Source organism: Carettochelys insculpta, chromosome 7 (assembly GCF_033958435.1).
Source record: "Carettochelys insculpta isolate YL-2023 chromosome 7, ASM3395843v1, whole genome shotgun sequence".
NCBI classification, from domain to species: domain Eukaryota; kingdom Metazoa; phylum Chordata; order Testudines; family Carettochelyidae; genus Carettochelys; species Carettochelys insculpta.
In genome coordinates this window covers 3,568,552-3,690,447 of record NC_134143.1, presented here as the reverse complement: position 1 = coordinate 3,690,447, position 121,896 = coordinate 3,568,552, and the positions used below count along the sequence as shown (strand labels likewise).

Here is a 121,896-nt window from a genome sequence, read left to right as displayed (position 1 = left end):
CCCGAAGATCTAAGATGGGCCTCCAGCCTCCTGTTTTCTTCTCCGTGAGGAAGTAGCGTGAATAAAAACCTTACCCTGGAATTGTTCCGGCACTCTTTCCACCGCCCCTATGAACATAAGGTGGTCCACCTCCTGCTTGAGCCTCGCCTCGTGGGTAGCGTCCCGGAGGTGAGGCCTGGAAGGAGGCTTTGTCGGTGGGAGCGACTGGAAGGGGATCGCGTAACCCGTGGCTATGATCTCCAGCACCCATTTGTCTGTGGTGATCTTTTGCCATTGGGAGTGAAACGGTCTGAGGCGATGATGGAACATGAGATGAGAGTGGCATTGCGCGATGGTAGTGATAGTGCAGCCCTCGACATGCCTGTCAAACTTGTTGCCTTTGGACCTGTCCCGAGGGTGTACGGCTTAGATGAGAACGTCGTCTGGGAGTTCTGTACTGTTGCTGTTGTTGATGTCGCCCTTGGTCGTAGCCCCGTTGATACTGTGCACGCTGTGGTTGGTACGGGTAACGTCTTTGCTGAGGGTAATATTTTTTCTTCCTACATGGAGGAGTATAAATACCCAGGGTTCTAAGTGTAGCTCTCGAGTCCTTACTAGAGTGGAGGACCGAGTCGGTTGAGTCTGCAAACAACCTTTGTGTGTCAAAGGGAAGATCCACGATCTTTGCCTGTAGGTCCCTTGGGACACCCGGGCTACGTCTACACGTGCACCCAACTTCGAAATAGCTTATTTCGATGTTGCGACATCGAAATAGGCTATTTCGATGAATAACGTCTACACGTCCTCCAGGGCTGGCAACGTCGATGTTCAACTTCGACGTTGCTCAGCCCAACATCGAAATAGGCACAGCGAGGGAACGTCTACACGGCAAAGTAGCACACATCGAAATAAGGGAGCCAGGCACAGCTGCAGACAGGGTCACGGGGCGGACTCAACAGCAAGCCGCTCCCTTAAAGGGCCCCTCCCAGACACACTTTCATTAAACAGTGCAAGATACACAGAGCCAACAACTAGTTGCAGACCCTGTATATGCAGCACGGACCCCCAGCTGCAGCAGCAGCAGCCAGAAGCCCTGGGCTAAGGGCTGCTGCCCACGGTGACCACAGAGCCCCGCAAGGGCTGGAGAGAGAGTATCTCTCAACCCCCCAGCTGATGGCCGCCATGGAGGACCCCGCTATTTTGATGTTGCGGGACGCGGATCGTCTACACGTCCCTACTTCGATGTTGAACGTCGAAGTAGGGCGCTATTCCCATCCGCTCATGGGGTTAGCGACTTCGACGTCTCGCCGCCTAACGTCGATTTCAACTTCGAAATAGCGCCCAACACGTGTAGACGTGACGGGCGCTATTTCGAAGTTACTGCCGCTACTTCGAAGTAGCGTGCACGTGTAGACGCAGCCCCGATGTCTGGAGCCAAGATTCTCTACGCATGACCACTGCTGTAGCCGTTGAGCGTGCCGCCGTATCTGCCACATCCAGGGTGATCTGGACTCCCGTTCTTGAAGCTGCGTAGCCCTCTTGCACAATTGCCTTTAACACCGGCTTCTTATCTTCTGGAAGTGAATCCATGAGAGAAGTAAGCCTGGAGTAATTATCAAAATTATGGTTTGCTAGGTGTGCCGCACAATTTGCCATTCTCAGTAGCAGGGTAGAAGAGGAATATACCTTCCTGCCAAACAGCTCTAGCTTCTTGGCATCTTTGTCTGATGCCCTGATTTGTACTAAGTCGTCTTTGACCTCTGCTGGGACGACTCGACTACCAAAGAATTTGGTTGTGGGTGACTGAAGAGGAACTCCATGCCCTTTGCCGGGACGAAGTACTTCTCATCCGCTCTCTTGTTCATAGGCGGAGCGGAGGCCGGAGTCTGCCATATGGTGGTGGCTGACTCCATAATGGCTTCGCCCAGCGGGATAGCAATTTTGGATGAAGCCGGGGGTCTCAAATTTTTCAGGAGTTTGTGATGTTTCTCCTGCACTTCTGCCGTTTGAATGCCTTGCGTGAAAGCCACCCTTTTAAACAGCTCCTGGAACTGTTTGAGGTCATCCGGGAGAGTGACATCCCCGGGGGCCATGGCCTCATCTGGGGGGGATGAGGAGGAACCACTAGGATAAACCTCCCTCGAACTCTCAGGTTCCTGAGGCTGATGATACACCTGCTTGCTGGAGGATTGTGAAGGAAAGTCTCGGGGTTCTAAAATTAACTCCCCTTGAGATAACTATGTTTCCATCCCCGATCGAGAGTGTCCATGGGGGTATTGGACGGCCGGGGGGGACTTGCCCCTGGGCATAGGCCTGGGGTGTCTGTGTCCAGCATGATAAGAATGACCATGGCAGCACGGGCACGGGTCTGGGGATGGAGACCTGGACCACTCTCGGGGTGTGTATCCCCGATGTCTGGGAGAGCAAGACCTTCGCAATGACACAGATAGCGGTGAAATAGGTTTGTGGTAGTACTCCAGGGGATCCGATCCCAGAAAGGGTGAAGGTGGCCCAAGCCATGGTGACATTGGTTGGAGGAACGGAGGAGGTGGTTCTGGATAGGCCGGTGGAGATCCAGGCCTTCTGGGCGGTGTGTGTAGCACAGGGGGAGGGCTTGTTGTCAGTAGCAGCGCAGCCCTGTCCGGAGAAGGGCTGTGGTGCCGGGTTTTTGTTCTTGCCTTTCCCCTCCCCTGCGGGGCTGGCACCACCCCCTCCCGCGCCGGGGATCTCGGCCCCGCTGTCGGCGCCACGCTCGGCCCGCTCAGCTGCGGTGCCGTGCGGGTAACGTCTTCCGGTGCCTGCAGGCTCCGTGCCTGTTGGCCCTGCACCATTGGTGCCGCGGGGGTCGGTGCCGCCTGCGGTGGTGCTGCCGGTTCCGGCGCTAGCCTGGCCGATGCTCTAGGCGCCGCGCATGCCGGCTGTTTTGTAACTGGAGGCTCAGCCTCTGTCACGTGCACTGCCGCTTGCCTGAGTATGCGGCTGGGGGCTGTGTGCTCCGCCCGTCCCGCTTGCTGAAATCGCCGGCAAGGATCGAGCTGGGGAGAGCTTCCTCCGTTTCTGCACCGAGGGGGTCAAAGAAGCTGCCTTCCTCTTGTGGAACCCAGAGGGCCCTTCTGGTTGAGGCCTCTCCGGCAAGTCCGGCTGGAGGGCCTTGTCAAACAAGAGCATTTTAAGACGCATTTCTCTGTCTTTCCTGTCCCTGGCTGTGAGCTTAGCACAGTGGGAACACTTCTGGGTAACATGTGATTCCCCCAGGCATCAGATACATTCACTGTGCCCATCGGAGGCCGGCATAGCTTCACGGCAAGACTCTCACTTATGAAAACCTGAAGAGGCCATCGCGGTGAGTCTTTTACTGTTAATAGGGTACTTAGCACTTAATCCGTGCCTGTTTACCTGAATCGCAGACACCGGCCTGCAGGGCAGCGGGCGGCCTACTGGCCTTACGTCCACTCTTCTTCTCCGCTCCTCTCTCTCTTTTTATTTTATATATATATATATATATTTTTTTTTTGATATTCTCTTTGTCCTCTTTTTTTTTTTTTTTAAACCGGAAAAAAACAACAATTTACACGTAGAAACACTATCTAATCTGACTCTGGCCGTAACCTGAGCGGATTCCGTCTGCAGCCGATGGCGGTTGAGAAGGAACTGGCGGGGACCGGATCGCGCACGTGGCCAGGGGCGCGCAGGGGAGTAGCGCGCGCTGGCGCATGCGCGATCCAGGAGAAACTGCTGGAAGAACTCCGATCTGCGGCGCCGGGCGAGCCCGACACCTATTGTGGAGCGCCCATGGGGACACTCGATGAAGAAGCAGCTTTTTCCATGAGCATTACTTACCATGCACTCATACAAGTGAAACAGGAAACACTGGGGAGTGGGGTGAGGGCTAGGCTTACTTTTCATTGGAATCACTTGGGCTGTGGCTAAACTAGCATTCCCCTTTAAAAAAAGCATGCAAGTGAGGGAAGTTGAAAATGCAAATGAGGCACAGATTTACATATTCTTTTGAAAGAAGAAAAGCAAGGTAGACACAGCTCTGTCAAATGTAAACCGCCGTCTTCAAAAGAACCCTTCTTCCTTTTTAAAAAAAAACTAGGAAGAAGGGCTCTTTGGAGATTACGTTAGAAAGGGCCAACTCTACGCTGCTTTTCTTCTTTCAAAAGACTATGCAAATGAGGTGCCAGATATGTAAATCTGTGCCTCATTTGCATTTTCAGTTTCCCTCATTTACATGCCTCTTTCAAATGAGGAATGCTAGTGTAGACATAGCCTTGTTGACTATCTGCTATAGATGCCCTTCCAATCCAACATCATTTACATTTGTGACGCTATACAATCTGACACTGCTGTGTAGTTTTTTTCCTGTCACTAGTTTTAATTCTGATTACTATTGTTATTTCTGTGATTATTTATTTAAATGTCCCTTTTTTATTTTTCTGTGATAGCATATATTAACGATGTGAACTATGTACTGTCCTTCAGTTAATGCTCAATGAAACATAGAAATTATTGATTAAAGTGTCTTATTTTTCAAGAAATATGCTGAACAAACTGATGTTAAAATTTTAAATGAAGTCAAACTAAAATTAACCTTTTTTATCTTCTTTATTATATTAATATACCATATAGCACTTTATTTTTGACCAGATGGCATTTCCTATTCTAGGAGGGATTTTTGCATGCAAGTGGGAAACATCACACTTCTGAGTTGGCACCACTGGGTGATACCTGAGAGCAGTGGCAGAAAAGCCTCTCCAGGACTGTGTGCTTCCCCCAGCAAGGTCCGATCTGCCGCCCCAGCTCATCACAGCTCCATCCCTCACCTGTGGAGGGCTGTGCCTGAGACCCATGTTCCTCTAGTGGTGAGCAGCTAAGTGCACCCCCTCTTTGCTCAGAGACCACCCTACCCTCCCAAACCTTCCATCCCCCCCGATCCCCCTGAACCTTCCTGCCCACCCTGATGCCTCATCCATCACCACCCTGCTTCTGCCTGCCAGCCCCCTCGCCCCCACCATGATCAGAGGAGCCGTGGGCCAGCTATAGCTCCAACACCTTTCCTTCCCCAGACACAAGCCCGCAGTGTTTGTACATTAGCAGGCCTGGAACCTGCACAAGTCACATGAACATTGTCCATGAATATTCTGACAGTAGAATTGCAAATGTGACTGAAGAAGCATTGCAAGCATTGAGGACTGCCCTCAATTCCAATAGGTTTATGTGAAGGATCAACTTGTGAGGGGATTGTCCTTGTATTGAGATTCCGTCCATGTGAGCTTCCCACCCTAGTAGCAAAGCATCCATGGTTATAAGGAATGTTGGTGGAGGCTGATAGAAGGGCATGCCCGAAAGAAGATTGCCCTGGTTCATCCACCATTGTAACTATTCTAGGACACAGTCGAGTACTGAGACCACCTTGTGGATGTGGCATCTGTTTGGCCTATAGACATCTGCCACCCTATGCTGTAAACAGCAAATGTGAAGCCTGGCATGTTGAACCACATGTGGTGGCTGCCATGTGGCCCATCAATTGTAGACAAGTAAGGACTTGAACTGTCAGGCTGCAGCTTGTGACGTCGATAAGTTTGTATGGTGTGAAAATGCTGGAGTGGTAAGTAGGCCCTGGCTGTGATAGAGTCTAATTGACCCCCTGTGAATTAAATAGTTTGTATTGGCTCGGTAACTGACTTCTGGTCTTTTATGATAAGGCTGAGTGATAAAAAGGCGTGCTTTGTGACGTGAATCATATTGAGTGTGTCCATGTGTGAACCTTTTAGAAGGCAATCATCCAAACAGGGAATGCCGCCACCACCACAAAAAGGTCTTGGAGAATACTATGGAGGCAGTCGAAAGACCGAAAGGAAAGACTCGATATTGAAAATGGTTGCTGCCCACCATAAAGCGGAGAAAATGCCTGTGAGCAGGATGGAGAGTGATGTGAAAATAGGCATCTTGTTGGTGGAAGGCTGTAAACCAATTGTCATTGTCTAATATGGGAATGACAGAGGTAAGAGTGATCATCACATACTGTTTTTTGCAAAGGTATCAGTTCAGAGTTTATAGGTCTAGTATCGGTCTCCATCTGTTGTTCTTCTTGGTCAGGAAACGAGAATAAAACCCTCTTCTTCTAAACTCGTCTGGTACCCATTCCACAGCTCCTATGAAAAGGTGGTGATCTAGCTCTTCTTTTAGAAACACCTCATGAGAGGGGTCCCTGAGGAGGGACAGGTAGTAGGTGGAACAGGAAGGAGGGAGATGGTGTATCCTAACACAACCGTTTCCAGGAGCCAATGATCCAATGTGATTTCGGCACAATGATTGTAAAATGGGGGGAGAAAAGGTGATGGAATGTGGGTGTGGGGGTTGGCAAAACAATGGCAATGGTTGGGCAGTCCTCAACCAACCCATCAAACCTGTCTCTTGGGTTGGGCTAGCTGGTTACGGACTGGTTGGTTGAGGCATCATTGTCTTTGCCTATTGCGATTATGATCAAAACTCTTCTGTTAATATTGCAGGCAATTAAAGTGAAAGGAATAAAAGAGTTACCTGTTTCATAACTGGTGTTCTTCAACTTGTGTTGCTCATCTCCATTCCAAGTTGGGTGTGTGCTGGCGTATGCCCAGTTGCTGGAAGCTGTTTGCCCTATCCAGTAGCCATAGGGACAGTGCGGTGCCCCCAGCTCAGTTCCTTCTTGCCGGCAACTCCAACAGTGGGGAAGGCGGGAGGGTTTTGGAATGGACATGAGCAACACATCTAGAACACCACCAGTTATGAAACAGGTAACTGTCTTTTCTTCTTCAAGTGATTGCTCACGTGCATTCCAAATTGGGTGAATACAAGCCAAGGCCTAGGAGGCAGGGGTCAGAGCCCCAGATGGAAGGTAGGACAGCCCTGACTACTGCGCTGTCATCTCTAGTGTGCTGTGTCAACACATAATGGGCTGTAAACGTGTGTATGGAGTTGGTGGCTGCCCTGCAGATGTCCTGGATAGGAGCCTGGGACAAGTATGCTGCTGAGGAAGCTTGTGCTCCGGTAGCACGAGCTCTAATTGCGGGAAGGGCAACCCCCACCAGCTTGTAGCATTCCGTAATACAGGTCACTATCCAGGAGGAGATCTGCTGGGAGGAGTTTGGGAGGCCATTCATCCTGTCCACCACCACCACAAACAAACCACTGAGACTTCCTAAAAGGTTTGGTCCTGTCCATATAGAAGGCCAGCACCCTTCGAACATCAAAAGTATGTAAGCTCTATTCCCTAGGGGAAGCATGAGGTTTCGGGTAGAAGACTGGTAGGGAAATGTCCTAGTTGATATGAAAAGGGTAGACCACATTTGGCAGGAACGTCTGACCTTGTCCTTGTGGAACACTGTATAGAGTGGATCCACCATCAGTGCCCTTAGTTCAGATGCCCTCCTGGCCGAGGTAATGGCCACCAAGACTGCTGTTTTGTAACTAAGAAATAGGAGTGAATAGGAAGCAAGGGATTCAAAAGGGGCCCCCATGAGTCTTGACAATATCACATTGAGGTCCCACACAGGCAAAGGTGGTTGCACCTGCAGTCTGACCCTTTCCAGGCCTTCATAAACCTTTTTACCACTGGGTCTGAGAAGACTGATGACATACCTGGTCTGGGGTGAAAAGCCAAGATAGCCGTTAAGTGCAGCTTGATAGGAGGGTGGTGACAACCTTTCCTGACTCAAGAACATCAAGACATCAAGTAGTCCAAAACAAAGGGTATCTGAGTCTGTACTGGGGATAACCCCTTTTGAGCTGCCCAGATAGAAAATCTTTTCTATTTTGCTACGTATGTTGCTCTTGCGGAGGGCTTCCTGCTGTTCAACGGCACATCTTGCACAGGTTTGGAGCATGAGAGCTTCGCACCTTTGAACCATGGAGCTTCCAAGCTGTGAAGTGTATCGCTTAAAGGTTGAGGTGCTACAGTCTCTCTTCCTCCTGTGTCAACAGGTCTGGGTGTGATGGGAGTGTCACTGACTCGCAGATGGACAGCTCCAGGAGGGTCAAGTACCAGTGCTGCCACGCTGAAGCCACTAGGATGACTGATTCCTGGTCTGACTGAATTTTGAGTCAGGTCCTGTGCATGAGTGGTCCTGGAGGGAAGGTGTAAAGGAGCAAGCCTGACCAGTGAATGCTGAATGCATCTGCCCAGGATCCAATTCCAGTAAGAGCAGAACATCTGGCACTTAGCATTGAGATGTGAGGAGAAAAGGTCTACTTGGGTAAGCCCACACTTCTGGAAAATTAAATGTAGCACATTCAAGTGTAGTGACCACTCGTGGTCCATAAATGACGTGCTGAGACAGTCTCCTAAGGAGTTGTGGACCCTGGTAAATAATACGCTTTCAGGAGAATTTGGTGTTGCACACAAAACTCCCAGAGGCTGAGGGCCTCAAGACACAGGGGAGAGGAGCATGCACCCCCTTGAGTGTTTATATGTACATTGCTGTGGTATTGTCCATGCTCAATGACCTTTCAAACTCTCCTGAAACACCTCACAGACAAGCTTGATGTCCCTAAGTTCCCAAACATTTATGCGGAGCCGGACTTTCTCCTTGCTCCACAGAGCCTGGGTCCAGCGCTCTCCCAGATGTGCCCATCAGCCCAAGTCTGAGGTGTCCATGACCAGGGAGAGAGAGGGGTAGGGGGCAGTCGGGTTTGAAGGGCACTCCAATGCAGACTCAATGCAGACTGATCCAGCATTACTCCACCGGTACGGGGTTAACGGAACCTGTGGTGGAACTGTCACCAACACAACTATGTTGTCTCTGACAGGCTGGTACACTGAGGCAAGCCACAGCTGGAAGGAATACATTCGCAGCCTGGAGTGCTGGACTACAAACGTGCATGCCACCATGTGACCCAACAACCTTAGGCAGACTCTGGCTGTCATGGTGCGAAACCTGATCACGTTGTGGATAAGAGATGCCATGGCCTGAAACCTGCTTTGCGGCAGGAAGGCTCTGGCCTGCCCTGCATCCATGAGAGCCCCCATGAACTCCATCACCTAGGTGGCGGTCAACACCAACTTTGGTTCATTTACCATGAGTCTGAGACTGTTCAACATTTGTTGTATCAGTTGCACATGTTGTGCTACCTGGCACTGCGAGCATCCCCAACCAGCCGACTGTCCAGGTATGGAAAAAGGTGTAGTCCACACCTGCAGAAGAAGGCTGCCACCACTGCCATGCATGTGGTTAAGACCCTTGGGGAAGAGAACAGGCCAAATGGAAGGACTGTGAGCTGATAAGGATTCCTTCCCACCACAAAATGCAGGAACCTCCTGTGGGGCATGTAAATTGCTATGTAGAAATACTTATCCTGTATGTTGTGAGTGGCAAACTGTTCCAGCATCAGAATGATTAGGCCCAGGGATATCATATGAAACCATCTTTTTTACAATGAGCTTTCATGGGGCAGACCCACTTCTTCATCAGAGCTGATGAATAAATCCTTTTGTTAGTCTCTCAAGTTCTACATTTCTGCTGCTTTGTTTTGTTGGAGTACAGACTAACACGGCTACCTCTCTGTTACTTATCAAAGAGAATCATTCTTAGGTGCCTCTCCCTATCCTTATGAGATTTGGCCATGAGCTTGGAACACTGGGGACACTTTTATGGTATGTGTCCCTCACCCAAAGAGCGGATACATCTTGAGTGTCCCTCTGAGGCAGGCATAGCCTCGTAGCACAAATCACATTTTTGAAATCTGGCTGACCCTGGCATGATTATAACAGCTAACTCCGACAAGAACTAACTGCCCCCTTTTTTTTTTTTTAAATGAGGAACTAACAACTACTAAGTGAACAACTAACACTAATCACTATGATAAGAACAATAGGAATAATTAACAGGTATTTAAAAGAGCATGAGGAGAGAGAACATGAATATTTAAACCAATATTTAAAAAAGGCTCTAGAGGAGATCCTGGCAATTATAGACCGATAAGTTTAACATCAGTACCAGGTAAATTAGTAGAAACACTAGTAAAGAGTAAAATTGCAAGGCACATAGAAGAGCACGAATTGTTGGGCAAAAGTCAGCATGGTTTCTGCAGAGGGAAGTCGTGTCTGTCTAATCTATTAGAATTCTTTGAAGGGGTTAATAAACATGCGGACAAGGGGCACCCAGTGGACATAATATACCTAGATTTCCAGAAAGCCTTTGACACGGTCCCACACCAAAGGCTTTTATGTAAATTAGGTGGTCATGGGATAGGAGGAAAGGTCCTTTCATGGATCGGGAATTGGTTAAAAGACAGAAAACAAAGGGTTGGAATAAATGGTAAATTTTCACAATGGAGGGGGGTAACTAGTGGTGTTCCCCAGGGCTCAGTCCTGGGACCGATCCTGTTCAACTTGTTCATCAATGATCTAGAAAATGAGGTAAGCAGTGAGGTGGCAAAGTTTGCAGATGACACCAAGTTGTTCAGGACAGTCAAAAGCAAAAGGGATTGTGAAGAACTACAAAAAGATCTCAGCAAACTGAGTGATTGGGCAGCAAAATGGCAAATGAAATTTAATGTGGGTAAGTGTAAGGTAATGCATGTTGGAAAAAATAACCCAAATTACACATACTACATGATGGGGTCAAATTTAGCTACGACAGATCAGGAAAGGGATCTTGGAGTTATAGTGGATAGTTCTCTGAAGACATCCACGCAGTGTGCAGCGGCAGTTAGTAAGGCAAATAGGATGTTAGGAATTATTAAAAAAGGGATCGATAATAAGACAAAAGATATCATACTTCCCTATATAAAACTATGGTACACCCACATCTCGAGTACTGCGTGCAGATGTGGTCTCCTCACCTCAAAAAAGATATATTGGCATTAGAAAAGGTTCAGAAAAGGGCGACTAAGATGATTAGGGGCTTGGAAAGGGTCCCATATGGGGAGAGGCTAGAGAGACTGGGACTTTTCAGTTTGGAAAAGAGGCGATTGAGGGGCGATATGGTAGAGGTATATAAAATCATGAATGGTGTGGAGAAAGTGAATATAGAAAAATTATTTACCTTTTCCCATAATACAAGAACTAGGGGACACCAAATGAAATTGATGGGTAGTAGGTTCAAAACTAATAAAAGGAAATTTTTCTTCACACAGCGCACAGTCAACCTGTGGAACTCCTTGCCCGAGGAGGCTGTGAAGGCCAGGACTCTATTAGGGTTTAAAAAAGAGCTTGATAAATTTTTGCAGGTCAGGTCCATAAATGGCTATTAGCCAGGGATAAAGTATGGTGCCCTAGCCTTCATAACAAGGGCAGGAGATGGATGGCAGGAGATAAATCACTTGTCTTCTGTTCTCCTTCTCTGGGGCACCTGGCATTGGCCACCGTCGGCAGATGGGATGCTGGGCTTGATGGACCTTTGGTCTGACCCAGTATGGCCATTCTTATGTTCTTATGTTCTTATGTCCAACTGCAGCCATGGATGTCTGGAAGGAACTGGTATCAGCCAGACTGCGCATGTGACTAAAAGCGTTAAAGGACCCTGACACTGGCCACGCATCCATAGTTCAGCCAACCATGCCTGTAAGTCTCCAAACTGCAGTGCCAGAGCAAGTCTGACACCAGACGTGTAGCAACCCTGGGGACCACTTGAAGAAGAACAATTAATTATTTCTTAACTTACTTGAGCCATTCAGGATATACAGAACTTGACTTTCCACTGCAAAAATCCAACAGGTAAACTGTTAAGTTAAATTCTGCTACAAGCAGTTCGCTTACTCTATTACAGTAAGCTAGTTGAGGTATTGTTAAGTGCTGCCACAGCTCTTCCATCTTTGGCAGCACTTCAGTATATCCATTTAAAGTGGCTCCAGTTTGAACATCCTGTATAGTTGTATGAAAATGTGTTACTGTATCACTGCAGACTGAGTGTTTGACTGCTGCTGTAACATTTGCACAGTCTTTATAAAGTTAGCTGGCTACTAAAATGCATGCCCCAATTCACACCTTTTAGGGCACATTAACCTTCATATAGACTAAAGGTAATATCGCACCTGTGTATGTGGTCTAAATAAAAATTTCACTGGTACTCAGAAGGAGAGAAGAGTTTGTTTTTTTTTTCACTGAAGCACAGACACTGAACTATCAGATTGTGGCAAATTCCATGCCTGGGGCATGGTGTCTCAGGTGACTGCCTTAGCCCATTACCCTAAGAGTACAGAAAAGGTATGCATGGAAGTTGCATATTAGACACACATACTTTTCAGTGGTTTAACTTTGATTGCTTTCTATAGTTTCATCTACAGAAGGTCTTTCACAGCTCAGAAAAAGGCATGACTAAACTAGATATTCTCACACTAGAAGCCCCTCATCTCCCATGCATCCAATAAAATCACATGAGCAAATTAACAAATTTATTAGCAAAATATTTTGCAAAATTTAAAACTGAAGTTACACGATTGGTTGTAAACGAATGTACTAGACAATCTTCCCTTTCCCAATAAAATCATAATTGACACATTAGGTCAGATTAGAGAGAAAAATAAAATTGGTTTTGCAAGAGACTTCCACAGGAAGATTTTGTACAAAGCTGGCAGTGTTTGTCACTGGATCACAAGAACTACGTAAACACCTGAAACATGTTCATTTTCTTAATTCTTCTTGTGAGGTTTAAGGATATGAAATTTTTAGGTATGCTACCTCTAGAAGTATACTACCCCACATGTAGTATACTTACTAAAAAGAAAAAAAGATTTTAACCAGGCTTTGAAAAAAAATCTGCATAATCAAGAGTCACTACATGTAAAGGATGGTCTTTCAACGTTGCCACAAGAAGTTGGGGCTGCACTTTTAGAAGCCAGTCACACTTCAAAATACACATTCTGTATTGGAGTCTTCAGAAGCTTCTAGAACCTTGAAAACTCCCACTTTTTCTTTTTCAACCGATTCAGACTTTTTCATTTGGTCTAAGAGAAAAACATACAGTACAGGTTAAAACAGAACTGGGTACAGTCTTATAGTGGCAGCAGAACAATGCAGAAAATGAAGCTTGCTCCTCTTTTTTAAACATCAAGTTTTTAATTCACAGATTGGCCTCATTTTCCGTTCCATGCAGCTCTTTTCCTGATTGTTTAGTGGTTATAATGCTCCTTAAATGACACCATGAACAAAACTGGCGCTTTCAAGTCATCCAGAATTGTGCACTAAAACTATGACCAGATCTCATGGGACACCTAGTTATTTACATCTAAATGAACTAGGGTTTTTTCTTTTAAAAATGAAATGAATGCAAAAGTCTTAATACTGCAGTAGGGTGGAAAACTGAAAAGTCAGAAAATCCCAAAAATTAAGATCACCTTCACATCTCTTAAATTAAAAAAATGAAGTCTTTACACACTATTTTTGTTCACAACACTTCAGTATATCAAAGTGCAAAATTAAATTAGTAAAATGAGTTTGTTCTGTCTCAGGATTTCACTGAAGACAATGAATGATCAATGATTCAGTTAACGAAGGAAGCAGTTTTATACACTGAAGTTTCTCCTGCCTGCTTGATAGACTACAAGTTATGCTCTTTTCCTGATTCAGGGATTGACTAAAACTTCATGTACCAGTGATGTCTGCCTCCCTTCTGTGCAGTGATGTTACTGGTTTTTTGACTAGACTCTTAAATTTGTATTTGTAAATCCTGTGGTAAATTATTTTTCTGAACGTAGGCTCCTGGGTTCTGTCTGACCTACTACAAGATGCTGAATAAGATACACAGCATGCTGAGTGTTTGTTGTCCCATTCCAAATCATAAGAAAAAAAAAAGGTGAGTTTTTTGGTTGCGGTCAACTGAAGCATTTCAATAATTTCAAAATGTTTCAGTTATCCTTAAAATGACTATAATTATCTTGTTTTTTAATTAAAAAAAAACTTCTTCAAGCCCTCTGCTCCCAGTATTGATAAACATTCTGTTTTGACAAATTTAAAGATTTTTGAAACAGGAAATTTGAAAAATGACTATCTATCAGGAACAGGTTTCAGTTGTAATGAACTAGCATTTTCTGACCAAAGAAAGCTGTCTGATGTCCTGACCAGTTCCAGTTGTCGATGTAACGGTAGCCAACACACACCTCACACATACAATTTGTGCAAATGGAACACTGATGTAAAATGTGATTAGAAATTTCTTTGGGGACCAGGTGCTTACGTCATATTATCTTTGGCAAACAAAGGCACTGGCAATTCTCTTTTACAGACTTTGGCATATAAATTATAAGAGAAAAATTCCACATCTTTTACTGTCAGAGAGAGGGCGAAATTAATTTTTTTTACTTACCAATAAGGTCACTTCTATCCAGCAATAATTCTAAATCTTTGTCACTAATTACTTTCTCTCTGGATCCTTTAACCTCTCTAGAAATAAGAGAAAATAAATACGTCTAAACACGGTTGTTCTCAAAACTTTTCACACCGGACTCCCACCACACACAATTTTTGCATATCAGGGTCCTCCAGGATCTCCTTCCTATATTGCAGAGAGCTACATACCATTTAGCAATATCGGAAAATCCAGGTAGATGAGATCCTATGACACCTACTTGCACATCCCAAGTCTATAAAAAAAAAGTGGAAGTTAACGTACCTTTCATAGTCCCTGGATTTCAGTAACTCCAGTAATTCCTCAGGATCCAAGCAGCTCTTTGTTTGGATTAACCCAGATTTACCACCTTTAAACTGGTCTATAAAAAGAGAAACATTTATTGAATATAAAGGCTGCCAAACTCCCAATGATTTCTATAATCTGACATCTAATGTATACTGCTAGGTCAACAGAGAAAGAGAGAGACAGGAACTATTCTTGGATACGTTTAAATTTGTTGCTTAAGGAACACCAACCATCACAATTTATGTGATGACAAAATTAAGTATCCAGGCCTTCGCATTCTAATTGTGGCTCACAAACCAACCAACCAACCAACCAACCGACCCACCCTCCCACCCACCCACAAAACAAAACCCAAACTGGTTGCAAAACACTGATTTGACATGCACACATCAGTGGAAAAGCTTCAGTTCTACTTACAGTCATAACATTGCAAAGAAAGTTAGATGGTGGGTGCCGAAGTGTTTCATTTGCAATGTTGCTGAAAAGTGAGGTGCTTTACCACTACAAGAGAGAATAAATGAAAGATACCCTGCCCATTTCATTTTGGTTTATCTCCACCAGTGAGTTAGATATAACTGTCTGATTAATTTTAAAACAAGCATGTTTCTTCAGTTAAGAACACGGAGACACTTTTTTGCACTCAAATCTAAAGGTTTTCCAGTTCAGACCAAGAGAGAAGTCTTTTAAACAACAGTATGTACTGATGTTATTAAAACAAGAGAAACAGGTTCTGTCAAAATATGACTGAAGATGAGACCTGGAAGGTTTATAGAACTGTCCTTTGGATCAGTTATGTCTATCAAGGAATCTAATCAATTAGATTACTTCTAATTGTCAATAGCTGAATGAGGTTAAAGCCAAATACAACCCATCACACGCCCAGCAGACCTTACAGGCCTTGTAACTTTCTGTTATCATTGGACTTACTCAAACCTGTCTGAACTTTTTGTGCATCCGTATATCCCATTTATACACTTCTTTCTTTCCTCTGTCACTTCTAAGGTCTTGCTTTTAAACCCCATCATCTCTGCCCCAGACCCCGTAAGTTTGTTAATTCTCCCTGCAGAGTGCTTTAGTACTTCACATATGCTACAACGTACTTCTCAGAGGTAGGAAAAGTTCCATGAAATACTGAGAAACAGGATGCCACCATTTTAAAGGAACACAAGCAAAGTATAGACAAAGTGTGCAGAAATAACTTTACATGTATAACTCTTTAGATTTCCTATCAGGATATCTTAACATAATCTTCTTTTAATGTAGTTCAAGTGATGTCTCCTATTGGCTTATTACATATTATTATTTATATGAATTAGATAAAACAAAATGGATCAAGACCTGAAAGCTCTGCTGATTTGTAACCAATTCTAAATTTGGAGCTTCTGCTATTTTATCCTTCAAATACACTATCATTAAACCACATGTCCTATGCACATGACAAGCTTCACAAGAGAGTCCCTCTCCAGCACACTCTATGTGCTTATCATAGTTTTTTGTTTTGTTTTGTTTTGTTTTTTAAAGGCTAGGAAGGCCATTAGATGTATAGGCTGAATTTCTGTATAATTTCACCCTGCTCCACTATACCAGGGGTCAGTACCCAAAATAGCAAGAACAGTCGTTCTTTTCAATTCGGTAAAGAACTCAATAATTCAAGAGTTGCAACGCATGTAAATAGGAGATGGTCCTTAATAAATAATGTCAAACCATACTTTTCGTAATCCCTATTTTAAGAGCAGCGCACACACAATGATTTGTAATTCGATGCATGTTTACAGCAGGACATTAACAAACTTTTTACGTATTTATTACCTCACACTTTACATACGTTATTTGTACCACTGTCTTCCTGACTTTCACTCCTGAACCCTCTCTGTCTCTCTCTCTCTAGAGGATGCTAGTGGGAGTTACACAATGCTTCGAGATCACATATCATTTGCTATTTAGCTATGAGTTGTTCATTTTTTGGCTTTTAGACATTCATCCTTTACTGAAAATAATCAGGAGTTTTGTTTGTTTGTTTTTCAACTTTGCAATTATAATGCTGGGAGCCACAAAAGTCCTTAAAGACCCGTAGGTTGCAAATGCCTGCCCCATACTGCGCAGCAAACTTTGTGCTATTCACCTGTCCTAGTGCATCTAAGTGGAGCTCCTTGTTGCAAGCCTTACATCATCCTTCTATAACTACTGTTGACTAGGATGGGTGAGGTGTGTGGTGGGGCCCTAGAAAAGACTATTACTTAAACTTTAGTAGAGAGGTCAGAAACCTTTAAGAGATGGAGTGCCAAAATCTGACCTTTTAACCTCTGTGTACAATCCAAGTAGCAGTGATACTTTTTAAAGCCACTAATAGTCCTACTTACAACAGCTTCATTAATAAATAAATTAAGATGTAGAGCTTTACCATTTAGGTGGTGGTTGGTAGCATTAGATGCTCTTTGTTAAGCTGCAGGAGGCGTGGCTTTGAGCAAACTCCTGGCTGCATAGGGGATGAGGGGCGTGAATGAGTGTGTAGATGAAAATCAGCTTGTGCACCATTCTTGGCACAGATACTGGGCGTTGCTGACCCCTGCTTCAGTACATAGTCACATGGAAGTGCAAGGTTTAGCAAATTAATGAGAAAAAAATTATTTCCATTAATGCAACAGGTCAGAATGCTCAGTTAACACATGCCATGCCACATCTCTCTTCTCCCTTAGTATAGGGCTTTACATTTCTTAGTCTCAACCTCTCCTACTCCCTTGTTCCCTAAAGCCCTCACAACCCATATTTGTGTAGGTCATTTTAAAGCGGTGGTCCCCCAGGGTCAGTCCTAGGACCAATCTTATTCAATTTATTCATCAATGATCTGGAGAAAGGGGGAAACTGTGAGGTAGCAAAATTTGCAGATGATACTAAACTGCTCAAGATAGTGAAGACCAAAGCAGACTGTGAAGAACTTCAAAAAGATCTCACAAAACTGATTGGGCAATAAAATGGAAAATGAATTTAATGTGGACAAATATAAAGTAATGCACATTGGAAAAAATAACACCAAATATACATTCAGTATGATGGGCATAGTCAAAGAAGCATGTGGTGACTGGAATAACAGACTTGGTGGGATGACTCACATGACTGGAGCACTGTCATGGAAGGATCTAAAAGGACAGGCAGGGGAGAAAAGGAGGAGAAGTTGCAATTTATGTGAGAGAGAAATACGACTGTTCAGAGCTCCAGTTTATGGAAGGAGAAGAGACAGTTGAGTGTCTTTGGGTTAAACCTAGAAGCAGAAGCAACAGGTTAGGTAGTGTTTCGTTTATACTAAAGGCCATCAGATCAGGTAGATGAGGTAGACAAGAATTTCTTCAGATGACTAAGAAAAGCTTCCAAACCACAGGTGCTGGTTCTCACAGGAGACTTTAATCACCCAGACATTTGTTGGGAGACCAATACAGCAGCACACAGACAATCCAGGAAGTTTTTGGAGAATGTTGGGGATAACTTCCTGGTACAAGTGCTGAAGGAACCAACCAGGGGTCATGTGCAGCTTGACCTGCTGCTCACAAACAGGGAAAAAATACTTTAAAGACTAACAATATAATTTATTAGGTGAGCTTTCGTGGGACAGACCCACTTCTTCAGACCATAGCCAGACCAGAACAGACTCAATATTTAAGGCACAGAGAACCAAAAGCAGTAATCAAGGAGGACAAATCAGAAAGAAAATGATGAAAGTGAGCAAATCAGAGATTAGAGGGGTAGAACAGGGGGAACGTCAAGAATCAGATTAAGCCAAGTATGCAAACGAGCCCCTATAGTGACTCAGAAAATTCCCATCCCGGTTCAAACCACGTGTTAACGTGCCGAATTTTTGCACTAATATTGAAAGGGAGACAACCGAGCTGTATTTCATATTCATATTTGGCACATTAACATGTTGTTAGAAAATTCCCATCCTGGTTCAAACCACGTGTTAATGTGCCGAATTTGAATATGAAATACAGCTCGGTTGTCTCCCTTTCAATATTAGTGCAAAAATTCGGCACGTTAACACGTGGTTTGAACCGGGATGGGAATTTTCGGAGTCACTATAGGGGCTCGTCTGCATACTTGGCTTAATCTGATTTTTGACCTTCCCCCGTTCTACCCTTCTAATCTCTGATTTGCTCACTTTCATCATTTTCTTTCTGATTTGTCCTCCTTGATTACTGCTTTTGGTTCTCAGTGCCTTAAATATTGAGTCTGTTCTGGTCTGGCTATGGTCTGAAGAAGTGGGTCTGTCCCATGAAAGCTCACCTAATAAATTATTTTGTTGTCTTTAAAGTGCTACTTGACTGCTTTTTTGTTTTGATAGCATACAGACTAGCATGGCTCCCTCTCTGTTACTATTCAGGGAAGAAATAAGAGGAGAATTAGAAGTGGGTGGAAACCTCAGCTGCAGTGATCATGAGATGGTAGATTTCAGGTTCCTGACAAAAGGAAGAAAGGTGAGCAGTATAATACAGACCCTTGATTTCAGAAGAGCTGTTCTGAAATGAGAGAACTGATGGGCAGATCCCCTGGGAAGCTAATATGAAGGGGAAAGGAGTTCAGCAGATATTTGCGGTATTTTAATGGAATGCACAGGAACAAACTATCCTGATGAGCAGTAAGAAAAGCAAATATGGTAGGCAACCAGCTTGGCTTACAAGGGAAATCCTTGGCAAGTTTAAGCTCAAGAAGGATGCGTATAAGAAGTGGAAACTTGGACAGATAAGTAAGAAGTATAAATATATGGCTGGAGAATGCCGGAGGGTTATCACAAAAGCAAAAGCACAAATGGAACTGCAGGTAGCAAGGCAACAAGAAGGGCTTCTACAGGTATGTTAACAATAAGAAGTATCAGAGAAGTAGCCATGTCAGTCTGTAGCTTCGAGAGCAATAAGAAGTCTTGTGGCACTTTATAGACTAACACATATTTTGGAGCATAAGCTTTCATGGGCAAAGACCTACTTCATCAAATGCATGAGTGTTGGGGTGGTTTCAGAGGGGTATTGAGAAGAGTGGGGTGCCAGTATAAGGGAGGTCATCAGGAAGGATGTGGGGCCGTTACTGGAAGAGGGAGGTAACCTGATGACAGATGATGATGGAAATGCTGAAGTACTCAATTGCTTTTTTTTGTCTCAGCCTTCGTAGACAAGGTCAGTTCTCTGACTAAGGCACTAGGCAATGCAGTGTGGGAAGAAGTCGGACAGCCCTCTGTGGGGAAAGAACAGGTTAAGAGCCATTTAGAAAAGCTAGACGCCCACAAATCCATGGATCTGGATTTAATGTATCCAAGAGTACTGGGGGAATTAGCAGATATTGTTGTAGAGCCTTTGGCTATTATCTTTGAAAACTCCTGGTGATCGGGAGAGGACCAAGATGATTGGAAAAAGGCAAATGCAGTGCCCGTCTTTAAAAAAGGAAAGAAGGACAATCCGGGGACCTATAGACCGAACAGCCTCACCTCACCCCCAAAAACATCATGGACGGAATCCTCAAGGAATGCATTTTGGAGCACTTGGAAGAGAGGAAAGTAATCAAGAGTGGTCCACATGGATTCGCCAACGGTAAGTCATGCCTGAGCAATATGATTAGCTTCTATGATGAGGTCATTGGTTCTGTGAACAAGGGGAAGTTAATGGATGTGATATATACCTTGACTTTAGCAAGCTTTTGATAGTCTCCCACAATACTTGTGCCCATAATTTAAGGAAGTATGGATTGGATACCTGGGCAGTAAGATGGAGTGTATGTTGGCTTGACGGATGAGCCCAATGGGTAGTGGTAAATGGCTCAGTGTCTGGTTGGCAGTCATTTTCAAGTGGAGTGCCCCAAGGATCAGTTCTAGGGCCAATACTGTTCAACACCTTTATTAATGACCTAGGTGAGGGGATGGATTGCACCCTCAGCAAATCTGCAGATGTCTCTAAGGTAGGGGGCCAGGTAGATACACTGGAGGGTAGGGATAGGGTCCAGAGAGACCTAGAAAAATTGGAGGACTGGGCCAAAAGAAATTTGATGAGGTTCAACAAGGACAAGTGCAGAGTCCTGCACTTGGGATGGAAGAATCCTAAGCACTGTTACAAGCTAGGGAACAACTGGCTAAGCAGCAGAAAAGGACCTGGGGATTACACTGGATGAGAGGCTGGAAATGAGTCAACAGTGTGTCCTTGTAGCCAAGAAGGTTAATGGCATATTGGGGTGTATTAGGAAAAGCATTTCCAGCAGATATACAGAAGTTATTATTCCCCTCTCCTTGGCTCTGCTGAGGCCTCACCTGGAGTACTGCATCCAGTTCTGGGCCCACCAATACAGAAAGGATGTGGACGCATTGGAGAAGGTTCAGCAGAGGGCAACAAAAATTACTAGGGGTCTGGAGTACATGACCTATGAGGAGAGGCAGAGAGATCTGGGCTTATTTTATAGAAGAGAAGACTCAGGCAATTTGATAGCAGTCTTCAACTTTCTGAAAGGAGGCGATAAAGAGGATGGCGAGAGACTGTTCTCAATGGTTACAGGTGACAGAACTCCCTCTGTAACGTCAGGAGAGGTTGGATATTAGGAAAAACTGTTTCACCAGGAGGGTGGTGAAATACTAGAATGTGTTACCAAGAGAGGTGGTGGAATCACCACCCCTAGAGGTTTTTAAGTCCCGGCTTGGCATAGTTATGGCTGGGAAGATTTAGATGGGGCTGATCCTGTTTTAGGCAGGGGGCTGGACTAGATGACCTCCTGAGGTCCCTTCCAGCCCTAGAATTCTATGATTCTATGACTAATTTAACTACAACTCATCAGGAAAGAGATCTTGGAGTCATTGTGGATAGTTCTCTGAAAACATCCATGCAGTGTGCAGCAGCAGTCAAAAAAGCAAACAGGATGTTAGGAATCATTAAAAAAGGGATAGAGAATAAGATGAAGAACATCTTATTGCCCTTGCATAAAATCATGCTACACCCACATCTTGAATACTGAATACAAATTTGGTCTCCTCATCTCAAAAAAGATATATTGGCATTAGAAAACATTCAAAAGAAAGGGCAACTAAAATGATTAAGGGTTTGGAATAGGTCCCATATGAAGAAAGATGAAAGAGAGTAGGACTTTTCACAGCTCAGAAAAGAGGAGACTAAGAGGGGGACATGATAGAGGAATATAAAATTATGAGTAGTGTGGAGAAAGTGAACAAAGAAAAATTATTTACTTGTTCCCATAACATCAGAACTAGAGGAGACCAAATGAAATTAATGGGGGCAGCAGATTTAAAAAAAAATAAAAGGAAGTTCTTCTTTGCACAGTGCACAGTCAACCTGTGGAACTCCTTCACAGACAAGGCTGTGAAGGCCAGGGCTATAACAGGATTTAAAAAGAGCTAGATAAATTCACGGAGGTTAGGTCCATTACAGCTATCAGCCAGGATGGGTGAGGAATGATGTCCCCAGCCCGTTTCTCAGAAGGCTGGAGGTGGATGAGAGGACGGAGATCACCTGATAACTACCTGTGCAGTCCACTCCTTCTGGGCCACCTGGTATTGGTCACTGTCGGCAGACAGGTTCCTGGGCTGAATGGACCTTTGGTCTGACCTAGTGTAGCCATTCTTACTTTCTTAAGTTAGTCCTGTGTTTGCACTATCCCATCCCCATTTTTGGATTTATCTCCAAATTGGATCAGTTGCATTTATACCAGAAATATTCCTGAGTGATATTTTTTTGACTGGTCATAAAAGCACCTGCAAAGCCAAGGAATTTGCTTCAAGACACTAGGCTGTAACCAGAGCAGGCTGAGCATGGTACCTTCTCGGGTGCAAACCCACAGAGGTTTTTAAACTATGGGACGTGCCCCGTTAGGGGTTTTGGGAAAAAAATACAGTTACCTGTTCCACAACTCACCACATCCAATGGTGGTGGAATCTTCCCCTCAGCATTATTGGTAGGGAAGCAGAATCTGCATGGTGTGATAAATATTTGAGCCCCCCAGTATAAAAAGGATGTGGATGTGCTGGAGGAGGTTCAGCAGATGGCAGTGAAAATGATTAAGGGGCTGGAGTGCATGACCTATGAGGAGAGGCTGAGGGATTTAGTCTTGTTTAATGTGTAGAAGAGAAGACTGAGGAGTGATTTAATAGCAGCCTTCAACTTCCTAAAGGGGAGCTCTAAACAGGATGGAGAAAAACTGTTCTCAGTGGTGACAGATGGCAGAACAATGAGCAATTAGGAAAGACTACTTCAACCAGGCGGGTGATGAATCACTAGAAGGTGGAATCGCCATCCCTAGAGGTTTTTAAGTCCTGGCTTGACAAAGCCCTGGCTGGGATGACTTAGTTGGGGTTCATCCTGCTTGAAGCAGGGGGCTGGACTCGATGACGTTCGGAGATCCCTTCCAGCCCTAGGATTCTCTGATTGATATAAGGGCTCATGCTCCCCAACCCATAGCTCCTTCTTGCCAGAAACTCCAAAAGCGTGGAAGGAGAGCCAATTGTGGAATGGATACGAGCAACACAGGTCAAATTAAAAATGGTTACTTGTCTCTCATAACTCACATTTGAGATGCATTGGTCACACCCATTTCACCAGCTGTGCAAATGCTGCATGCACGGACATTAGAACCTTTTCTTCTAGGATCATCTGTTGGGTCAGCTTTGGAGCCCTCTGGAGTGGCGCTGGAATGCCATGCTACATATTCAATGACGCCGACCTGAGCACCCTTCTTCTTATCAGTTATTCAGATAGAGGGGAAGGAGGGTCACTATTGGAATGGACTTGAACACCGCATCTCAAAGAATAGTTATGAGAGTTAATTAACAGTTTTTATTTCAAGTGTTTGTTCATGTAGATCCCAATTGGTGACTTCCAGGCTACTCCCCAAGGAGGTGGGGTCAGAGTTAGTGTGTTATGGATTGGAGGACCTCTCTACCTTTGGCTGTTTCATTCCTTGCCTGCTGATCAATAGCATAATGTACAGCAAAGGACCAAGGAGGACCTAGTTGCTGCTCGGTACTTGCCCTGGATTAGAACTTGGGCAAGAAATCCAGGCGAAGGAGCTCATGCTCTTGTTGAATGAGCCATGATTGCTGGTGCTGTGGTCTTGGCTATCTTTAACATTTATAGATAGTCTGTAACCCATGGTGAGATACATTAGGAAGAAACAGAGAGCCCCTTTAACCAATTGACAACAGCCACAAATAACTGTGATGACTTCCTGAAGGACTGTATATGGTCAAGATAGAAAGCAAGTGCATTTTGGATGTGCAGGGAGTGTAGCTGAGGCATACGGATTCAGGTAGAAGATTGGGAGAAATGTACCTTGATCCATCTGGAATTGATAGACCCCCTTGGGTAGGAAGGCCAAGTGTGTCCTGAGCTGCATCTTATCTTTGTGAAAGACTGGGGGGGAAGAGAAGGAAAGAGGAGGGCTCAGATGCCATTGCTTTCAGCTCCAACACACTCCTAGCAGATGTGATTGTCACTAGAAAAGGCCATCTTCTATGAGAGACAGAGGAGCCAGCTAGTGGCCATGGGCTCAAAGGGTGGGTCTGAGAGTTTCAAAAGGACCAAATTAACATCCCATCTTGCAAAAAATGGCTGTGAATGGGGGGGTAAATCCTTTCCAAACCCTTGAGAAAACACAACCTTGGGGCTTGCAAATACTGACCGACTGCTCTCCCCAGAGCAAACCATGGGTATGGCCTCTAGGTGAACCCTGACTGATAATAACAAGAAGTCCTGTGGCACCTTATAGACTAACAGATATTTTGGAGCGTAAGCTTTTGTGGGCAAAGACCCATTTTGTCAGATGCATGAGGTGAAGTGGGTCTTTGCCCATGAAAGCTTACGCTCCAAAATATGTTAGCCTATAAGGTGCCACATGACTTCTTGTTCTTGAAGATATAGACTAACATGGCTAACTCTCTGATACCTGATTGATAATATGGCTAACACTTGCTCTTTTACATGCAGTTAATAGTCCAAGCTAGTTGAGATAGATGTCTGGGTTGCAGCTAGCTGGCACTGAACACACCAGCACCAGAATCTTTTCCACTTCGCAAAGTGAATCATTTCCTTCCCCTCAAGAGGACCTGCTGAACTGGGCATGAGCACTGGCACTCCAAGAGATCCAGCCATGGAGCTTCCAAGGCATGAGGTGCAGGGACTGTAGGTCCGGGTGCAAGAGGTCATCATGATCCTGAGTGATTTGGTTTAGGTAGAGGGGAAGCTCTATTGGAGTGCTACCATCAGCTCCAAAAGAACAGTGTAACAATGCTGGTGAGGCCTTGTTGGTCCTAACAGAATTATCTTTGTATTGTCCTTGCGGATCTTGAGGATCACTGGTATCAGGAGAAAGGCATACATCAAGCGATCCTTCCAGGGCAGCACGAATGCACCTGAAAGGGAGCTCAGGCTGTGGTTCTCAAATGAGAACAAGATGGGGCATTTTGCGTCATCTTTCATCACAAAGAGATTGATTTGGGAAAACTACCAGATGTGGAAGATGGAATGCTGGATGGCTTGGTGTGCAATGATAGCTGTGGAATGATCCGCTGAGATGGTCTATGACCAAGTTCTACACTCCAGGTGGATAGAGTGGGCTACACAAAAGTCCCAGAGAAGGAGAGCTTCTGGATAGAGCAGCGATGATGAGGCTCCATTCGGTCTGTTGATCTGTAACACGTTAGTGGTATTATTTGTCAGAAATGTCAAGCTGTGACATTGCATAGTAGCATGAAATGCCTGACAGGCCAAAAGAACCCCCTTGAGCTCTGACATTGATGTGGAAAAGCATCTCGTCATTTGGCCACAGACCCAGGGTCCGTAGATCACCCAGATGTGCTCTCTAGCCCAAGTCTGATGCACCTGTTACTAGTGTTAATAAAAGTTGGGGAGTGTGGATGGGAACATCTGAGTACACAATCAGTGGAGGGATAGCTCAGTGGTTAAGCATTGGCCCTGTAAACCCAGGGTTGTGAGCTCAATCCTTGAGGAGGCCTTTCAAGGGCCTGGGGCAGGTTAGTTTTTTTTGTTTTTTTTTTAAAATCTCTCAGGGATAGGTTTTGCTGTGAGTGAGGGGGCTGGACTCGATGACCTCTTGAGGTCTCTTCGAGTTCTATGAAATGTGTGTGTCTCCATGTTTTACTGAAGCCACCAAATCAGTGAATCAAGTACCTGACACAGTGCCATCAGCACCAAGTCCAGACTATCATGACCAGGATGATAAGCAGTGGTAAGCCATACCTGAGGCACTATTAGCTTCGGCCTGATGTGCATGCAGCCATGTGCCCAAGGAGGCTCAGGCAGCTCCTTACCGTGGTCATGGGATAACATAACGGACATTGAATGAGGTCAGCCATAGTCTGGAATCTTGAGTTCAAGAGAATTGCTCTTGCTAAAACTGAGTCCAGGACAAGTATCAGAAGGGTAGCCGCATTAGTCTGTAGCTTCGAGAACAACAAGAAGTCTTGTGGTACCTTATAGACTAACAGATATTTTGGAGCTTTGCCGACAAAAGCTTATGCTCCAAAATATCTGTTAGTCTATAAGGTGCCACAAGACTTCTTGTTCTTGAGTCCAGGACAGTTGCTATACACTTGACCTGCTGAGTTGAGATTAGTATTGATTTGTCTAGATTGAGCCTTTGGACTCTGCTCATTAAGTGGATGTGAGAATTCCTTGGAGTGACCTCTTCGTATCCAGTCATCAAAGTAAGTATAAACTTGCACCTTGCTTTTGCAGAGGAAAGCTGCTACCACTGACCCAGGTGTTAAAACTGTACCTGCTGAGGACAGCTTGCTGGTTTGCAATTTCCAACTGTAAACCCCTGGCATTTTGTAAACTCAATGGGGCATTGTGGAGAGACCAAAGGGAAACTGGTAGTGATCCTGACTTACAAATCAGTTGAACCATATATGCCATGGCAGACAAATGGCAATGTGAAAACAGGCATCTTTCACATTGAGGGCTGCATCCCAATCCCCCAGATCCTGGGAAGGGACAACTGAATTTAATGAGAGCATGCGGAATCTAAAATTTACCAATAATCTTGTGGAGCACACAGTGGGCCAAAATTGGCCTGAGGCTATCCTTTGCTATTAGGCTTAGAAAATATTGGGAATAAAAACCTTTGCTCCATTGATGCTGAGGGACCTCTTCCACCAACCTTATGGTGAGAAGTAATTGCACTTCCTGATGAAAGAGTTGCTTCAGAAAAGGGTCCCTGAAGGAGGACAGGGAAGGGTGGGAGGAGCAGAACTAGAGTGTGCATCCTGCCCTCCAACGTGCAAAGGACCCAATGATTGAAGGTTATAAAGGGCCTACGCACAGAGGAAATGTGACAGTTGATTGTTGAAGCAGGGGAAAGGAACTGGCTGTGGATTGGCATGCAGGCCTTGAGTATCCTATCAGAAGCCTTGCTTTGCGATGGACTGAGGCTTTGTGGGCAGTCGGGCCTGGTTCACAGACTGAAAAGGTGCAGTACATCTATTGTTCCTATTCTTGTGGCAGAAGTCCTGCTTCAAGTGCAATTGAAATGGATACTCTTGCTGCTGCTGAGGCCTAAAGGATCTCCTCTGGGTGGACAAGGTATGCATTCCCAAGGAACTCATGACTGAACAGGTGGTCTTTTAGGCTATAGAGCCTATGTATGTCTATGTACGTCTTGAGTTGGTTTGCTCAGAAAATAGGTCCGTGCCTGATGCTGCTGCTGATGTAAATGGCACCAAAAGTCTGGGAGACTGCCTCAACAATATTGAGCCCTGCTCTCTACTGAAGCAATATCCAGAGCAGGTGGTATCCAGCAACCAGGATCTACTGGAGTGGCATCTGTCTGGAGATACCCCTGGTTGCATCTGGAGGAAAATTAGTCTGAGTGGGACATGTGGTTCTCAGCAGGTCCAAGTTGGTGACCCATACCTCCTACTTTGAAACCTGTACCAGGATGAGGGGTGGGACCTAGAGGTATCAGTCTGGTCACTGGCAGGATCTCCCTGTCTCAGTGCCCAATGGTGAGGTCTGTGGCTCCTGTCTCATGAATGCTCCTGGGCTCTCTAACGGCAACCTGGTGATATGATGTGCTGATCCAGATGTTTTTGCTGGGAGATGTGTACCTCTGTGGGTCTGAAACAAGTAGCCACTGAGGTCCATCTCAAACTCCTCTGTCAGTGTACAGAGTCAGATGACCAAAGAGGGCTCCACTTCAACTGCTTCCTTTGCTCCTAGATGTGCTGGCTTTTAGCTGCTGAAGTTTTACCACCCTGACCTGAAATGGGGAGGGATGCTGCTGGGGTAAGGGCACACGGAAATGTCCACAGGCAGGATTACCTTAAAGTCTGGGCACCACTAGGGCCAGTAGGGGTAGCACTGGAGCATCACAATTTTTTTCGCAGCCTTGAGAGCTTGCGGCTTCGACAGCATCAGAAGCTGGCGGAGGACGGCCTTTGTGTCAGGGCTTTCATGTAAAGAACTGGGCTAGCTATACTGCTTGACATGAGCTGAGACCTGACTTCCCAAATGGGGAGATGAGGTGCCCAGTGTAGGTCTTAGCTTGCCTTGGTCCTGTCCTTCCCCTTGCACAAAGTAGGAAATGTTTGCCTGCTGGCCTTCTTCATTTTCTTGGCTGGGACTGTGGATGGAGACTGGTGCCAGCTGAGTGATGGCATGGTACTATGCATCCATAATGCGGCATGGACATGAGCAAGTATTTGAATAGCTGGTGGATCAGAAGCTGGATGGAGCCACCCACCCCATTTGGGCCCTTGGATCTCTGCAGTGTGGGAGCTAAGGCACTGGCTGGCTGCACTGTATCACTTATTGCTCTGCTCTCTGAGCCACCTGCAGAGCAGGCAGTGCAGCTATGGGCTGCACCCTGATGCACTCTTGACTATCCTCTGAAGGAGCCTGGAAATGAACTCTGGAACTGGCTCCTGCCCATGGAGCCCAGCTGCTCCCAAAGGCACTTGCTCACCACTGCCCTGGTGCTCCTCTAGACAGGGCAGAAGCAAGGCGAGTGCCCTAGGGAGCATCTCATGGCTCTGTGGATAGAGCCAGGCTCCTTTGGGGGAGGGCAACAGTGAGCCCAGGTGGCTTCTCTTCACCTTCTGATCAATAAGGCGGCAATGGCTTTCAAACTGTGTGTGTGTGTTGAGGGGCGGGGGAGAAGAGGACATCACTCCTAACAGTGTGAAAACCTCTGTGGTAAATGGAAGTCAGAAATGGAAGGGGCACATGCCTCCACATATCAACTGCTCTACCCCACACCACACCATTTCTCTATCCCAGCAGCTTTATGCTCATTGCGGCTGCACCACTATTTACAACCCAGATAGCACTGCGATGAAAGTAGAGTGTAAAAAACAGACTAGACTAAAAGTAAGTGGAAGCATCATTAATTCAAGACCGGCAAATGTTACACCAAACAAGCAGCAGCCTGTATCATACTAAACTATTCTCTCATTCTCTCTACCCTAATGTACATCTTTTGATGCATTGTGGGAAGTTCCTACCACCATCTGAAGCTGAAAGTCCAGGCTACTGTCAGAAACCCAAAAGATTATATAAAAAAGAAAACTTTATAGACAACTCCAGATTTTAGTGCATTTTATGCTTATGGAAAAGTCTAGCATGCAGGGCTGTGAAAATCTGATCAAAAGAATAATTATAGTAAAGATTTACCACAGTGCCCAGTCTATATGCCTTCACTGGTAAAGATAAGAGAGTAGTTCCAACCAATCATTTGTTACTTGAGTTGTGCAGAGAGTACCACTAGGAAGTCAAGATAGCATCTAATAAATTATCGGAGTGTGTTGCATATAAAATGAGGCATTGATTAGGGCTCAAGCGAAATACTGATTTCAGAATACAGTGCCCTAGAAACAATATATTCTCACATTCCATCTGATTTCAAGGGATGTGATCCAGGGCCAGACAAGTTTGCCTGTGCAGCTAGAAAGTTCCTCTTTCAAAGATTCAGACTAACTTAAAGACAGAATAATTCTGATTCATGTCACCAGGCATTTTCTTTAAGAAAGGAAGTACTTATGAACCTGAAAGCTGATACTGCAACAGTTATCTTACATCCCCAACAGTTATAACCATTCTCACTCCTTACTGCCTAGTTTCATTCCTGTTTCTCTCCCTGGCCAGCACACTGTACTTGCTCCTCAGTTTCCACAGGAGCCAGAAAAAGGTAGAGCCCATGCTGACCTCACTTTCTCCAGAAAGGGCCCATGATTCTAGCGATAAACTAAGGATGCAGCAGTCTAAAATGCAAGAGTAATTTGCAGCCAAATTCCGTATCATGCCACAGAATTCAGCCTTGATGTTAAAGAACACATGGAGTGCTGATCAGAAGGGCTGAGAGAAACAGGAACATTTAGAAGAAGAAGATGAATTACTTCTACACACAGAAATTCTCTGTTAACAAGGACAACAGAAATAATCTCGAACTGCAGCATGAAATGCCCACAGTACTTTCATGGTATAACAAAGTTTTACAAGTTCTGAAAAATGAAATTACTAACTTTTATGAATGATTAACTTCTCTAGCTTCCTTTTGGCAGCAGCTCTCTCCACAATCTTCTGGTCAATAGTGTTTGCTGTCACAAGGCGATAAACAACAACTGGCTTTGTCTGACCAATTCTGTGACACCTGTCTTGGGCCTGAAGGTCAGACTGGGGGTTCTAAAATGAATGAAATTAAAATAATTAAATTAGTTTAATTGTTAAAGATGCACAGTGGATTCAATTTTCAATCAATCAACCAAGCTTTCCAAACTGTCACTTTTCAGTCTGAAAAATTTATCACAGGGGGTTTTGTATGGCAAGAGGAGGGAAAGATTGAGGAAAAAGAAAAAGTTCAGATATTCCACAGAATGAGTTAGAGAACCGAAGAGACATAAATACTAAAAGGCTGTAACTTAATTAAACCATTCCCACATTTGAAGCGGATGCTGGAATTAGAAATTAGCTTTGAGAAGTATTCTAGCATAGGAATTCTTAATTTGTATACTTGGAATTCTTCACCGAGTTCCTCAGATGGGAAAGGGACACGTGAACCATGCTAGTGCAGTCTAAGTAGCACTATATTGAAAAAATTGAAGATGTACAATTCCACAGGACAACAAATCAGCAGTCATGTCGCATTTTAACAAAATAATTTATTAGGTGATGAGCTTTCGTGGGACAGATCCCCTTATTCAGATCTATAGCACTTCCAGTTCAGACTGACGGTTATACAGCACAGAGGTCCAAAAAAATGAAAGAGAAACTGACAAACCAGACATAGAATTGAAGGGCAGGGTGAGGGGGAGAGAAACTAAGTGTCTTGCCTGAGATCATTACGAATACCAAAGAAAGGGAAAGAGCCCTTGTCAGGCATGAGATAATTGCACTCTCTATTGAGACCATGTTAGTGTATTGAATTTGAGCATGAACTCCAGTTTACACATCTCCCTTTGTAATCTGCTGTTACAGTCTCTTTGTTGTAGGACGCATATTCTTAGGTCTATAACAGAATAGCCCACTCCACTGAAATGCTCACTGACAGGTTTATGTGTATGAAGATTCCTAAGGTCACTAGCACATGATAGCATATATAAAATTGGTTGAGGTACAGGAGAATGAGCCCCTGATCTTATAATTAATGTGGTTAGGTCCAGTGATGAGATCTCCAGAATGTTATATGTGCCATCATGTGCCAGCAATGCCACTCTACTATGTACACTGGCCAAACCGGGCAAACACCTCACCAAAGAATGAATGGGCACAGAGCAGACATTAGGAATCTTAATACACATAACCCTGTCAGTCAAATTAATGCCTAGACCTCCAGCCCATGTACTGTCTGTTATTAAGCCCATAGGAATTAGATTCCTAACAGCACTTCAGCCATCCTGAGGTTCACAGGCACTGATGCTGTAGCTGGCTGGAGCTTTGGGATGTCAGTTGACTAGGGAAATTTTGGGAACTAGATATCAACAAGGAAATTGTTTAAATAGAGAAGCTTGCAAAAGTTGTCCGCCCAGGAGGGCTCCAACTTCATTAAGAGCTTTAAACATATTCTCTCCAAGTTAGCGATATTAGCAATTATCAGCACGCAAACAATACACATTTTTTCAACTATCAGAAAAGCCTGTTCCTAAGAAAACTGAAGGGAGCAGTCAGTTGCCTACAAAGCAGTCTTAGCTGTGATCTTAGGCATTTTCTATAGGCCAGCACATTTTTACTAGTTATCCTATGCTATATATTCAATCTGATATGTATTTTATGATGTAATTTTCAGAGGTATTACTTTCATAGACAGACTATCTGGTACAGCATTCCATAACAGAAAATGCTAAGTGCGTACCTATGGTTACAGTACAAAACTGTATAATGACATTTGAAAAACAGTATGTCATCTTACCCAGTCACTATCATAGATGATGACAGTGTCTGCTGCAGTCAAATTAATGCCCAGACCTCCAGCCCGTGTACTCACTAAAAAGATGAAGACTTCAGGATCTACATTAAATTTATGCATCTGTAAAAGAATACGTGTGACATGAAACAGCATACCAAATGGTCAATGGATTATTTTTTTTAACCCAATGTTTTAAATTAAATCAGACAATTAAAAATATATTATTTACTTTTTCGTTCTACAGGGACTTACACATAAAGCAGTAGAGGTTGAAGTTGTTACAATCAGTTGAGCTAAATGAACGCACCTGCTCATTTAAACTATTACTTACATTTTCTTCTCTCTCCATATAGGACATGGATCCATCCAAACGACTAAATTTGTAATTCCTCAAATAACAATAATCCACCAAAATGTCCAACATCATTGTCATTTGTGAGAACAGCAACACCTACAAGTAGTTAAGATTCTTCAGTATCCCTATTTTAAAAAATAAAACCAACACCAAAAACACCATGCAAAACAAAGCAACTGATTTGCTGTGATCCACATTCATAAACAAAATACCTTGTGTCTCCTCTTTTTCAGTTCTGGCAGCATCCGATCCAAAAGTAGAAATTTGCCTGAATTTTTCACTAGATCTTCATCAATCTTAAAAAGGAAAAAGATATTATTTACAATCTTCTGGGATGCATCAACATTAAGAAACTAGGGATGACAATTAATGCACCTGGCTTCCATTTGTGTGGTTAATCCTATCACGCCGTTTTCCAGTCTTGATCATTTGACTGGGTCAGCCATGAGTTGTGGCTGAAAGTTTCCAATAGCCTCTACGTGGTCCTTGCGATATGACCTTCTATGTACTTTATGGAAATATGTTTATGGTATGAATATATGATAACTGAGATATGTTATATGAGCCCTCCTGCGTAAAGCATATCACTGAAACGGTTATGGTTTCCTGAATAGGATTATCCTATTTCTATATAGATATCACTTCTGTTTCTGGAGTTAGCAATATGGACTGTGTACTACACATTTGTTCATGCGGGGTAAAGGCTATTACTTCCCCCAGGAACAACAATGAAAAAGCCTGAGACAGAGCTGATAACACACGAGCAAAAGGCAATGCACTGTAAAAGAGCTTAACTTTCCTGGGAACCTGTGGGTAAGTCTATGAAGAATGGCAGCAAAGGGCATGCAGAAAGAGACACGTGACTACATCATCTGATACTAAAACTCATCTTGAAATCTGTACTTTTTTTGGCAGGGGAGAAAGGGGAGTTGAACCAGGAAACACAGGACTCCTGTTTTGTACAAATACTATTTGATGGAGGAGAGTAGGGTAATCCTGGTCATCAATTATCCCAGGCTACCCTACCCAAGATGACTGCTGGAAAAAAACAAGATTATGACTACACAGCAGGGTTTTTTTTTCTGATGTTACTTATTTTAACGTTCTAATGTATAAATAAGTAATGCAGAAAAATCACATTCACACAGCCACAGCATTGTGAAACAGTGTTCTCATTTATAGCCACAGTATTGAAAAGGAGCCTTAAGATGAGCCAATAATTGCTGTTCTTTGTTTACAAGCATTCCTTTTTGACCTTGAAAGGGGAGTGTGGTTACATCAAAAGATGTTCACAGAGCTGGAGTAATTAGAGGGGAAAGCCAACTTATCTTGAATTACTCTGCTTGGCAGTATGAACACTTGTGTGGGGTTGTGTGTGTGTGGAGGGGGGATGGTTGTTGGAAAAAAGCCTTTTTTTACACAAGCCCACTGACTGAACTGGGAAAGGAACTGGGCACAGGCTGGCAGGCCCTCTGGCCTACGAAAAAGATTATTAGGGGAAAAAAAAGACAGTACCTGTTGTTCTTCAAGATCTATTATTCATATCTAATCTATTCAGGTATGCACGCACCACATGTACAACTGTTGGAAGCTTCCTCCCCTAGCAACTATCCATCACGTCAGCTGTTGAGTCCCCTGGAGTGGTGCCAATGTAGCACTTCATATATGACCCTGTCAACCCAATGGCCCCTCAGTTCCTTCTTGTCAGCTACTCCTACAGAGGGGTTAGGAGAGTGGGTATGGAACAGATACATTATATATAAACACAACACATCTCAAAGAACAGTTACAAAGGTTAAGTAACCATTCTTCATTCAAGTGCTTGCTCATATAAATTCAATTCAGGTGATTTACAAGCCTTCTCCAAAAGGAAGAGTCAGAGTTAATGAGTCGCTGACTGGAGAACTGCTGCACCACAAATGGCTTCTTGTCCCAACTGGTGCATGATGGCATAGTGTGATGTGAAGGTATGGACAGTTGATGATACTGCCAACCTGCAGAGTTCCTGGAAAGGAACATGGGCTAAAAAAGCAGATGAGGAGTCTTCAGCCCAGGTTGAATGCACCATTAAGAGGCAGCAGAGGGATTTTAGCTGTATCATAGCACATCTGGATGCAGGATGTAATTCAGGAAGAAATGCGCTGCAATGACATGGGCAACCCTTTCATTTAGTCTGCCACTGCCACAACATGCTGCGTAAATTTCCAGAAGGATGTGATGTGATCAATGGAGAAGACAACAACCCATCTCACAGCAAGGGACTGCGGCTGTTGCTCCCACATGAGCTTCTGCGGTTTTGGGTGGAAGACTGGCAAGAAAATATGCTCATTGGACACCACCTTTGGGAGAAAGACTGGGTGGGGTTGCAGCTGAACTTTGTCCTCATGAAACACAGTGTATAGAAGGGTCAAATCATGAGGACAGAGCTCTGAGTTAATGGCTACAGAAAAGCCATCTTCCAGGAGAGCTACAGGAAGGAGCAAGTAACCAACAGCTCCAAGGGCAGACCGATAAAAACCAAGAGGACCATGTTGAGATCCCATCTTGGAACCAGATGCTCAGGCTGGCAGGTGAAGTCTATCCAGAGCCTTGAGGAAGCTCCTGACCAGACAGCTCATAAAGACAAAGCAATCGGATTTTCTGGAATGAAATGCCAATATGGCAGCCAGGTGAACCCTCAGGGATGAGGCTGCTAGATATTGGTCCCTGAGAGACATGAGATATTCCAGCACATTTGGTATGAAGGGTGATGTGGCCTATACACAGTGCTGGGAGCACTAGTACCTGAAATGTTTCCAATTGGTCATGCATGTGAGAGTCTGGTGGAAGGCTTCTGACAACTGAGAAGCACGTGCTGGACCTGCTTCAAGCAGGCCTTCTTCATTGAGTCTAGCCAGGAAGCCTCCAGGCCATCACGTAGAGGGAAGGAAGGTCTGGCTGAAGCAGGTGTCCATGGTCCGGCATTACCAGCTCCAGCAGGAGGCACAGAGTCACTGGAGGTTGAAGCAACCTTTCCAACAGCATGGGATACTATCGATTGTGTGTCCAGGGTGGGGCTACAAGAGTAACACTCACCTTGTTCCTGTGAACTTGCAGCATACTTCTGAACCACTGGGAATGGAGAGCATCTGCTAAAGACCTGGTGCTGAGCTTCCTGAATGACCAAAACTAAGGACACTTCCTGTTGTCCCTGGATGCAAGAGAGGTCTATTTGGAAAAAACACCCTACCTCTGTGTGTATAACAAGTGGCTGGATTGACCACTCACGCATGAAGAAACAGGGGCAGAGATGGTCCACCAGCTGGCTCTGCACCAAGAGCTGTACTATCCACAGGATGGCTTAGGGTGGCTGCTATAAGCCCCATGCTCTGGTGGACCTGTGGTGGCTGCATCAACCATTCTATGGATGTGTCCCAGCGTGGTCAGCAGAATTACCTGGGGTGAGGAGCCTGGTGCAGGCCAATAGTGCAGTGCAGGTGATACTCCACTCTCCACATGCATGGCAGCAAGGACCTGGAGTGGCCCAGGCTGTATGGAATCCCACTTTCCAATGCCACAGAGAAGCAGAACACAGCAGACTGGGAAAGGACAATGGGGCAGAGTACAGCAGGATGCCAGGCTGCTCCAGTTCCCACTGCCGCAGTGAGTGTGGGAGTGAGGGCTGACCCCTGCTGCTACCCCACAACAAGCCCCAGTAATTTAGATTGTGTTGCTTGGGGGAAAGGCAGCATTTGGGAGAGGGGAAGCGGGGAGGTGCTGATCGCCAAGTAAATGCCCGGAGAACGTCCTGAGGAGGTGTCACCACTATGTGGATGCCATCTCTGGATGGACAATATACCAACATCAACCACATCTAGAGAGGCTGGAGACGGAGTCTGGCAAACAGAACTATGTAGGTACAGACTGACATACGATCCATCAGCTTGAGATAGGATCTGGCTGTGGCCATTGGTAAGCAAATAAGAGATTGTGTGAGCTGGGAAAGGACTAGACAGCATGGCTTTGGAAGGAAGGCATTTGGCTGAGTGCTGTCAAAGATGGCATCTATCAATTTGACGCTCTGTGTGGGTGTGAGCATCCATTTCTGTGCACTGAGAATGAGACCCAGTTGTGTGAGCACCTCATGTCACCTGCAGCTGAGTTTCCATCTGTTGGCCACACTGTCCCATGAGGAGCCAATCCTTCACCTGTTGGTGGTAGAGGAAAGCCACGACCAGTGCCATACATTTGATGAAGACTCTGGACACCATGGCCCGCCCAAAAGGCATGGCTGTAAACTGGTAACAGACATCCTTCGCCATAAAATGAAGACACTTCTGACAAGTCAGCCATATGGTTATGTGGAAATAGGAATCCTTGAAACTGAAGGTGGTGAACCAATCTCCCAAATCCAAGGTAGGAATTATGGAGTTCAGGGAGGCCATATGTTTGGCGATGAACCTGAAGTCCAGAATGGACTGAAGAACTTCTTTTGATTGGGGATAAGGAAATAATGGGAACAGAAACCCTTATATCTTAATTCCTGAGGAGTCTCCACCACCAAGGCAGACAGTTAACTTACTCCCTTTCAGATCTGCCCTAAGACATTTCACAAGACTGAATCACATTGCAACTCTAAAGCCATTCACCAGCACTACATTACCTACAGCAATTTTCAAAGAACACAGCTTTGTGGTATCTCACCGTTATGTACCTTAAACTGTTGTGTGGCAGGGTCCAATGGATATTCAATGAGATATGGATGGTTACAACACTTCCTCAGTAACATCATAACATTCTGCAGTTTAAGATTGATTTCTGAATCCATGGGAATGGTCATTTCTATCACTGGCCTTGAAAGGCAAGCAAGCAAGCAATCTTATTAGTACAGTAAAACATCAACGTATTTCAAGTACAGCACAGCACAACCTAACAAATGTGTGGAAGACTGGATATATTACTGGATTTTCAGAATTATTGAGAAAGGATAATACAGATTTTTTTTGCTTGATTTAGCAATTTAGTTTATATTCCATATAATATTTCTTAGTATATTAAAAACAATAAAGTCATAAAGATGATAATTTTTAAATAACTTCTTATTCTTCAAGACGCACACCTCTCTTTTTCTACTTCCTCTTGCATTTTGCTGATCAGTTTCTCCAGCTCATCAGGTGTATCACCATCTAGTTCACGGTAATCAACAGCTTTCCGACTTCGGCGCTTTGGCCGTCCCGTAGGACTCAACTCAATTATTTCTTCCTGTAGAAAATTATACAAATTGTGATAGTCAGCAGATGTTTCTCATGAATTACTGAGGGGAGGAAGGCAGCCAGATATGACCCATCCCTTCTGTCCATGAGTCTCTACATGCTGCTTACAAAAAGTATCTGCCCTAACTTCCAAACCTGGACGTTGCTGATGGTAATTGCTTGGGGGAGGCACATCAGAAGTGGGGAAAGTTGAAGGTTAACTCCAACACTTGAACTTACATTGATGCTGCCTTGCACACTTCTTGTTAGTCCTTCCATACAGAAGTGTAGCTTGGACATTCCAGAGACATTGTCATCTTATTATAGCAATCTGGGGGAAGTGAATGCCCAGAAACTATTTCGCTATATTATTATATTATTACTGAAGGTGTATATAAATTACTGGGAAAATATTTTGTACTGTTCAGATTTCTCTGTGACACTGATGTAGACTGGTCTGCAGTGAACACTGGAAACCAGGCTCTTATACTTGACTACACATGTATTTGGCTTTGATTTATTATGCCAGCCAAGGTCCTTCTTATACCTTTTTGAGGGGGCCCAGGTCAACGTGCAGCTAGCTTAGATGCACGAGGCCACACACAGTTATGGCTAGAGTTTTGCATGGATACAAAACTAGTATCCGCATCCTCAAAAATAAGCCATGGATATCCACAACCAGAGATGCAGATATCTGTGGATACAAAGCATATAACCATAAATTTTCAGGGTTCTAGGTACAAAATTGGTATCTACAGCCACATCTGTAAAAATGAGTCACAGATATTGGCATCCCCATCTGTGAATGTGGATACCCACAGCTATAAAGCAGATATGCAGAGATTTGTAGGGCTGTAGTTATGGCCAAAGAGACAGCATCACACATCACTCATGACTGCCTCTGATAAGATTTAATGGCAGTCTGAGGGCTCCACACTTCACAGAACAGGCTGCTGTAAATTGGCTTGGCAAGCCCTGCATTTGATACAAAAGTGACTGCTCAAAGTCATCAATCTCTAGTCCTATCTAAAAAAATTATGTTGTGACAATAACTGAAGCATAACCACTGAAGTTATTCAGTGATTTCCTACTTAGATTTAAATTCTGTTTCTTTAAAATGGTCACCAATTCTTGAGATACAGTACTAGATAGTGAAAGCATCGTTTTCTGAGAGCTGCATGGCACACATTGCTTCTATGAACTATCACCGCAACCTCAACTGTAATTTGAGCAAGAGGAAGGTCTCTTAGCTGTGAATTACAGAACTGCAATGATGTCCTCTCTCAGCTAAAATTATCCAAGAAGCAATAAACTCTAAATTCTACTTCCACTAAAGTTAGCAGCAATAAATTCCAATTGATATAATAGCAGAGGAATGGGCATGTACCTTTTGGTCTTACAGCTTTTGCCCATTTTTCTTATTTTCTTTGGTAATAGTGCTGAAATTTAAGAAGATTTAAGTATATGGAACATCTACAAGGTAAATTTGAGCTGAGAGTCAATAAAACAGACAAAAGTGAAAAAAATCTCAAACTGCAGTAATATTTTAGTGATCTGTAATAAGAAAAAAATTGACACCCCAAAATTGATAATGTAGGAATGTCTCTATAGATTTCTGAAGTCCACATCAGCAGGCACCTCTTTATTTCCAAGCAGCTTTTTAATGGTCCGATTTACTATAGCGGTATAGAAGGTTTCTTGTTTCTTTGCCAGTGGTGCATATACCACAACTTCTCGTTTAGGAGGAACCTCAAGAGCTACATCAGATTTCAATCTTCTTAACAAGAAAGGTGTCAAAATCTAAAATATAAACAAATATGTATTACAATCTGTAAACATGTGGGTCCTGCTTTTATGACCTCCAGAGGTCTCTTCCAACCCTAATCTTCAATAATTTTAACAATGGTGTGGTTTTACCTTTGAAGAAGGGAATAAACCCCTGTACAAACTTGGAGAGTAAAGAGAGCCATACCCCACAAAGCTATGTCACTGCCAACAAAATGATTTGAGACAGATATGTGTTTTGGTTACGTTCTGTAAAAGACCAACCGTTGAAATCATTTACAATGGAACAGACAGCTCAACTTAATGCTAATTAAAGTTCATAGTACCATTTTAATCTGCTAGTCCAATGGGGTGGCCAACATGAGCATGAAAAAGAGCCAGAATTTACCAGTCTACATTGCCAAAGAGACACATTAATTTGTCAGCAGCCCCCTTCAGCTCCTACCTCCTGCCAATCAGTTTTTCCCACTCCCTCCCTGTGCCTCCTCCCCACCACAATCACCTGTTTCACAGCATGCTGGAGGTTCTAGAGAATGAGGGAGGTAAGAGGATGTAGCAGGCTCAGAGGCTGGGGCAGGAAGGGGTGGGACTTGGGGAATTACAGAATCATAGACCTGAAGGACCCTCGAGAGGTTACTGCACTCATTACAAGACCAAGCACCGGCTAGGCCTGCGGAGTCCAACTAATTCTGAAGTAGAAGCCACTACAGGAGCTACTGCTACAGAGAACTAGCCACATTATTTTAAAAATATATTTATTGTTCAAGCCAATTAACCAAACTCAACTGGCTAACAGCCACATGTGGCTGGTGGTTAGCGTGTTGGACACCAAAGATCTAGACCATAAGGGGTACAGATGGGGTCGGGCATGGGGCAGGGTGTGGAGGTGAAGCAGCAAGCACCCGTGGCACATTGGAAAGGTGGCACCTGTAGCTCCAGAGTTGGCACCTATGAAAGGAGCCACATGTGGCTCCAGAGCCACAGGTTGGCCACTCCTGTGTTAGTCCAATATCAAAGTATAAAGTGCAGAAACAAAAGCTGAAGTTAGCCTTAGTCTCCACAATTCTCAATTTCATTCCAAAAATAAAAATAAAATAATTATTAAAGACTTATACCATTATTTTTATCTAATATGTTGAAAAGATCCAACGTAAAAGTAGTGCAGGAAGTGCCAAAGATACAATGCCAGACCAGCTAAACTGTGCTATGATCAAATCCAAAAGGAGAAAGCTGTTCTAATAAATTACTTGACATTAAAGGTGCAATAAAACTTACATATAGTAACAGCAAAATCATCAAGAACCTATTTTGAAAGAAAAAATGAGGACCTGGTGCAACATGTGTAAGATGTTCTGCTCCCTTTCTTTAGCGACAATATCTTCAGCAATTTCTGTAATGCTTGTAATGTCAAACCAGGACTCAAAGCTTGAAAGAGAGAGAAAAAACAAATGCAAGTTATTCTATATCCATCATTCTTTGTCACTTGAATGTATGTGAAACTCCAAATAAGGTTCAGAAGCACCTTACATATGAAAGTGGATAGAACTAAAACAAGCAATACTCTTATCTACGACCAGACAATTGTAAACTAAATTATAATCTACTACATATTTGAGAGAGTTTATGCTTCCTAAATGGTACGATCCAGGACCACCTAATTTGATATACAGCTTCTGCTTATCATAATCTACAACTTAAAGCAAGGTAAAGGGTTGGTTGTGCCAGGAAAATGGGATGTGCCTGGAATGGGATTGATTCTCATAAAACCATACAAAAAAGAGAATCACCAGGCAGGTGAAAGGGGATGGCAGTGCCCTCCCCATCCAGGACTGCCTTGAGCATCCTACCCACCAGGTGGCCTTTTTGGCGGAGAGATTGGCTGCAGCTCCCCACCTCCTTGATTTGTACAGGGATGTTGCTGGCTGTTCCCCTTCATTGGGAAAGCAGGGGAAAGTGCAGTTTGCTGCATTCCTCACTCTGGCTGGGGAACGCATGGGGTAGACAAAACTGGGACTGTTTCAGCCAGGGGACATGCACCCTTGCCCCAGACTGTGCTTGCTGGAGCCACAGCAGCCATGCAGAGGCACGTCTCATTTGGCCCCAAGCTGCTACAGTGAGAGAGAGCTGGAATAGTCCTTTTTCCCCAGGACAGCCTGCATATTGAAACCCTCATCCCCAAGCTCATCCCAGAGCAATGATTTAAATTAAGCATGCACATTTCCATTTTATTTCCCCAAAAACAAAAATTAATCAAGTTAAGGACCTGAGCAATGCCAAGTAAATTATCTAATAAATACAAACGTTAGATGGAAAGCACAGTGCAATTTATTACACAAAATATATTCTCTGCTGCAGAACAAGACCTTTGTAATCTCTTTCTAGATTAGCATAAACATCCAAGTTATTTTTTGGCTATGTGATGTGACAGCTATGAAGGAAAATGTAATGCTTGCTGCTTGACTCAGAGGGTTTTGAGTTTTGCTCACTAACATTTGCCGCAAAAAAATACTGTCACCTGTGCAGGGAAGAAGCCACTCAAACCTGTCCATCACTGAACAAAGATTAATTCAATCATTATGATATTTGATCAATTTATCCAACTCACATGAATGGATGTATCATTGTAATGATGTGAGGCATTGGTTCTGAGCAGCTCTCTCTCTCTCTCTCTCTCTCTGTCTCACACACACACACACACAAATCAGGGCCAACAGACCATCACCTACCTTTTCAAGTCATCAAATACATCTGGTAAAAGGAAATTAAGCAGTGACCAAAGTTCTGCCAAGTTGTTTTGCAAGGGAGTACCAGTTAACAGAAGTTTATTGTCAGCATTAAATCGTTTTAATTCCCTGATGAGACGACAGTTCATGTTCTTAATCCTATGTCCTTCATCCACTATCAGATACTTCCAGAAGCAATGCTACAGAAAGGAAAAGAAGAGATAACCTAGCATTTAAAAAAAATTGATTTTCACTACATCAGAATATGTCTTACAGGCAGAGACAGAAGCACTACATATTATGGCTGTCCAACACTTCCCTCTAAAAGATCTTGTTGTTATTAGGTAAATTTATAAGCAAACATCAACTGCATACGCTAATATTTCCCATACAACCTTAATGGTTTTAACGTAGCTTGTATAATATTTTACCGTTTATGTTATTCAGGACTGCAGACAGCGAACTGAAATTTTATTAAGCTGGATATTGAAAAGTGTGCCGTACCAGAAAAAAAAATTACCTGTTTGTGTGTGTCTTTCAAGATGTGTTGCTCATGTCCAGTCCACTGTAGGTGTGCATGCATGCCTATGCCCAAATGCTAGAAGTCTTTTTCCCTTAGCCAGTAACCACTGGGTCGGTGTGACGCGGATATGGTGACCAATATATACACCACCCAACCCACTCCCCACTCAGTTGCTTATTCCTGGCTCCTCTGACAGTAGGGAAAAGTGGGTGGGTTTTGGAATGGACACAAGTAACACACCTTAAAGTACATCAGTTATGGACACAGGTAACTGTCTTTTCTTCTTAGAGGGACAGCTCATGTGCGTTCCAATGTAGGTGAATGCAAAGCTGATGTTGGGAGGTAGGGCTGCAGCACCGGAATGACGGCAGTACGGCCCTGCCCACTGCAGCATCCTCCATAGTGTGACGTATGATCGTGTAATGGGCTGCAAACACATGTATGGAGGACCAGGTGGCTACCCTACAGATCTCCTGAATCGGACATGGGCCAGAAAACCTGCTAAGGATGCCTGTGCCCTCATAGAATGAGCCCTAATCAGAGAAGGGGACACCCCCTGCCACCTTGTAGCATTCCTTAATGCAAGCCACTATCCAGGGTGAGATCATCTAGGAGAGGAGACCAGACAGTCCTTTTTCTTGTCCACCACTGCAACAAAGAGCTGCTGCAATTCTCTAAAAGGTTTGGGCTTGTCTATATAAAAAGCTAACGCTCTATGGACATCTAAGGTGTGCAAACTCTGCTCCTGTGGGGTGGCATGAGGTTTGGGCTAAAACACAGGTCGGGAAACATCCTGACTGACACGGAAAGAGGAGACCACCTTTGGCAGGAAGGCCAGATGGGATCTCAATCCAACCTTGTCCGCGTGGAACACTGCGTAGAGTGGGTCTACAGTTCAGACACTCTTCTGGCCCATGTGATGGCCACCAAAAAGGCTGTTATGCAACTTAAAAACAACAGGGAACAAGAAGTGAGGAATTCAAAGGGGGCCCCCACAAGCTTAGATAACATCAGATTAAGGTCCCATGAGGGTAAGGGATCCTGTATTTGTGGCCTAACCCTTTCCAAGAACCTTCTTCACCGATTCCAGGCCAGAAGGTTCCATGGTGCTCAGCCATAAAGCTTCCATGCTGTGAGGCCAAGGGACAGGAGATTGGGGTGCTGCAATCTCTCCATGTCCTGAATCAAAAGGTCCAGGCATAATGGGAGTGTTATTGGGCTGTTCACCGACAGGTGTAAGAGAACCAATGCTGCCTGGCCCCTTCTGAAGCCACCATGACCACTGAGGCCTGATTTGACTGAATTTTGAGGAGGACCTGTGGATGAGGGGAACCAGAGGGAACACATACAGGAATAGGCCTGCCCAGAAATGCTTAATGTGTCCACCCAACACCCATGGTCTGGTTCCTGTAAGAACAAAACGTCCAGCACTAGGCATCGATATGTGTAGTGAACAGGTCCACTTGGGGATAGCCCCAAATTTGGAAAATTGTTTGCAGCACGTCTGGGTGAATGGACCACTCATGGTTCATGAAGGACCTGCTGAGATGGTCCGCTATGGTCTTTTGGACCCCCCAGTAAGTTGTGAGCTTGTAGGAGAATTTGGTGTTGAATGCAAAACTCCCAAAGTCTGAGGGCCTCATGACACAAGGGAGAGGACTGTGCAACCCCCCTCCCCCCACAATACACTGCTATAGTGTTGTCTATACTCGCTGACATGCAATATCACCCTAGGGCTAGCTAGCCCCAAAACACCTTGCATGTCAATACGATGGCCCTGAGCTCCCTCACATTAATGTGGAGCTTGAGGTCTGATGGGCCCTAGACAGCCTGAGGTCTGGCACTCTCCCAGATGTGCCCTGCAACCTAAGTCTGATGCACTGGTTACCAAGGACAGGGAAGGCTGAGGAGGTCTGAACGAACCCCTGCATATACTGTTTGATCATCCAGCCACCAATGCAGGTTCTGTAGTACCTGCTATGACAATGTCACCAACGTGGTCTATGTTGTCCCTCCCAGGTCAGTACACCAAACCAAGCCACAAATGAAGAGAGTGGAGTCGAAGTCTGGTGTATTGCACCACGAATGTGTGTGTTGTCATGCGTTCCAGGAGCCTCATACAGCACTTGGCCATTGTGGGGAATTTGATCAGGTCGTTTATGATGCTGACCACAGCCTGAAACCTGCTCTCCAGCAGTGAGGCCCTGGTGAGCACCAAGTCCAGGAGAACCCCTGGAAACTCTACCTGTGTGTGGGGAACAGCATCAACTTTCTCTCACTTACCAACAGACCCAGACTGGCCAAAAATCCAACAGATAACCTCAAATGCTGCTGAACCTGGACCCGTGAGCTCCATCTGACCAGCCAATCATCCAGGTCCGGGAACACAGAATCTCATAACCGCAGAGATAGACTACCACCGCTGCAATGCACTAGGTGAAAACTCTTGGAGCTGCCAATAGGCCAAACAGAAGGACTGTGAACTGCTAATGCTGTCCATTCACCACAGAACTCAAGAACCTCCTGTGAGAAGGGTAAATTGCAATGTGAGAGTACCTGTTCTGTAAGTTGAGACCAGTGAACTAGTCCCCTTGATCCCCCATCGATGGAATGATGAGCCCCAGCGAGACCAGGTGAAACCTGATCTTTTTTACAAATTTGTTCAGACCTCGCAGGTCCACAATAGGTCTCAGACTCCCTTTGGATTTTGGAATTGGGAAATAGTGGGAATAAAAGCCCAGACCCCTGAACTGCAGGGGAACCTCCTCTATTGCACCTCACTCAAGGAGTGATTGGACCTTCTGGCCAGGTAGGCTCTCATGAGAGGGGGCCCTGAAGATGGACAGGGCAAGAGGGTAGGAAGGGGGATAAGAATGGAACTGGACTGCATATCCCCTTTCCACCATGCACAGGACCCAGTGGTCTGATGTTATACAGTACCAAGCAGGGTAGAAAGGGAACAGGCATAATGAAAATAAAAGACGCACTAGATCCCAGGCAAAGAATGATTTGGTGCTCCCAAATGCATGTGAAAAAGTTTGATTTTGGCCCAGGAGAAGGCTTCTGCTGTCCTGGACTCTGGCCAGGTTGGCTGGAGAGACTCCTGCCACTATGACCCTGCCTCCTATTATGGTCCCTAGGATGTTGATGTTGGAACTGCCTTGGAGGAGGGCAGGGGGTGAAATGCCTGCGCTGGGTCACAGGAGTGTGGAGCCCTTAAGACCTCAGGATCGCCCTTGAGCCTATGCGGCCTGTTGTCCATCTTCTCAGATAAAGTAGGCTCCTCAAAGGCCAGATCCTGTATTATCTGCTGCACCTCCTGGGGCAGGCCAGAAACCTGTGGCCAAGCCCCACGTCTCATCGCCACTCCTTGATGCCAAAACCTGTGTTGCTCCATCAGCAGCGTCCAGGGGAGCTTGGAGGGTCGGATGAGAAATTAGCTTATTTTCCTCCACCACAGCTATAAATTCTTGTTTAGCATCTGGAGGAAAAAGTTCTGTGACTTTAGACAGTGAAGACACTACTAAAAAAGAATACCTGCTCACCAGAGCCTGCTCGTTTGCTACACATAACTGTAGACCCCCCTGTGGAATACACCTTACTCCCATACAAGTCCAATTTCTTGGCTTCTCTCTTTTTGGGAAAAGGCCCCTGAAAACCTTGCTGCACCCTATGGTTGACTGTGTTGATAACCAAGGAGTTGGGGGTGGGGGTGGCAGTGAATGGGTCTTCGTTCCCCTCAGAGGGGACAAAATACTGCCTCTCTTCTTCCTGTTGGTTGGCTGGGCAGATGCTGGCATCTGCCACGCTGTTTTGGCTGTTTGGGCCATCATCTTTATAATAGATAAGGCCACTCTAGAGGGTGCCATGGATGATAAAATGCCTGTCATAGGGTTTACTTTGTCCTTGACCTCCTTAGCCTGGATGCCCAAGTTCTGGGCAACTCTTGCAAAGAAGCTGCTGCAGAGTTTGACCGTCCTGTAACACTGGAGAAGACTAGGAACCCCAGAACTGCTTCAGCCAGGGAGGAGGATAAAGTGGTGCCAGCCAGCCCCAAACGACCCGGGTTCATGGTCCCTGCCAGGTATGCACCAGCCACCAAGCGTGCGGGAAACAACTGAGGCACTGGCACTATGGCACCTACCAGAGAGAGCACAGAAAACAGTGCTGTGCTATGCTATAATATAATACAGAGATACACATCTCATAAAACTGGAAGGGACCTTGGGAAGCCATTGAGTCCAGTCCCCTACCCTCTTGGCAGGACCAAGCACCAACCCCCCCGCTTTTTTTTTTTTATTTGCCCCAGATCCCTAAATGGCCCCCCCAAGGACTGAACTCACAATCCTGGGTTTAGCAGGCCAATGGTCAAACCACTGAGCTATCTCCCCTCTTGGCACCAGGGACATTGAGGTTACTGGCACTGAGGCGGAAGGCATTGGCATTGAGGAAGCTGGCATCTGGCATCAGCTCCACCGAGGTTGGCCTCAAAGCAAGGGATGGCACCGAGACAAGTCTCTCCCCTGGAGGCAGCTGGTCTGTTGGTGCATCCCGTGGTGGCACCCCCAGTGCAGCTGAAACCGCTGTGTGCAGTAGCAGGGGAGGCCCCAGTGCCACCAGCAGTGACGACGCCTCGGAGTGTGGTTTAAGAAATTTTCCTTGAGACTTGTGGAATGTTCATGGAGTCCAAAAGGGCCATTGTAGAGGCACTTGCCGGTTCTGCTGGCTGTGTCCGTGCACAATGACAACTCCTGCTCCTGTCCAATCCCAAAAAGTAGGAGTGCAACTCCGATCCTGACACCTCTACAGGTGCCTGCCTCGGCACAGAGTGGGAGGGCACCTGCACCAGCACTGCAGTCTTTGTGGACAGAGGGCACAGAAGATGGTACCAGTACAGCCGGCTTGCTCTGTGAGGGAGGCCAGCTCCACACATGTACCAGTGGGGATGAAGTCCTCAGTGGTGAGAAGGGCGCTGTAAACCTCAGGAGACTCTGCACTGCCTGGAATGCCTCCAGCATTGAAGGCATCGCTGGTGAATGAGGGCTAGATCTCAGGGTCAGTGTCAGCGTTCGGCCTTCTGAAGCATGCCCCTGCTGTGGCTCAACCATCGGCATCTTGGGCTTCTCCCTCCACAGCACTGCAGAACACTGGCCCGTCATTTTTCTTCTGCTTATGCAGCACTGGAGATGACAATCTGTCTCTCCTGGAGGAGTGTGGTGCCAACCCTTCACCCTGGTGCCAGCCCCCTTTGTATTTTACTGGTGCCGATGTCGCATTTGGTGCTGGTTGCTCTACACTAAGCATGTTGTACTTGGTTCTGCCAATGGCAAATGCTCTGGCTGAAGTGCAGCTTCCATTAGGAGGACTTTCAGGCACTGTGCCCTGTCCTTTAGGGTCCTCAGTTTAAACATTCTACAAATAGAGCCAGCAATCCCTCCGATGGCTCTCAGACAAGGACTTTAAACAGGCTGAGTAGGGAACTGGTCTTTGACGTGCGCTTGCCACGCTCTTCACAGGCCTTGAAGCCTGAAGATTCTGGTATGCCCAATGCCGGACATGCAAGAGGGTGAAATCAGCCTCCCAACTTGGGACCGACAGCTATCTACAACAATGAACTATTAACAGCCACTAACTAATGAACTATAAACCATAATTATATACAGATAAGTAAGCTACCAGCAAACAAAAGGCTGCTCGCACAAGCAACAGAGAGTTCTGACAAACAACACCGTGGCGAGAAGGAACTGACCATGGAGTGGGTCAGGCAGTGTATATATTGGTCACCATATCAGTGCCACTCTGACCCAATGGCTACCAGGTAAGGGAAAAAGACTCCTGGAAGCTCGGCATGCACATGTGCGCACACCTACATTAGAATACACATGAGCAATGACTCAAATTAAAAACAATTACCGAGGTCTCATAATGGTTGTTCAAAATGTGTTCCTCATGCCCATTCAGTCAAGTGTCAACAAACTACACACAGCAGCTGGTTTTCCCCACCAGAAAGATACACTGGGTCAGTCCTGCTGCCCCCTGAAGTTGCACCTCCATGTCACTGTGTAAAAATTATCTGGGCCAGCAACGCCCTTGAAGGAAGATCAAGGAATTCGGTGCACAAGTGGTGTTCTCATCTGTCCTCCCTCTGGAAGGAAGGGGTCTGCGTAGGGATCATCGAATCACAGAGGTAAATGAGTGGCTGCGTAGGTGGTGTAGCAAGGAAGGATTTGGTTTCTTTGACCATGAGATTCTTTTTCGTAAATAGGGATTGCTGGAAAGAGATGGGATTCACCTCACAAAGAGAGGGAAGAGCATCTTGTCGGGCAGGCTTGCAAACCTAGTGAGGAGGGCTTTAAACTAGGTTCATCGGGGGAAGGTGACACAAGCCCTGAGGTAAGTGGGGAAGGAGGAGGGAACAATCAAGTGGGTTTCCTGGATGAAAAGGAGAAAGTGGGCCAATCAGCTCCTTCTCTAAGATGCTTGTAGACTAATGCCAGAAGCCTAGGGAACAAACAGGAAGAATTGGAGGCCCAGGCACATTCAAAGTAGTATGAGGTAGTTGGAATAACGGAGACTTGGAGGGACGATTTGCATAACTGGAGCACGGTCATGGAAGGTTTAGGAAGGACAGACGGGGGAGAAAAGGAGGAGGAGTTGCACTCTATGTGAGGGAGCAGTATGATTGCTCAGAGCTCCAGTATGAGGGAGGAGAAAATCCAATTGAGGGTCTTTGGGTTAAACTCAGAGGCGGAAGTAACAGAGCTGATGTTGTAGTTGGTGTCTGCTACAGACCGCCAGATCAGGGAGATGAGATAGATGAGGCTTTCTTCAGGCAGCAAGTGAAGCATCCAAATCACAGGCCCTGGTTCTCATGGGAGACTTTAATCATCCAGACATTTGTTGGGAGACAATACATCAGCATACAGACAATCCAGGAAGATTTTTGGAGAATATTGGGGATAATTTCTCGGTACAAGTGCTGCAGGAACCGACCAGGGGTCGTGCGCAACTTGACCTGCTCCTCACAAACAGGGAAGAACTAGTAGAAGAAGTAGAAGTGGGAGGAAATCTGGACTGCAGTGACCATGAGATGGTAGATTTCAGGACCTGGACAAAAGGAAGAAAGGTGAGCAGTAATATACAGACCCTTGATTTCAGGACAGCAGACTTTGACTCCCTGAAACAACTGATGAGCAGGATCCCTTGGGAAATGAAGACGAAGGGGAAAAGAGTTGAAGAGAACTGGCAGTATTTTAAAGAAGTCCTACTGAAGGCACAGGAACAAACCATCCCGCTGCATAGAAAGAAATGCAAACGTGGTCAGCAACCAGCTTGGCTTAACAGGGAAATCCTTTGTCAGCTTCAATGAAAAAGGATGCATACAAGAAATGGAAACGTGGACAGTTGACTAAGGAGGAGTACAAACATATGGCTGGAGAATGCCGGGCAGTAATCAGGAAAGCGAAAGCACAACTGGAACTGCAGCTGGCAAAGGATGTGAAGAGTAACAAGAAGGGTTTCTACAGGCATGTTAACAATAAACTGGGTACCAGAGAAGGTGTGCAGCTGTTAGTGGATGAGGGAGGTAACCTAGTGACAGATGATGTGGGAAAAGCTGAAATACTCAATGTTTTTCTTGCCTCAGTCTTCACGAACAAAGTCAACTTCCACATGACGGTCCTATACAATGTAGTATGGGAAGGTGGAATGCAGCCATCTGCGGGGAAGGAACAAGTTCTGAGCTATCTAGAAAAACTAGATGTGCACAAGTCCACGGGTCTGGATTTAATGCACCTGAGGGTACTGAGGGAATTGGCAGAGGTCATTGCTGAACCTTTGGCCATTATCCTTGAAGACTCTTGGAGATCAGGGGAGCTACCGGATGACTGGAAGAAGGCAAACGTAGTGCACATCTTTAAAAAAGGAAAGAAGGAAAATCCAGGGAACTATAAACAGGTCAGCCTTACCTCAATCCCTGGGAAAATAATGGAGGGAATCCTCAAGTAATCCATTTTGGAGCACTTGGAAGAGGGAAAAGTGATCAAAAGTAGCCAACATGGATTCACCAGGGGGCAAGTCCTGCCTGACCAATCTGATTAGCTTCTATGACGAGGTAACAGGATCTGTGGACATGGGAAAGTCAGTGGATGTGATACACCTTGACTTCAGCAAGGCTTTTGATAGTCTCCCACAACATTCTGGTCTACAGGTTAAGGAAATATGGATTGGATCCTTGGACTATAAGATGGATAGAAAGCTGGCTTAATGGTCGGGCCTAACCGGTAGTGGTCAGTGGCTCAATATCTGGATGGCGGTCGGTTTCAAGTGGAGTGCCACAAGGCTCGGTTCTGGGGCTGGTGTTATTCAACATCTTTATTAATGACCTGGATGAGGGACTGGATCGCACCCTTAGCAAGTTTGCAGATGACACAAAACTAGAGGGAGAGGTAGATGTGTTGGAGGGTAGAGAGAGAATCCAGAGTGACCTGGATAAATTGGAGGACTGAGCCAAAAGAAATCTGATGCTGTTCAACAAGGAGAAGTGTAGAGTCCTGCACCTGGGGAGGGAGAATCCCAAGCATTGTTACAGGCTGGGGACCGACTGGCTCAGCAGCAGTACGATGGAAAGGGACCTAGGGGTTATGGTGGATGAAAGGCTGGATATGAGTAAACAATGTGCCCTTGTAGCCAAGGAGGCTAATGGCATACTAGGGTGCATTTGGAGAAGCATTTCAAGCAGATCTAGAGAAGTAGTTGTTCCCCTCTATTCAGCACTGGTGAGGCCGTATCTGGAATATTGTGCCCACTTTTGGGCCCCCCAGTATGAAAAGGATGTGGATTTGCTGGAGCAGGTTCAGTGGTGTCAGATGACAGAACAAGGAGTAATGGTCTGAAGTTGAAGAGGGAGAGGTGTAGGTTAGATATTAGGAAAAACTACTTCACCAGGAGGGTGGTGAAGCATTGGAATGCGTTGCCTAGAGAGGCAGTGGATTCTCCATCCCTTGAGGTTTCTAAGTCCCGGCTGGACAAGGTCCTGGCTGGGATGACTTAGTGGGGGTTGATCCTGCTTGAAGCAGGAGGCTGGACTAGATGACTTCCTGAGGTCCCTTCCAGCCCTATGATTCTGTGACTATGCCTGTGCCCTTGTGGAGTGCAATATAAGCACAGGGCCAGGGTTTTTTTAGTCAGCTGGTGGTATATGTGGATACATGAAGAAATGAGATTCTTTGAGAAGAAAGTGGGAACCCCTTAATTCTGTGTTCTACTGTGACCAACAGGTATACAGATTTTTAAATGACTTTTTGTGATGCACATTTATTTCAATTTTTTTCTCTTTTTGGTCCTTTGTACTTATAAATATCAGTCTGTATTGGAAAGGAAATTGATCTGAACAAGTGGATCTGTCCCATGAAAGCTCATTACCGAATAAATCATTTTGTTAGTCTTTAAAGTGCTACATTTCTGCTGTATCATCCATCCTCATAACATGACCAATCCAGCAAAACAGTTTGTTCACAAGCACTGCATCTATGCCCATGACACCGTATAGCTTAAAGAACCTCCATGTTAGCAATTTTGTCCCATAATTCATGTGAGCAATCTTCCTCAGGCAGCACATATGGAACAGATCAAGTTTCAAAACATGGCAACAATATATTGTCTATGATTCCAAGCCATACAGCATGACATTCAGGACAACTGCCTGATAAACTCCAAACCGAAGTAGCAGCTTAATACCATGGTCATTCCATAGGTGTTTGATCTCTTTTGCAAAGACAGTGCTGGCTTTGGCTAATTGAGCCAAATACATCATGAGTCGCATTTACGCTAGAGGACAGTACACTTCCGAGGTAGCACAACTTGTCAACAGCCTTAAGAACTGTACCAGCAGCAGCGATCACTGGAGTGCTGGTCCCTCTCCTAAGAGGCTGAGGCATAAACGGTCTTCTTGAGCCAGTTGTAAAGGATGCACGCCAGGATCTTACCAGCTACAGAGAGCAGAGAGTATTGGAGGGGTAGCCGTGTTAGTCTGGATCTGTAACAGTAACGAACGGTCCTGTGGCACCTTATAGACTAACAGAAAAGTTTGGAGCGTGAGCTTTCGTGAGCACATACTCACTTCATCAGATGCTGGTCTTGGAAATTTGCAGGGCCAGGTATAAATAAGCCAGAGCAAGGCTGCGGATAACAAGGTTAGCTCAGTCAGCAAGGGTGAGGCTTACTACCAGCAGCTGATCTGGAGGTGTGAACACCAAGGGAGGGGAAGCTGCTTTTGTATTTAGCCAGCCATTCACAGTCTTTGTTTAAGCCTGAGCTGAGGGCGTCGAATTTGCAGCTATATTGTAGCTTACAAATCTCTCTTTGGAGTCTGCTCCTGAAATTTTTTTGCTCTAGGATAGCTACTTTTAAGTCTGCTACTGTGTGGCCTGGGAGATTGAAGTGCTCTCCTACGGGTTTTTGTATATTGCCATTTCTGATATCTGATTTGTGTGCGTTTATTCTTTTATGTAGAGGCTGTCCAGTTTGTCTGAGAGCAGAGAGATGCCCTGATGGTCATCACAACACACATGATCACCTTTTCTCGTGTATGTGTGTACAATCAGAGCATCTTTAAAGTCCTTGGGGAGTAGCTACTTCTCCCAAATGGTGTTAAATAAACGGGTGAGATAGTACATCAGCTGGTCACAAGCAGATTTATACACTTCTGATGGAATTGCATCACTGCCAAGTGCCTTTCCAGATTTCATCTATTTAACAGATTTTGCGCCTCATCAAAAACTGGTGGTATAACCAGCTGCAAATCACTAGCCCACTGAGGAATCTCTTCAAGAACACTGCTGTCAAAAGTTGAGGCCTCGTTCAATAATTTGTGAAAATGTTCAGCCAAGCAGTCAAGAAGTTGAGCACTATCTGTGATCAAGGTGAGGCCATCGGCAGAGCACACTAGTGTACAGTCAGCAACGCATGGCCAATACACTGCCTTCAACCCATCACAGAATGCTTTAAAAATCATGCCTATAAACTGCATCTTGGAGTTTAACTCCTTGACACTTCCACCAGTCCTCTTTCATTTGCCATAATTTGACTTGTGCCGCCTGATTAGCTGAAATATATGCCGATTTCCTGGAGGCACTCTATTGATTGTTGATTCAAGCCAGGTGCTTCACATGCACCTTATCAGAAAGAGCTTGGGCATCTCTGTCCTTGTCCTCAAACCATCCTTGTGCCTGTGTTTCTGGAAACCAAGGATCTCGACAGCAGTTCCGTAGATTGTTTCCTTGATGTTAATCCAACCGTCCTCAATAATGGGTGACCATTCTGGAGCTTCATTGCTGCTGACTAAGGAAGCATCAAGACTACGTTGAAACAGCATTTGGGTCTCAGATATTTCATGTTTACTTATATCCAGCTTTTTTCAGTATGCAGCAGAATGATGATGCTTTGATGGGTAAAGGTTCAAGGAAACAACACTGCATACATGCAGTGGTCAGACTAGAAGTCAGTGCCACACATTGCATGAGTCAACCTGGTATCAGAAAGATCTCTTTGTTTGTGATGAAGTAGCTAATCATATGCCAGTTGTAGTAATGAGAGTGCTGACAATCAGGCTTGGTGTAAGCCTAAAGGCCCAAAACAATGGCCAATGCCTAGCTAAAGCACCTCAAGCCTGAACAACAGAGGGTTAAAGCAAAAACTGTGAGCTAGGTAGATGCTGCTCACAGGTATGCAGCAAGAGACAAGGCTGATAAGTAACAGGGCCCAAAAGCACCCTGTGCCAGGCACTCAGTGATACACAAACACATCCTGCTTGGTACCATACACTCCCCATACCAGGTACATTCCGACCCAAGTTCAGGAACAGATCATAATGACAAAATGATGGATACTGTTGTTTTGATGGCACCACCACTATCCCCAAGTTAATGGGTAGATCTAGTTACATTGGTGGGGCATCAATGCATTACAGTTAGGGGGTTTTATCCGGAATATGTAACATACACGTAACTTGTTTGTACCCAAGTATTAAAGTGTATGTCGCACTGAATTGCCCAATTTAGGGGACAGTTTTGGGGCACTCTGGCCCCCTGAAAATAGATCAAGGCCATTTCAGTGGCATATGCAAGCACCAACATAAAACCGTAGACACCTAATCTAGGAGCCCAGGGGGCTGGGGACCATATGTCAACAACAACAAAACCTGGCTTCAGTTCCTTCGTCCCACACTTGATTTGTAGTTTTTGGGGGTTCTCCAAGGTCAGCGGCGTCGGCTAACTGCAGAGCATACACTGCTTTCCAAAGAGAGCACTCGTACACAGCCAAGGTGACTAACAGAGCAGTCTGGACATCCAAACACCACACCAGTAAAGACGGCCCAACTATACCAGTGCTTAGTCCCAGGGTGCATCCAGGTTGCTTTGTATCTGTTTGCATGCTGGAAGAACGTGCTCGCAATAGCAAGCTCACGATGTGCACAAGTCTGAAGAAGTGTGTCATTTGAGTTTTCACTTCCAATATCATGATGTCCAAGCACCTATGGCCATGTGGTATACTCCTGACTAACTCTAGCATTAGAATCACAAAGCATATATAGCCTGGATTTAAAAGGTAACGAAGAGATCAATGAATTCAGGCTAGAACAGAAAGCCTCCTTTTCATCACCTGCGGCAGACAAAGTGGGTGTATATGCAATAACGAGCACAAGGCACTATCCCTGGCAGTTTAAGCTTTGTGGTTACATAAGGGAAGGACTGATGGCACGTGGCTTGGATTCAAGCTGGGGGACTAGTGATATCCTGATGGTGAAACCAACTCCTGCTTGCCTTGGATGACCCTCAGGGCAGCTCACACAGTAATATGAATGGCCTGCTCCAACTTCTGTGAACTGGCTGTTATCAGAGATGTGTGTTTCACTTAAAGCTGCAACATCTATTTTATAATATGCAAGTTCTCTCCCAATGATTGCTGTCCTGCATTCACAGTGATCATCATGATCAAGAAGTGTGCACACACTCCAGGATGCAAAGCGTGGTTTGTTTAGTTGCTGATTTCCCCTTGTGACCACAAAGATTGGATATCCAGTCGGTCATGGTTAACTGACAGGGAGAAATTAGAACAAGCTGTGTTTAAGGATTGTTTTTTGTCCCCGCTTGTTTTGAAGAAAGCAGCACTGTCCCTAAACGGAACTGCTTTGACACCTACACAAGATACAGGAGCTGCTGCTGTTCCAGTTCAGCAGACATATGACCATAAAACCTACCTAGGCCTCCTACGTGCAGGTTTGGGACTAATGCTTCCAGAGGTATCTGCCACCTGCATCCAACATCACTTGTCCATCACCGTAGGACTTTCACAGAAAGATAAATCTTTAGTGTCGAGAGAGATCTTCACATATGAATGGATTTCAGCGAGGTTGGCTTATGAGTTCCACTCTCTCTTCTCACACCAACCATCGAATACAGACACAAGAACTGCAACATACACACTGGAGGGAGAGGGTGCAGGTTTGAGATCAGAGATACTTTCTCCTAAACTGATGCACCTAAAAAGGCTTAGCAAACTGAGTCTGCCCCAGTTTGGAATCAGAGTTTCCCTTCTGCTAGATACTGTTGGTCCACGGTGCCTTATTTTGTATTAATTTGGCACAATCTCTCAAGATCATTCCATGGAGGGCTTCCTCAATCCACCACCCTGAGGACGCATCTCACTGCTATAATACTCCAGCACAAGGACAAACTAATAGTACTATAACTTACATATAATTTATTTATTTATGGGAAAAGTCTGAAGATTGCTAAGGAGAAAAAGCATCCAAAGCAAGAAAGAATGAGAGTTTCGGCTAAGCATCATGGATGGTAAGAAGAAGCTGAAAAGAATGCAGGGTGGCGGCATCCTGTAAGTGCAACACAAGGGGACACCTTAGCTGACCCAACAGCTATTGCTTGGGGAAAAGCCTTCTGGCTGCCATGCATATGGCAGATATACACCTAACTGGAATCAACATGGCAAACACTTGAAGAATGTTTCTTCCTTTACTCAACAGCAAAAGAAGAGATGACTATTAGGCAACTGCCTATCTTAAGTGACCACTGCAACGTAACCATACTGTACTGAATACAAATTCTACTCCAAAACACACTACAAGGAACCCCATACACATTATGGTAATTCTCTCTCTCTCTCTCTCTCTCTCTCTCTCTCTCTCACACACACACACACACACACACACAGAGAGTGCTTTTTTCCCAGAAAAAAAGGTGGCAGAACTCAAGCCCCAAACCGTCCCTGAAGCTTACCCCCCCCCCCCAGCTAAGCCCCTGTTCCCCCTGCTTCACACCCCTACCTCTGGTGTCTGGCCCTTCCTCCTCCAGGTGGATGCAAGCGTCTTGGGGAGGGGAGGGAGTGGAGGAGGTGTCAGCCAAGGCAGCTGTATTGGGGGCTGCATTTGGCTCTTAAAGGGCCACATGCGGCTTGGCCGCAGTTGCCCAGCTGGCTTGTGATAAAAGGTGCCAGAACGCCCTTTTGGGGCATTGTGGCAGAAACAAATCGCAGTGTGTACGCGTGCGCGCGCGCACACACACGATATAATGGAGTAATTATGATGCATTTTGTATAAAACAGTCATGTGAAGTGCACTGAAAAGATTATCATTTGCTGAATGTGACATTATTGTACTCTGAGATGAAGATGCAAAACAAAGTTGCACCCACTGTTCTATGTTTACACAAAATCTTGTGCAAAGTGGTCCGAATGAGGAGTCTATTCAAAGCTTATGACTCATTGGATCATTTTTATATACCAAGTTATGAGTATTTTCTGAACTTGCATTTGAAATGTTTGGTTTTGGGTTTTCTTTTGATAAACGTTGACATTTTAGATTCTAAAGGACTGGCACATCATGCTCTTTTGGACAAGATCTGAGGAATAAAATTGATCTGTGAAAGTGACTTGTCCCTTTGGGATCAGAAGACCCCATCTGGATTTGGTGAGACTGGTTTTCATAACCTCTCATCTGTTTAAGGAGGGGATACTTGTTGTGGCATAGGAAAAGTTAGACTGCAGGAGGGAACTGCTTGTGTGATTTCTTGCTGGCCAGTGTGGCAACACAAGTGTTCTTTGTGACTGGTTTGGTGTGCCTTTTAGCAGAGGACTCTCACTCCTGGGCAGGAAGGAGCCTGTTTTAAGTAATTTCTCCTGATTTGGCCCTCTCAGTGGTGCCCAGAAAAACGTCACATATTACAGAAGTGTCACTGAAAAAATATGATTTGCTGAATATCATTGTTTTATTGGTATGCGTGTGTCATTTTTGTATTTGAAGTTATGAATATTGATTAAATATCTGCATTTCAAAATAGCTTACTCTGGAAAAACACTCACTGCCAGCCTTTCAGGCACAACGATTTAAAAAAACAAATAGCGCTGATGGCCCATCTACAAAGACAGTGGACTTTGGAAGAACTTCTTGTGAAGGTTTCAGACAGCCTGTAATGGCTGCTATGATTCAGCAAGGTATGCTACAGCCTTTGTCCAGGTAACATGACTCTGGACTCCATCTTGGGATGTCTTGTTTTTCTATAAACTGAGGCTTGCGACACAAGATTTCCACCATATGCTAAAACTACATAAGGCAGGGAGTGACACCATCAACTGTTCTTCACTCACCACACAAGAAGACTCATAGAAACATCTGAGGAACAAAGACTCAACTGGGGAAAGCTCTGGACCAAAGCTAAAGAGATTTCTAGCCTGTATGAAAGTCATAGGTATTTCAAGCTGTAAAGCAAGTGCAGATTGTACCATCTGTCAGTGAAGAACTGGTAATTCGCACCCAATCTATCTGGTATATTAAATTTAAATTTGTGTTTTCTTTATTTGCTATGTAATCTGACTTTATCTATTTGCAATCTCTTCTGATCACTTAAAATATATCTTTTGAGGTTAATAAACTTATTTTTGCTTTACCTACAAAAGTGAGCTGGAATGAAAGCCATGGGAAATCAAACCTCAAGGGGTAAAGGCTGTTGCATATTCCTCTCCACATGGCATGATGTGGGAGGCAAACTCTATGATCATCTACTGTACAAATTTCTGTACAGTGCAAGACAATATGATTTGGGTTTTATGCTCCAAAGATGCATGCCTGGGGACCTGAGAATTAACTTAGCTGTAGCCTTTCTACTGTTTCTTCATACAGTGGCTGCTAAGAGTGTCTGAATGTAACTGCAACTTGGTGTATTCCCATTTTTGTGAATACTTGTGGAAGTATAGGACTGGGAGCAGGCCTTCAGCTTGTCACAGCAGCACAGTCAGAGAGGAAGCCCAGGTATGTGGGTCAAAGGGCTCAGTGGTACTCCAATTCTAGGTGGTACTCTGGAGGGAACCCATCACAACCACCTCCCCTTTAAAACAAATCAATTTTTGTCCATCTGTTGAGAGATCACTTAGGACAAGTCAACATCAGCTATGGATTCTGCTTGCCTTCTTACCGTAAATTTCCCTACCATGATTCACAACCCTTATTGGGTAATGAAGTCTGTTTTTTGGTGATGTTATTTAACAAGGCTCTAGACACTGAGGGAGCAGTGCACTTGGAAACTGATAGAAGAATCTATACTTGCTAGTGTGACACTGCTACTGGACAATAAGCACTGTTGTAAGCTATAGTAGGAATACAGAGGCATTCCATCTGTCATAGGATTCAAGGTGCACATCCGTACCTGCAAGGCATTTCTGTCTCTCATGGCTATTTCAAACGAAGTAACGACCACAGGATGGATCTGAAGTGAACCTTCCCGCCTGTAAATTTTTTGAACCAATTTCTGACGTTCCCGCTGGGCTCCATGGTACAGCATTATGGGAATCTAAAAAAAGATTTATAAACTTCCATTAATAAATAGCAATCAAGAACTCACATTTTGTAGTAATCATATTAAGAACTTCAAGTGTGGTTATAATATATAAAGAACAAGTTCCAAAACAAAACAATTAGGAGAATAAAATAATTTTCCCTTCTAAACATCAAAATGAAAATACTTTTTACCTCTGGAGTGAATCGCTTGAACTCGGACATCCAGTTAGGAAGAGTAGACAAAGGACCGCATACTAAGAATGGTCCAGGCACTCCTCTCTCTACCATCAGCGCTATTGTAGCAATACATTGAATTGTTTTTCCCAGTCCCATTTCATCAGCCAAAATGCCATTAATGCCATTTTCCCAAAGCATCTGCATGAAAGATATATTCTTACATTTACATATGCTTGGCAAGCAATAGACATCCAGGTGAATATAAAAACCCATGAGAGTATTCACCATCTGGCTTCTGTTATCAATCTTCTCTCATATTCATATTTTCAGAGTTACATGATAAAATTTCTCTACGTTTAACTAAAGGATACAAATACATGTAAAGGATACAAAAGGATGCATATGCATGTACTAGTGAAATATTTACATGTACATGTGGCCAAGTGAAAGAATCTGCAAACATGCACTTAACTGAAAGCTTATCTTTGATACAACTTCACTGGAAATTTGCTGTTAAAAATTTTATGCCTGTTTCTAATCTAAAAGGTACTTTTTCTGAAAGTCTGGTAAAACATTTATTTGGTCATTTTTAAATTATCAAAGCAGAACACAGTAAACCCTCAAGTAATGCGATGGTTGTGTTTCTGCAACCACCGTGTAACTCACATTTTTGTGCAAGTCGGGGGAGATGGGAATCCCCTGGGCTTGCAGGAACCTGGAAAATGACCCACCCACTATGGCTGGTCAATTTCCTGGCTCCCAAAGTGGCAGGGAGTTGGGAACTAGGGGGCAGCCTGACTTCCAGCTCCCCTCACTTGCAGAGTGGGGAAACTGAGCAGGGGAGCAGCCTTGGTCAGTTTCCACAGCTCCAGCTAACCTAGAGGAGTCGGGAACCAGGGGCAGCCTGGCGCCTAGATCTCTCCACTCCTTGGAGCCACGAAACTAACTAGGGCTGCTGCCCTGCTCAGTTTCCCTGCTCTGCAAGTGGAGGGGAGTCGGGAGCCAGGCTGCCACCTGATTACCAGCTCCCTGCTACTCTGGAAACTGGGAAACTGCTCCAGTCGGGGCAGCAGCCTGACTCACGGCTGACACACCAGACAGGAGCAGGAAACCGCTCCTGTCGGGGTGGCAAGAGTCAAGCTGCCAACCCTGACAGGAGTGGTTTTCCATTCCTTTCAGGGGCGGCAGTCACATTAACCCAAGAGACACACAACTTGACTGCGCATATCTCGAGGGTATACTGTATAGTTTCAGTACTTCATGTCCACACGCTTCAGTTAACACTTTGTCCACGAATACATATATTTTATAAGTCAAAAAAAAAAAAAAATGCTCAGACACAGCTAACAAAAAACAAATTGTAGTGTCATGCTTCTGTACAAAAGTAGGAATCTCCCTTCATATACTTAACACTGATAGGCTAGCCAACTAGCCTTTTCACTCTGCTTTCTAAAATCAGCACCCTTAAATTTGAGCCAAAAACAATCAGAGGAAAAAAGACCTATGCTTGTACCCTTTTAAGATTTGACGGTTAAAACTTGGCAGAAAAGATTTAAAGAAAAGCAGGAGAAGGGTTTTTTGTTTCTTAAGCAGCAGAAAATTAGATCTTGTCTACTATGAAACACACTAGGGCCACATCTACAGTGGGAGTGCTATTGTACTATAGATCTATCCGTATACTTTACAAAGTGCTTCTAGTGTGAACACAGCTTATACCAGCCAACTGCACTTCTCCTGTGAAGCTTATTTCTTTTGGGCTGCGGAGCTAGACTAAACTAGAATATGCAAAAGCAGTTTTGCCAATGTAACTGTGGCTATAATAGAGCCATTTGCTGGCACAGCTGCCTCAGTCTGAGATTACACTTCTTCACATGCTTGACCAGCATAACAGCGTCAAGCACAAATCTGTAGCACAGACGCACCTTGTGATGACTACAGAAGAATGCTGATTGCGTCTATTCTGTCCTTTTGCTAAGTCAGGCTGTCCTTTACAGTATGTAGTGAAGTGCACAGTTTAGACAAAATGGAATGTACACATAGGCTGTTTATTTGTTCCAAATGCTTTCTGATTTTAAAACACTTTTTAGAAGGCTCTTTGGTAACTGCCACTTGTCAGATGTTCCTATGGGATGGAAACACGTGCCTAAACGTGGGCTGGATTTTCTGCATATCAAGCAGTTGGCATACTCAGGTCCCCGTCTGAGCCTGGGAACACTGCACAAGATTCCACTCTGTGACAATATGGGCAAGAGGTCTACAACTTGAAGAGGAGCATTCAGAGAGACCAGACCTGCAATAGACGCAGTTAGCTCTGTAACCATGAGCAACTGAAAGATGAAAGACAGTCAGATATTTAAATATTTTAATACATTTAACACAAATCCCTAATATAAAAGTCTTTGTTAAAAATTCAAGATACCAACTTTCCAAATAGATCTCAATAACCAGTGCTTTTTTGTGCTGGTACTTGTTGTCCCAGCCATGGGATTGGCTGAGGGTAAGGAGCAGGGAGCCAGTTGAGTAGTGGCTCTTTTTAAAAAAACAAAAAACAAAAAAAGGCACACCATCAAGAACTAACAATACACCTCAGATTCCCAAGACATTTTCTAGTTAGAGCAGGGAACACTAGACTTGTCATGCTTGAAAAAAAAACAAAAAACAAGAAAAGATATAAAAAAATCTAGGCCTTTTTTATATATCAAGAAACAATAAGTCCAATTGTTTTAGAAATCCTATGTAGGCCATTTGTAATTCCAAAACCAAGATGGAAGCATTGAATTTTGATACTAGGGATAGAGCTCATCTGAAATCACATAAGGAACATCTTGCTTGACATGTCGGCAGAATGCCACACGGGAAATTGAGTACAGCCTCCCATATGTATGTTTTACTGCTATGAGAAGAGTGGCTTTAAACTGCTTTCCATCAAACTTCCACCTGGACATTAAATGGCAGAGTCTCCATACATATTCCTCTCTTTTCTGTAGTTCAGTAAACCACACAGGGCTGGAAAGGCCAAAGTCACATGAAACAAGAGTTTCTTAAAAAAAAGAAAATACAACTAATACAATTAAGCACAGCTTCCATACCAAACCCAAAAGAAAAACGTTCCCCCAATATACTTAACCTGGAGTGGCATCAGTGCTACCATCTCAAGCAGACAACTTTGAAACATGAGCAATATTACCTTCTCTGAAAATAAGTATAAACATATAGATTCATACCCTGAGCCATTCCATGCCTTCAACTTGGTACCACCTCATAACACCACCCGAAAAAAGCTTTGGCTGTTGAAAGGGTATTGGCTGCCCATTAAATTTCCGTACTGGATCAAAGAAGTGCTTGGCATTATGTCGTACAGCTTGTGACAATCGATCTTTAATAACACTATTGGAATCTCCATTTTTCTGTAGGTCTTCTGCACAAAGTTTGTTAGAAGAGCTTTCATCCTACAGAAGAAAGTTCAGAAAATTTAAGTACGAACTTTGTAAGGCTTAGTTAACATATTCAGTGGCAATGTATACTTCGACTCTTCATTAAATAAATTAAATAATATTAAATAAAATGATAATATTGCTGCCTATAAAAATGAAAAGAACTCCAAACCTTGACACACAATGGACAGCATATTTCATGCAGAACTCTTTCCCTTTCTCAAGCAAATTACAGTGACCACTAGGAGCTGCCTCCCGCCCCACAGACAATTCCCTATAAGAACGAAGCAGAAAATTAACCACCTTCTCCTCCCCACATCTGCTGCACCTATCAATCATCAGAACTAGAATACTTATGTTTGTGTTGCAGGCCTGATATTATATTCCAACATTAGGGATGTTTATGTTTAACTGGTAAGCCTCATGCTAAACTGATGAAGCTTACTGGTTACAGTTAACAGGTGGGGCCTGGAGCAGCCCTCCCCCAACCCCACCTGCTTTATGCAGGGAGTTGCTCTAGCCCTATGTGGCCCGTTGCAGCTGGGGGGACAATCCACAGCTACAGCGCTCTCCCTGACCCTGTCACCCCACTTTCAACATTTAACAGGTTAACAAGATTTACATCCCTCTGCAGCACTCAGTTTAGCTTAAGCATATGATTTTTCCTACAAGAATCAAAAATGTTTCCCCTTGTACACCACCACCATAGTATCAAAAAAACATGACAAAATGTGACTTCTGGAGGATTCAGATTAAATCAATGCACCACTTAAACTCATATGTCTTAAACTTCTATTTAGAGCATCTACTGCTAGGCATATAATTACAGAACACATTCAAAAATATACTCCGTAATAGACAAAAGCCATATATTTTTTGGTAGGGCTCCCAATACTTATTCCTCCTAAAATTGTATTATTCTGTATAAATGTAAAAGATGCATATTTTTGTTTTATCATTTAGAATGAAGAGAGAAATTGAGCTAAAATGTTTTAGACATTTCCTTCTATCTTAGTGCAGACAACAACAAGCTACAAAACTGCATTTTATAGCTCTCTCTTTAGCATGATGCTTGGGGGCATAACTCAAAAAAATTTCAAGATAAAGAATTCTATTTTCAGATACTTATTTTAAAATGTCTGACTTCATGTTAATATATGCTACATAGATTAACAAATATAGACAGAAGAGTAGGTTTTCAGTGAAAACAATTAAAAATGGGGGCAGGAAATGATATCAAGATCATCTAAAATACAATAAGGAATTTTGAAATTCAAGACATTTAGTTTTACAGTGTCCACTTAAATTTTAACAAAATGCATGGACATACCTGATTTACTACTTTGCTTTTTTTGGCCACTGACAAGATCTCCTAGAAACAAAAAGAAAAATTGTGTAGTTAAATATGCTTTACAGATATACTTGACAGACCAGTAAAGCAAAACCATTTCTGCAGATCCTTTAGCCCCATGATCTGAAAGTGCTTTAAGTGAACCTAAACTAAATACTATCCACATATGCTGATAAAGAACATGTACAGATAAATTAAGTAACTTGGTCAAGATCACACAGCAGTCCATGATAAAATCTTTCATAAAAAAAGTTTGTTTTTACAAGCACATGGGTACACATTCAGCAAGTCTGAATAAATTCCTCGTTTTGTTAACAAGTGCATGTAATTATGCTAAATAGACAATAACATAAGCTGCAAAAATCATATACTACAGGTTGAACCACTCTCACCTGGCACCCTTGGGACCTGACTGGTGTAGGATAAGAGAATTTGCTGGACCATGGGAGGTCACTAGTGTCAAACACATTAACAACACTTCCACTGCTTACAGGACTCTTAGACATCGGCTGTGTCTACACTAGCCCCAAACTTCGAAATGGCCATTTCGAAGTTTACTCATGAAGCACTGAAATACATATTCAGCACCTCATTAGCATGTGGGCGTCCGTGGCACTTCGAAATTGATGTGGGTTACCGCCGTGTGGCTCGTCCAGGCGAAGCTCCTTTACGAAAGGACCCCAGAAACTTTGAATCCCCTTATTCCCATCTGCTCATAGGAATAAGGGGACTTCGAAGTAGGCAGGGTCCTTTCGAAAAGGTACCCGTCTGGACAAGCTGCGTAGCGGTGAGCCACATCAATTTCTAAGTGCCGTGGCCGCCCACATGCTAATGAGGCGCTGAATAGGTATTTCAGCGCTTCATTAGTAAACTTCGAAAAGGCCATTTGCATGGCTATTTTGAAGTTTGGGGCTAGCGTAGACAAGACCATTTAGGGCTAAATTACAACTAAACAACAGCACAGAACACTGAGAACCAGGAATGGTGGCTGTATACAAAACGCCAATAAACTTGGCCACACCCATGACAAGTGGTTATCCAGCTAACTAAAATCATGCCATGTTATGGATGTTGCTGGACAAGAGAGTTCAAGATTAGAAAGGTTAAGAACATAAGAACGGCCATACTGGGTCAGACCAAAGGTCCATCTAGCCAAGTATCCTGTCTGCCGACAGTAGCCAATGCCAGGTGCCCCAGAGGAGGTGAACCGAAGACAATGATCAAGCGATTTGTCTCCTGCCATCCATCTCCTGCCTTTGACAAAAGGCTAGGTACCATACCTTACCCCTTGCTAATAGCCATCTATGGACCTAACCTCCAAATATTTATCGAGCTCTTTTTTAAACTTTGTTAAGAGTCCTGGCCTTCACAGCGTCTTCTGGTAAGGAGTTCCACAGGTTGACTGTGCCCTGTGTGAAGAAAAACTTTCTTTTATTAGTTTTGAACCTGCTACCCATTAATTTCATTTGGTGTCCTCTAGTTCTTATATTATGGGAACAAGTAAATAACTTTTCTGTATTCACTTTCTCCACACCATTCATGATTTTATATATTTCTAATCGTATCACCCCTCAGTCTCCTCTTTTCTAAACTGAAAAGTCCCAGTCTGTCTAGCCCCTCCTCATATGGGACCCGTTCCAAACCCTTAATCATTTTAGTTGCCCTTTTCTGACCCCTTTTCTAATGCCAACATATCTTTTTTGAGGTGAGGAGACCACATCTGCACGCAGTACTCAAGATGTGGGCATACCATAGTTTTATATAAGGGAAGTTAAGATATTCTTTGCCTTATTTTCTATCCCTTTTTTAATTATTCCTAACATCCCATTTGCTTTACTGACTGCCGCTGCACACTGTGTGGATGTTTTCACAGAACTATCCACTATAATTCCAAGATCCCGTTCCTGATCTGTTATAGCTAAATTTGCCCCATCATATTGTACGTATAATTGGGGTTATTTTTTCCCAATGTGCGTTACCTTACACTTACCCACATTAAATTTCATTTGCCATTTTGCTGCCCAATCACGCAGTTTGCTGAGATCTTTTTGAAGTTCTTTACAGTCTGCTTTGGTTTTGACTATCCTGAGCAATTTGCTGACATCTGCAAACTTTGCCACCTCACTGCTTACCTCTTTCTCTAGATCATTGACGAATAAGTTGAACAAGATTGGTCCCAGGACTGACCCTTGGGGAACACCACTAGTTACCCCCTTCCATTGTGAAAAGTTACCTTCTATTCCTACCCTTTGTTTCCTGTCTATTAACCAGTTCCCAATCCATGAAAGGATCTCTCCCCTATCCCATGACCACGTATTTTACATAAGAGACTTTGGTGAGGGACCGTGTCAAAGACTTTCTGGAAATCTAAGTATACTATGTCTACTGGATCCCCCTGTTCGCATGCTTGTTAACCCCTTCAAAGAACTCTAATGGACTGGTAAGATGCAACTTCCCTTTACAGAAACCATGTTGACTTTTGCTCAGCAAATCATGTTCCTCTATGTGTCTGACAATTTTATTCTTTACTATTGTTTCTACTAATTTGCCCGGTACTGACGTTAGACTTACTGGTCTATAATTACTAGGGTCTCCTTTACAGCCCTTTTTAAATATAGGTGTTATATTAGCTGTCTTCCAATCACTGGGTACTGAAGCTGAATTAAAGGATAGGTTACAAACCATCATTAATAGTTCCGCAATTTCACATCTGAGTTCCTTCAGAACCCTTGGGTGAATACCATCCGGTCCCGGAGACTTGTGACTGTTCAGCTTATCAATTAGTTCCAAAACCTCCTCTAATGATACTTCAATCTGGGACAGTTCCTCAGATTTGTCACCCATAAAGGACGGCTCAGATTTGGGAATCTCTCTAACATCCTCAGCCATGAAGACTGGAGCAAAGAAATCATTTAGTTTTTCTGCAATGGCATTATCTTCCTTGATTGCTCCTTTTATGTCTCTATTGTTCAGCGGCCCCACTGCTCTTTTAGCAGGCTTCCGGCTTCTACTGTACTTAAACATTTTACTATTTTCTTTTGAATTTATGGCTAACTGTTCCTCAAAATCTTTTCTGGCTTTTCTTATGACATTTTTACATTTAATTTGGCAGTGTTTATGTTCCTTTCTATTTTGATCACTAGGATTTGACTTCCACTTTTTAAAAGATGCCTTTTTATCTCTCACTGCCTCTTTTAGCTACAACAGATCAGGATTAGCTACAACAGATCAGGAAAGGGATCTTGGAATTATAGTGGACAGTTCTCTGAAAACATCCACACAGTGTGCAGCGGCAGTCAGGAAAGCAAATAGGATTGCAGGAATAATTAAAAAACGGATAGAAAGTAAGACGAAGAATTTCTTATTTCCCTTCTATAAAACTATGGTATGCCCACATCTTGAGTACTGCATGCAGATGTGGTCTCCTCACCTGAAAAAAGATATATTGGCGTTAGAAAAGGGGTCAGAAAAGGGCAACTAAAATGATTAACGGTTTGGAACGGGTCCCATATGAGAGGCTTGAGACACTGGGACTTTTCAGTCTAGGAAAGAGGAGACTGAGGGGTGACACGATAGAAATATATAAAATCATGACTGGTGTGGAGAAAGTGAATACAGAGAAGTTATTTACTTGTTCCCATAATATACCAAATGAAATTAATGGGTAGCAGGTTCAAAACTAATAAAAGAAAGTTTTTCTTCACACAGCGCACAGTCAACCTGTGGAACTCCTTACCAGAGGATGCTATGAAGGCCAGGACTCTAACAGAGTTTAAAAAAGAGCTCGATAAATATTTGGAGGTTAGGTCCATAGATGGCTATTAGCAAGGGGTAAGGTATGGTACCTAGCCTTTTGTCGAAGGCAGGAGACGGATGGCAGGAGACAAATCGCTTGATCATTGTCTTTGGTTCTCCTTCTCTGGGGCACCTGGCACTGGCTACTGTCGGCAGACAGAATACTTGGCTAGATGGACCTTTGGTCTGACCCAGTATGGCCGTTCTTATGTTATGTTTTATATGGTTGTTAAGCCATGGTGGCTCTTTTTTAGGTCTCTTACTATGTTTTTTAATTTGGGATATGTACTGAAGTTGGGACTCTAATATGGTATCTTTGAAAAGTTTCCACACAGCTTGCAAGGATTTTACTCCAGTTACTCTACCTTTTAATTTCTCCTTAACTAACCGCCTCATTTTTGCGTAATTCCCCTTTTTGAAATTAAATACCGGAGTGTTGGACTGTTGCGGTGTTCTTCCCAACACAGGAATATTAAATGTTGTTATGTTATGGTCACTATTTCCAAGAGGTCCTGTAATAGTTACCTCTTGGACCAGATCCTGTGTTCCACTCAGTACTAAATCAAGAATTGCCTCTCCCCTTGTGGGCTCCTGTACCAGCTGCTCCAAGAAGTAGTCATTTAAGGCACCAAGAAATTTTTTCTCTGAATCCCCTCCTGAGGTGACATGTACCCAGTCAATATGGGGACAACTGAAATCCCCCATTATTAGTGAGTTTTTTATTTTGATAGCCTCTCTAATTTCCCTTAGCATTTCAGCATCACTATCACTGTCCTGGTCAGGTGGTCGATATCCCTAGTGCTATATTCCCATCAGAGGAAGGAATTGCCATCCATAGTGATTCTATGGAACATTTTGATTCATTTAGGATTTTTATTTCATTTGATTCTATATTATCTTTCACATACAGTACCACTCCGCCACCTGCTCGACCCATTCTGTCCTTCCGATATATTTTATATCCCGGTATGATAGTGTCCCACTGATTGTCCTTATTCCACCAGGTTTCCATGATGCCTATCATGTCAATCTCCTCCTTTGATATGAGGTACTCTAATTCACCCATCTTATTAGACAGACTTCTAGCATTTGTGGAAAAGCACTTTAAAAAACTACCACTATTCATATGCCTGCTCTTCCTGGACGTATTGGATTCTTTTATATGCAATTTTTTCTCATCTGATCTGGCCCATATTCTATCATCTCCCTTCTTCTCTTTGTGACTGAATTCTAGAGAACTCTATCAATGGAGTCTCGCCTAAGAGAAGTCTCCGTCCGATCCATGTGCTTCTCCGCACCAATCGGCTTTCCCCTGGCAGGAGTGACTCTCACTCAGCAGGTACAACACAAGGTTTATTAGGCAACAGAAGCCCAGTTTCTCACAGAAGCGACAGTACAGCAGCCAGAGACAGTCCTTCCAACCTGTCCTGGGGAGACGACCCCGAGGGGTGCCCCTCTAGGGTGTAGCTTTCCCCCTCCTCAGGCTGGCTGCCTTCCAGCTCTCCCTTTTCCTAGCCTCTAACTGCCGCCCCCCGACTCAAAACCCAGCTCAGCTCCTCCCTGCTCTTTGTTCAGGCAGAGGTGTTACCTGCCAGTTGTAGGCCCAGGGTCATCCTTAGCCACTGGGAGCTGCTGCTTGCCTCAGACATCCAGCCTGACTCACACATGCACTCCCCCCACTCCATTACATCTCTCCCCGCTTCCAGACCGAACTGAGCGGGGTCACTTAGCCCGTGACCTGGGGAAGTTCGGGGCCCTCCCTGCATGACAGGGCATCGGCTATGGTGTTGTTGTTCCCCTTCACATGGACCACCTCCATGTCGTAGTCCTGCAGGAGCAGACTCCACCGCAGGAGCTTGGCGTTGATGTGACGGAGTGGGGGATTCCTGTGTGTGTGTGTGTGTGGCTCACAGAGGGTGTGGGGCTCCTGCTGAGGGTAACCCTGACAACCAGGTAACACCTTTGTACTGCAGACAAAGGAGGAGGTGGAGCCTGAGGGGTTTGAATTGGAACTGGGAGTTGGAAGCAGTTAGTCTGGGCTGAGGGAGAGCGAGACAAAGGAGGGGGCCAGGCCCCAGCTCTGGGGGCCCCTCGGGGCCTCCTCTCCTCAACATGGATGGGACTGGCTGTCTCTGCCTGCTGTACTGACTCCTCTGTACGATGCTGTGTCCTGTCGGCTAATAAACACGCTGTTCTCCTGCTGAGTGAGAGACTCTCCTGCCTGCGGACAGGGTGCAGAGCTTGGGGGACCCCAGAACCCCATCACACTGGTGTCAGCAGTGGGATGTTCTGCACCCTGAGGATGGAGCATCCAGCAGTAAGTGACCGGGGCCCCGGAAGAAGTGGGGCCTGCGAGAAGTGGGGGTGTGCTGAAGGGCAGTGAGGTGCAGCCCCCCAAGGCGGAGGGGCCTGTGGCCGAACCCAAGCAACTGTGGTCGTGGTTCTCGAGAGGGGGTGCCACACCCAAGCAGGGGTTACTCCTGGGAATCTGTTGGAGTCGGTCCCAGAAGGTGGAGGGGCCGAGGGCCCAACCCCCAGAAAACAAGTGACCCACAAGGAGGCTGACGCTGAATGAGTTCTTCCCAAGACAGTGTGCTCATGGTCCTTGAGAGCGGGTGTCACACTGAAGAAGGGGTTACTCTGAGAGTCTGTTGGAGTCGGTCCCAGAGGGCAGAGGGGCCTATGGCCTAACCCCGGGGAACTTGTGACCTGCAAGGAGCCTGGCACACTGAAGGGATTCTTCCAGGAAGCGTGGGGTGCAGAGGGCATCAGCCTGAGAGCCTGCAACCACGCTCAGCAACTCCGCTGTGAAGTGGCAGCACCTGGAAACCGAATCGAGATTAAAGAAGCTGGACAAGGCAGCGTGGATGTGCAGTGGCAGAGCTGAGGGTTACGGAAAATCCTGCAGAGGTGAGCCCAGATCGGGGCAGGGAACCCTGGACTGCATGGAGCTCTGAACCGAGTGGCCTGCCACAGCTCAAGGAGGGAAGGAGCGATTCCAACCCATCATCTACTAGTGGCCAAGACAGACCTGCGAAGAGTTTTCCAGGCCTGGGCCGAGGAAGGTGCCTGTGTGTCTGTGCAGGAAAGCAGCTTGTCCACTGGGAATGGCAAGTTGTCTGTGAGAGAAGCTGCTTCACCTTCTGTGTGTGTGTGGAGACCAGCCGGGGGGCTGGGACAAAGGAGAGAGTGTCTCCCATTGTCTGTCTGTGTTGAACAGCAGCAGCAGCCTGGGGAGAGAGCAGAGCCTGCATTTGGAAAAGGTGCCAATGAGGAAACTAGCCCATTGTCTAAGGAAGACTTCCCCAGCCTGGGGTGGCTGGAGAAGGAACCACCAGGAAAGAGCATTCCAGGTGTGCCTAAACCCAGCCATGGGGGCTGGAACAGAGGGAATGGCTCTAGGATGGGCAGTGGTGTCCCTGCTAAGGACACTGGTCCTTGGTGCAAGAAAAGTGCTTCTGCTTCTGGGGAAGTGAATCCTTTGCCTGAGCCTGTGGGGGCTCAAGATGGAGCCAAGATCCCAGAGCTGGATCTGAGGGCAGCTGAAGCCCAGATGGGAAGTGGGCGTGCCTCTGTCTCTCTCAGGGGGGATGATGCTTTAACTCGGTCTGATCCAGTTAGTATCACCAGGGAATCCCAGAGACCAGACGATTCTGGTCCTTGTTCTTTGCCTGATGCTGAGGTGTTACTGGGAGGGGGTGAGAGGACTCTGTCCTACCAGAGTCATCCTCTCGCCAGGACACAAGAACAGACGGGCAATGGAGTTACGCTGACTGATGAAGATAAAGGAGCTGGTAGCAGAAGGGAGGAAAGGGATCCTAACCTTCTGTCCGGTGGTACTGGCTGTCTGCCTGGAGGGGGATTACGTGGGAATCTGCCTAATGGGCCAGAAGTGATCCTGGGTGTAGGTGAAACCCGGGAGCTGGTTGTGGCTCAAGGGAGCAGTGCCCCCGTGGAGGCAGACGGGTGGGTTATTGTTTGGGGAAGCTCTTAAGGAAGAGAATTTCCCTGAAACTTTTCCTGACCCATCTGTGGGGACTGCAGAAAACGGGAGTGAGGTGAAGGAGAGTGAACAGGAAAGGTGCATGTCTGTAAGAGCCAGAGCAGCCCTTTGCCTGGGGAGAAGTTTGTTTCAGCTCCTGATGGCCAGGACCTGCCTGAGTGTGAAACCACTGGCTGTGCTCTGGAAGGGTCCAAAGCAGGCAGTGTAAAAGTTTCTCAGGTATTGGAAGCTGGTGCAAGTAAAGTAAAAACTATCAGGGAATGTGAGCAGCCCTGTGAGAACCAAGTAAAACAGCTGCACAGTCAATCTCTGTAGGATGCAGGAGAGGTTCAGCAATTCCCCATCTCCAGATGGTGGAAACACTTATATTCTTATACCGGACTCCACTTCTGATTCCGTGGGGAGGCAGTAGTTGGAGGGGGAAGGACAAAGGAGCTGTGGTCCTGGTGGGCCAGTAAGGGATAAACAGGGATTCCTCCATGTGGATTCTGCGTCTGGGACTCACAAAACAACTCTCAGAAAGCAGTTTGGTTTGCAAATTTCCAGGCTGGCTGGGAGGGGGCCGTCTCCCTGAGATCATCAGTGGCCCAGCTCTTGTTAGAAGGGAGGGCACAGCCAGAAAGATCAAATTTCCACCCCAGGGGGCAAGAGAGAAGATTAGAACTTGATGGTGCTAAGAAAGGCCTCAGCCATTTATCCCCAAAATACCAGATTCTCAAGGATGGTGCACAAAGGTTGTGGTCTACCAAAGAGCAACGTAAATGTGCAGTTGCAATGGGTTTGTTCTGTAACTCACGCGGACTGCTGTAACCAAGGGGTGCTGCTACCAAAAGCTGTAGAATTGTACCATGTACTGAAGGTTTGGAAAGAGCCATGTGACACGATGACATTGATGTAGAAGCATGAGTTGTATGTTGAAGGAGTCTGTAACTCTGAAATGTCACCATTGTTCCCTGTAACTAGTCTTGCAACCTCTCACATGAGGAGGAACATTCCAAACCTATTGTGTGGCATGGAAGGGGAAACTGAGGCACACAACCATTTTGGTGGTCTGGCTAAATGCCAAGGGTGGAAGCATTTGTACCTTCCTTTACTGGACTGTAACTGAATTCCAAACATTGGCTGGAGCAGCTGTATGGACTGGTGAGCAGACAGGGCAGGGCCCAGACCAGAAAAGAACTATTTGATCTGTTGGTGCCGCAGCATCTGTATGGGCTCTGCCTGCCTGACTTGAGAACGTGGCTGATGGACCAGAGACAGAAGCAGGGAGACCGACCAACCTGAGGGAACTAAAGGGACTTGCCCGGCTGCATCACATGAAAAGGGCCAATACCAAGCTCCTGAGTTGGAGCCTCCCCCAGCAGGATTATGACATGGAGGTGGTGCACATCAAGGGGAGCACTGAGGGTGCAGCCGATGCCCAATCACGAGGGGAGGGCCCCAAACTTCCCCAGGTCACTGGCTGAGTGACCCCGCTCAGTTCGGTCTGGAAGGGGGGAGAGATGTGATGGAGTGGGGGATACCTGTGTGTGTGTGTGTGTGGCTCACAGAGGGTGTGGGGCTCCTGCTGAGGGTAACCCTGACAACCAGGTAACACCTTTGTACTGCAGACAAAGGAGGAGGTGGAGCCTGAGGGGTTTGAATTGGAACTGGGAGTTGGAAGCAGTTAGTCTGGGCTGAGGGAGAGCGAGACAAAGGAGGGGGCCAGGCCCCAGCTCTGGGGGCCCCTCGGGGCCTCCTCTCCTCAACATGGATGGGACTGGCTGTCTCTGCCTGCTGTACTGACTCCCCTGTACGATGCTGTGTCCTGTCGGCTAATAAACCCGCTGTTCTCCTGCTGAGTGAGAGACTCTCCTGCTTGCGGACAGGGTGCAGAGCTTGGGGGACCCCAGAACCCCATCACAGTCCGACCCATGTGCTTCTCCGCACCAATCGGCTTTCCCCATTTCTTAGTTTAAACACTGCTCTACGGCCTTTTTAATGTTTAATGCCAGCAGCCTGGATTCACCTTGGTTTAGGTGGAGCCCATCCTTCCTGTATAGGCTCCACCTACCCCAAAAGTGCCCCCAGTTCCTAATAAATCTAAACCCTTCTTCCCTACACCATCGTCTCACCAACGCATTGAGAATCTGAAGTTCTGCCTGCCTACCTGGCCCTGCACGTGTAACTGGAAGCATTTCTGAGAATGCCACAATAGAGGTCCTGGATTTCAGTCTCCTTCCTAGCAACCTAAATTTGGCCTTCAGGACATCTATCTAACCCTTCCCTATGGCATTGGTACCTACATGTACCACGACCACCGGCTCCTCCCCACTACTCCATATAAAAGTCTGTCTAGATGTCTAGAAAGATCCGCAACCTTCGCGCCAGGCAGGCAAGTCACCATACGGTTCTCCCGGTCATCACAAACCCAACTATCTATATTTCTAATGATCGAATCACCCACTACTAACACCTGCCTCTTCCTAACAACTGGTGTTCCCTCCCCCGGAGAGGTATCCTCGGCGCGAGAGGATACCATAGCACCCTCTGGAAGGAGGGTCCCAACTATGGGATGGTTTCCCTCTGTGCCCATTGACTGCTCTCCTTCCCTGAGCCTTTTCATCCTCCTTAACAACATCGGGGCTGTGAGATTGGAGGTGGGACAGCCCTACTACGTCCCGGAAAGCCCCATCAACATAGCTGTCTGCCTCCCTTAGCTCCTGCAGTTCAGCCACCCTGGTCTCCAAAGCCCACACTCGGTCTCTGAGGGCCAGGAGCTCCTTGCATTGCGTGCACACATAAGCCACCCGCGCACACAGTAGGTAATCATACATATTACACTCGACGCAACGAACAGGATAGCCCCCACTCTGCTGCTGGTCTTCTAGCTCCATTTCCTCCTCTGATTTAATTTAATTCTATAGGGGGTTCTTAAGTAAAAGTTTCAGATGGGGATCTTATCAAAGATTTAAGGACGTTAGAAGTAACTAGTTCCCTCTAAGCTCCCCTCTCAAAACTCCCACCTGTTAGCAGTCGGCCTGTTTGCAAGAGGCCTGGTCACAAGTGCCCGGTCGCTTGCCAGCAGGGTTTAAAATTCTCTGGCCTTCCTGATAGCTCCTCCCTCTGGCTACAGCTCAGCCAATCAGCACAGAGGTTTAGATTTCAAACTTAATCAAGGCTCACAGCTTCCAACTGCCAGCCTGAGCACACGGCCTTTCAAACAGAAGCTCAGCATGCCAAACTCCAAACAGACAGACAAACACAAGCCCAGAACCCCCAAACACAAACACCCCCACACTCTAGACAGCCACTTACCTGAAGGTGCTGTAAGTTTGCCCCCTCCTTCACCAGGAGAGCCCCTCTCAAAACTCCTGCCTGCTAGGTTCAATCTGTACCACATTTTAGTCAATAACTGCTCCCAAACTGCACATGAAGCAGGTCTACTTATGTTCAAAACATGCTGCAGTACCATAAAACAGCAATATCTGGAGGCTACATCACAAGTATTACCTATTTGCTACAAGTTACATAAAATGTACACTTACCTCTTTGGACATGACTTCTGAAATGTAATAGGTTTCATCATCTCTCCCTCTTTTTTTGTTTTTCACTGCTATAAGAAAATATCAGTGTTTTAAAAGTTCAAAATGCTGGGTTAAGGCATCAAAAATTAAGAAAACTGTAGACAAAAGTAAAACCTAATGATAGATGAACCTACCTGATTTTTCCTCTTTTACATCAATTAGATTCGGATTCTAGAAAGTAAATATTTAAAAGGGTTATCAATGTAAATATTTTCAAATGTCTCTAGGGTGAAAGATACAATTAACACTGGTTTGCTTACATCATCTGTAACCCTATTTGACATTTCTGGAAAGTGTTATTCCTAAATACCGTATATGTGCTTCTAAAATTAACTTCTACCTATGTTAGAATAAGTTTCAACATTGCATGCTCAAAATATAAATAAAATTTAGGCTAAAAATTGTTTTTCAGAAAATACTGGACCACTATCAAGCCATTTAAAGTACAAATTTTAAAAAAAAAAAAAAAAAAGGCATGCTTTGCTTAAGAGGACAGTTCTGTGAAATGGACATACATGGAAAAGGCTTTGTGGTATAGTATACGTATGCTTAAAAGTAAAGTCAAAGATTGGAAAAAAAAAAAAAAAAAGTTTTTCCCTACTTAATTTTTAACCTTTACCAATAAAGGAAAGGTGTGCAGCCTATCTTAAACCCATGTTGCTGTATCAATTTTAGTTATCACTATCATCATTTCATAATTTTATAGCATGCCATCCCAGAGAAGCAATTTGTATAAAACACCCAACACATCTTACCATTGCTGCTTTTAATAACATTTCTTTCTTTTTTTCTAATTTCTCTTTCCTTTTCTGCTCCTAAAAAATAAAGTTCTTATTTGTATAAAACAGCTGGCAATAAATCTATCATTATAAAAACATTAACACTGACTACACACAGCTCCAAGTTAACAATCTGAGCTGGGACTGGTTTTGCTTTGTAGCAAGATGGTGCCAAGATGAAAGAGGAAAAGTAGCTAAAATTGCTCGGGAGTGGGTTATGGATTTATTTTGAACTGCTGTTTGATGGATAACTTGAAATTTTATCAGTACAAAACCTGCATATCAGAAATGTTTTAAGGCAAAAAAGATGACAATTATAAGCTAGCTAAGTGTGTATTTTACATAATGTTTTCCATGACATGCAGCTGCACTTCACTTTTATGTATTGTCGATTCCACTGTATTTGGAACAACACAATTTCACTGGAATATGACAGGATTTCTAAAAGTTAAATACCATTAAAATTTTCATTTTTCAGTCAAGAATTCTAAGAATTGTCACAGATCCCTGATGTACATGAAACATGGAGCAATAAAGTATCAAATAGGAAAACGTTTAGCTAAATACCACTCAGAGTATGCAATTAGGTGTAATAACTGCCAATTGTTCTAATCAGTGTTTTGTATTTTTTTTTTTGAAAGAGTGAAGACTCTACCATTTGGGGGAAAAAAGCCCTTTTGGTCTACCAAAGTAATACTCTCTCCCACTGCTGATCATAGCCATTCCTTTGAATCCTATCACTGTTTCCCTCTTGTCTTCTGTAAGAAGTTTTAAGCTTAATTCTTAATCTCCGATGTTCTGCACAACTCTTTACTTCACCTATTGCTCCTAGTTCTACCTAACATCTTAGAATGCATCTACCTCGAGTTGCTGCTGTTCCATTTTGGTCAGCAAAAACTTTGAGTAGATGTTGCTTTTTTCAAGCAAATGTTGAAGCCTCTTGTAGCGCATTTCACTGGAGTCTCTGTCCCAGGCCATGCGAGCCTGCAAACAAAGAAGGAAAGAAGATCTTTAGACATTTCAGCTTTTACTCTTTTGAAATTAACAAAACCATCCTGTAAATCTTGAACAAGACAGCTACAATTGTATTACACATAAACAGACTCTTCCATCTCAATCATTACATATTTAGGCTACATCTACACTATGCACACATGCCATGTATGTACAGTCAACATCAATGAAAAGCAAGCTGCAATCACACTGTGGTGTATAACTACACATCAGTGAAAGGTTCTGGCAGACAGGAGGCAGCAGGGAAGGGCTCTGACAGCACAGTTCTGCACGTGACTTTCGCAGCCTCCCTCACCAGAGCTTGCCCCAGGGGAAGGGGAAATGCTCCAACAGTGGCAAGGTGACAGCAGTTTCCCTCCTGTCAGCATCTTGAGCAAGTAGAGAGCATATATTGAGCCTGCATAGATACAAATATCTACCCGCGGATGCACATATATACACAAACAGAAATTAGTTTCTACGGCTTTACTCCCAGGAGTTAATGAGTTCAGCTTTATCAGCTAGTGTTAGGAGGCCTGTTACAGAGCCTCTCCCCGAGCGAAGCTCCGATGCGTCGGGTTTCCCCCCCCACTGATGACTGCGACGTCTCTGGGGCTCCCGTCGCGGGTGTCACGTGCTTTCAATAAACCAAATATAGCACTAGCCTTCTGGGTGCAGCCTCGTTTCTGGGGAACCCAAGCCTGGTTGGCTACAAATGCCTTTATGGCAAGTTAGACCTCAGTGAGAATAATATTTCCATGGTCCTCGCCTCTTGCTGTATATTATATAAATGTTGTGAAGTTAAAGATAAATAGTTTGCTCAGGAGTGGAGTGTTCAGGCAGACCATTTGACTGCTGATTTTGAGCAGTGAAATACCAGGATTATTGGAGAGGGGGTAAAAGGGGAACTGCACAGTCCTTTGTGCAACTTCTCATTCAGAGTTGGGGGAAGGTGGCACAGAGAAAGAGTTCTGAATGGATTAAGATTGCTGTGCATCTGCTCAATCTGCAGCATTATTAAAGAATCTGGTATCTGCATTTGCTCTTCCACCATTTAATCATCCACTCAGCAGAATCCTTAAACTCCAGATTTTCTTGTCTGTCATCGCTTTTGGCTTCCTTCCACTCCATATTCTCTGCATTGGAAAAGTGCAGTACCTCCCAGCTCGTGCCTTCTTTGTTCCACCTTGGGCACAATTTTATCTGGAGGGGGTTGCTCAGCTGGTGTGCATAGGTGGGTTTCTCAAAGTCACATATGCCAAAGCACAAGGAACTATGCACAGAAGCATAATGCAATGAGCTGTCATGGTACAGCCCCACTTCTTCAGATCTGGAAATTCTGATGAAAGTAAACTGGCCCAAAAAGAATTTAACAGAAAGATAGAAAGAAAACAATTAAACAAAAACTGACAAATGCTTACATAGCTGATTTGTCGGTTTTCATTTTTTTTTAATTTCTGTCTTTCTGTTAAATTCCTCTTGTGCTGTTAAATTCTTCATCAGAATTCCCAGATCTGAAGAAGTAGGTCTGTACCACAAAAGCTCATCACCTAATACATTATTCTGTTGGTCTCTAACATGCTACTTGTCTGCTTTTTTGTTTTGTGATGCTACAGACTATCACACCCACCACTGTGCCTAGAAGCATAATGGTTAAAGCAGGGATCTGAAACCAAAATCGCAAGAGGAGCCACTTTTTCAAACTCAATTATAAATCCTTCAAGAGCTGCAATGCATGTGAATACAAGACAGTCCTTAACAAATAATGTTAAACTGTGCTTTTTATCACCCCTATTTTAAGAACAGTGCACAGACAATGACTTGCACTGGTTAGAAAGTTGTTACTCCTATCTCGAGGTTTTACCTACCTGAGCCCCCATATCCTTCCCCTATTCCCAGGCTTTACCCCCCACATGCTGCAAACCCATCCCCCATCCCCAGGCTTAACCCCTCTGAGCCCCAACCCCACCCCGCCGATCCCCAGGCTTAATCCCACTGAACCCCAACCTCCCTCCCCTAACCCCAGGAAAAACCCCTCTGAGCCCTTCCTGCCACAGGCTTAACCCACCTCAGTGCATAGTTCTGCTGTGACTGAAGCCTGCCCCTCTGCTCCCTGCCACCGCCTCCTTGTCAGCACAGCTGCGTGGCTCCAGCAGGAGCAGGCTCACTCACCCCTTCTCGCAGCTTTCACATTGGCTTAAGACTTCCACCCACGTGGGGTGGGTCCCAGCCCAGTTGGCTTTCCCTTCCAGTATAGGATAAAATTCTGAAGTAGGCCATGATATTTGCTAAGCACCACTGATCCAAAATGGAGTCTGTTAAGCCTCCCCAACCCAGTCGTCTGGGGAGGGCATCCCAGCTGACAGGCAGCCACATTCCAGGAAGGGACCCTGTGGAGAGGGTAACTGGACTATAGTTAAAGGGCCACTGACATGATTCTTTCACTAACTTCTGCTTTGATTCTATATTGCCCACTTGCTTTGATTCTGTAGGGATAATATGAATGATAATGTCCATGAGAATATTACATCAGGATGCCAGATGAGACATCACTACTTTACACATCAGTGCATTACAAATGAGATATCACTCTATACACTGGTGTTGAGGACTGCACTCTTCAAAGGACTTGTTATTTATAGATAAAATGTTCTGTAAACTGTGCATGGAAACTCTTTGTAACTCCCAGACTGTTCTTCTATTCTTTCCTCTGACTACCAGCTCCCTATATAACCAATCATAACTTGGTGCCTACGAGTGCATTCTGAAACTCAACCAAGTTCAGAATCACTCCGCCAGCCGGTTGTAATAAACCTTTGTTGCTTCACATACAGTATCCAGACTTTATTCCAACAATTTGGGAGCTCATCCGGGATCCAAGCTTGTGAGCTGAATGGTGGCCAGAGACTAAACATCCATGAGAGGTGAGTATGTTTACTTTACCACCTCATTAGGTTAGGGATGTGGATCTCTCTCTACCTTCAGACACATCTTGGTTCCCCTTTCAAAATTTGAACCAAAGGAACCTGGATGTATGTGATCCAAACATAAAGGTCAGAAAGGGTACCCGTAAAAGGGGAACGAGTACAAGAGGGCTGTATACTGTTTAAGCTAAGGAGGTGTGTTACGGAGGGAGTGGACAAACCACCAAGGAACAATTGAGCCATACATTAAGCCCAGGACTGGCTGGGTACGCAAGGCAGCAGGCAGTGTGAACTGGTGGTCCCATTTCCTCATTGCATGTAACACTGCAAGTCCTGACGGAAGCCCCCCAACCAGCACCTAATGTACACACCTTTGAATAGTACAAGTCCCATTAAGGCTGGCGTTGTGTGCACTAAAACTGCGGTACAAGCTGTATACAGATAGGGGAAGACGTACATTCTCACATAAGGCTGACAACTGATCCATGGCACTTGAGACCTTGGTATCCAAGGGGGAGATGTACATCCTTAGTCAGCAGTCAGGGCAGATAGAAGCATGACATCCAAGGGGAAGGTGGAAGTCAATGCACAAAAATACTTAAGAGTACAAACATACGCAGATTTGGCAGGTGGCAGTTAAGAAGGCAGACTATGCCGCAGTTGGGCCAGGGGAGGAACTGATTAAATGGTGTGGTAATCAGAAAATTGACAAAACAGATAAGGCAAGAATATTATTATTGGACACCATACAATTAAAGGAGAAAGGAATTGAAACCCTGAAAGACAAAACAAACCTCTGAAAAGTAAATGCCCACCTCAGAGTGAGAAAATTAAACCCCAAGAAACAAAACCTCTTTGCCAGAAGCATCTAAATCCTGCCAGGAATGACAAGGAGGAGGCACAGAAGATAGCAATCATGGGGGATTATGTATGACCCCCTATTTAAACACAAACTAGGAGAGTAAGGAACGCTGGGGAGGACGGTGCAGCTGGTCGGAGATTCTCCACAGAAATAGTGACAAGGGCAAAGGATAGTCTGACAGCAGCAGTTTTACACACCTATGGTGCAGCAAGGAAGGATTTCAGCACAGGCAGTGCGAGGGGACATGAGCTAAACAGCTGCAGGAGCATGTAAACAAAAGCCTGAGATAGAAAGGAGTCATCTAAACATAACTGCGGGTACTTGGAGGATGTGAGAGAGAAGAGGGGAACAAATTAAGCTAATGCTGGGATTAGAGATTGAGGTAGTAGAATTGGTACCAAAATTACAGCCCCTGGAGCAATAGTTAAGCAGATAAATGGAAGGGGAAAAAAGCATGTGTATGGGAAAGAAAAAAAGGAGGAGGGAAATTCAAGTTAAGTCTTTGCAACTAGCATGTATAACAGGGGAAGATCCCTGTGATGGGTTAACTATGATTCAGTTTGCTGTAGTGATCTGGTTAAATGTAGGAACAGAAAGAAATTGTGATTTTATGCTATAAAGATTGGAGAAAGATAAAACAAGTGCAGCAAATAGAAGCCAAACTGGGCAGCTACATCTGGGCTGTGAGAAATAGCTTTCTGGACAAATGCCCAGACTACAAGACCTTAAAGGAACTGCCCAACTCTGAAAGTTGTCTATCTAAATTCTTTTTCGTAGAATCATAGAACAATAGAGCTGGAAGAGACCTAAAAAAGCCATTGAGTCCAGCTCCCTGCTCTAAGCAGGACCAAACCCATCAGACCTACAACCTATCCTTAATCAGGATGCCACACTCCAGAAGGCCCTAGGTGACAGGCCTGTTCTCTCCTACAGACAACCTCCCAACCTTTTGAGGGTTCTGAAGAACAGCCACGCCGCAGGAACACCAGTCCTGAAATTTTTCCTTGCAACAAAGCCCATTGCCAGCTTTGTCCACATATCTTTTCTGGAGATACCATCACTGGACCTAACCAGGTTACTCACAGAATCAGGGGCACATTCTCATGTTTCTCAACTAACATCATATATGCCATCATGTGCCAACAATGCCCAGATGCTTTGTATATTGAACAGACTTCAAACTCTCTTAGACAAAGAGTTAATGGTTACAAAACAGACATAAAAACACTTCCGATCCACAAACCTGTCAGCCAACATTTTAATGGAGTGGGCCATTCTTTTAATGACTTAAGAGTTTGCGTGTTACTGAAGAGGAATTTTCACAACGCTCTTGAAAGAGACGCTGCTGAACTCTTTTATATTCAAATTCGACACATTAACACATGGTTTGAACCGGGATGGGAATTTTCTGGGTCGCTATAGGGGCTCGTTTGCATACTTGGCTTAATCTAATTCTTGACTCCACCCCCCTTCTGCCCCTCTACTCTCTGATTTGCTTGCCTTGGTCATTTTTTTTTCTGATTTGTCCACCTTGATTACTGTTTTTGGGCCTCTCTGCCTTAAATATTGAGTCTGTTCTGGTATGGCTATGGTCTGAAGAAGTGGGTCTCTCCCAGAAAAGCTCACCAAATAAATTATTTTCTTAGTCTTTAAAGTTCTACTTGACTGCTTTTTTTGTTTCAATAAAAGCATGAGTAAAAAGAGTGGCTTTGGCTTGGTGCTGAAACAATGTTACTGTTGGGGCCAGGTGAATATCCTGAGGAATATCCAAAGGCTGAGAAGGCCCTGATCCTTGTTGATGTTAATCTTATCTCCCTAAGTGGGAGAACAGCGAGCAGAGCCTCCCCAGCTGACCTCAATCCCCAGGAAGGCTCACAAGGGAAAAGACAGTCCTTTAAATACCATGGACCAACCCATTTAGGACTTTATACGTCACAGCCAATACCTTACATTGTGCCTGGAAACATACTGGAAACCTGTGTAGCTGCCAGGGGACTGGCATAATGTGCTCTGCATAACAAAGGTCAGTTAAAAATTGGGCAGCTGCATTCTGGACCAGCTAAAGTTTCTGAAGACTCTTTAAAGGCAGTCCCATACAGAGTGTATTACAATAATCCAGTCGAGATGTGACAAGTGAATAGATCGCTGTGGCCAAGTCATGCTTGTTCAGGAAGGGTCGCAGCTGCAGGATCAGATGAAGCTGCCCAAAAGCACTCCTAGCCACCGAAGAAACTGATTTTCAAATGTTAGAAAAGGATCCAGGATTCCCCCCAAGCTGTGTACCTGTTATTTCAGGGGAAGAGCAACCTTGTCTAAAACAGTTTACCATGCCACATTCTTGAACACATGGTCTCCTAACCCACAGGACTTTAGTATTATCTGGATTCAACTTCAGCTTTAGACTTCATCCAGTCCAACACTGTCTCCAGATACAGGTTTAGATCAGTTTCCACCATACCTGGTTCAGTTGTCACAGGGAAATAAATTAGGGTATCACCTGCATATTGGTGGCACTGTCCTCCAAAATGCCTTATGGGTTCAATCCTTGAGCAGGGACTTTCAAGGGTCTGGGACAAGTTAGGGTGTTAAAAAAGAGCCAGGGGTTGTGATAGTTTCTCTTGTAAGTGCAGTGGACTGGACTCAGTGACCTCTCATGGTCCCATCCACTTCTACAAGACATAATATGATCTGATATGATGTGTGTTAAAGAGCAGAAAAGACAAGGTGGAACCTTGCAGGAACCTGTAGCACAACTCCCATGTGGTAGAATAACAGACCCCTAATTCTACTTTCTGAAATATGTCAAAAAGTTTGGGAACCACTGTCATAAATCAACATCACTCCCAATGACAGGATCGCTGCCTGCCCTGAATACCTACAAGACTGAAACCTCGTTTATTACTCCATGGGTGACAAAGTTATGGAACTCCAGATATGTCAATAGTATAGCTGAAGGTGACATAGCTCAGGTCGACTTATTGCAGTGTCTATAATCGCTGGGTCAATGGGAGATGCTCTCACTTAGTCTTACTTTATGGGTTTTGTTCTGGAATGATACCAATTTGATGGGACAGCAACTGGAGTTCAGTTTAGTAGGTCTTCAGCGCTGATCCCTGGTAAGTGAAGACACATCTTATGTCTACACTATAATCTATGTCAGCAAAACGTATAGCACTCAGGGATGTAAGTATTCCACACACTCCCCAAGAGAGACAAGCATTCACATGAACAGCTTATATCAGATAGCTTATGCACTCACAGAAGTGGGTTTTTTATGCTGATGGGAGAGCTCTCATTCATTAATCAATACTGCCCCCTCACCAATTCATCAAACATGTCAATGAGCATTTCTACCGTATATTCAAATTGTTTGAATCACTTTGTCCAAATCATGGGAACAGCCAGTGTACTAGGATGTTCTTCAACATTCCAACCTTGTCACTGCCCACCGAGGAAGAATTTCTGGACAAATGCACCATAAAACCAATTACATATCTCAGGAACACCAATATTTTCATTCTTTGGACAGACAACCTAAACTTTCTCAGATTTTTACCACAAATTCAACCACCACCATGATCCAGTTTAACTCTAGAGCAGCGTTTTTAAAATTTTTGAGACAACAGAACACCAAAACAATAGCATTATGTAGAACACCTATGAAATTTTCTTCAAAAAACTAAAAACAAAAAACCAGCAACATATAGAGCAAAACAAAATTAAGTAATTTAATCATAGGAATGAAGTAGCAGCATTGCACCTGGTTTTACTAACAGAAAATATACACCACCAGTGTATGATATGAAAATTGTCAGACGCTCATGGCAGACGTGCGATTTATTCATGGAACACCAATGTTCCATGGAATATAGTTTAAGAAACCTGTTCTAGAGCAAGTATCAGAGGGGTAGCCGTGTTAGTCTGGATCTGTAACAGCAACGAACGGTCCTGTGGCATCTTATAGGCTAACAGAAAAGTTTTGAGCGTGAGCTTTCATGAGCACAGACTCACTTCATCAGATGCTGGTCTTGGAAATCTGCAGGGCCAGGTATAAATAAGCCAGAGCAAGGCTGCAGATAACAAGGTTAGCTCAGTCAGCAAGGGTGAGGCTTACTACCAGCAGTTGATCTGGAGGTGTGAACACCAAGGGAGGGGAAGTTGCTTCTGTATTTAGCCAGCCATTCACAGTCTTTGTTTAAGCTTGAGCTGAGGGCGTCAAATTTGAAGATGAATTGTAGCTCAGCAATTTCTCTTTGGAGTCTGGTCCTGAAATTTCTTTGCTGTAGGACAGCTACTTTTAAGTCGGCTACTGTGTGGCCTGGGAGACTGAAGTGCCCTCCTACGGGTTTTTGTATATTGCCATATCTGATATCTGATTTGTGTGCGTTTATTCTTTTACGTAGAGACTGTCCACTCTGTCCGATGCATATAGCAGAGGGGCATTGCTGGCACATGATGGCATAAATAATATTGGTAGATGTGCAGCTGAATGAACCCACGATGGTGTGGCTGATCTGGTTAGGTCCTGTAATGGTGTTGCTGGTGCAGATATGTGGGCAGAGCTGGCAACAAGGTTTGTTGCATGGATGGGTCCCTGAGTTAGAGTGACTGTGGTGCGCTGTATAGTTGCTGGTTAGGATTTGCTTCAGGTTGGCAGGTTGTCTGTGGGCAAGGACTGGTCTGCCTCCCAAGGCCTGTGAAAGTGGGGGATCATTGTCCAGGATGGGTTGTAAATCCCTGATGATGCGCTGTAGACGTTTTAGCTGAGGACTGTAGGTGATGGCTAGTGGTGTTCTGTTGGGTTCTCTCTTGGGCTTGTCCTGTAGTAAGAGGCTTCGTGGCACACGTCTGGCTCTGTTGATCTGTTTTTTCAGTTCCTCAGGTGGGTACTGCAGTTTCAAGAATGCTTGGTAGAAATCCCATAAGTGTTTGTCTCTGTCAGAGGGGTTGGAGCAAATGCGGTTATATCTTCGTGCTTGGCTGTAGACAATGGATTGTGTGGTGTCTGGGATGGAAGCTGGAGGCATGAAGGTAGGCGTAGCGGTCAGTGGGTTTATGGTACAGGGTGGTATTGATGTGGCCATCGTGTATTAGCACCGTGGTGTCCAGGAAGTGGATCTCCTGTGTGGACTGTTCCAGGCTGAGGTTGATGTTGGGGGTGAAAGTTGTTGAAGTCCTGGTGGAATTCCTCCAGAGTCTCCTTCCCATGGGTCCAGATGATGAAGATGTCATCAATGTAGCATAAGTAGAGATGGGTTGTTAGTGGACAAGAGCTAAGGAAGCGCTGTTCCAGGTCAGCCATGAAAATATTGGCATATTGAGGGGCCATGCGGGTACCTATAGCTGTGCTGCTGATTTGAAGGTATATATCGTCGTCAAATCTGAAATAGTTGTGTGTGCGGATAAAGTTACAGAGCTCAGCCATCAGATGTGCTGTAGCATCATCAGGGATACTGTTCCGGACAGCATTTATTCCATCTTTGTGTGGGATGTTGGTATAGAGAGCCTCTATATCCATGGTGGCTAGGATAGTGTTTTCTGGTAGGTCATCAATGTATTGCAGTTTTCTCAGGAAGTCAGTGGTGTCTCGGAGATAGCTGGGAGTGCTGGTGGCATAGGGTCTGAGGAGAGAGTCCACATAACCAGACAGTCCTTCAGTGAGAGTGCCAATGCCCAAGATGATGGGGCATCCAGGATTTCCAGGTTTGTGGATCTTGGGTGGTAGGTAGAATAGCCCCGGACAGGGCTCTAGAGGTGTGTTGGTATAAATCTGTTCTTGTGCTTGTGTAGGGAGTGTCCTGAGCAGATGGTGTAGTTTCTTAGTGTATTTCTCGGTGGGATCTGAGGAAAGTAGCTTGTAAAATTTGGTATTGGAGAGTTGTCTGGAAGCCTCCTTCTGGTAGTCAGACCTGTTCATGACGACAGTAGCTCCTCCTTTATCTGCCTCTTCGTTTGTAACGTCAGGGTTGTTTCTGAGGCTGTGGATGGCATTGCGTTCCAGACAACTGAGGTTGTGAGGCAAACGATGCTGTCTCTCCACAATTTCTGCCAGTGTGCATCGGTGGAAGCATTCTATATATAGGTCCAGACTGTTATTTCTACCCTCAGGAGGAGTCCACGTGGAGTTATTCTTCTTATGCTGCTGGGAGGGTGTCTGTGTAATGGTGTGCTGGTCAGTGTTGTGTTGAAAGTATTCTTTGAGTCTGAGATGGCGAAAGTAGGCTTCCAGATCACCGCAGAACTGTATTAGGTTTGTGCGGGTGGTGGGGCAAAAAGAGAGTCGCCAAGAAAGAGCAGACTCTTCTGCTGAGCTGAGTCCCAATAGCATCAACTTCTTAGATGCCAGGATCAGCTTCAACAATGGAATCCTATACACAGCAATGTCCAAAAAAATTCACAGATCACTACACCTATATCTTCACAGATACATAAATCATCTCAAAACACACACACACAAAACCAAACACACAACACACCACAACTAGCCACAGCCAGGCTTCCATAGAACATGCTGAGGAAAAAGTCCAAGATACATTCAAAACCACTGCCAAACAAAGACACTCCAGCAGAGAAGTGGACTGCATCATGGAAGGGTCAAGATCCATATATCCCAAGAGCAACTGCTTCACTGCAGCAACAGAATTCTCTCTAACCCCAATATTACTCCATTCATCTTGTCTCTTTCAGAAATAATCTAATTCTGACCATCTCATTTCACCCACACTTTAATTTTTGAAGACATTCTCAGAAACTGCTAAATTTAGAGATAAATGCTGATTACCATAAATATTAATTTCTATTTATGGTTATTATTCAGAGGCTATAGTTACAGGATGTACAAATATTAATTTCTAGCCACTGCAATTGAAAATACTTGACCTTAAAGGGACACTGTCAAACCGAAATGTAGTCAGTAAAAGAATGCTTTTCAAAGTAGTTTCAGATACTGGTCCTACCAACTTGTGTGTGTTAGAATTATGTTTCGATTTAAAACAAGTTCTTCTCCCCTACTATTTTATGTGAGCTGGTGTGTTGAATATCTGTCTGTGCGTGTGTCTGTGCATTTGTTTTATTTTGCAGAAAGGGGCAGTTTCAATACCTGCCTATGTGCCTGAGCATCTGTTTTGCAGAGGGGGGCAGTTGGAAAGCATGTTTGGCAGTTTAGCAGGTTTGCAAGGTGTCAATTGGGAGAGCTTGCTTCTAGGTGGGCCTTCACGGGCTGATTAGATTGGAGGCAAAGGCTTTGAGCTGGGCCTAACAAGCTAGCAAGCAGCTCTATAAGAAGGCAGCCCCAGCGAACCCTGTGAGCAGTGAGGAGCAGCTAACAGGGAATTTGCCTTAGGGAGGAGCCCCACATCCATTTTCCCTTTCTTATACGGTGTTTCTCTTGTGCCCTTCAAGGAGGCACTAGAAAGATGTCTGAAAAAGGGAAAAAATTGGACAGTGACATGACTGGTGAGAGGTCTGCTGTTGTGAGCTGCATGTTATGTGCCATGTTTATCTTCCTCCCAGACGACAGAAAGGATTTTCTATGTACCAAGTGAAAACTGGTAGCCATTTTAGAAGAGAAGATTAAAGGACTTGAGGTGCAAATATCAACCCTCAGGACCATCAGAGAGGGAGAAGACTTTCTGGACAGAAGGCAACATATAATACTGCAAGAACAGCAGGCTGCTCAAAACAAGGAGGAGAAAACCAGTTCAAGTCTCTCCAATTCCAGTGGAGTTAAGAAACCACTTTCAGACCCTCTCCACAGGCATTACGGTGGAGATAATTGGTGCCAATATCTCACAGGGATTGTATCTGAAGGAGTCCCCACGGTTTCTAAGGCCTGGGATGCACAGTCCTAGGGATGGGAGTTCTATGACCACCACCCCTAAGACAAAAAGGTGGGTGGCAGTGGTCGAGTACTCCCTCCTAAAAGGGACGGAGTCATTCACCTGCCGCCCGGACCTAGAATCCCAGCAAGTTTGCTGCTTGCCTGGAGCTAGAATCCGGGATAGTACAGAGTTTCTGCCAAAAATTGTTAAAGTTGTAGACTATTACCCCTTCCTACTTCCCCATGTCGGAACCAGTGACGCAGCTAAGAGCACCTGTGATGAGATCACAGCAGATTAGATAACCCTAGGAAGAAAGATCAAGGAATATGGTGCACAAGTTGTGTTCTCATCTATCCTCCCTATGGAAGGAAGAGGTTCGCGTAGGGATCATTGAATCACAGAGGTAAATGAGTGGCTGTGTAAGTGGTGTAGCAGGGAAAGATTTGGTTTGACCATGGGATTCTTTTTCATGAATGAGGATTGCTGGGAAGAGCTGGAATCCACCTCACGAAGAGAGGGAAGAGCATCTTTGTGGGCAGGCTTGCAAACCTAGTGAGGAGGGCTTTAAACTAGGTTCATCGGGGAAAGGTGACACAAGCCCTGAGGTAAGTGTGGAAGGAGGCGGAAACAATGAAGTGGGTTTCCTGGGTGAAGAGGAAAATGTGGGCCAATCGGCCCCTTCTCTAAGATGCTTGTACACTAAATGCCAAAAGCCTGGGGAACAAACAGGAAGAATCGGAGGCCCGGGTGCAGTCTAAGAAGTATGAGGTGGTTGGAATAACGGAGACTTGGTGGGACAATTCGCATAACTGGAGCACGGTCACGGAAGGTTATAAACTGTTTAGGAAAGACAGACGGGGAGAAAAGGAGGAGTTGCGCTCTATGTGAGGGAGCAGTATGATTGCTCAGAGCTCCAGTATGAGGAAAGAGAAAATCCAGTTGAGGGTCTTTGGGTTAAACTTAGAGGCGGAAGTAACAGAGGTGATGTTCTGGTTGGTGTCTGCTATAGACTGCCAGATCAGGGAGATGAGATAGATGAGGCTTTCTTCAGGCAGCGAAGTGAAGCTTCGAAATTACAGGCCCTGGTTCTCATGGGAGACGTTAATCATCCAGACTTTTCTTGGGAGATAATACATCAGCACGCAGACAATCCAGGAAGTTTTTGGAGAATGCTGGGGATAACTTCTTAGTACAAGCACTGAAGGAACCGACCAGGGGCCATGTGCAACTTGACCTGCTGCTCACAAACAGGGAAAACTAGTAGAAGAAGTAGAAGTGGGAGGAGACCTGAGCTGCAGCAACCATGAGATCGTAGATTTCAGGATCTGGACAAAACCAAGAAAGATGAGCAGTAACATACAGACCCTTGATTTCAGCACAGCAGACTTCGACTCCCTGAGAGAATGGACGAGCAGGATCCCTTGGGAAATGAACGTGAACAGGAAAAGAGTTGAAGACACCCAGCAGTATTTTAAAGAAGTCTTACTGAAGGCACAGAAACAAATCATCCCGCTGCATAGTAAGAAATGCAGACATGGTAGGCAACCAGCTTGGCTTACCAGGGAAATCCTTAGTCAGCTCCAATTCAAAAAGGATGCATACAAGAAATGGAAACACGGACAGCTAAGGAGTATAAACGTATGGCTGGAGAATGCCGGGCAGTAATCAGGAAAGCGAAAGCACAATTGGAACTGCAGCTGGCAAGGGATGTGAAGAGTAACAAGAAGGGTTTCTACAGGCATGTTAACAATAAATGGGTTACCAGAGAAGGTGTGGGGTCGTTACTGGATGAGGGAAGGTAACCTAGTGACAGATGATGTAGGAAAAGCTGAAGTACTCAATTTTGTTTTGCCTCAGTCTTCACAAATTCAACTTCCACATGATGGTCCTAGACAACGTACTAGGGGAAGGTGGAGGGCAGCCATCTGTAGGGAAGGAACAAGTTCTGAGCTAGCTAGAAAAACTAGATGTTCACAAGTCCATGGGTCTGTATTTAATGCACCCAAGGGTACTAAGGGAATTGGCAGAGGTCATTGCTGAACTTTTGGCCATTATCGCTGAAGACCCTTGACGATCAGGAGATCCCAGATGACTGGAAAACGGCAAATGTAGTACCCATCTTTAAAAAAGGAAAGCAGGACAATCCAAGGAACTATAGACCGGTCAGCCTTACTTCAATCCCTGGGAAAATAATGGATGGAATCCTCAAGGAATCCATTCTGGAGCACTTGGAAGAGGGGAAAGTGATCAAAAGCAGCCAACATGGATTCACCAGGAGCAAGTCCTGCCTCACCAATCTGATTAGCTTCTATGACGAGGTAACCTGGATAAACTGGAGGACTGGGCCAAAAGAAATTTGATGCAGTTCAACAAGGAGAAGTGTAGAGTCCTGCACCTGGGGCGGAAGAACCCCAAGCATTGTTACATGCTAGGGACCAACTGGCTCAGCAGCAGTACAATGGAAAGGGACCTTATGGTGGATGAAAGACTGGATATGAGTAAACAGTGTGCCCTTACAGCCAAGAAGGCTAATGGCATAGGAGAGTGCATTAGGAGGAACATTTCAAGCAGATCTGGAGAAGTAGTTATTCCCCTCTGTTCGGCACTGGTGAGGCCACATCTGGAACACTGTGTCCAGCTTTGGGCTCCCCAGTATAAAAAGGATGTGGATTTGCTGGAGCAGGTTCAGCAGAGGGCAACAAAAATGATTAAGGGGCTGGAGCACAAGACCTATGAGGACAGGCTGAGGGATTTGGGTTTGTTTAGTTTACAGAAGAGAAGACTTAGGGGTGATTTAATAGCAGCCTTCAACTTCCTGAAGGGGAGCTCTGAAGAGGAAGGTGAGAAACTGTTCTCAGTGGTGTCAGATGGCAGAACAAGGAGTAATGGTCTGAAGTTCAAGAGAGAGAGGTGTAGGTTAGATATTAAGAAAAACTACTTCCCCAGGAGGCTGGTGAAGCACTGGAATGTGTTGCCTGGAGAGGTGGTGGATTCTTCATCCCTTGAGATTTTTAAGTCCCGGATGGACAAGGTTCTGGCTGGGATGACTTAGTGGGGGTTGATCCTGCTTGAAGCAGGGAACTGGACTAGATGAGCTCCTGAGGTCCCTTCCAGCCCTGTGATTCTGTGAAAATGCACACACAAACAACAGAAGACGACAAAAGTGAAATATGCAATTCACAAACTGTTGTGAACTGCGCAGCCATGTATTATAAACCTACTGCTCTTTTCCAAATCACAGTGTAATATCCAATATTTACAGGCGTGAGAAGTGCCACAGAACATAAATGGTGACAACTAGACTGCATTTAAAGTTCTAAATAGTTTATTTGGCTTGTGTTGTTTGTAACACTGCTCAATAAGTTTGCTCGTTTAGGAAGGCAAAGTTCATAAGCCAGCAGCGTCTAACTCAAAATCCACTGCTGACAAGGTTAGAAAAAAAGTTTAAAACACCTAAATGTTAACATCCATAGACCCTAACGAAACACCACAAACTCGCACAGCGTCTGAGGAAGTGATTTCACTTCACGTACGTTCTGCCGAGCCACTTCCCGCGCGGAAAGCGCAGTCCTGCTAACCGCGAGGCCGCCTCGCCTCGCCTCGCCTCACGGGCGCCAACACATCAGCTCCAGGTGCGCAGGGGATTCAGCTGCGCGCACACAACAGACCTGCACCCGCTGGCAGAATGAACCCAACAGTCCTTGGCGGACGCACGGGCAGAGTCCGCACAAACATCGCAACCTCCAATTCACCTTCTCCAGCATTCGCCTCTCCGTCTCCATCCCCGCCGCCTCCAGCTGCTCCTCCTCCTGCAGCATCGAAGGTGTAATCACCGCCGCGCCCTCTTGCTCTCCCATGTCTGCGCCCGGGTGCCCTGCAACGGCACGAGCACCGCAAATGACCCCGGCGAGCAGAGAGGAGGGCGGCAGGGGCTCCTCGCCGCGCCGTGTCAGGCGCACGCGCGGAGGTGTCAGCGCGCGGCGCGGGGAAGGTTCCCCCCCCCGGTGGCTGCGCCGACCCCCAGCTCTTCGCAGCCATTTCCTCCCCCACTGCCCCGCACCCCCCCCCAGCCCTGCTCCGAGCCCGCCCCCCGCGCGCGCGCGCGCCCCTCCCGGCCCCCCCGCATCGGCCCCGCCCGCCGCGAGAGGAGAGCGGCGCTCACCGCCGCTGCTCGGGACGCTGCGCGCCGGCATAGCCAGGGGCTGGCGCCGAAGATCCGCTCCCCTCACACGAACTCCCGCGCCCGGGCTCAGACCGCGCGCCCGCCGGAGCTCCGGTATCGCGAGAGCATCTGCGAAAAACGCGCCTTCCCCAAGCACCGCGAGACGCAGATCTCTCGCGAGGGCGCGGGGCGCCGCGGGCGGCTGGGTCCGGGCGGGCGGGGGTCGCTCTGCCTCGTCCCGCCCCCTCCCCAGCCCCGGCCTGCAGCTCCCAGCGCCGGGCGGGGGCCGCTCTCCCGTCACCGCTTCCCTGCCGGCTCAGCGCCGCCCAACGGCTCCCCGGGGCGGGGGAGGGGCGCCGCCCAGCGGGTCCCCCTGGCAGACACTCCCACGTGGCTGTGTGGCCATCGGCCCTGCCCCAGTGTGCCCCGCCCCCCCTTCCTGCTGGGACCCTGTTCCCCTGGGCCCCGGCCCCGCCGCCGAGCAGCCAGTGCCTGCTTAGGCCTCCGTTGCACTGAGCACTGCTGAGCCGTGGGCTCCTTTTCTGCTGCACGGCTACCTGGCGGGTCGGTGCCCAGCCCGTGGCAGTGCCTGGGCCTCTTCTGTGCCAAGTGTAGCGCTCTGCACTGGCTGCTCTTGAACCTCAGCGGGTTACTTTTGGCCCAATCCTCCAATTTATCTAGGTCACTCGGGGTCCTATCCCTCCCCTCCAGTATATCTCACTCTCCGCCTAGCTTAATATCATCTGCAAATTTGTGCTGGGGGAGCAATCCATTCCTTCACCCAGGTCATTAACAAAGATGTTGAACAATACTGGCCCTAGCGCTGATTCTTGGGGCACCCCACTTGAAAATGACCACCAGATCACTATCCATGGGGCTCAATCATCTAGCCAGCTTTCTATCCATCTTGCAGTCCATGTATCCAATCCAGACTTCCTTAACTTATGGGCAAAAATGCTGTGGGAGACTGTACCAAAAGCTTTGCTAAAGTCAAGGTATATGACATCCACTGCCTTCCCCACATCCAAGCTGTGTCTACACGTGCACGCTACTTCGAAGTAGCGGCACTAACTTCGAAATAGCGCCCGTCGCGGCTACAGGCGTCGGGCGCTATTTCGAAGTTAACTTCGACGTTAGGCGGCGAGACGTCGAAGTCGCTAACCTCATGAGGGGATCGGAATAGCGCCCTACTTCGACGTTCAACGTCGAAGTAGGGACCGTGTAGACGATCTGCGTCCCACAACGTCGAAATTGCTGGGTCCTTCATGGCGGCCATCAGCTGGGGGGTTGAGAGATGCTCTCTCTCCAGCCCCTGCGGGGCTCTATGGTCACCGTGGGCAGCAGCCCTTAGCCCAGGGTTTCTGGCTGCTGCTGCGGCAGCTGGGGATCCATGCTGCATGCACAGGGTCTGCAACCAGTTGTCAGCTCTGTGTGTCTTGTGTTGTTTAGTGCAACTGTGTCTGGGAGGGGCCCTTTAAGGGAGCGGCTTGCTGTTGAGTCCGCCCTGTGACCCTGTCTGCAGCTGTGCCTGGCACCCTTATTTCGATGTGTGCTACTTTGGCGTGTAGACGTACCCTCGCAGCGCCTATTTCGATGTGGTGCCGTGCAACGTCGAAGTTGAACATCGACGTTGCCAGCCCTGGAGGACGTGTAGACGTGTAGTTGTTACATCGAAATAATCTATTTCGATGTTGGCTTCACGTGTAGACGTAGCCCCAGAGAGCCAAAGACCTCATCATGGAAGCTAATCAGATGGGTTCAGGCACGACTTGCCCTTGGTGAATCCACATCGACTATTCTTGATCACTTTCCCCCCTTACAAGTGCCTCAAAATGGATTCTTTGAGGATCCCCTCCATGATTTTTACAGGGACTGAGGTAAGGCTGACTGGTCTATAATTCACTGAATTGTAATTGTCTTTCTTTACTTTTTTAAAGATGGGCACTATATTTGGCTTTTTCCAGTCATCTGGGACATCTCCTGATAGCCACGAAATTTCAAAGATTATGGCTAAAGGTTCTGCAATGACATTTGCTGATTCCCTCAGTACCCTTGGAGGCATTAAATCTGGACCCATGGATATATGTGTTTCTACCTTTTCTAAATAGCCCTTAACCTGTTCTTTCCCCATCAAGGGCTCCCCAGGTCCTTCCCAGACTGTATTTTTTAGTGCAGTAGCCTGGGAGCTGGCCTTGTCCATGAAGATAGAGGCAAAAAAAGCACTGAATACTGCAGGTTTTCCCATATCATCTGTCCCTAGGTTAACTCCCATATCCAGTAATGGCTCCATACCCTCCATGATCACAAATTGTTAACATCTGTAGAAACCTCAAATTTTTGATTTCGAAATTTCGATTCCTCAGCTCTCGTCCCCTATTACCACTTCTCTACTTAAGATACATTGATGACATCTTTATGATTTGGACCCATGGTACAGAGGCTCTAGAGGAATTCCACAGAGACTTTAACAATCTACACCCCACCATCAACTTATGCCTCGATTACAACATGCAAGAGATACATTTCCTGGACACTACAGTACTAATCAAGGATGGCCTCATCAGTACCACACTGTACCGAAAACCTACTGATCGCTGTACTTATCTACACCCTTCTAGTTTCCATCCTGCACATGTGACTAGATCCGTTGTCTACAGTCAAGCTCTTAGGTACAATCGCATTTGCTCTGATCCAGCTGACGGAGACCAAAAACTACAAGAACTTTACCAAATATTCACAAACCTGAATTACCCACCAGGAGAAGTAAAAAAACAAATCGACAAGGCCAGACGCATACCCAGAGACCAGCTACTCCAAGATCGGCCCAAAAAAGCCAAGAACAGAACACCACTGGTCATCACCTACAGCCCCCAACTCAGACCACTGCAACGAATTATTAAAGACCTACAACCTATTCTTAATCAGGATGCCACACTCCAGAAGGCCCTGGGTGACATGCCTGTTCTTTCCTACAGACAACCTCCCAACCTCATGAGGATCCTCACTAACAGCCCCAGTCTCTACCCCAGGAACACCAGTCCTGGAACCTTTCCCTGCAACAAAGCCCGCTGCCAGCTTTGTCCACATATCTTCTCTGGAAATACCATCACTGGACCTAACCAGGTTACTCACAGAATCACGGGCACTTTCTCATGCTCCTCTACTAACATCACATATGCCGTCATGGGCCAACAATGCCCAGGTGCTTTGTATATTGGACAGACTTCTAACTCCCTTAGACAAAGGGTCAACGGGCACAAAACAGATATCAAAACACTCCAGATCCACAAACCACTTAGTCAACATTTTAATGGAATGGGGCATTCTGTCAATGACCTCAAGGTATGTGTGTTACTGAAGAGAAATTATCGCTCCGTTTTAGAAAGAGAAGTGGACGAGCTGACTTTTATATTCAAATTCGGCACATTAACACACGGTTTAAATCGTGATGGGAACTTTCTGAGTCACTATAGGGGCTCATCTGCATACTTGGCTCAATCTAATTCTTGATCTCCCACCCCACCCCTCCACTCTCTGATTTGCTCACCTTGATTATCTTTTTCTGATTTGTCCTCCTTGCTTACTGTTTTTGGTTCTCTGTGTCTTAAATATTGAGTCTGGTCTGGTCTGGCTATGGTCTGAAGAAGTGGGTCTGTCTGACGAAAGCTCACCTAATAAACTATTTTGCTCGTCTTTAAAGTGCTACTTGACTGCTTTTTGTTTTGATAGTGTATAGACTAGCACGGCTTCCTCTCTGTTACTATTCAATCTGTAAAAACCCTTCTTGTTACCCGTCACATCCCTTGCTAGCTGGAGTTCCAGTTATGCTTTCACCTTCCTGAGTACTCCCCTGCATTCTTCAGCCATCTATGTATACTCCTCCTTAGTCATCTCTCCAAGTTTTCACTTCTTATATGCATTCTTTTTGAGTTTAAGCTTGCCCAGGGTTTCTCTGGAAAGCCAAGCTGGTTGCCTACCATGTTTGCTTTTCTTACTGCTCATTGGGCTAGTTTGTTCCTGTGCCTTCAACAAGGCTTCTTTAAAATAGTGCCAGTTCTCCTGAACTGCTTTCCACTTCATATTTGCTTCCCAGGAGATCCTGCCCATCAGTCTGTCAGGGAGCTGAAGTCTGCTCTTCTGAAATCAAGGGTCTTTATTTTACTGCTCACCTTTTACCCCTTTTGTGAGGATCCTGAAATCTGCCATCTCATGATCATTGCAGCCCAAGTTGCCACTTACTTCTATTTCTTCTGCTCGTTCTTTCCTTTTGTGAGCAGCAGGTCAAGCCGCGTACAGCCCATAGTCAGTTCCTTCAGCACTTGTACCAAGAGGTTATCCCCAACATTCTGAAAAAGCTTCCTGGATTGTCTGTGTGCTGCTGTATTGGTCTCCCAACAAATGTCAGGTGATTAAAGTCTTTCACGAGAGCCAGAGCCTGTGATTTGGAAGCTTCTCTTAGTTGTCTGAAGAAATGCTCATCCACCTCATCCACCTTATGTGGTGGTCTATAGCAGACACCAAGCACAACATCACCTCTTACTTCCTCCTCTAAGCTTAATCCAAAGACTCTCAACTGGCTTTTCTCTCTCCATATGCTGGAGCTCATACTCATAATCAATAATCATAACCTATTATCCCTTTTATTGTCCACTGGGTCCACTGCCCGATTAGCTCTTTCTGCATAATCCCTTCTCCCCACTCCTTGGTGTCTTCAGCCCATTAACCGCTTCCTCCCCAGAGCTATCTCCCCATTCTGACCTACCCATTGCTGCCATACCATTAATTGTTTCTGTAGCAAATTCAGGCAAACATACACAGGAAAAGCAAAGAATTTGCACAGCCCTGCAGGCTTGAGCCATGGATTATGCAAATATGATAGGCAACGAGACTGTCTTAACAGAAAATAAGGAGATATACCTATTTCGTAGAATGGGAAGGGACCTTCAGAGGTCATCAAGTCCAGTCCCCTGCACTCACAGCAGGACCTGTCACCATCCCTGACAATTTTATTTATTTATTTATAATATATTGGCCCCAAATCCCTTTCTCAAGGATTGATCTCACAACTCTGGGTTTAGCAGGCCAATGCTCAAACCACTGAGTTATCCCACAAAAAGGAAGCTTACAATAAGTGGAAACTTGGACAGACGACTAGGAAAGAGTATAAATGTGTTGCTTGAATATACAGGGGTGTAATCAGAAAGGCCAAAGCATACCTGGAGTTGCAGCTAGCAAGGAATGGAATAAGGGAATCAGAAAGGTTTCCACAGGCATGTTAGCAATAAAAGGCTGGTCGGGGAAGGTGCGGACCCCTTACTGAATGAGGAAGAAACAATGAGAAGTTCTGTGGCACCTTATAGATTAGCAGATTTTTTGGAGTGTAGGATTTTGTGGGCAAAGACACACTTTGTCAGATGCCACAGGACTTTTGCAGATACAGACTAACACAGCTACCCTTCTGAATGAGGGAGGTAACCTAGTGACAGATGATGGGAAAAAGCTGAAGTACTCAATTTTTTTTTTTTGCCTCTATCTTTACAGACATGGTCAGCTCCCAGAATGCTGCACTAAACAGCACAAATGCATTCTGGGCACAAGCAACCATTATGTTAATAGAATCATAGGAAAGTAGGGTTGCAAGGGATCTTGAGAGGTTCTCTTGTGCATCTCCTATGCTGATGCATGGTGTCATTAGGCTAGATCAGGATAAAGTTTATTGCATCAGAGCCCCCTTTTGACAAACAAAATTACTACGAGCCCAGGAAGTGGGACTGGAGCCCAGGAAGTGGGACTGAAGCCCAAGCCCCACCACCTAGGCAGGGGAGTCAAAGCCAAAGTTTCGTTGTTCTCTAGGATGCCAAAGCCCTGGGCAGCGTGGCTTGGACTTTGGCTTCAGCTCTGCACCCCAGCAAGTCTAAGACCATCACTAATGACTTCATTAGAATGGGGTCTTGGCCCACAGTTTGAGAGCTGCTGAGCGAGACCATCCTGACTGCTGTTTATGTCTTAGCATTTCCTCCAGTGGTACTTTGGAAAGTACCATATCAGTGGCCACTATTGACCCTCGTGGTTGTCGTAGTGTAGTGCCTTTCAGAGACTGTGGCCACACTTGGCCAAAATTCTTAAATGGCCATGCTAATGGCCAAATTGAAGAATACTAATGAGGTGCTGAAATGAATATTTAGCAGCTCATTAGCATGCCACTGGCCACAGTGCTTTGAAAGTGCCGTGTTTCGCTCATACACAGCTCAGCTACACAGGGGTCCTTTTCGAAAGCATCCCGCAGATTTCAAAATCCCCTTATCAGCTGATAGGAGTGAGGGGATTTTGATGTTTGCAGGGTCCTTTCAAAAAGGACCCCTGTGTAGCTGACCCATGCGCCAGCAAAACACGGCACTTTTGACATGCTGCAGCTGGCAGCATGCAAATGAGGTGCTGAATATTCATCTCAGCACCTCATTAGTATTCTTCGATTTGGCCATTAGCATGGCCATTTCGAAATTTTGGCCAAGTGTGGCCACAGCCAGAATGTCAGTGACTGCAGGGGCTATGAACAGATCCTCTGACTCGGAACCAGAGACCACTATCATTTAAATCAACTGTCAGAGATTTAACATCAGTCGATCTGTTTTCATTCAATCCACGAGAGGGCAGCATGATAATTACAAACTAGCTAGATCAGTAAAAAAGCATTAACTCTCCTGTAGTGCTCAATACAGCCTAAGATTTTACAAATGCCAGCCTCCCAAGAGCAAGCAGGGATACAAACCATCTTTTCCAAGGGGAAAAAAATCATATGATGACAATGTTGCTGAATAACAAGTCAAGAGCCTTTTATGTTTGAATTCCTTCAGTGCATTTGAAGTTGCTTTAGTCAGGCAGACAGAATGAAAGTGCGAGTGGACTATGTGCTCTCTCCAAGGCATCCTTCAGTCTGCGTAGACTATGGATCGCGCCCTTCGTAACTCCATTTAAGATCATCATTTGCAGCGTTGAGTGTGACTGTGGAGGCCAACACAAGAGTGACAGTCCTTGCTACATCTGCTGCATATGTAGTGGGTGTCTGGCAGGTCCTTGCTGTCCTTTCTACGGGCTCGCTTCTCCTGTGCTAGCTGTCTGATCTTCATCTCGCCCTTCTGCAGGCCCTTGTGTAGTTCCTGCTTCCAGCTGCTGCAGTCATCTGCCAGCTCTTCCCAACTATCTGGGTTGATGTCTACCTCCTTGAAGTCCCTCTTACAGATGTTTTTGTAGCGCAATTGGGGGCGTCCAGGAGGTCTTTTGCCAGAGGCTAGCTTGCCATACAGGATGTCTTTTGGGATCCTTCCATCATTCATCCCGTGGACGTGGCCAAGCCAGCGGAGCCGCTGCTGCCTGAGGAGGGTATGCATGGTTGGAATTCGAGCTTGCTCGAGGACGGTGTTGTTGGACACTCTGTCCTTCCATGATATCCTAAGAATGCGCCTGAGGCAGCGCAGCTGGAAGACATTCAGCCACTTTTTCTGGCGGGCGTACAAGGTCCAAGACTTGCTGCCCCAGAGGAGGGTGCTGAGGATGCAGGCTCTGTAGCCTTGCATTTTGGTGTGAGTGTACAGCTTGTTGTTGTTCCACACTCTTGCTAAGTCTGAACAGAGTTGTGGTTGCTTTTCCAATCCTCCTGTTTAGCTCAGACTCCAGCGCCAGGGTGTTGGTGATCGTGGACACGAGGTAAGTAAAGTCATGGACAACCTCTAGCGTGTTATTGTCAATACTGATTGATGGAGGTTCTGCAACGTCCTGACCAAGGACCTTTGTCTTCTCTAGGCTGATGGTAAGCCCAAAGTCCTTGCATGCGTTGGAGAACTGGTCCTGAAGTTTTTGAAGCTGGCCTTCTGTGTGTGTCACTACAGCAGCATTGTCTGTGAACAGCATGTTTCTAATGAGCACTTCCCACACCTTAGACTTAGTCTTCAGCCTTGCAAGATTAAACAGTTTCCCGTCAGATCTTGCGTGCAAAAAAATGCCCTCTGTTGAGTACCCAAAGGCTGCTTCAGGAGGAGTGTGAAGAAGATCCCAAACAATGACAGAGCAAGGACGCAACCTTGTTTGACGCCACTCCTGATGCCGAAGGCATCCGATGATGTGCCATTATATTGGATGGTTCCTCTAATACCTTCGTGGAAAGACTGGATCATCTTGAGTAGCTGTAGTAGACAGCCCATCTTGTGGAGCAATTTAAACAGTCCATCCCTACTGACCGAGTCAAAAGCCTTGGTCAGTTCGATGAAAACAACATAGAGTGGCTTCCTCTGCTCCCTGCATTTCTCCTGCAGCTGCCTCAGGGAGAAGATCATGTCAATGTTAGATCTCTTGGGGTGGAATACACACTGGGATTCAGGATACACCCTCTCAGCGAGCTTCTGGAGTCTGCCAAGGATGACACAAGTAAACAATTTACCAGTGATACTTAGGAGGAAGATTCCATGGTAATTGTTGCAGTCACTTCTGTCTCCGTTTTTCTTATACAAGGTTACAATGATGGCATCCCACGTAGCCTGTGGAACCTCTCCCTCCCTCCAGCACAGGCACAGCAGCTCATATAGGGGTTCCAGGAGTGTGTCCAAGGCACACTTGATTACCTCTGGTGGTATACCATCCTGACCTGGGGCCTTTCCTTCTGCAGTGTTGTCCATAACTCTTCAATTCGACCATAGTTGGTTCCTGGTACAGCTTGTCCATGACTGACAGGAGCGCGACAGTACTGAGGGCTGTATCAATCACAGCGTTCTCGCATGAGTACAGTTCAGCGTAGTGCTCGACCCATCGCTCCATCCGTTTGGCCTTGTCAGTGATGACTTCACCAGATTTCAGAGGTGCCGTCTTGTTCTGGATAGGTCCCATTGTCTTCTTTATGCCCTCGTATATTCACCTGAGATTACCAGAGTCAGCACAGGTCTGGATACTGCTGCATAGCTTAAGCCAGTAGTTGTTGGCACAGCATCTGGCTGTCTGCTGTACTATTTTTCTGGCTACTCTGAGTGCTTTCTGGGTCCTCTGCCTGGGTGAGCGTTTATACTCCAGAAGTGCAGCGCACTTGTTTTCGATGACTGAAATCATCTCATCGGAGTTAGCTTCGAACCAGTTGTTTGTGTTTCCAGCTCTTCTTCCAAACACTGACAAGGCTGTATTGTAGATTGTGTCCCTCAGATGCTGCTATCCGGATGTCGCATCAGCACCCCCAGGGCTGCTGCGCAGATTCTCCTCAAGGGTCTCTCTGAACATTTCAGCTTTTTCTGAGTTTGCCGTCTTTCCGGCATCAATGCGGGGCCTTCCAGCTGGTTTAGAATGGTGCAGCTTCTTGGGTCTCAGCTTGAGCTTGGAGCAGACTAGCGAATGATCTGTATTGCATTCAGCACTATGATAGCTGCGTGTCAGGAGGACGTTTTTGAGGTTGTCGCATCTGGTGATGACCAAGTCTAATTGGTGCCAGTGTTTCGAGCGTGGGTGTCTCCATGACACTCTGTGCTGTCCCTTGGTTTGGAAAAATGTGTTTGTGATGTACAGATTGTGGTATGTGCAAAGTTTGAGGAGACACTGTCTGTTCTCGTTCATTTTTCCCCCACCGAAGTGACTTAGGCAAGAGGGCCATGAGTCACGATTGGCTCCAACTCTTGCATTGAAGTCACCCAAAAGGTACAATTGCTCACGAGCAGGTATTTGCACTATTGCAGCACTGAGCTCGTCATAGAACTTGTCCTTTGCTTCTGGTGTGGTGTTCAGGGTTGGACCGTAAGTGCTGATCAGGTGGACGGGACCGGCACAGGTTTGAAGTTTGATCTGAAGGAGTCTTTCTGATCCACCCGTGACTAGTTCCACCATTTGCAGAAGGGTGTTTCTGATGGCAAAGCCGACATCGTGTTCCCTGGGTTCCTCTTGGGCTTTGCCCTTCCAGAACAAGTTGTAGTCCTTCTCCTTTAGGGATCCTGAAGCTGCAAGTCACATCTCCTGCAAAGTGGCGTTGTCAGCTTGGAGCCTCTTCAGTTCCTCGTTGATGACAGTGGTCTTTCGGATGTCGCTGATGTCCTGAAGATCTTCAGTCAAACCGGTCAACATGGTCCGTATATTCCAACAAGCAGGCTTGAAACTTTGATGATTTCCTTTTCTTAACTTTCTTGTTGGTTTGTCTGTTGCTCATTTCAGTCACTTGTCAGGTTTGGGGACCCTAAGCCTCATGCAGCAGTGAGGCAAGTGAATTGTGACAAGACAGTACCCTACTGGCTGGGGGCTGCCCAGCTTAAGGTGGGCGGTGACTGTCCAATGAGATGCAATGATCTCTCTCACCATCGGACACAACCCCAGCGCTTGTTCTCTTTTCCAGTGGAGCAAGAGCTTGTAACCAGTATCTGTTGCCTCCTGTGTTGGTTCAATGCTGTTAAGCAATGCTGGAGTACCTCTCCAGGTGTGAGCCTGGGCAATTTTTATGGAGACCCTAGGCTGCCCAGACACCAGGCCCCACCCCTTGGCTTTACTGATATAGTCCAAAGGAAAGGATAACCTCTACGTTTGGTACCAGCTCAGCTGCAGGAGTTGCCGGGACAGTGTCAGAAGTTGACACAGAACTGCTTTAGGACTCCCCTCTGGATTTTCTGTCAGGGTTTACTCCGTTAGCCTTGCTTCTTCCCAGGGTAACCCACAAGGCAGTGGGGCATTTTCCTCCGCCTTCACAGGAGTTGTTGATTTTCAGCACCACACCTTCTGGTCCACCGTTGAAATTGTGCATTAGAAGGGAGAAGGAACAAGTCCCTCCATAAGGTCGGTAAGTGAGACAGACCAGACCCCCCCCACCCCATGCTTCACCTGCAAGCTGTGAGCCCACATCTTACAGGGAACACTGATGATGGCTGCAGCACACAGATGGAACTTGCTTAAGTAGGTGATTTTTCTTCCCAAGTCTCTTTTTGTAAGGCGCCAAAAAGGGGATGGTGCCTGGGACCCTTCAGGGTTTTCTCTACCAATTAGGCCTGATTTTGGATAGAACAATTTAGGTTACTTATGTAAGAAATGTGCCAGAAGGAACTCAGTGCTGCTGAAGGCTGGGAGGAATGTGTCTCCCAGAGATCATTTGCATGTAAATGCAAATTTGTGCATATGTGATACCTTGCCGACAAAGCCTGATGGGTAGCAAGGAAGCAATGAGGTTTCTTCTATTGTAAACACATTGTTGTAAAATCACATTTATGCTAACACTCAATGTAAGAATTGTGAAATCTCACCAATCCTCCAAGTCATTGTGGGGGACAGGACAGTCGATGTAACTGCATAAGACATGGATTGCACAGGGCTCCCTGGTTTAAAGCCTTGTAAAGAAGATGGGGGGAGGGAGATAGACAGGACCAAGGCACCCAACAAACTGATTCAACCTATCACTTGGACCTATACCTATAAGCCTGGGTTGACCAGCCCTTTCTACCTGTTAAGAGATAGAGCTGGATACTCTTGATTTTTTTATAAGACCGTGCTTTTGTAGATACTGAGAGCTCAAATCACAGGGGTTGGGTCTACACGTGCCCTGCCCCTTTTGAAAGGGGCATGTTAATGAGCAGGTTCAACATATGCTAATGAAGCACTGCAATTAATATGCAGTGCCTCATTAGCATAATGTCAGCCACGATGATTCAAAAGTGCGGCTTTTTGAATCATGCGCCGCCCATGGAGACGGGACCTTCGAAAAGGACCACCCCCCCCAGTTTTCAAAAGCCTTTCTTCTGATCACCAGATCAACAGACCTGTGCAAAGGTGGCATGAGGGAATGCATCAGCATGAGGTGGACCAAGTCATAAGCAGGGCTTTTGAATTGGGAGGTAAGGAGGAAGTTGGGTGTGTGGATTGACTGTTTACAGTATTGGACTGGTGAGCCTGAGAGGCCAAGGACATTGCTCAATGCAGTTGACCTGGGCCAGTTACTTGAGGATTGATTATGAACTCTGGGTGTGATAATTTTCCCAAGCTGTTGCTAATTGACTTTTCTGCCTCTTTCATTAAAAGTCCTTTTCTGCACTCAGACTCTGTGCTTGTGAGTGGGGAAGCATTGCCCCTCCGAGGTGCCCAGGGGACGTGTGAATTTCCCAAGCTACTGGGTGTGGGCTCGAGCCGGTTCTGTGTGAGATGGAGGAAAAGGAAGCCCTAGCTGTTGAACCCAGCCCTGGTTGCTCCCAATTCCTTCCATCAGAAGGGTTACACTCTATATGAGGTCTTGGACGGGGGGCTGCAGCCAGGGGAGCGTAAGAGGGAGAGCAGGAGATGGCGCTGCTGAAGAGGTGCCTGTGAGTGTACTATGGTCTGGTGGGAGTGAAGTGAGTTTTCTGGACTGTGTGAAGTTTGATTCTGATTGGGGGTCATGTCAGTGATGGTGTCAGGTGGGATTGTGTGTCTTGGAGGGTTTGATCCCTTGTTCCCTTGATTGCCTTTGATCAGCCTGAGGCTCAGCCTGTCCCTGTGTGGCTAAGGAGGGGGAAGGCCTGAGCTGGGTGAGCAGCTTTGAAAGCCAGAGGCAGAGCGATAGGGCAGGGAAGTTGAAAAGGGAGTTTGATGGAGGGAGTGATGGAATCAAGTTTATGCTTTTGGCTCTTTCTGAGCCCCTTGATGTTATGGAAATCCCCATGGCAGTTCCATCCCCTGTGTGAGCAGAGAGGGACTGAGCCTGTTTTCCTTTCTCCCCCTCAGGGGGCTGCAGGCACCACAGACAGGCGTGTGGCTCCATCCCCTTCCCACGGCCTTGTTCTGGTCACAGACTGAGCCCAAACAACTAACCCAAGGCTCAACTGCAAGGTGGGGCTGGTGACACATGGGGATACAACCCCTTTGGTGCATTACAAGCCTGGCATTTGTGCAGTTGTCAGAGCAGAGAGCAGGAGCTTGGTACAGATGGTGGGTCTTGACCACTTGACTGTGTGGCTTAACTGCCAGAGTAGGAGGTTCACCATCACTTTCCCATGAAGTTCATGTCTGAGTTATGCCTCAGTCTTGCCACTGCTCTAACAGAAACCTGGCTCGGGCTGTGACAAAGTCAGCAGCGACATTGAAAAGAGGCCAGTTTGGGATGTAGAAAAATCAAATTGATGTCAGCAGTGGGATTTGAACCTACACCTCCCTTTAGAAAGCAGAGCACCCATGGGGGGTAAAGACAATACCTTGAGGTAGGTGCTTTAGCCCACTCAGCCCTCCTGACAGAGCTGCAAGCAGCCTTCTCTCTACTCTAGTTTTCTTTAATATTTTATGAGTCAGTTAGACAACTTTCTGTACCCAACTGTAGCACATCTCTTTCAACCCCAAGCAGCCCTTCTCTAGCACAGCTGGTTTTTACACACAATCACCCTGACCTAATACTGGGACGTGCTTTGGCATTAGCTGAAAAGAAAGATGAAGAAGAAACCGCCAGTTTGCCACACTGAGGGGTGGAATTCTTCTCTGCTCATATTTGCAAAGTTGGTGGCAACCAAGCACCCAAGAGATGGGAGCTCTTATTGGCTCTTATTCTCACCCCATGCCCTTAGGTGGTAAAGTTTCATGAAAGGAAAGAAACCACACTGAGGAGGAAGGCAGCGCTCTTAAGGATTCTTCCAGAAATGAGTTGGCCCCACAGAAGAAATAACAAGAGAAAGGAGCACTGTTCCTGAACAAGTGACTACTTACAGGTTAGGCCAAAGTGCTAAGCACGACACTGCAGCTCACACTGACAGTTTGGTGCTTTTCTGAAGTGTTCTCAGGAGCCAGTGCATCAGCCAGATTCTCTTTGAAGAATGGGCAAGCAAAGGGCGCCAAGAACTTTTAAAAACTTCGTTAATAGCAATGGTGCAAGAGCTTCTCCAGTTCCCTTTTTCACAAAGGGACGAAACACAGCCAGACCTTCCAACCATCAATTTTCATATCCACTCAATGTTTCCTGTCACCACCCAGGGACTCTTTCAATAAAACAGGAAACCAAAATTCAAGACCATCAATGGATTGTCTTCTAGCCAATGGTTGCACCCACAGCGCTTAGGAGAGGCAGACATGGTGTTCCAAGTCTCCATCCCCAGTGCACAGGAGGCCCAGCAGCACAGTCACAGCTCTACCAGGCCCAGGAGAGGGAGCAGATGTAAACAAGCCATAAATGCAGAGCACAGCCTGTAAGCTGGGGGAGAAAAGTGTCAATTAAGCACAAGCAGCTGCTCCTCTTGTGTAATGGACAGCACTCAGGACTCTGACTCTTGCAATCTGAGGTAAACTCCTCAGTAGGACTCCCTCAGTTTCCCCTTCCACACAGCAGTGCAGGCTTGTTACGCCTTTACTGCTCTACCCAGCTCTACGCCTGTGCACAGGTAATGGCTTATGAGCTGCAAGTCCTGTGACTTCTCTGCTCCTGTTCCCAGCATGTGCAAAAGTTTCTCCCAAAATCATCAATGTTACACACTGTGAAGAGGTTTACCATCATGCCTGCCGCACAGACAGCCACAGGCCCTCAAGCAGGACGAATGTTTATTTAACACAAACTATCACCTTCCCCTTCTCAATAAGACTTTTCCCATAACACTTTTGAATCCTGACTCTCTTGCCCTTCTGTAAGTGAGTAACATGAGCTATGAGCTCCACATTTCCTTCCCCTCACCTGGATAGGTGTATCTTATTTATACCCCCTGTGCACAGCCGGAGCGAATGCAGAAGGGCATGAAGCTACAGAGCACCTGAGGGGGAGAGTCAGCTGGTGAGAGGTTTTCTTCTCTCCTTGGGCAGGTGGAAATAGAATTGAAGAGAAGAAAATCCTCTTCTACATTCCAAAGATGATGGAAATAGCAATTGGTAATGTAGTCGCTTCTGCTAGAGCTGAGGACAAGAACAGCCATTTGCTACCTAAGGCCAACATGTCAGTGAAAGGTGTGAGAGGATTGCTGTGCGGGATGAGAATATCAATGCAAGAAGGAAAATGCCCTGTACGGGGTGTGAATCCATCATCCTGCACTTAAATAGCTGCTTGTCTACCAACAGAGCTAGCCAGACTACATGAGAAAACTTTCCAATCTTCTGTCACACAGCCAAAGGAGTTAAGTGGGGATAAGTCAAATGCATATGGCAAAGTGTTCACAAGCGCCTGACCAAAGTGTTTCCCTTGCCCTCAACTGGGCATTCAGTCCTCTGTGGGGAGACACAGCTTCAAACCCCTCTCCTGACACACCCACTTTTTGACCACAAGAAACAGCCTCAGTTCAACCTCTCCAGTCACATTAGAAAAGTCCGTGCTCAGGATTTCTCTCAGAGGCCTTTTCCCACCCTCTCCCTCTTCGGCAGAAGAAAACGTGGCATTTCCGCACACACCAGAGCGTTAGAAGAGGCAGAGCTGGGTGACTCCAACTGCCCGTCTCCTCTCACTGGGGTGTAGAACTCAGAGAATCTCTCTGAACACACCCCAAGACCACAGCACCAATGTCCTGTCGTGGATGTACGAGCAGTGAGAGTCTCGAACTCCTACCTGGGTTTTTCCAAACCAGTCACCTGCACAGAGGGCCCAGAGTTGTCAGAGATGGGCTGGAACTGACACAAGGGCTCCCTGGTCCCCCTGCTCTGCACAGAGCTGACAAGTGAGGAGAAGGGCTGGTGGGAAGGCAAAGCTGAGGGCCCCATTCCATGGAGACGAGCTCCTGTCGGCTCCTGAGATGTGAGATCGACCCTCCTCCCTTGGCCTGTGGGAGAGAACTGCAGCCAGCTGGGTGTGTGCTCCTGGAGAAGACTCCAGGGGTAGAGCAGCAGCTGAGGTGGAGGGGGCAGAGCTGGGGTAAGTGAAAGCAAAGGAGTGATGTTCCTCTGGGGGTTTGTCTGCTATCAGAGCTGTTCAATCCATAGGACAAAGGGGGGGTGGCTGCACTAGAATCATAGAACAATAGGGATGGAAGAGACCTAAACAAGCCATCAAGTCCAGCCCCCTGCCTGAGGCAGGACCAGACCCATCAGATCAGCCCCGCCAGGGTTTTGTCAAGATGAGACTTAAACATCTCAAGGGATGGAGACTCCACGACTTCCCTGGGGAGACCATTCCAATGCTTCACCACCCTCCGAGTGAAAAAGTTTTTCCTAATGTTCAACCTGGAGTTTCACAACTGCAACTTGAGTCCATTGTTCCGTGTTCTGCCATCCGTGACCACTGTGAACAGGTTCTCTCCAGCCTCTTTGCAGCCTCCCTTCAGTAAGTTGAAGGCTGTTATCAAGTCCCCCCTCAGTCTTCTCTTCTGCAGACTAAACAGTCCCAATTCCCTCAACCTTTCTTCATAGGTCACATGCTCCAGCCCCCTAGTTATTTTGGTCGCCCTCCGCTGGACCCTTTCTAGTTTATCCACAACCTTCCTATAATTGGGGGCCCAGAACTGGACATAGTACTCCAGATGCGGCCTCACCAAAGCTGAATAAAGAGGAATAATCACTTCTCTGGATCTACTGGCAACCCTCCTCTTGATGCAACCTAATATGCCATTAGCCTTCTTGGCTACAATGGCACACTGTTGACTCATGTCCAGTTTCTCGTCCACTTCAACTCCCAGGTCTTTTTCTGCAGAACTACTACTGAAACAGTCGGATCCCAGCCTGTAACAATGCTTGGGATTCTTCCAGCCCAAGTGCAGGACTCTGTACTTGCTCTTACTGAACCTCATCAGATTTCTTGCAGCCCAATCTTTCAATTTGTCTAAGTCACTCTGGACCCTGTCCCTACCCTCCAGCGTATCTACCTCTCTCCCTAGCTCAGTGTCATCCGCAAACCTGCTGAGGGTGCAATCCAAGCCCTCATTCAGGTAATTGATAAATATGTTGAACAGACCAGGACCCAGAACCGAACCTAGGGGCACTCCACTAGAAATCGACCACCATCCCGACATTGAGCCGTTGATCACTATCCGCTGGGCTGAACCTTCTAGCCAGCTTTCTATCCATCTTACCATCCATTTATCAAATCCACATTCCTTTAACTTGCTGATAAGAATATTGTGGGAGACCTTATCAGAAGCTTTGCAAAAGTGAAGATTAATCTCATCCATTCATTTTCCCCTATCCACAGAGCCATTTATCTCATTGTAGAAACTACTCCGATTGGTCAGGGATGACTTGCCCTTCAAGAATCCATGCTGACTATTCCTGATCACTCTCCCCTCCTACAAGTGCCTGAAAAAGACTTCCTTGAGGATCCCCTCCATGATTTTTCCAGGGACTGATGTAAGACTGACCAGCCTATAGTTCCCTGGATCATCCTCCTTCCCTTTTTTAAAGATGGGCACTACATTTGCTTTTTCCAATCATCTGGGATCTCCCCCAATCTAAATGACTTTTCGAAGATAATGGCCAAGGGCTTGTCAATGACATACGCCAACTCCCTCAGAACCCTTGGATGAATTACGTCCGGGCCCATGGATTTATGTACATTTAGCTTTTTTAGATAGCTCCTAACCTGTTCTTTCCCTACCAAAGGCTGTCCACCTTCATCCCACAGTGCATCACTTATTGCATTAGTTTCGGAATTGTCTTTGTCCATGAAGACAGAGGCAAAGAAAGCATTAAGTACTTCAGCTTTCCCTGGGTTGCCTCCCTCATCCAGTAGAGGCCCCATGACCTCTGATCACCTTCTTCTTGCTAACATGCCTGTAGAAACTTTTCCTGTTCTCTTTCACATTCCTCGCAAGTCGCATTTCCAGTTGCACATTTGCCTTCCTGATAACTGCCCTACATTCTCGAGCTGTACCTTTGTATCCCTCCGTAGACATCTGTCCAAGTTTCCACTTTTTGTAAGCTCCCTTTTTGTGCCTAAGTTTTCCAAGGATTTCCCCAGTAAGCCAGTTTGGTCTCCGACCATACTTACTTCTCTTGCTGCGCATTGGGATGGTTTCTTTCTGCGCTTTCAATAGGGCTTCCTTAAAATGCTGCCAGTTTTCCTGGACTCCTTTTCCCTTCATGGTAGCATCCCAGGGGATTCTGCCCATCAGGTTCCTGAAGGAGTCAAGGTCTGCTTTTCTGAAGTCCAAGGTGTGTAATTTATTGCTCTCTTTCCTTCCTTTGGTCAGGATCCTGAAGTCTACCAGCTCATCACTGCTTCCCAGGTTGTCACCCACCTCTACCTTCCCTGTTCATTCCTCCCTGTTTGTAAGCAGCAGGTCGAGCCGCACACAACCTCTGGTTGGGTCCTTCAGCGCTTGCACCAAGAAGTGATCCCCAACATTCTCCAGAAACTTCCTGGACTGCTTGTGTACAGCCGTATTGGTCTCCCAACAGATGTCAGGGTAATTAAAGTACCCCACAATAACAAGAGCCTGTGGCCCTGTGCTTTTGGGTCCCCCCCCTTATCTGCCCCAAGCAGCCTATGTCTGGGAGTATGCGGGGTAACTGGGTTGAGAGGCAAGAAAAGTGGTAGAAGTACTGCACCATGAGGCTTCCGGAAAGAAGCCTCCCTTAGAGGAATATATCAGGGTTCTGTCCAGACAAGGTAGCTTGACTTTCCTTTCCTCCTGCCCCATTTTCACTTCCTTGGGGGGCAGAGGTTGTGAGCACATCAGTGTGTTGTGCAGAGACTTGTAGCTCCTGGTGACTGGCTGTGTCTGTTCTAGACCAGTTTGGCTACATTGAAGGGTTTGTCTTTTCTGTCTGACGGGCCATGGTCATTGGGGGCAGCTAAAGTGGCTGTGGTGAGCTTTGAAGATACAACTTTTGACCGACTGGCCTGAGGCCACAGTAACCAATACACCTTAGAAATCCAACATGCTTTCCACTGTTCCACAAAGCCCCATGACTATGGTCTGCTGTCAGGTCACCTGGCACTCGGAGGCAAGAGACATCCGAGTTGGGGGCAGGTTTCCATCCCTGGCTGTTCAGGCTCAGAGCCATCAAGGCACCTCTCCTCTGGAACTTAGCTCATTCTTTTATGTGCCTGGCCAGAGCTGTGCCCTTCACAACACAATGAACACACCTCTCAGGCCACGGAATTCAAGGAAAGAATTCAACAATCATGAGCTAGATTTCTCCAGGGCAGAAAATTTTCAAGAGAAAGAAACACAGAGAGACAGACAAACTCAACAGGTCATATTGTCAGACCGCAACTGCCTCTCTTTCCTCCATTGCTGGCCTCCCTCTTCTTTAAATCAGTCACCACAAAATTGACCTTAACATAGTTGACCTGATTTTGTAGTACACACATAGCCGTAGGCACTTGAACGGGGCTGCATGGGATTTCCAGAGTGTCACAATAGCCTCTGCTAACATGTGGGTGTGCACATTTGCTTAGTGGTATTACAGTTCTGTTTCTGTGACTTTCCTGGTTGCTAGAGGGAGCCTGTGAGGCCAGAAGACCCCGAGAGGAAACAGGAGGCAGAGAAAGCCAGAGGAGCTGCTGTGAGAGAGCGCTCCTGCTGCTCCTCCCTGTGTGAGGTGCATGGCTCAGTGTGGGCTTGGGGATAGGGCTGGCTCTGTGCTTTGGGAGGCTGAGTGCAAGGAAGACACAAGGTCACTTTCTAAGCCCACTAGGAAGCCTCTACCTCAAGTTGAGGTTGTGATTCTTAAGCCCTCCTCTGCCGCATGGGCTGGAGAACCTGCCTCTGATGGGGTGTGTGTGGGCAGCAAGCACTTGGGCCATCAGGTGACTGCAATGGGGAGAAGATGAGAACACTGCCATCCACATCATCTCCTGCCACACGGAAGGGCTGGCCAGGCTCTGTCCTTCTCAATCCTGAGCTGAAGGAAGTAGCTGAACGAGGTGAGGGAAGGAGGTGGCCAAAGCCCCCACTGCACAGGGTGGCCATCCCCACCACCTGTGAATGCTGAAGTCACCTCCCATCAGGAATCTTGATTGCTCCCTGCCAGCCACTTAGCCTGTGTCCTTTGCATCCTTGGGCCTCTGCTCATAGCAGCCAGAGAGGAAGGACAGGCTTCCTGGCCAAGGCTGTTGGTGGATGTTTTTTGTTTCCCTATTACAAAAGTGTTCCCTTGTCTCACTGAAAGGTACCACAGGCTGTCTGATTGCTGGCACTCATAGGGGCAGGGAATCCTGGGCTCCAGGCCAGCCATACAAGCAGGAACACATTCCAGGACACAAATGACATACTGTGTTTGTTGCTGATTTCAGCTTGGAAACTTTTGTGATAACCAGCACATCACAGCAGGGTTCCTCTAGAGCCTCCCCTGCAATGCCATCCACCTGTGTGGCATGTGCTGTGACACCTGGATCAGCCAACCTGGAGAAAGTGGTGGTGGGAGGCCCTAAGAGCTGCCTTTCACTAGCTCAGCAGGTGGAGCAGTGGACTTCAGGGAACTCTCAGCAAGTTCTGTGTAGTTGACTGGATTGTACTGGGCACAAGGGGGACTTTTTTTCCTCCCCTTGTTAAGGAAGGGCAGGAGAAGAAAGCAAGAGCCTTCAAGCACCAAGGTGTCCAGAAAGATCTGGCAGCATCCTTTCCAGGAGCATTGGCCAGCAGCAAGGCCCCAAGCAGTCACTAATTCCTCTATGGCCTTTGTTAGGGAAAGGCTCTGCTGAAGCCTGGGATTGAACCAGGGACCTTTAGATCTTCAGTCTAACACTCTCCCAACTGAGCTACTTCAGCAGCTGCTCAAAGGCTACTACCTCAATATCGGAAATGTTTTTCTCAGCTATTGTTGCCTTTGCAAGTGTCCTTGAGAGGCAGGAGGAATATTGGCAGCTTCCTTCAGCTTGAGTTCTTCTTTTCCCTATTTCTGCCTTACTTCCTGGTTCACCCAGTGGCCGCAGGGGACTGCAGGATACTGATGGTAAGGAAGAAGATGGGATCTGACCCTTTCACCACAAGAGTATCTTACCACATCCTAGCTACTTGGCCTCAGGATCATTGTGTGACCGGATGGTGCCCAAGCTTTTGGAGAGGGGCAAGAAGTAGGCAGGGCCACTCGTGTGTAAAGGCCAAGAGTTACAAAGCAAAGCAACCCCAGGAAGAGTCTCTGAAGAAGTGACCCCTTGGGATGAAGCATCCAGAGGTCCTCAAGTGCTCTCGGCCATCCTCCCTGTTGAAGGAAAAGGTCCAGGATCGTTGAACCATGGAGATAAATGTGTGGTTGTGCAGATCATGTGGGAGAGAGAGCTATGGTTTCTTCAACCATGGCATTCCGTTCTGGGCATCCACGTTGCTTGGAGGAGATGGGATGACTTAACAAAGAGAAGATTCTATGTTTCTATGACCCAATTGTGTAACTATATAAGGGGAGTTGGGAGAGAGTTAAAAAAAGATTTAAAAACAAGCCACAGACGTGGTCTTGAGACCAGCAGCACCTCAGCTCAAGGTAGTTTCTCTTGAAAAGACAACTGGCTCCACAACCCTGAAGTTTTGATTCCATTTTAACTCTTTGTTCAAAAAAAGTCTGCAGTTATCAGGTTGATTAAACCACCACCCCTCCCTATTATTCTCCTTTTGTCTTCCCTGCTTACAGCTGTGAGCTAAGTGAGAACATTGGACTCTTAGTCTACCAAGTGTACCAAGTAGACTTAACTCCATCAACTTGGTGTTATTACTACAAGGAACCAAACAATCAAGCTCACCAGGTCACCTGAAAAATGCTTTCGAAGTGGACCTTTCAGAAACGATTCGGGGCAGAGAGAGTCCCATTATGGGCTCAGGAACAAGGTGAGTGGGTTAAGAGAGTTGCTCCCAGGCAGAGGAGTTAGCTCAAGTGGCAGAGTGCTCAAACCCTTGTCCTGGTATAAGTGAATAACACAAATTCAGAGCTCCTCCTTTCCTGGCTATGTGTAGATCATTTATAGGTGCAGGGCACAAACGGAGCTGATGTGGAAAGACATGACACGACAGAGTGCTGAGCAGGACAGTGAGCTGGCAAAGGGTTGTTTTCTGCCCTCTCGGGGCATATGGGGATGGAACTGAAGAGAAGAAAATCCTCTTTTGCTCTCTGAGGGTGACAGAAACATCAATTGCTCCTCTCTAGACCTGAGGACAAGAAGAGACTTTTCCTGCCTCAGGCCAGGAGCTCAAAGGAGACAGAGAGGGAGCGAGAGAGAGCAGAGCCCTGGCTGGGCATCTCCGGGGATCATGATTCTAGCTAGTTCAAATAGCTCTTTTGAAAAAGGGGCTTCAAAACAGGTTCCATTGTTTGTAGATGCTGAATGTCCAAATAGCAGAGCAGTATTTCCAAACCCATGTTGAGTGTAGCTGTGCGATATCAGAATCAACAGCTCTGGAATCCCTCTCCTGGAATCGCTTATTGAGGCAGAACTCTGCTGTGCACACACAGCCTTTGTGTCCCTCAGCCATAGCCATGGGCAGCCACAGGGATGCTGTGGCCTCTGGAATAAGATCGGTGAGTCAGAAATTATGTTCAGACACAGGGGAATTAGCTCAGTTGGTAGAGGGCTCATTTAGCGTGCGAGAGGCTTTGGGATAAATGCCCACGTTCTCCAACAGAAGTGGTGTCTTTTTTCCTTCTTTTCCAAGGCAGTGTCAGGCCGGGAGCGAAGCTTCTCCAGTGCCCTCTTCCATTTCCCTCCATTTTGCTCCCTGCAAAGAAACAGCCCATTTGGGTTCGAAAGCTGCTGGACCCCGGCCTCCTTGGCCTTAAACATTTCTCTTTAAAACAAAGGTTAACCTGGGTCATGTGCTATGATTACCAAATCTTTCAGATGTCGCCAGTTCCCCATTTCTAGGGAGCTTCCAGCGCTGACCACAGTTTCCCCAGTACAGCAGTCCCAGGACACCTGTCCTCTGGGTCTTCACTGGCCAAGAGCCTTCCCCAAGCAATGTGGACCATGAAAGCCCTGTGGTTGCCATGACAATCTGGGCACTGGAGTAGGTCTTCTGGAGGTGGGGGACAGTTTTTTACACCCCTGAGAGACACCACCCAATTGTCTAGCGCGGATCTGTGCAAAGAGTCACCCCCCTTGGGAGTTAAACCTCCCCAGCTCCTCTGCCGGACAGGATCTAAACTCCAGCAGAGCGAAGCAGGCCCAGGTGTGGCTGGCAGGAGTCAGGTGTGGGCAGACAGCAGAGCTCAGGCTGAGGCAGGCCTCATGGCTTAGCTGGCTAAAACACCTCCCTTCTAAACAGGAACCCCTGGTTTCCTGTCCCAGGGGTGCCTAACTGCTGCCCTTTCAGGAAACCTGCCAGGACATTGTACCGCACGGATGTGAGATATAACCCCCAATGCCCATTCTGCTGGTTTCCAAGATGCTGACAGGGACTCGTAAGAGAGCTGCTGACACTTCAGTGCTCCTCTGCTGAGGTCCAGAGATCATTGATTCAAGCCTGTTGGTCAGTAATTATTGTTTGTGTTCCTTCATGCTGGTCCCTGAGTGTCAGCAGCCACCCCACATGCTACTGGCACCAGGGGCCTGGTGGGTGGGGAGGCTCTTTGTGGCTGTGTCCTGGCCAGGGCTCTCCCCACCTTTGGTTCTCTGTGGTTTTAAGCCTCCCCATGGAGTTGTGAGCATTAGTTGCCTCCTGCTCCAGCTTCCCAGAGGAGGGGAGTTGTGGTGGGCTGCAGCCTGCAACTCCTGCTCCCTCCTGCTTTCCCCTGACTTGTCAGCCTGGCCCTGGGCCTCTTTCCTTTAGCATCAGAGGGACAAGGGACAAAGCTGAGTTGAAGTGCAAGGGCCAAACTTGTGGGTGTGAGGTGAAGCTGTGAGAAAAGCAATGCCTGAGAGTGTGTGAAAAAAGGGGAAGACTTTATCTTATTGTTAACCCCAATACCAGCAGCTGGCAGGACTCTGACCAGTGATGTCATGGGAGGGACCTGTGAAAAACATATTTGTCACAGAAGCTGCTCTTGTTTCTGTGTTGGAAATCACCCCGTCCTTAGAAGTTCTAAATCTGCAGGACAGGGCTGTGTCTCCACAGAGCAGGCAGAGGAGAAAGGAGTGGAGGGTTGTGGAATCTGAGCTGCGCTCTGGAGAGGTGGTAATAAGCAAGAGGGGAAATTTTAACTCCTCCCATCCTGGCTGGGATGTGGGCTTCAACTTCAGGCTCTCCAGGGTCAGCAAGGGAATCTAGGCGGTCATTGGAAAGCAATGCTCTGGGGAAGCTTGAAATTCCAGCCTCAACATATCGATTGCACTACTGGCATGTAAGTACTGTGTGCAAACCTCTTGTGCCACTGGAGCCCTGTTACAAAGGATAGGGGCCCATATGCTTTAGGGTCAGGTCATATTTCAGCTGCAAGGCCTGTCTGCACAGGTCAGAACCCCTCACCTCTATCCCATCCATGTTGCAAAATGCTGCTCTGGCCTTGGGACCAGCAGGGGAATCACACAGCAGAGCCGGTCTGAGGGGCCAGTCTGGGGCAGATCACAAACCCTCTCCAAAGCTGTCACATGGCATCAATATCCTCCCTCTCCTTAAACTGGGGCAGCTGTTGGGGTCCCAGTTTCCATACAGCACTGGCCTCTTGGGCGCATCCCCACTAACCCCATGACCACCCCCTGGGCTTCCTCTCCTCCAGCTCCAGCTTGTGGTTCTGCTGTTCCACACAATTGTCATGGGTGAGGCCCTAGAAAAGCGCTGAGGGGATGGAAGTTTAATTCCCAGCCCTGACCCAGACTCCCTGTGGCACTTGGAGAAAATCACTGAAAATGACTGTAGCTCAGCATCTCTATGTGTAAAATGAGGATTGGGAGGAAGGGGCTCCTTGTTAAACATCAACCCTTCCTAGTTTAAGGTTCGTAAAGATTATGCTTGGTTGGTTGGTGTGAAGCCTATTGTAACATCGCCCTGGAAAAGAAGGAATAAGCACAACCCTTCTATTGGAAAATGGAGGTCTCAATCCCCCTGCCTCTCACACACAAAACAAGCACATTACCATTTGAACCAATTCCCCCATAAGCAGCCAAGAGACCTGACCCACCGATCTCATTCTATAGGCCATGGTGTCCCTGCAGCTGTCTGGGGCTCTGGTTCTGGGACACAAAGGCTGTGTCTGCACAACAGTGTTACTCCTGAACAAGCGATTCCAGAGGAGCTGATTCCAATAGTGCACATTGATTCCAACCACAGGCCACATGTTCTCTGGGTCTTAATGGCCAAGGCCCTTCCCCGAGCAATTTGGACCACAAAAGCTCTCTGGTTGCCAGGGTGATATGTGCACTGCGGGAGGTCTACATTGTACTGGAGGGGGGACAGTTTTTACACCCCTGAGTCATGACACTACCGAATTTTCTAGCCCAGACCTGTCCAAAGAGTCACCCCCCTTGGGAGTTAAACTGCACAGGCTCCTTTGCCTGACAGGATCTGCACTCAAGCAGAGCAAAGCAGGCCCTGATGGGGTGGCAAGGAGTGAAGGCTAGGCAGATAAGGTGGCTTGCCTGGGGGTAGGCACCATGACTTAGCTGGTTAAAACTCCTGCTTTATAAGCAGGGGATCCTGGGTTCAACTCCCAGAGGTGCCTTGTTACCAACCTTCTTTGGTGTTGGCCACTGTTAGCAGACAGGACTTGGCCATGGGTGTACTAGATATGACCCACAATGTACATTCTGAACAGTAAGAGAAAGGAAGCTGTGCTAGTCTATCAAAACAAAAAGCAATCAAGTAGCACCTTAAATATTAGCAAAGTGGTTCATTAGGTGAGCTTTGTGGGACAGACCTACTTCTTCAGGTCTGGCTATGGTCTGAAGAAGTGGGTCTGTCCCACAAAAGCTCACCTAAGAAACCATTTTGCTAGTCTTTAACGCGATACTTGGCTGCTTTTTGTTTTGATAATGTACATTCTGATGATTTCCATGATGCTGACAGGGACTCATAGCAGAGCTGCTGACGGCTCAGTGCTCCTGGCTCCTCTGCTACTGGGGGCAGGGTCCTGGGGGGTGGGGAGGCTCTTTCTGGGGGCCTGCAGGCCAGGGCTTTCCCCACCTTTGATGCTCTGTGTTTTTCAAGCCTCCCCATGGAGTTGTCAGCATTAGCAGCCCCCTGCTGCAGGTTCCCAGAGGAGGGGAGTTGTGGTGGGCTGCAGCCTGGGATGACTCCTCCCTTCTGCTTTCCTCTGACTTCTGAGTCCTCGACTGAATGCTGGACTAATCTTGACCTCACAACCTCCTCTGGTGAGGAGTTCCATTGGTTGGCTGTGAGCTGTGTGAAAAATGCTTCCTTTTTGGTTCTGGTAGATCTGTTGCCCATTAATTTCATTCAGTGATGCTCGTTTTCGTGTTGTAAGGAGTAAATAGTGTTTTCATATTTATGGTCTTGTCAGGGGTGGTGTATTCAGAACCCCCTTTATGTTTCACAGGGCAGCGTAAACTTGCGGCCACAGTCAATAGTCCAAGTGCTGTCTGCAGGGCAGCCTGGCCTTACGGACAGAATCAAGACAGCAAGGTCCTTAATGGATGGGCGCTTTGGAAGGGGTTATGGGGTCACAACCACAGACCCCACAGCAGGGAGCTGGTTTGTGGCTTAATCACATGGCTAAGCAAGTCCAGCAGTCTCTGCAGCTGTGCCAGGATTGTTTTCCCAGCACCCCCACATGACGTGAAGTTTGCGTCAGTTGGGAACCGGCTGTTTTCCTGGCAGAAGGCCCCTTCTGCAGCCTGGGAAGCAGCAGGAGCATCTGAGCTCCTGGAGCTCCTTTTGAAAGGTAAGTCCTGGGGTTGGGGGGCAGCTGAGGTGGATTAAGCCTGGCTGCTGGCTGGGGCCGTGGCAGGGGAGTAGCAGGGTGAAGCCTGGGGTGGGTTAAAGCTGCAGATGGTGTAGTTGAGTCAGGGCCATGCAGCCCTGCAGGGGACTGAGCTGGAGCTGAACATGCTGGGGTGAGTCAGAGCTGCACGGTGGGTGGTGAGCCAGAGCCATGCAAGGGCCTCAACTGGGACTGCGCAAGGCCAGGTGTGGTGAGCCAGGGCCAAGGGGGCGGGATTTTGAGTTGTGCTTAAGGTGCATTAATGTTGTGCACCCGAACCGGTGACACCTCAACCTTCGACACACCTGAACCAGCAAAATGTAACCCCCTGCTGCCCCGTGCACCCCAAACTGCCAAAACTCAACGCCCCCAGCAGCCCTGCAGCCCCAAACCTGAACCACCGAAACATAACCCCCCCCGCTGCCCCATGCACCCCAACTGCCAAAACTTAACCCCCCCGCCAGCCCTGCACCCCAAACCTAAACCTCCCACACACCTGAACCACCAAAACGTAACCCCCCCACTGCCCCGTGCACCCCGAACTGCCAAAACTCAACCCCCCCAGCGGCCCTGCAGCCCCAAACCTAAACCTCCCACACACCTGAACCACTGAAACGTAACCCCCCCGTGCACCCCCAACTGCCAAAATTTAACCCCCCCCGCCAGCCCTGCAGCCCCAAACCTAAACCTCCCACACACCTGAACCACCGAAACATAACCCCCCCGCTGCCCCGTGCACCCCGAACTGCCAAAACTTAACCCCCCAGCAGTCCTGCAGCCCCAAACCTAAACCTCCCACACACCTGAACCACCGAAATTTAACCCCCTCTTCCCCGTGCACCCCGAACTGCCAAAACTCAACCCCCACGGCAGCCCTGAGGTGATCCGGGTCCGGGAGGCCCTGCAGGCCCATTTTGACCAGGCAGCAGGGTGAACGCCGGCAGGCCCCCCACTGCACCCCCCCATCCTCCACAACACTCCCTGCCCCCACGCTCACAGCACAGAGCACACACCCCCACACTTTTCTTTGAAATAAATGGAAATGTTGTTTCAAACAAAACAGTGCAACCTTATTATTAACAGAAGAAAAGGGGAGAACTATGTATGTGGGGGGGCAGCTTCTAAAACAGGGGTCCAACAAAAACTATTTACAAATGGGGGAATATGTACAAAGGGGGGAGGGCACGTCCTCGGCCCCACACCCTAATGTCCAGTGCCCAGTGTTGGGGGGTGTGACCCACGTCTCAGCTGGAGCCCTGGTTGAGGCTGGGTTGGGGCCAGGAGAACCGGCAAATACAGCCGGCCGGTGTCCGCAGGCCCATGGTCCCCCTCGGCAGCAGGCGCCAGGATGGCAGACGGTGGAGGGACAGCAGGCGGAGCGGCGGGCAGAGAGACGGGCGGCACGGCAGGGGGGCCAGGTGCTGCGCAATGCGGTCGAAAGTGCGCATGAAGGCCCCCCAAGCCTCCTGGCGCCAGGCCAGCACTCGCTCCTGGAGCTTCAGCCGCCGCTCCTCCACCTGCAGGCGCCACTCCAACACCTCCAGCTGACGGCAGAGGGTTGCGAGCAGCTGGGGGTCTGTGGCCGTCCGCAGGTGGCTCCTCCATCGGCCTCGTCCTGGGGCTGGTCGTTGCTCCGCCAAGGGGCTGGCCTGCAGTGATGGCCCCGGTGGGCTCTCCGGGACCACTGACACCTCGCCGGCGCTCTCCGGTCCCTCCGATGGTGCAGCTGCGGAACATGGGGAGGAAGAAGAGTGGAGACAGCCGTTAGTGTGGGCCCCGAGCCGTGGCCCTTGTCCCCCCACCCCTCTGCTGCTGATTCCCCATCCCCGTCCCCCGGAGATGCTGCTGCTGCTGCTGGGTGTCCCACCCTGTCCCCCCCGGGGACCCTAGGTTCTGCTCCCCCCATCCCCAGGGATGGGGCACGGCGCTGTCCTGCTGGTGGGCAGGGGCTGCTGCACTCTTCTGAGGGACATGC

General features: G+C 46.2%; 1 protein-coding gene, 1 long non-coding RNA gene and 1 other non-coding gene across 6 annotated transcripts; 1 reads left to right on the top strand and 2 right to left on the bottom strand.

Annotated features, from left to right (window-relative positions):
• The first annotated feature begins 9,100 nt into the window (after positions 1-9,100).
• Positions 9,101-20,036, top strand: LOC142015798 (uncharacterized). The gene is made up of 4 exons (XR_012646227.1): positions 9,101-9,129; positions 11,418-11,524; positions 13,657-13,754; positions 20,019-20,036. It is a non-coding gene; the product is annotated as an uncharacterized LOC142015798 (long non-coding RNA).
• On the bottom strand, positions 12,345-93,579 carry HELLS (helicase, lymphoid specific). Of its 4 annotated transcripts, none has more exons than XM_074999601.1 (22): positions 93,312-93,579; positions 92,902-93,023; positions 77,412-77,534; positions 76,527-76,586; positions 75,906-75,942; positions 75,733-75,800; positions 64,387-64,428; positions 62,847-63,071; positions 59,638-59,820; positions 59,315-59,458; positions 42,080-42,276; positions 40,682-40,778; positions 39,207-39,368; positions 37,436-37,578; positions 37,031-37,169; positions 32,550-32,633; positions 32,314-32,433; positions 31,986-32,102; positions 30,103-30,262; positions 14,571-14,667; positions 14,265-14,341; positions 12,345-12,906 (listed from the first exon to the last, which is right to left on the bottom strand). In XM_074999601.1, exons 1-22 carry the CDS (start codon positions 93,340-93,342, stop codon positions 12,809-12,811), a joined length of 2,526 nt encoding a protein of 841 aa, XP_074855702.1. In that variant the 5' UTR covers positions 93,343-93,579; the 3' UTR covers positions 12,345-12,808. The 4 variants fall into 4 exon arrangements, with proteins under 4 accessions (XP_074855702.1, XP_074855698.1, XP_074855699.1 ...); XM_074999597.1 differs by having other exon boundaries at positions 75,733-75,797; positions 93,312-93,440; XM_074999598.1 differs by lacking the exon at positions 92,902-93,023 and having other exon boundaries at positions 93,312-93,401.
• A 20,238-nt stretch (positions 93,580-113,817) lies between these two features.
• Positions 113,818-113,890, bottom strand: TRNAF-GAA (transfer RNA phenylalanine (anticodon GAA)). Its single transcript has one exon. It is a non-coding gene; the product is annotated as a tRNA-Phe (tRNA).
• Between the last annotated feature and the right edge of the window lie 8,006 nt (positions 113,891-121,896).

Coding starts and splice junctions, on each gene's coding strand:
- HELLS (XM_074999601.1), bottom strand. CDS start 93,342: ATGCCGGCGCGCAGCGTCCCGAGCAGCGGCG. Junction 32,634..37,030: donor CTGCCACACAACAGTTTAAG/GTACATAACGGT, acceptor TTCCTTTTTAAG/ATTGATGAAGATCTAGTGAA. Junction 32,103..32,313: donor ATATGGAGAGAGAAGAAAAT/GTAAGTAATAGT, acceptor ATTCTTTTACAG/ATGCATAAATTTAATGTAGA.